The 107594-nt window shown below is 37.8% G+C and overlaps 2 protein-coding genes across 20 annotated transcripts; one reads left to right on the top strand and one right to left on the bottom strand.

Moving 5' to 3' along the window:
- Positions 1 to 3553: 3553 nt before the first annotated feature.
- MRPL19 (mitochondrial ribosomal protein L19) lies at positions 3554 to 10241 on the top strand. 2 transcript variants are annotated; one of them, XM_008525573.2, is made up of 6 exons: positions 3554 to 3712; positions 3905 to 4022; positions 6569 to 6687; positions 6901 to 7035; positions 9526 to 9707; positions 9837 to 10241. In XM_008525573.2, exons 1-6 carry the CDS (start codon positions 3610 to 3612, stop codon positions 10056 to 10058), a joined length of 879 nt encoding a protein of 292 aa, XP_008523795.1. In that variant the 5' UTR covers positions 3554 to 3609; the 3' UTR covers positions 10059 to 10241. The 2 variants fall into 2 exon arrangements, with proteins under 2 accessions (XP_008523795.1, XP_008523794.1); XM_008525572.2 differs by having other exon boundaries at positions 3578 to 3712; positions 3896 to 4022.
- A 16507-nt stretch (positions 10242 to 26748) lies between these two features.
- Positions 26749 to 73091, bottom strand: GCFC2 (GC-rich sequence DNA-binding factor 2). Of its 18 annotated transcripts, none has more exons than XR_011526433.1 (17): positions 72708 to 73085; positions 69375 to 69500; positions 64538 to 64762; positions 63515 to 63612; positions 59448 to 59563; positions 53337 to 53523; positions 51710 to 51833; positions 50343 to 50464; positions 49754 to 49866; positions 48767 to 48966; positions 46917 to 47054; positions 42604 to 42725; positions 36078 to 36154; positions 34387 to 34453; positions 32462 to 32608; positions 29620 to 29744; positions 26749 to 28773 (listed from the first exon to the last, which is right to left on the bottom strand). XR_011526433.1 is itself a non-coding variant. In XM_070573738.1 (17 exons), the coding sequence occupies exons 1-17, from the start codon at positions 72979 to 72981 to the stop codon at positions 28656 to 28658; spliced, it is 2349 nt and encodes a 782-aa protein (XP_070429839.1). In that variant the 5' UTR covers positions 72982 to 73091; the 3' UTR covers positions 26749 to 28655. The 18 variants fall into 18 exon arrangements, 6 of the variants coding, with proteins under 6 accessions (XP_070429839.1, XP_070429838.1, XP_070429841.1 ...); XR_011526430.1 differs by having other exon boundaries at positions 46898 to 47067; positions 50383 to 50464; XR_011526432.1 differs by having other exon boundaries at positions 50383 to 50464.
- Between the last annotated feature and the right edge of the window lie 34503 nt (positions 73092 to 107594).

The following is a 107594-nucleotide window of genomic DNA, read 5'->3' as shown; positions in this document are numbered from 1 at the left end:
TAAAGTTCTATTCCTGTAATCAGCTCTCAAAATGGTTGAGTCAACCCTGTGCTCCTTGATTTTGTTCTATGAAGTTGTTTGGTGGAATAATTAAAACTCCAGCTTGTTCTTCACTCTAAGATAAGGTCAGAGTGGCCTGATGGATGTTGGATAAGCAGGAATATGGGCGAAAATGAGATAAGATTCTTCAGGCTCATGCTTTCAGTTTTGTAAAACTCTACAAAACCATTACTTCATCTTTAGAGGGTGAGGCAGAATGATGGCGTGGAAATTTCACTAAGTTCTCTCCTCCTCCTGTGAAGGTCTGTCTTTTATTTCTGTGCCACTACCTATAGGACCAGTCCCATCAAGAGTGAGGGACTGTCTCTCCTCCCTTACTCTCTTAAAACTGTGAAGTCTGCTTTTAGGGTAGGCAGAAAAAGCCTAGAATTTTGCTAATCTGAAACTTTGGTTGTATAATTCTTTAAGATAGGATAAATCTTTGTTCTCATTAAGAAAGCTAGAGTTAAAACACAAGACTCTGTCTCTCCTCACAGTGCCTTGACTCCTGCCCTCGAAATGTGGCCTCCTTTCTCAGGCTGACATAACAGCTCATATAACTTCAGGATGGCAAAGTAGAGTACATGGGACAGGCTTCAGAGGTTGGTTGCCTTTTTGAGAATTTGATTTTTAATCCCAGGGTTAATGAAAAACTTTGGAAGGCTTTAAACTGGAGAAAGACATGGACTAGGTATGCATTTCTGAACCATCTTTTTTGGTTACTATGTGGAGAAAGACTGGAGGGAACTGGAGGGAAGAAGCCCCATGAGAAGGCAGTTGCCGTGGCTCATCCCGAGGGGAAAGGATGGTGACCTGCATTAGGGACATGGACGGAAAGATGAGAAAGTTCTTGCGATATTTATGGTGCTAAGTGACAAGTGTAGTTTTAGGAACTTTGCCTAGGGAGAGAGAGGGAGGAATCAAGGATGGCACTGAGATTTTTGGCTTTAAGCAACAGATTGGATGCTAAAGCCATTCCTTGAGATAGCCAGTACTGGGCAGGAGGTTTGGAGGTGAACGTGATGATTCAGTATGGACATGTTGAGTTTGGGGTGCTTTGAGACATAATTCAACTGGAATGACCAATAAGTAATTAAATAATCACATCACTCTGACTGTGAAATCATTCCAGTGGCTCACCATTGCCAAGGGTACTGTTAACTTATGAAAAGAGAAACCACTTTAACAGGCAAACCGTTTACTTGGGATCAAAAAAATGGCAATTTGAGGTAGAAATCCAAATAGTGTTCTGATTACAGGAGAGGGGCTCAGGGCTTTTATGGAAAAAAAGGAGGAAGATAAGGTGGGTTGTATTGAAGAAAAGTTCATTTGTGCTAGATGAGGTAATGGTAGGTTTACACTTCATAGATTGCATAGATTGGCTTGAGATTCAGTCATCAGGCAAAAGGCTAGACTTGCACTTCATGATTGGTTAGCAATTTGGTCTTCAGCAAAGTCCAGTTTCATCAATCCTTACAAACAGGATAATCTTGTCCTTATTGACTTCTTGGAATATTAGTGATTCGGTCCAGTTTAGAAGATAAAGAAAACAAGAGATGCAAGGCAATCCCTCTGAAATGGCTGCTCCAGCTCTATTTTAATATGGCTCCACTCATGTCATCTTTCACAGTACAAATTCCAGATTTCTTAACAAGATTTACTATTTATCTTTTTTGGTTTTATCTCTGCCACCTATCCCCACCTACAGTTGCTCAGCCCAAACTTAATTTTAGTTCCTCAAAAGGAGAATACTCTTTTTATTTTATTTTTTAAAGATTGGCACCTGAGCTAACAACTGTTGCCAATCTCTTTTTTTCTCCCTGAATCCCCCCAGTACATAGTTGTATATTTTAGTTGTGGGTCCTTCTAGTTGTGGTATGTGGGATGCTGCCTCAATGTGGCCCAATAAGCGGTGCCATGTCCGTGCCCAGGATCCGAACTGGTGAAACCCTGGGCCGCCAAAGCGGAGCATGTGAACTTAACCACTCAGCCACAGGGCCGGCCCCAGCTCTTTTTATTTTTGGTTGAGGAAGATTCGCTCTGAGCTAAGATCTGTTGCCAATCTTTCTCTATTTTGTATATGAGCCACCACCACAGCATGGCCACTAACAGACAAGTGGTGTAGGTCTACTCCCAGGAACCAAACCTGGGCTGCTGAAGAGGAGCACACCAAACTTAACCACTAGGCCTCTGGGGATGGCCCCAGGATAATACTCTTGATATCAAACCTCTTAATCACAAGTTCATGTGCCCAATGCACAGCAAGCCAAACACTGAGACATCTGTGCTTGGAGATGGAGAAAGGCCCCACTCAAGTTGGCCAAGATGAGAAGGTGAGAGGATGTTTCCCTCAAACCTACCTTCACCAGAGCAAAAAGCTGCAGGGTTTTGTAGAGCTAAGGGGCTTGGCAGGAGATGCTTCAGAGAAACAAAGGGGTCACTCCTGATAAGGCCCTGAGCAATCTGCAATGGCTGCTGTGGGCCCAGCCATCTGATGATCCCAACCTCCCCAAAGGCATTATCTTTCTTCTGCAAAACATACAAATCCTCAAGACCTGAATCATCCCTCAAGTTAAACTGGAAAACAGCAAATTGACAAAGTTCATAACAAGGTCAAAAGGCAATCATGTTCTCACTGAATATCTACAGGTACCTGACTTCAATTTCACTCTCTTTAGTCTCAGGGACTGTGTGCCACCTGTTCTGTCAGGAACTATTTTCTTTTCCTTCTTTTGCATTCAACAAAGAGTGAGGGCCAGGCAGATTCTAGGTGCTGGGATAAAATGGTGAGCAAAAGACGACCTTGTCCATGCCCCGGTGGAGTTTACAGTATACTGGCCAAGTTAGACACCGATCCAATAATTACACAGGTAATTAAAAATGGAATTAAATTAAAATTGCAAATGATATCAGAGCTCCAAATGGAAGTTACTAGTAAGGATGAGAGCCTATAGTGGGGTTTCGACTTGGTGAAGTCCTGCCTGAAAACATGAGTGGAGTGTAAGGCTAATTTTAAGGCATAGGTAGGTGAGCCATCTCTTTACAAGACAAAGGAAAGAAAATGTAAAAAATTTAAAATGGTATCAGTGCAGGTGGGGTCTGGTTATTGGGTGATCCCATGACTTTTAGATAAGAATCAGAGATAAGGCCATCCCCCCTTCCTCCTGGTGCAGAGGGGGAGGCATGGAGATTTCCTTCACAAACGCAAATGTCTCTCCAAGGGCAAGCAAACTCTGCTCCTCGGAGCCTGCTTCTCATCGGCCGTTTTAAAATTAACCAGCCTAAAATCCTCATCACTGCCTGAGAAAATGAAGACAGAGTTGATCCAAACAGGGAGGAAAGCATTCTAGGCTGAGAGAACGCATGCGTGGAAGGGCATAACTTGGCACATTACGGGAACAAGAGAAATATGCATTTTCCCTAAGATATACAGGCTAGAGGACGGGAAAGGGGGGTGAGGGGGTGGAACTTGGCTAGTTTGTCCTGTAGCAGCCGCCATTCGACTGCAGGTGGCCACGACCTTGTCGCACTGGCTTCTGGGAGTTGTAGTCTCTACCTAAGCGAGCCGGCATGGCGGCGTCCATTGCAGGGTGCTGCGGAGCCGCAGCGGGCCTGGCGCGGAGCTTCCGAGCCGCCACGGCGCTGCTCCCTGCGCCGGCCTCTTTCGCCTGCCGTAAGTAGAGCGGGGCTTGCGAGCCTGGGCGCAGAATGGGCTCAGGGCCGGGCTGGGAGGAGGCGAGCCTGGAAGTGCGGGGCGACCTCAGCGGAGGCCTCTCGTGGGACGGGAGTTGGGGGAGACGGCCGGGCTCCGCGGGAGCGCAGGGCAGGCCCGAGCAGCCTTGATCTCTGTCGTCAGTGCCTGCAGGGGCCCGCTCGGGGTCGGCCAGGCAGCAGAGCACGGGACCTGCGGAGCCTGGCGCATTCCAGCCGCCGCCGAAACCAGTTATCGTGGACACGCGCCGGCCGCCGCACCAGAGGAGCAGGTGAGCCCGGACCTGGGCGCGATTGCGGCTTTTGGGGTCTGCGCGTTCGCTCTGGGGGTCCCAGCACTAAGGCGGGGGCTGGAGCTGCCCCTGTGTGAGCTTGTGTGCAGGACTCGTGAGCCGCGGACCTGAAAGCGCGCTCCACTCTGGCTTGCCTGCCTCGTTCCTCCCGACCCGGGGTTGCCCTTTGTCTGCCGTCTTATAAAATCGGAACTTCAAGTAGGGCTTCCCCAGATTTGAAGTTTTTTTTCTCCGAGGTTTGCTCTGTATCAACAGTGTTCTCTGAAGTACATCGGATTTTACCTATTTACCTTCAGGAGCCGATCTTTCCTCTCCTGGGTGGAAAGGCATTGGCCAGAACGCCCCGTGTTTTAGTTTCTTGGCAAGTGCGGTACAGTGGTAAAAATTTCCGCAAATTTGTGTCTGAAATTTGCTCTTCAAAACTGTGCTTACAACCCTGATTCACTTAAATAAATGGTGGTAACTTTGGAGGGACATGTAAATTTAGTGGCGTAGGGATTTGCGGAAAGTATTTCGGTAGAATTGTAGAACAACCTTATTAAAAAACCAGTTTTAGGAGGAAAAACTTGGTGTGATTTTATGCCTTCTGTAAGAACTCTAGGTTGGTGGTTGGATTATCTGTGTGTGCCTGTGTGTGTTTAACATTTCAAATATTCTGTAATTCTAAGTTGAAATAAGCTTGAATTTGTGGAACAGAGATTCAGAAAAGATTTTTGTGTACAACTTTTAAGGTGGAAAAGGAGTATCTTAGTGGCAACAGTTAATACAATTCAGTTCAATAGGAATGTGATTGTATAACTACTTTGGAAAACAATTTGACAAAATTTAGTAAGTTTGAGGTTGTGTATACTTTTCCACCCAGAAGGTATACAACTTAAAGAAAATGATGTGTGCAAGGTGACATATACAAGAATGAATACAAACAGTATTGTTTATAACAAAAATTTAGAAGCAGCCTAGATACCCGTCAGTAGCTAAATAGGTAAATACATTCATATAACAGACTATTATACAGCAGTGAAAAATGAATGAACTTGAGCTAACATGGATGATCTTCACAAATATGATGTGTGAAAAGAAAACCTGCAAAAGAATAGATACAGAATTATAACATTTTTGTGTTGCCCAGACATACATGCATACGTACAGTATAAAAAAGTGTGCAGGGAAAATTTTTCACTTTCACAGAGCAATCAAAGATAGATTTCCTGATAGCAGTACAAGCTGACATTACGTGTCTCCTTACATGGCAGAATAAGATTACATCATCACCTCTATGATATTTCTACCAAGAATGTTTAATCTTGGTCTAGGCATGTGGAAACAGTAAACAAATCCAGAATCCAGGGATGGTCTATAAGACAGTAGGCTTTGACTCTTCAAAAAATAGAAAGATGGGGAATAGCACTAGTTTAAGAGACAGACAAGCAGGTACAGTGTGTGAAGCGTAATTGTAGCTTGGCTTGGGCGAGAAACAGCTATAAAAGACCTTTTCCAGGACAGTTAGGTACATTTAACTATGAACTATATATTAGATTATATTATTGAATTAATGCTGAAATTCCTAGGTGTCATAAAGGTATTATGATAAACGTAGGAGAAAGTACTTATTCGTAGCAGATGCCTTCTATAGTGTTAAGGGGTGAAATGCCTTGCTGTTTGACATTTTCAAATGGTTCAGGAAAAACCTAGATATAAAGCTAATATGGCAAAATGTTGGCAATTGGTGAGACTAAGTGAAATATGTATAGGTGTTCATTGATTTAACATTTTAACTTTTTGGTAGGTTTGAAAAATTTTAAAGTAGGAAATGAAAAGGAAGAAATTCATAGGAATAATAATCACCAAATTTAGTTAATTACCTGTAGTAATTGACTGTGGGGGTAGGGAGGGGCACACAGGCACTGCAACAATTTATTTCTTGACATGGATGGTAGGGACATGAATTTTCGTTATAATGTCATTTATACTTTTCTATACATTAAATGTAATGAGTTTAAAATCAGTTAAAGAAGAGAATAGTGAGATTATTTTTAAAGTCAGTTTGCAACCGATGATTTATATGTTTATATCTTTTCTAACATAATTTACTTAACATGTGCAACTCAGCGTGAGACCTGTGGTTATGGTCTCAGGCTTTGGAGTCTGACAGACATGCCCACGTTTAAATCTTGACTTGATACATTTATAGCTAATATAATAATAGGTCAGTTATTTACCCTCTCCAAGCTTCATTTTCTTCCTGTGTGGAAAGGAGATGATGATACCAAATCCACCTGGTGGTTGTAAGGATTAAGTCACGCTGGAGATGTTTAATAAAGCTTTTAACACAATGCTAGGTGAGTACTCAGGAGTTGTTAGCTGTTTTCGTGAACAGTGACAACAATTTTAGAAATAAGATCGATTTTTCTCATTTAGAGAAGGAAGATTAAAACACATCAACATTATAATTTTTCAGGTTTTTTTCCCCTAAAGCAGTAGTTTCTCTTTTAAGTTTGCTTTTAATTCTTTCTTTCCCTCTGCAGGTTCCTGAGTCCTGAATTCATTCCTCCAAGGGGAAGAACAAATCCTCTGAAATTTCAAATAGAAAGAAAAGATATGTTAGAAAGGAGAAAAATACTCCACATTCCAGAGTTCTATGTCGGTCAGTAAGAGCTGGATGCTTTTATTTTTAGGAATTGGAGGGTTACTTGTCTTGACATAGACAAGATTGTTTTTCACATATCTGGGTTTTGTCCAAAAGAGGTATTTATTTATAACGTTATTAAAATATTTAGAAAGTGATGAAGTTACCTGGCAGTGCTGTTTATTTTTTCCCGCATCGCATGGAGAAGTTCACTTCTCTTTTGCTTTGTAGGAAGCATACTGCGTGTTACCACGGCCGACCCGTATGCCAGCGGGAAAACCAGCCAGTTCCTGGGGATCTGCATCCAGAGATCAGGAACAGGGCTTGGAGCTACTTTTATCCTTAGGAATACTATCGAAGGACAAGGTAGGTTGCATTATTTTGATTTTCTGGGTGATGTTATCTCAGGATTCTATTTTGTTTTCTGGGTCCTGGGATGAGATATCTGGAGCTTGAAAGTGACAGGGGGCTCTGAGGGGTGACACGAAGCCTGTGGCCTAAGAATGGCATGAGAACTGAGGTTGCTGATTAAATACAGTTGGCGCTCTGCTTTCTCTTGGAAACTTCTTTTATTACAGGGACGACACTGTAAGAAGTAGCCTTTCCAAACTCTGGCAGCATCACAGGAGGAGACAAGTGGGGTTATAATAAAGCAGGGTGGGGACGTTCATTTTAGAGTAGATAACCCAGGAGAACATCGAGATAAATATCGTGACGTCCTTAGAAGTTACTTTTTCCTAAAATGAATGCTCCCATTTTGTTTCATATTATGACAGTCATCACAATTATTACTATTGTATAAGAATCAGGAATTTAAAAACAGGCAAACTTTTTTTTTGCTATGCCTAATAAGGCACAGGCACAAGTGGTAGAATTCTGGAAAGCTTATGAATCAAAATGGCAGGAACAGTAGAGTTTTCATACGTAAAAGTTGTATGCTTCATGATCGCCCATTGTGAGTTACGATGTTCAGAGAAATTGAACGCGTGTGAGCAGTTGCTGTCTCCTCGTCCTGTGATGACCTGTGGGCCGTGCAGGTCGGCACTCAGCTGCACTTGACTGATCACAGAGACTTGTGCCTCCAATCAGGTCATGTACTTGGAGGAGCCTTGTAATAGAAAGACATGAGCATAGGTGTGAGTCAGGTGGACCTGGGTTTGATTTTCTTCCTTAAAATTGATATAATAGTAGTTTTTACTTCTTAGGTTGTGGTCAGTTGGTTGTGATATTGTGTATGAGGTACTGGACACAAAATGCTCAAAAAATGTTAGCCTCCTCTTGCCCTTCTCTAAAGTCCATTTTGACTATTGTAACCTGCTTCGACCTTCCCCATCCATACTCCCTTCTTTGGTGGTTCTTTCTAGTCCACTGGCTTTAGGTACCATCCATATGATGATAACGTTCCAAATTTATATCCTGAACTTGACCCTTTCCAAGTTCTAGAATTGTATATACAACTACCTATTCAACATCTCCACTTGGATGTCTTAGAAGCATAAGAAAAGTTCAAAACAGAACTTTTTATTTCCCCTCACAATGTGTTCCTCTCAGTTTTTGTATTTCCAAAAACGATACCACTGGCCACCCATTTACTTAAACCAAAAATTTAGGAGTTATTTTTAATTACTCTCTTCACATATCCACTCAATCAACAAGTTTTCTTGGCTTAATGTGCCAGAAATTTATCCCAATTTTGTCTGTCCATCTCCGTTGTTCCCACTCTCATCCATGCCACCACCGTCTCCTGCCTGCCACTGTGTGGTGGCACAGTTTACTTTCTCTAGTTTATTTTCCTGGCCCACCAAGTTACTATGCTCCAGCCAAGTGGGCCTTTTTCTGGTTCTTCCAACATGGCAAGTTTGTTAAGACCCCAGGGCCTTTGCATTTGCTTTTCTTTCTGCTTGGAGCATTCTTGGCCCTTTATAGTATCAGTTTAAATATCATCTTTTCAGAGAGACTTTCCTGGATATAGTATTTAAAGTTGCCCCCTCCCGAGTCACAATGTCATCACTCTGTATTGTCTTCACTATATGAAATTACCTTGTTGGTTTGTTTATTTATTGTTTGTCATCCACTAGAATGTAGGCTTTATGACAGGAGAAGTATCATACCTATTTTGGTTTTGCGATAGGCACAGTTCCTAAATCAGTGCCTGGAACAGAACAGGTGTACAGTAAATATTGGATTAAATCCTGGTATTAAACGCTAGATGCTAACAGTGATCCTATATATCTGTATTTCTCTTGGGATTATTCCAGGAAACCTCAGAATACACTCTTGCCCTTAAGTGTTTGAGGATACAGATGATATGTATTAAACTATTCCTTGTAGCATTTTGGAAACACTCAGGACTTTACCTAGCTTGTTTTATATGCAGGACCCCAGCGCATTAGAAAACCTAGGCCATCCCTAAGAGGAGCTTCTAAACCAGAGTTAGAACTTTAAAAATTTACTCGTTCTTTTTGCATCATTGACCCTGTTGCTCTTAATGTAGAAGATGAGTTTTAATGTAAGTAATTGGGAAATAATCAAGAACGTGACAGCGTGAAGAATTTACTCACTTTCTCCAAGTTAATGCTATCAGAATTGAAGAGATATTTGACTCAATATATTTATAGAGACGTTTTTCTTCAGCCTTTATCATTCTTATTCAGATTTTCTCACTTGTTAATCTACATGAATTTTAGTTTATTCCTTTAAATAATTTTCATCTTAAAAATTACAAATTTATGTCACATTTCCTACGTGCAAAACCCTGTGCTAGTTACATTATGAAATACCTTTTACTGTCGTATGAGGCGTATTCAGGCATCTGGATTTAGATTGTAAGCATATGTTTTCTTCTTTTTTTAAAAGGTGTTGAGATTTGCTTTGAACTTTATAATCCTCGAATCCAGGCGATCCAAGTGGTCAAATTAGAGAAACGGCTGGATGATAGTTTGCTGTACTTACGAGATGCCCTTCCTGAATACAGCACTTTTGATATGAATATGAAGCCGGTAGCACACGAACCTAACGAAGAAGTTCATGTTAATCAGGTATAAGTTGTACGTTTGGAACTGAAAATTAAGTATAAAATAAGGAAGAATCATCTTAATGAAAACTTGTAGAGGGATTTTGCTTATGACTGTCAGCCTGATTTATTCCTTTTCTTGTATCTTCCTTAGCTGAAAGTGAAAATGAAGCCTAAGCCCTGGTCCAAACGCTGGGAACGCCCAAAATTTAATATTAAAGGAATCAGATTTGATCTTTGTTTAACTGAAGAGCAAATGAAAGCAGCTCAGAAGTGGAGTCAGCCGTGGCTTGAGTTTGATATGATGAGGGAATATGATACTTCAAAAATTGAAGCTGCAATATGGAATGAAATTGAAGCATCGAAAAAGTCCTGATTCTGAGGATGAATTTGGTCATTGCAGAGAATATACTGACTCTCAGAGGATTTTTTTGGAGGCCAGTTTAATTTCATATGTAAGGATGTAGTCATTAAATCAATTAAGCATTCATTATTTTATGAGTACTGTTTTTAAAAAAATAAAATTATCACACTAGTTTATTATTTAAAAAATGTATAATGCCCAGTGGTCTCATGTTCATTCTTTTAGTAGAGGCAAAGCTACAGTAGTAGGGTCAAACTGTTACCGGAATGCTCTTCATTGAGCCTGGAATCTGAACAAGGAAGTGGGTAGGGTGATTTTTTAAATTTGTGAAATAAATCATTAATAGGGAAAAGTGTATGATTTCAAGAGTAATAAAATGAAGATTCATGTACCCACCATCAGGTTAAGAAGTAAAACATTTAGTAGTATCTAAGAAGGTTAAGAAATAGAACATTTACTGGGATCTCAGAAGACTCCTGTGTCTGCACTTGCCCCTCCCCACCCCCAGATGTGGACACTGTCCTGACTTTGTGTTCATCATTCCCTTGCATTTCTTTTAGTTTATTACGTACATATACATTCTTAAACAATATATTTTGTTTTGAAAAACCTGTTGGCAGGTATAAAAGGACAACATTGTCATTATTACATGAATGCTGCAGGGAAAACGTCAAAGTCTTCGGGTCATAGTCTGGCTTCAGTTTCCCTGAGAGTTTACAAAAATCACCTTTGAGGAAGTTCATGACTAAGGTCATGAGTGAGTCCTGCTAAATAGAAGGCTCACTGCAGGGCATCTGGCAGGGCTTCAGTGTGGACTGGGTAATTGACATCTGGCAAAAATGTTAGTGGAGTGTAGACTGCTATATTTGCTGATTGACAGCTCATGATGAATCAAACTTCAGCTCATAGGAGTAGGTTAAAACAGTACCCATAGGATGATGTGAGTGTCCCTGGTCATCCGTGTAGCTGAGAATAGAATGGAAAGCTGACATGTATTCACACGAGGTAAAAACCACCCTATGGATGATTTGGGCCAGGCTCACCTGGGCGTGCTGTTCCTCAGCTTAAAAAGAGTACAGTTCTAGCATGGGTCTTGATGAGGGCCCCCCTCAACCTGTCTGTCTCCTCTATCACGCTGCTCAGACCTACCCTCTGGTGCCTAGCTATTTGGGAATTTGCATTCAGTCCTCTCCTGTGTTGATCTTTCTGGATTCTCGTTTTTCATTTTATTGGCTGCTAACTCATTTTGGTGGAGCACATCCTTTGGTAGCCTCTAGAGGAAGTCTGTATGGAGGTAAATTTTTGAGACTTTGCTTGTCTTTTATATTTGATTGAACTTGTATAGGATTCTAGGTGGGAGATAGTTTTCCTTCAGAATTTTGTTGATACTGCTCCATTGTCTTATTTCCGGTTGTGTTGAGAAATCCAAAACCATTTTGATATCTGCTCCTTGTGTGTGACTTGAAAGCTTGTAGACTACCTTGGTACTCAGGGTAATGAGATTGTATAGGATGCGCCTCCTGTGGGTCTGTTTTTATCCATTATGTTGGGCATTTGATGAACCCTTTTAATATGGTAACTCATATCTTTCAGTTTTGGGAAATTTAGTGTTCATTGATTTCCTCGCCTCTGCTTTTCTTTCTGGAACTGTTATTTTGATGTTGGATCTCCAGGCCTGGATCTCTGTTTCCTACCCTCCACTCCCCCATCTCTTTGGTTTTTAATTCTTTAATTCAATATTTGAACTCTTTTTTGCTGTCATAATTTTAAATCTCAGAGGCCTCTTTTTGATTCCTGAAAGTTCCTTTTCTTTTAAGTACGCTTCGTATTTTTTGTTCTTGTCTTTGGATTTATTCTGTTACCATCGAGGATGTTTGTGATACTGTTTGTGTTTTTTCTTTTGAAATTGTTTTTCTGCAGCATCTGTTTCTTCCAAATTTCTTTTTTCTGTGTGTATTTATTTCTTGTTCTGTGTTTTAGGCTTTTCTGGGACATCAAGCAATTCTTGCCTGTCTACTTCTGGTTGAATAGTGGACTAAAATGCTAGTTAGAAGCCTTGGACTTGTGGGAAGGGGCTGTCTTTAGGGTTATCCGGGTGGACGTCTTTTGGGAGTCCCCTCCTCCATGTGAATGTCTTAGTTTGGTCAGATTCTCCAGAGTAGAGGTTTCCAATCTTCCTGGAGGGTAAGGGTCTGTCTGCCAATGTTCTGGGAGCCATATAGGGGAAGAAGGATGGGATTTCTGGCGTTCTACTTGTATATGGCCATCTCGTCACCCCCCCCCCACCCCCAAACACATGCTTTTAGATTAGTACCCAGTGTGTGCAGTCCAGAAAACCATGTTTTGACTTCTCTGGAGCATAAACCTCTGGACTTTTGCTGGTGTGGAGGAGGGCCTGACGAGTCCTGGTGGGGGATGGGGGAAGGGATATTAAGGATATAACCTCCAAATAGTTTTTATCAGGGTCTCCTTATTTTAGCCACTGTCCTTCACCCCCAGTTGTGAGGTGCTGGATCTGCTGACTGGACGGTTCTGAGGGATGAATTGGGTTGCTTCTCACCTTTCTCCACTGCTGGCTTGATTTGCCTGTCTTTTTCTTTTCCTCCCCAAAGCTCCAGTGCATGGTTGTAAGTTTGTAAGTGCCTCAGTTGTAAGTCAGTCTAGTTCTATGTGAGCTGCGGCCCTAGCATGGCAACTGACGGGTGGTGTGGTTCTGCTGCCAGGAAATGAACCCAGGCCGCTGAAGTGGTGAGCGCCGAACTTTAACCACTAGGCCGTCAGGGCTGGCTCTCATTTGCTTTTCTTGAGTCTGCTACCCATCCATGTGCTTCTTCAGCTTTTAAAACTTTGTTCTGGTTGTTTCTTGTCCTGTTCTCTCCTGTGGTTTTATGTCTCATCTATATGCTTTTCAACATTTCGTGCTACTTTTTCCTTCCATGTGTTTGTCTTTTTCCCTGTGGCATATTTTAATGGTCAATTGAATAATTCATCTGACAACCTATTTAGCCACTTTTCTGGTAATAGATTTCTTCTCCTAAAGAAATATTCAGATATTAACTCTTGGGGTTCTCAACATTCAGTGCTTCCTTGATCTTTTTCACTAATGATACACAGCCATGTAACTACTTTCAAAATGTAATGGATATACCATCATTCACTTATTTAGGTTACTTGCTGAGGTAGTCTCTCAAAATAAAATTTTAACGAGCCTGTATCCTATGTTTTTCTTGTCTTTTACTTCTCAGAATATAACCATTAAAGCCTGTTTATTTTTTTCAGCTTGATAAACACACTTCAACCTTCTTGGTAGAAAGGCAGATCAATGATACCTTTCAAGTTCTAAGGCTGTGCAAATATATGATCAGCTCATAAGTACATGTGCTCATAACAACACAGTGATCATGTTTTTCTACTGTTAAGATTATCTTTAAAATTCTTGTGAATTTCCCCCCAGAAACAAAGCAAATCTTAATACATTAAATGTGTGTAGTATAACAATTTTTATTGTGGGAAGATATAGATAACATAAAATTTGCCATTTTAACCAATTTTTTTTAAAGATTTTATTTTTCCTTTTTCTCCCCAAAGTCCCCCCGGCTTTGTATATTTTTAGTTGTGGGTCCTTCTAGTTGTGGCATGTGGGATGCTGCCTCAGTGTGGCTGGATGAGCGGTGCCGTGTCTGCACCCAGGATCTGAACTTGTGAAATGCTGGGCCACCAAAGCAGAGCGCGTGAACCCAACCACTCGGCCACGGGGCCGGCCCCATCATTTTTAAATGTACAATTTCAGTGGCGTTAATTACATTCACAATGTTGTGCAGCCATTAACACTTTCTCCAAAACTTTTTCATCACCCCAAACGAAAACTCTGTAACCACTAAGTAATAATTGTTCCTCTCTTCCTCTCAGTTCCTGGTAAGCTCTGATCTACTCTTTCTGTATGAATTTGCCTATTTTAGATATTTCTTATAAGTGGAATCATACAATATTTGTACTTTTGTGTCTGGCTTATTTCATCTACTATATTTTCAAGATTCATCCATGTAGCATGTATTTCCTTTTTATGGCTAAATATTTTACTGTATACGTATACCACATTTTATTTATCCATTCATCTGGTGATGAACACTTGGGTTATTTCCATCTTTTGCTTATTGTGAATGATGCTGCAATGAACATTGACATATAAGTATCGATTGAGTAGCTGTTTTTATATACTTTTAAAATATACTCCAGGTATATACCCTGGAGTGGAACTGCTGGATCATATCATATTTTAAAATTTTTCTTGTAATTTCCTTGATCCATTGGTTATTAAAGAGTGTGTTTGTTAATTCCCACATATTTGTGAATTCCACTTTTAGTTTGTTACTGATTTCTAGCTTCATTTTGTGGTCAGGGAAGATAGTATGATTTCAACCTTTGAAATTTATTGAAAATTGTTTTGTGGCCTAACATATGGTCTATCCTGGAGAATGTTCCATGTACGTTTGAGAGAAATGTGTACTGTGTTGTTGGGTAGAGTGTTTTATATATGTCTGTTAGGTCTCACTGGTTTACAGTGTTGTACAGGTCTCCTGTTTTCCTTGTTGATCTTCTGTCTAAATGTTTTATCCATTTTTGACAGTGGAGTATTGAAGTTTCCAACTATCCTTGTAAAACTATCTAGTTCTCCCTTTAATTCTGTCAGTGTTTGCTTCATATATTTTGGGGCTCTGTTATTTGGTGCATAAATTATATTTATTATATCTTCTTGATGAATTGACTTATTAATCTATAATATCCTTCTTTGTTTCTTGTAACAATTTTTGGCTTAACAGTCTGTTTTGTCTGATATTAGTGTAGCCATCCCTGCTTTCTTTTGGTTACTATTTACACGAATATTTTTTTTCCATCCTTTCACTTTCAACATATTTGTGCCTTTGGAGTTAGTCTCTTGTTGGTGGCATATAGCTGGATCATGTGTTTTTGTTTGTTTTTTATCCATCTTGCCAATCTCTGTCTTTTGTTTGGAGAGTTTAATCCATTTACTTTTAAAGTAATTGGTATAGGGAAGGACTTCTGCCATTTTGTTATTTGTTTTCTTTATGTCTTATACCATTTTTTCTCTCATTTTCTCCGTTACTGCATTCTTCTGTGTTAAGTTGATTTTTTGTAGTGAAACATTCTCATTCCCTTCTTGTTTCCTTTTCTGTGTATTTGTTAAATGTTTTCTTTGTGGTTACTGTGAAGATTAAATTTAACATCTTAAATTTATAACAGTTTAGTTTGAATTGATACCAATTTGACTTCAATAGCATTACAAAAACTTTACTCCTATGAGGGTCTGTTCTCCCTTTATGTTATTGATGTCACAAATTACATCTTTTGTATATTGTGTGCCTAGTAACACAGATTTATAATTATTTTGTATACATATGTATTTTAAATCATGTAGGAGATACAAAGTGGTTACAAAACAGTATTACAATAATACGAGCTTTTTTATTTCTCCATGTGTTTACCTTTACTGGAGATCGTTATTTTTTCATACAGATTCAAGTTACCTATGTCTAGTGTCATTTCTGCCTGAAGTACTCCCTTTAGCGTTTCTTATAGGACAGGACTAATTGCAATGAACTCCCTCAGCTTTTATTTATCTGGCAATGTCTTTATTTCTCCCTCATTTTTGAAGGACAGTTTTGCAATATAGAATTCTTGGTTGACAATATTTTTCTTTTAGCATGTTAAATATGTCATCTCACAGCCTTCTGGTCTCCATGGTTTCTGATGAGAATTGGCTGTTAATTTTATTGAGGATCCTTTGATCATGAGGAATTGCTTCTCTCTTGCTGCTTTCAGGATTCTGTCTGCCTTTGTCTTTCAACACTTTGATTATAATACATCTTGGTGTGGGCTTCCTTGAATTTATGCTGCTTGAAGTTCATTGAGATTCTTAGATTTGCAGATTCATGCATTTCATCAAATTTTGAATATATTTGGCTGTTACTTCTTCAAATATTCATTCTGCTCCTTTATCTCTCTCTCCTTCTGGGATTCATAATGCATATGTTGGTCTGTTTGGTGGTGTCCCATCACTTTCTGAGGCTGCGTTCACTTTTCTTTATTCTTTTTTCCTTCTGCTCCTCATACTTGATTATTGTAATTGTCCTGTTTTCAAGTTTGCTGATTCTTTTTTCTGTCTGCTCAAATTGGCTGTTGAATTTCTCTAGTGGATTTTTAATTTCAAGTATTGTACCCTTCAGCCTCAGAATTTGTTTGGTTCCTTTTTTACGATTTCTATGTGTTGATTGATATTCTTGTTTTGTTCATCTGTTCCTTTTCTAATTTCCTTTAGTTCTTTGTCGCGTTTTTCTTTAGCTCTTTGAGTATATTTGAGACAGTTGTTTCAACGCCTTTGTCTGTTAATTCTGATGTCTGTGCTTCTTCAGAGATGGTTTCTATTTATTTTGTTCCTTTGAATGGCCATACATTCCTGTGTCTTTGAATGTCTTGTGCTTTTTTTTTGGTTAAAAACTGGATATTTAAATATTATAATGTGATTTTGGAAGTCAGATTTCTCCTTCTTCCTCAAGGTTTGCTTTATTTTGATTATTGGACCATAGTAGTCCATTTGTTTACTGACATGTCCAAACTGTTTTTACAAAGAATGTATTCCTAGGTGTGTGGTCACTGAAGTCTGTTCCTTAACTTGTGTTTTCACAGATTTCCTTGAAAGCTGGAAGGTAAAACCAACACACCCCTCCCAGTCTTTACAGATTGTTTCTTTCTTAGGGTACTCCCTCAATACTTATCCGGGCTTGCACTAAACCTAGCAATTAGCCTGAGTTGAAAACTTAGGGGCTTCTCAGGTCTTTTCTGAGCATGCTTCTTACTCTGGACATACATGTGGCTTTCTAAATTTCTCTATACATGCTGTCAAATATCCTAATTTCCCAAGGTAACTACCCCCACCCAGCTTTTTCTCCCAGGTCTTAGGTGGTCCTACTGTGAATCTCAACCATAATCTTTTGACGCAGGCATTTGTGTGTTAGTTTGCCTTACGCTGTTTTCAAGCAATGCCTGCTGCTTTTCTGGCCTGAGTTTTAGGTCAGACAAAAGAGATGAGTGTTTTGCTTCAGTCCTTTGGGTAGCCCACAGATAGTCTAGAATAGACATAAACAATGATTTGTGAATAAGGTCTTCTCTGCTTCCTCTAGAAACAGGGTCCAAGATCCAACACTGAGAATGTGGCTGCCATTTTAAAGACTGCTGCTGCATCAAGGAGGAGTTGGGAAAGGGCAAGGAAACATGCAACAAAGCTTTCCTCCCATTTTTTCCCCCTCCACCCAGTTTTACTGAGATATAATTAACATACAGCACTGTGTATGTTTAAGGTGTACAGCACAATGATTTGAGTTTCATATATTGTGAAATGGTTACTACAATAAGTTTAGTTAATATCAATCATCTCATATATATACAAAAAAGAAAAAAGTGGTTTTTTCTTCTTGGTGATGAGAACTCTTAGAATCTACTCTCTTAACACCTTTAAAGTGGACCATACAGCCATGTTAACTATAGTCATCCCGTACGTTATATCCCCAGTACTTATTTGTCTTGTAACCGGAAGGTTGTATCTTTGCCCACCTTCACTGAATTTCCCCAGCCCCCACCCACTGCCTCTGATAACCACAAATATGATCTCTTTTTCTACGAGTTTTCGTTTGTTCATTTGTTTTGGTTCCACATACAAGTGACATCATATAGTATTTGTCTTTTTCTGACTTATTTCACTTAGCATAATGCCCTCAAAATCCATCCATGTTGCAGGATTTCCTTCTTTTTTTATGTCTGAATAATATGTATATTATTTACATATATACATATATATATTTATATATATCACAACTTCTTTATCCATTCATTTTCAATGGACAGTTAGGTAGTTTCTGTGTCTTAGCTATTGTAAATAATGCTGCTATGAACATGGGGGTGCTGATAATTCTTTGACATAGTGTTTTCATCTCTAACCAGAAGAATTTTCATTCTACCTACCAAGAAGTAGAATTGCTGAATCACATGGTATTCTATTTTTAATTTTTTGTGGAACTTCCATACTGTTTTCCATAGTGGCTGTACCAATTTACAATCCCACCAATGGTGCACAAGGGTTCTCTTTCCTCCATGTCCTTGCCAGCATTTATCTCGTCATTTGGATGATAGCTATTCTGACAGCTGTGAGGTGATATCTCATTGTGGTTTTGATTTGCATTTCCCTAATGCTTAGTGACGTTGAGCACTTTTTCAGGTACCCGTTGGCCATTAGTCTATTTTCTTTGAAAAAATATCTATTTGGGTCCTTTGCTCATTTTTTAATTGGATTACTTGTTGTGTTGCTATTGAGTATATGAGTTCTCTCTATATTTTGGATACTAACCCCTTATCAAATATAGCATTTGCAAATATTTTTTCTCATTCTGCAAGTAAGTTGTCTTTTCATTTTGTTGATTGTTTTTGTTTTGCTGTGCAGAAGCTTATTAGTTTGATGTGGTCCCACTTGTTTATTTTGTATTTTGTTGCTTGTGCTTTAGGTGTTATATCCAAAATACCACTGCCAAAACTGATGTCAAGGAGTGGTTTTTCTATGTTTTCTTCTAGGAGTTTTACCATTTCCAATCTTACATTTAAGTCGTTAATCCATTTTGAGTTAATTTTTGTGAGTGGTGAAAGATAGGGGTTTAGTTTTATTCTTTTACATGTGACTATTAATTTTTCCCAGAGACTGTCTTTTCTCCATTAAGTATTCTTGGTTGCCCTGTCAAATGGTAGTTGACCATATGTGTGTGGGTTTATTTTTGAGTTCTCAATTCTGTTCCATTGGTCTATGTCTGTTTTTATGTCAGTATCATACTGTATTGACTACTATAGTTTTATACATTGCTTAAAATCAGGAAGTGTGATGCCTCCTGCTTTGTTCTCCTTTCTCAGTATTTCTTCAGCAATTTGGCATATTTGGGTTCCATATAAATTTTAGGATCGTTTTTTCTCCTGTAAAAAATGCCACTGGAATCTTGATAGAGATTGCATTGAATCTACAGATGGCTTTGGGCATTTTTAACTATTAATTCTTCGAATCCATGAATACACAATATCTTTATCTTTATGGTTGTCTTCGACTTCTTTCACCAGCGCCTCGTTTTCAGTGAACAGATCTTTCACCTCCTTGGTTAAATTTATTCTTAAGTATTTGTATTGTTTTTGATGCTATTGTAGATGGGATTGTTTTCTTTCTTTATTTTTCAGATAATTCATTGTTAATATGTAGGAACTCGACTGATTTTTGTACATAAATTTTGTATCCTCCAATTTTGCTGAATTTGTTGATTAGATCTAGGAGTTTTTTGGTGGAGTCTTGAGGGTTTTCTATATATAAAATCATGTCATCTGCCAATACAGCTAATTTGATGACTTCTTTTCCATTTCTGATGCCTTTTATTTCTTTTTCTTGCCTAATTGCTCTGGCTAGGATTTCCAATACTACGTTGAATAGAAGCGGTGAGAGTAGGCACCCTTATCTTGTTCCTGATCTTAGAGGAAAAGCTTTCAACCTTTTACCATTGAATATGATGTTAGCTGTGGGGTTGTCATTATGACCTTTATTATGTTGAGATATGTTTCTTCTATATGTAATTTGTTTTTATCATGAACAGATGTTAATTTTGTCAAATGCTTTTTTGCATCTATTGAGATGATCGTATGATCTTTTTCTTTAATTCTGTTAATGTGGTATATCACATTTATTGATTTGTGTGTCTGTTGAACCATCCTTGAATCCCAGAAATAAATCCCACTTGATTATGGTGAATGATCTTTTTATTGTGCTGCAGAATTCGGTTTGCTAGTGTTTTATTGAATATTTTTGCATCTCTATTCATCAGGGATACTGGCCTGTAATTTTCTTTTCTTGTAGTGTCCTTTTCTGACTTTGATATCACGGTAATGCTGGCCACATAAAATAAGTTTGGGAGTGTTTTCTCCTCTTTGATTTTTTGGAAGAGTTTGGGAAGTATTGGCATTACTTTTTCTTTAAATGTTTGGTAAAATTTACTAGTGAAGATATCTGGTCCTGGGATTTTATTCTTCGGGAGATTTTTGATTGCTGATTTAATCTCCTTACTAGTAATTGGTCTGTTCAGATTTTCTATTTCTTCCTGATTCAGTCTTGGTAGGTTGTATGTTTCTAAGAATTTTCCCATTTGATCTAGGTTGTCCAGTTTATTGGCATATATTTGTTCATAGTTTTTTATGATCCTTTGTATTTATATGGTATTTAGTTTTTTGTATTTTGTTTTTGGTGAGGATGATTAGCTCTGTGCTAACATCTGTGCCAGTCTTCCTCTTTTTGCTTGAGGAAGATTGTCCCTGAGCTAACATCTGTGCCAGTCTTCCTCTGTTTTGCATGTGGGATGCTGCCACAGCATGGCTTGATGAGCAGTGTGTAGGTCTGTACCCAGGATCCAAACCTGGGAACCCCAGGCCGCTGAACTGGAGCATGTGAACTTAACCACTATGCCACTGGGCTGGCCCCGGTATATGGTATCAGTTTTAATGTCTCCTCTTCATTTGTAATTGTGTTGATTTGGGTCCACTGAATTTCCTGGCCAGATGGGGCCACCAGTTTTGCTCTGCAGGTAGGGCAAGCTGTGGGCTGTACTCCCTGTTCAAGAGCCAAAGTAGGCATGCTGCTGGATAGGGTAGGTAGCTTCCCACGTGCTCTGGATAGGTTCTCTGGTTGGAAGGGCTGAAGCGTGTATTCAACTATGGGTGAGGCTAAGAATTAATTAGTTTCCCTGCTGGGTGGCTTGACAAAACCAGATCCAAGGTCAACAAGGCCCTTTGCAGTTTTGACTCAAGCTGAGCTGTGCCCCAAGTTCCCTGGCCAAACAGGGCGCCTGGCTTTCCCTGAGGACAATCAGCTGTGCTTGCCAGAGTCTCTGCTGGCATGTTGCTGGGCTATGCAGTTTTCCAGTTGTTCTGGCCGGGCCTTCTGGTCAGATGGGGCCGGGAACTATACTCAGAAGTGGGCAGGCCTATGAATTAGCTCTCCTGCCCAGGTGGATTAGGTGATCCAGTGCCAAGCAGCCTCCCATGTGTTCCTAGTTAGGCTTTCTGCTTAGGAGGGACCAGAAGCTACTTACACTCAGCAGTGAGTGGGTTTATGAATTAGCTCCTCTGCCTGGGCAGAGCAGGGTGACCAACTCCAAGCCTGGAAAAGCTCTTTGTGGTCTTGACTCAAGCAGACCCACACCCAAAGTGCTCTGGCTGAATGGTGTCACTGGCTTTGCTCTACAGACAGTTGGCATTGCCTGCTGTACTCTCTGCCTGGGCTACGCAGCTTCCAGGTGTTCTGACTAGGCTCTCCGTGTGAGGTAAGACCGGAGTTGGACTTCCAAAAATCAGCCAACAATGCTGGGGGAGCTAGATGTCCACCCTGGGGTCTCTTCCCACGGGAGGAATGATAGGCACAGGCAGGAGACCTCTTGGCGTGGTGCTGGCCTGGCTGCGGGGACGGGCAACGTGGCCAGCGTGTAGCCGGTCCCCTTACCCTTCTAATGCAGTCCATCCTGGTGTCTGTGGTGCTGGGGGGTGCTTTAGCCTCACCCCTGTGTTCTAGGATTTTCTCAGTGGTATCTTGTCCACTAATACTTATTAGTTGTTCTCGCGATGGGGAGCGAAGTCTGTAAAGACCTATGTCACCATTTTGGTGACTTCTTTCCATTTTAAAGTTGCCTTTTTCTTGATTCAGTTTTTGCTTCATTGTTATAAACTTTTGACTTTTCTAGAGTTCTAAAAAAGTTGGTTGTGACTGTTCCTGCTTGGTTTTCAATTTTTCTGTGGAAGAACAAGATCGTGGATCTGCCTACTCCATCATTCTACTCGTGTGTGTGTTGTGTTTAGATCTCCCTTTAGCACTGTGGTTGGACAATTATTAGCTTAAAATAAAGAACTCCGAGTCTTTTGTATAACTCAGAATTCAAAAAGTTATTTTTCCTATTAGAAATAGAAAAATGATATATATATATATATAAATATTCAGTTTCTGGGATAGGCCAGTCTGTGCCCAATAGAAGGGCTCCTATATTCCAGACACTTGCAAGGCATCTCATGTCCCTTAATGTTCACAAAATCCTTGTGAGACAGGTGCTTTTACTGTTTTACAAATGAGATCACTCCGGGGAGGTAGGCAGCTTATCTAAAGTGGCACAGGAGATAGGTGGGGAGGCTAATGTTAAAACTCAGAAGTGTCTGAGTCAGAGCTCTTTTAAAATCAGTTTAAAAAAAGTCCCCAGACTGTATCAGAATATGATAGGAAGGTGGGGGATGGTGTTAGGGTTTTAAAAAGCTCCTGATGTGATTCTGATGTACAGCTAGTTGTGAGAACAATTGCACTTAACATCCTGCCTCCCATAGGAACAGCAGAACAGAGATGAAATTCAAGGCAGGTCATTTTGCTCTAAATTAGGCAGCTAACCAAAATGCCCAGCTACTGTTTTCAGTGAAGGCAGTAGAATGTGACCACCTTGTCTTAGTTTGCTGGAGACTTCCCCAATTTCAGCACTGAACATCCTGCATCTTGGGAAACCCCTTAGTCCTGGCAAACTAGGATGGCTAGTCACCCTAACAGCCAGATATTTATACAATTTAGTTATCTGTAATAGCCTTTTATGATTTAAAAGTCCTGGATGTGTTCCTGAAAATTAGAGCACAATAGTGAAGTGTTTATCCTATGTCTTCCTTTATGACTAGCCTTAAGAAGTCCAAATGCATCTAGGAACATTCTGCATTTTTCAATGAACGAGCTATCAGTGGTTCTAACTTTCTCACTTCACAGAGCCCTTAGTTTTGCAGAAATTTTTAAAGGACACCGCCTAGGCCAAAAGAAACACTTAGTGCCATGTATTAACCATTTAGGTCCAAACATTTTAAAATAATACAGATAAATTAAAAAAATTTTTTTTGCATGCATCCTTAAATCATAATCACAAATTAGGATGTGTGTATCTGTTGGCCTCTAAGTAATTTACTAAACCTTGGAATCAGACTGGACACTACCACTCTTCCTGTTCCACATGGCATCTCACGGGTACTTGCTTTATATCACAGCAACCTCTGAAAACCCAGCTTCACAAATACCTGTCTTCTAGAGTAACGTAACACGATCGAATGCTGAAGCTGGAAAACCTTGAGCTGTAAGTTCCAGTGGTTTCTGATGGGTGTCAAGTACTGCTGTCCCCCTTGACAATGTAAAATGTACTACAATGCCTCTGTGAGTTCACAGGGGTGACCTAGGGCATCTCGGCACAGTTTGGGAACTGTGGATCTATAGGCATTTAATTCTGTCATGCAACTATTTACATGAAAATATTCAAATGAATAGTCAACCTGAATGCTCTTTTGACATTTAATAAAAAGCCTATGAAATCTGTATTAACAAACATTAATTCACATTTCTCTGGACTAACTCTATGAGCCTTGAATGTTTAAGAGAATACTGTCAACATAATTTAGTGTTAATGATTGTCTTACAGAATCTTGCTGGGACACTTCTGGTTAGCAGCTTATACTGAATCCCTAACATGAAATAATCCAGTGCAGTCATTCTAAGGCTCTGTTCATGATGGAAATTTGCTAGCTTTAGGTTTGTTTGGGCAGAAAAGGGGTTAAGAACCACTGGTCTAATGGACTGGGTATTTAAAAACAAAAATATCTCTGGCTATCCCTATCAGTTGTCCTCAGTTAACATCCACTGATGACCTCTGAAACAGTATCATGAAGGGTCATTTAGTGTGGTCTTCAGTGGTGCTCAGACTATTGGTAACACTGTCAGAGATAGTTCACTATTCTAGACACTTGTCTGACCTATAAGGTATTTTAAAAATTTGATGCATAATGTACAAAATACACAGATCTTAAGTTTTCTGTTCGAGTTTTTAATACCTGAATACACCCATGTACCCACCATGCAAATCAAGCTATAGAGCGTTTCCATCAGTACTGAAAGCTTCTTTGTGTCTCCTTTCATTCTCCCATCATTTTAGATGTTGTCTGTTCTTATATTTAATATACATCGAATCATAAAGTATGTATTATTTTCTAACTAATAATGTTTTTGAGATTTACTTATTGCATTCATTAGTTCATTTCTAATTCAGTTTATCCATTCTGTTTCAGTTTTGGGCTATTATTAATAAAGCTCCTATCAACATTCCTGTACAAGCTTTTTTGTAAACATAGTATTTTCTTGGGGAAATGCCTAGGAGTGGAATTACTGAGTTGTATGGTATGTGAATGTTTAATAAGAAACTGCTGAATGGTTTCCCAAAGTGGTGGTTCCATTTTACACTTGGTCAGTATTTATGAGTGTTCCAGTGGCTTCACATTCTAGCCAGCATTTGTTGATGTTAGTCTTTTTTGGTCATCCTAGTGGATGTGAAATGGTATTTGGCTTTAATTTGTTCTTCCCAAAGGACCTAAGATGAATACTGTTGCATAAATTTTAAATTTTGTTGTCTTTTTTCTCTCCTGGTTACTGCTTTCTTTGTCCTACTCAAGAAATGTTTACCTACTCCAAGGTCAAAGATATTCTGTTTTTTTCTACAAGCTTTTGTTTCTGAGTTTTAACATTTAGATCTATGACCTATCTCTATTTTTTTTGGTGTATTTGTATAGAAAATAAGGATCAAGACTCATTTTCTTTCACACAGATAAGCAGTTGTTCCACCAATATTGTTATAAAAACTTTCCTTTTCCCACTGAATTAACCTGGCACCTCAGTCAAAAATTGTATATGTGTAGGTCTGTTTCTGGACTCTTGATTCTGTTCCATTGATATATTAATCTATTCTTATCCTAATACCACAGTCTTGATTACTGTAGCTTTATAGTTAGTCTTGAAATCACATAGATTGAGTTTTCCAATTTGTTCTTCCTTTTCAAGATTGATTTGGCTATTTTAAGGCCTTTGCACTTTCACATTAATTTTAATATATTTTAATCAGTCTATTTTTTTTAAAAGCCTGAGGGAATTGTGATAGGGATTGCGTAAATATAAATCCCAATTTAGGGAGAACAGACACCTTAACCCAAAATTGAGTTTTCTAATTCATGAACATGCTATGTCTCTCCTTTTATGTAGGTTTTCATTCTCAGCAAAGTTTTGTAGTGTTCAGTGCAGAAGTCTTGCAGTCTTCCTAGGTATTTGATGTTTTTTGTTGCTACTGACATGTTTTTAAAATTTAGGTTTCCAATTAATCAGATTGCTAGCATGCCCCCGGGGTTTTGATTTTTGTAAGATCTTGCTAAATTCATTTATTAGTTCTGGTTGACTTCTTTTTTTGTTTTGTAGAGTACGAAAGGTTTTCTATGTAAACAATCAGGTCATTTGTGAACAATGACGTCTTAATCTTGCATTTCAATCTTTATGCCTTTTTCTTGACTTTATGGCTAGGACCTACAGAACAGTGTTGAACAGAAATGGTGAGAGCAGACATCCTTGCTTTACTATTTCACCATTAAGTATAAGTGTAGGTGTTTTTTTGCAGATGATCACTATCAGATTGAGAAATTTATATTCCTACTTTTTGTCTTGTGAGAGGGGGTGTTGAATTTTGTCCAATGCCTTTTCTGTAGTCATTGAGAGGACCACAGAGTTTGCCTCTTTTATTCTGTTTGTGAGGTGAATTATACTGATTAACTTTCTAATGTTAAACCAACCTTGCCTTCCCAGAATAAACCCTATTTGGTCATGATGTATTATTATTATCCTTTTTATACATTGCTGGGTTCAATTTGCTAATATTTTGAGGACTTTTATTTCTATGTTTATGAGGCATATTGGTCAGTTATTTTCTTTTCCTGTGGTATTTTTTCAAGTTTTGTATCACTTACGGTATTTATTAGGAGTCATCTATATAAATATTATTTTGTCACAGGTCTAAGAAATGCAAAAATCAATTGTTTAGAGGTGTTTTTTCATGGCCATTTGGGTTCCTAACAGCCATCATTAAAAATGTTTAAAGAAGTCATCTGATTCTGTAATAATTTCACATTGTTTATGTGAACAAAAAGCTGAAAAAATCCAGGGAAAGAATTGAGGTGTGAGATGAGTTGTTAAAGTTTTTTTCTTGCTAGTTGCGTTCCTCTCCTTCATTCCAACCATTTCACAGTGACAGGACAAAAAAAGAATTGTGCACTGATGATTAGGGTTAAGCTTCACAAATGTTTTTTGAATACGCTCAATTACAGTACAGTGATGTGTTGCATAAATAAGGTCTTGGTCAGTGACAAACCGCATATATGACAGTGGTCTCCTAAGATTAGTACCATTTAGGCTTGGTGTGTAGTAGCCTACACCATCTAGGTTTGTGTATGGACAGTCTATGATGTTCACACAACTACAAAATTGCATAGTGATGCATTTCTCAGAATGTATCCCCCTCATTAAGCAACACATGACTGTATGTTGGATAAAAATCTTGACATTCACTTGAGCAAGCATAATGAAATTTAGTTGAAAACCAGTGGAGTTTAAAATCAACTTGTCGTTTTGGAAGTAGTTCTAATATTTTCCATTCTACTAAAAGCAAGAGCAATCTCTCTGCCCAAGTTAAAAATGGAAGACATCCAACACACCTTTAATTAAAAATGCAAAATTCAGAAGGAAATCTCCAAATGTGTACTTTAATGGTAAAAAAATATAATTTCATATGCAATAAAGTATTGGCCATTTATTTAAAAAACAAAGCTGTGTGTGTGTATATATACAATTTTGTAAATAGAGAAAAGGTCTGAAAGGATAACATTAAAATGAAAACAGTTACCTCTGGGAACAATAATTGGGTAGGAATGCTAAATGCTTTTTAGCAAAGGCTTGAGTTTTCTAGATAAGATCCTATTCCTGTATAATTTGTGTACCTAAAAAAAACTCTTTATACCAGTGAATCATCAGTCTTCAATGAAGCAGAAATAACAAAGCAATTTGTTAAAATATATGAAGCTTCAAAACTAGAGGGGATAATGTCAGAGGCCACTTGCTCAAATCCTACAATATAACCGGCTTTTTCCTGATTATCTTTTGGGCAACAATTTGCAAAATATATATTTGGGGTTGCCCTCAAGTTATTTAACAGATTTAAGAAAAATTACTAGTAAACACTCACTTTGAAAATTTTTCTCAATTTCTTTCTGATTCAATTACCTTGCCTTAGACTTTCTTTCTTTCTTTTTTTGCTGTGTAAGATGTGCCAATTTTCCTCTATTTTTCAGTATGTGGGCTGCCAGCACAGCATGGCCACTAACAGAGTGGTGTAGGTCCCTGGCTGGGAACTGAAGCCAGGCCACCAAAGTGGAACACACTGAACTTAACCACTAGGCCACTGGGGAGACTTTCTTAATCATACAATCATTTTATCAGAAAATGAATCACATGTTCGAGTATTTAAAATATCTGTTTCCTGTCTAAGCTTACCACCAATGACAAAAATCAACAAAAAAGAGTACTACCTAAGAAGTAATGACTCAGTACACCAAAACATCATACCCAAAGTTAAAAGAAAAATGGCAAATGAGGGAAACTGTAACATAGGACAGGCAAACAACAATATCTTTAAAATATAAAGCTCTTACAAATTTATAAGAAAAAGATGAATGGATATTTCAAAAAGAATTACAAATGGCCAAAAAACAAGTATTCATTTCCCTTTATTATTTTTTTTTTGAGGAAGATTAGCCCTGAGCTAACATCTGCCACCAATCCTCCTCTTTTTGCTGAGGAAGACTGGCCCTGAGCTAACATCCATGCCCATCTTCCTCTACTTTGTATGTGGGATGCCCACCACAGCATGGCGTGCCAAGCAGTCCCATGTCCACACCCGGGATCTGAACCAGCGAACCCCGGGCCGCCGAAGCGGAACGTGCACACTTAACCGCTGTGCCACAGGGCCAGCCCCAAGTATTCATTTTCTAATAGCCAAAAAAAGTAAGATTTTTTTACCTATTAAATTTGCAATGAGTTTAAAAAAAAAAATACCTACTGCTGATGGGGATTCATGGGTACAATACACTGGTAGAGATTTCTGAAGGACAATCTCACAATCATTAGTTACCAAAAGCCTTAAAATGCCTCAATCAGTTCATACTTAACAAATAAATCATCCCAATTAAGATTTCCATTTTAACTTATTTGTAAATAGAGATAGTTAAAATGAAGAGAACTAAGAGATGGTTTCATGGATCAGGACAGAAGACTCACCCAAGCCAGAACAGCTACAGGCAAGGGTTCTCCGACTCCTCTGAAGTCAGAAAAGAAGTCCAAAGAATCAAAGGGAACACGTGAAACTCTTAGCACTCCCGTGAGCTTCATTCCTGCAAACACTGCAGTCAGCGGGGCAGCCTTTCATGAGAGCAGAAAGGGAAGGAAATGGAGGGCCGGAGTCCTGCCTTCTCTTGGCAAATCCTCCTCTCCATCACTGGGAATTAAGAAGAGGCACCAGCTTTTTGTTTTCCAAGCAAAGGCGCCTAGTGTGACTATATTAAAATTTCATTTTAGTACTTTCCTGTAAAGTTCACTCAAACTTCTTTAATGACTGATTTCAGATGGTCGAGGTGATACTCTTCTATGAAGGATTCTGCTTGATTCAGAGCTTTTATTTTCACCAGAATAAGAATTATTTCTTTGATTTCATCCCTGAAAAAGAAAACAAAAAGCATCTTCCTCCTTAAAAATGTAATGTATGAGAATACAGTGAATCATCAGATGTTAATCTGAAAAAAAACAACTTTATCTTAAGTCAATATCATTTTAAAATAGCATAAAATATTCAGACACTACCTTTTCCACATAAATTATAACGTTTAAATACAGACTATTTATTAGTGGATATATTCTAGCAAATTTTAATGTGAATGACTATAAAAAGCAGAAAAGCACAGAGCAAATCTACCATCAGAAATTTCAGTTGCGGTGTGCTGCTACCAGCTTTGTGGGCTATTACGGTGGGAGCCTCACTGGGAGTATTTACCCCAAATGCTACAAATCTGGGCTTTTAAAATTTTTTTTAAAGAGAAGTGGTTTACCAGTACACCACTGGTACTTAAGCCCCTACGTATCTAGTGCTGTGAATGAGACATTCAAACAGAGATCCAGCTACTGCTGGGTAAACACCAGGTCACAGACTCTACCTAACAAGTGCCGAGACCTCAAAATGGCCAGGAAAATTACAAACACATCAAAAACATGCTTACTAAGAGACTTCTGATTTACAGTTTTAATTCTAAATTCCCCTGTAATACAGTTTTCTGGAAGTGCTTATTTTAGAAGAGATTTACATTTAAAAATATGGACTAATATGCATGAGGTGTGAGTATAAAATAGTGAATGATTCCAAAGGTCGCACATGGAAATATCTACTAACTCTACAGTAATACAGGGTTTCAACAGATTTTTAAAAGAACAAGTATTTCTAAAAATTGCTGAGCATATAATAGAATCCTTGAACTATGCTTATGGAGATACAAATAAAACATGCATTACCTGAATTCACTTCTAGACAATTTATGTGCAGATTGCAATAAACACTGGATGAAGTTTTCTAGCTGGGGAATAGATGTTCTCATAGCAGAATTTTCGAACCACTTTTCTGGTAAACATGCTGCTACCTGTTTGTTAAACAGAACACATGGTTGGTTTTTAATAATGACAGCTATCATGTAAGGAGTTTTGCGAACATAATCTCATTTAATCCTCACAGTGATCATGCAGGTTGCATATTAGTCTCCCATTTTATAGTTTACAGTTAAATAAAATTTGGGAATTGTCCCTTTCTTTGTCAAGGTTTATATACTTTTTAAAAAGTCAAGGGTTATATACTTTAAAAAAAATCATATTTTAATGGCAAAAACCTAAAATAGACTACTCTCTATGAATACTCTCCAGTGGTACTTGTAAGACTTTCTATACTCTGTATTCCTGAGCCAGTAAATCTATAAATGACGTGATTTACAACTAAACACCAGAAATGCTTAGATACAAAACACTTTTAGTCAACACAACTATAAAATATGTACATTTAGCATTATTTCACACTAAGAAACTGGGTGACCTATTGTATGATCGACATAAACAAACTGAAGTTAAGGAATCAAGTAGGTGATTCAATGATATACAGAATAAAAAAAATTAATTATGGTTTTGATCTTCTTCTAACTTAAATACACTGCTTTAAATATCCACGGCAGCAAAAACAGTCAATGTATGTGCATTCAACTTTTCTTTTGGAAAAAGAAAGCATTATGCTAAAGGTAATATATGATTTGGGGGAAAGTTTTGTAAAAACAGGAAAATGTTAACATAATAACAAAAGCAAAGAGAAACTTCCTTACAGTATAAAAAGGAGAGAAGAGGATGAAGGAAACATTTGCGATCATACTATTCAAAGAAATTGTTGGACTAACAGGTTATGATACAGTTCGTAAGATCAAGATCAGTACTTAGAGAAAGCAGAAAAGTTGGGGGAAAAATGGACCTCACATATGTTCTAAAAATGTTAGATGAAAGTTCTGGAATGCACTAAGCCTGATCAGTCAGCATTGAAAACATAGTTGAAGAAAAAGATTTATCCTATTCCTTAATCACCCTTTTCTATCACCCAGAAAAAATGCAGACACATTGACTGCCTACAGCAGAAAGTCCTACAAGTTTTGCTATGAAAATTGTACCTCTTTTTTTAAAGTCTTAAAGCCAGCCCTTAACTGGCTTGGAATTTAACATCATTTGTACTTGCTTTCTTCTTGTTTTGTGTCACAAGTCTCAATAAAATTCTCACAGAACCATCTAGCTCCTCCATAAATGATCCCAGGACTTAAAGCAGCCTTATCTTGGCTGGTTTTCCAGTCATCAGCTGTGGAGAGAACGTCAGGTGTCCTCCACTTCTGCACAGTAAACCCTTACGGTCAAAGGGGACTAAACTGACCCTGAAACACGTAACAGGGATCATGACTGAAGACTTTGGTAGATAATGGAGTTTAAAACTACATAATACAAAAACCATAGTCAGAAAAATCATGGTTGGCTAGAACTGCTAACATTTTATATACTGTTTTTTTTTAAAATTTATATTATAAAGTAAATATTTTCTCATATTCTTAAAAATTGTTCAACAAATAACTTTTATCTTTTGGATAAGTGGTCATGTTTTGGGACATTTATGTTGTTTCCAACTATCTTCTATTATAAATAACACTACAATAATATCCTTCATACTTATAATCTGTATGTGCATCTCTGATTTTTAACTTAGGGTAAATTCCTACAAGTAAAATTAAGTGAAAGGGTCTGAACGTTTAAGGTTTTGTATCCGTCATGCCAGAAGAGTGCCCAGCGTTGTGTGCCTCCTTCCACTAGAGCAGAGACTGTTTCGCAGGAGCCCCACCCCACACGTTCTAGGTGAGTGGTGACGCTGGAAGGGTGTGGGACTGTTTCTCTGTAATTATGACAATAATGGGAATTATAACGAAAATAACAACAGCAAAAAAATTTGCCAACACAACAGGCAAAATAATGTCCTTACTGTATCATTTGGATTTCTCTGATGATTAGCACTGTTAATCTTTTCCACATGTTTGGAGGTTATTTTTCCATATTCTTTTCTAGTGAATTACCTGTTGCATGTCTTTTGGCCATTTTTAATCAGAATATTTGAATTATTTATTGATTTGTAAAGAGCTTTTTTAAATGTGGATATTAGTCTTTGTTATAACTTTATTTCTCAGGTTTTCAACTCCCTTTCAATATTTTTAGAAACTCCCTTTCTCCCTTTTTATTATAGAAAATTTCAAACATACACAACATGAGAAAGAATAACTAGAGTGAGCCCAATGGACCCATCTTCCAGTTTGAATAACGATCAAATGATCACGATACCTTTTGTTTAATTTCTTTCATCCACTGAAGTTTTATATTTTTGTCAAATCTGTTACTTTTTCATCATTTCTTCTCCAGCTTTTAAGTTCAGAAAAGACTCCCTTACCATCAGATTCAGTCATCTATCTTAATATTTTATAGTTTTTCACTTCTTTACTTCACCTGAAATTTATACTGGTATTTAATGAGAAGTGAGGATCTAAACATTCTTTTTGTTAAGAGTTAACTAGCTGGCCCAGGATCATTATTAATTTTCCCTTTCCTTACTGGTGATATTTCAAATCAGCATACTAATTTTTTTAAATATTGAGGGGTTGCTTCTGGGTTTCTAGTCTATTAAACTGATTTGTTTGTTATTACGTATCACAATTTTAATTATTTTGCTACAAAATAGATTTTAATAACGGAATTTAAAAAAATGATGGCAATTAGAATCAGTCCCTACACAACTTACTTGGTTGCACTTTTTAACAACATCTGGCCCAGGTGTGGCATTAAGAAGAGCTATAATAAGGTAACGATTTAGCAGCTTCCCTAGTCCCAGCTCTTGCAAGGTGTCATCTGGGAGGAGTCCATTCCAAAGAAGAATATTACGGAAGAGCTAAAATAAAATAAAATATCAAGTGACTATGTACCTTCTCGCCAAAGGACAACAGTAATAGTCTCTAACAAACAAAAAATGTTGGTCAAACTCTTTTAAACTCTCACTACAATCACCACTGTTGGAAGTGTCAATTTTAGAATCAATAGAAAACATTTCTGAATAAATACTTGATTCTTTCCAACCTTCATATATTTGCTCATCCTATTTTCACATTTTTAGGATGGCCACCCCAAATCCATCTCAAATAACCTCACTAGAGTCTTTCCAGATCAGTAATCTTCCCCCTCAATCTATACCCTCCTAGAGCCTGGGGCCACTAAGTACAAGACCCCAGGATTCATAAAGCACTGCCATCAAAGCCAGTACCACTGTTACCAGTGTGTGACCTTGAGAAACAAATCAAACCTGAGAACCTCATTTCTCTAATATAGAAGATTAATAATAACCTGTGAGTTTGAAGATAACTTGGGTAAAAATATTCACTAGAAATTCTAATAAAATTAACACTGGTTGCCTTTCCCTCCTGTAAATCCAGATCTTCTGTGAATTTTATGGTGCTTCCACTTTCTTTCCAGTCCTATCTTACTCTCAGTGCTAAACTACATGCAGTTGTACTAAGATGCAATGCTCTTTCACACTCTCTCATTGTGGATGTTGTTCCCTCTTCCTGGAAAGCCTTTTCCCTGATTCAACCACATGACAAATATTGATTCGTCCTATTGCAACTATTCTTGCTGAGGTCACCTATGATGTTCTAATTGTCATATCTAATAAACGCTGTCAATCTTTCTCCTAATTCCTTTTGATGGCATTTAACACTTTGTCTTCATTCTTGAAAAGCCTTTGCTTACTTTCCTTGACGTCACTCTCTTGTGACCATTCTAATTTTCACAATTCATTCTAAGGCTTCTGTGAAGACTCCACTTTCTCTGCCCTCTTCTTCTGTTCTCAGCCTTCTCTCATGCTTCACCTAATCTCAGAGGTGGTCATTTGTGACCACGCTCCAAACACTGCCTACATGTGCTCACTCCCAAATCTCCAGCTCAGATCTGTGCCCGGCAATTCAGACTCATGTATCCAACTGCCTCCTAGACCTCTATTCCTATATTTGTCCCAGAGGTACCTTCAATTCAGCATCTCCAAAACAGATGCTATCTTCCTCCCAAACCTTTTCTTGTTCCTGTATTCCCTCCAATGCCCTCAGAGAATGTCATCATAAGCTAGCAGGCTACCAAAGTCAGAAAGTTGGTGAGCACCCTACATTCTTCACATGTAAATGAATTAATCAACAAGTCCTTTCAATAGTTCACACTAAACATCTTTTGAACTCATCGTCTCCTTACCATCCTATTGCCACTGATCTAGCAATGACTTCATCTTTCATCTCTTAGAGGAGGGCTTAGCCGACTATGGCTTGTGGGTTAAGTCCAGCTTGCTGCCTATTTTTGTAGAGCTGGTGAACTAAGAACGGTTTGTATATTTTTAAATGATTGAAAAAAAATATTTTGTGACATGCAAAAATATGACATTCAAATTCAGTGTTCATTAGTAAAATTTGATTGAAACATAGCCATGCTTATCTGCTGACATATTGTCTATGACTGTTTCTGCACCACAGTGGCAGAGCTGAATAATTCAACAGAGACTATACGGCCTACAAAGCCTAAAATATTTACTATCTGGTCCTTTACAGAAGTTTGCTGATCTCCACTCTGTAAGTTAACTGGATTTGAACGAAAACAATTTTATTGTTATTTTTGTATTTTTCTGCTTACCTTTATACCTGACCAGAACCGTCTTTCTTGGAACTTTGAATGTGGCGATGTTTTGTTTTCTACAGCGCTAATTTGAAACAAAAGAAAGAGAAAGGAGAAAATGCAAATGACAATGTTTCAGAACCAGAGTTTAAAAAACTTTTTTTTTTTTTAAAGATTGGCACCTGAGCTAACAACTGTTGCTAATCTTCTTTTTTTTTCCTGCTTTTTTTCTCCCCAAAGCCCCCCAGTACATAGTTGTATATTAGTTGTGGGTCCTTCTAGTTGTGGCATGTGGGATGCCACCTCAACATGGTCTAATGAGTGGTGCCATGTCTGCGCCCAGGATCCGAACCCTAGGCCGCTGAAATGGAGCACACGGACTTAACCACTTGGCCACAGGGCCAGCCCCAAAAAACTTTTTTTTTTTTTTCAAACCAACTGAACTAAGCCTTAATGGAGTATAAATAGAGGTGCTCTGATGACATCTCTCAAAATTATAAATGCATGCACACTTTGACCCAGCAACCCCATTTCTGAGAATGCCTTCTGGAGACATGCTTGAACATGTAGAGAATGATGTCTATAAAATTATTCACAACGCTGTTGGGACACTTACATGTCCATCAGTTACAGTACATCTATATGATAGCATACTATGCAGCTTAAAGAACGAGGAAACTACTATGTGGTGACAGGAGAAGATCTCAAAGATGTACTGAGTCAAAAAAGTAAGGTACGAGACAATGGTTACAACAGTTTACAGTATACTTCCTATATACTTTGAAAGAAGGAGAAAGTAAGATTACAGCATATATAAATATTTAATTCTAATTGTGTGAAGAAATTCTGGAAAGGTAAAAAAAAATTACTAACAGTAATTATTATTACACAGACAATATTGTATGTGAATAGAAGAAGGGCAAAAAGTGGGTGGATGGAGGTCAGGAGTGGGAGGGAATAAGACTTTTCATTTTAAATATAAATTCTTAAAAATATACACTCATACTTTTGAACCCTGTGAACATATTACTTATATAAAACATTACAAAAGAAACATTAACAGGGCAGAAATTTTACATGTAGACATCTCTTTGTGATTCAAATTAAGCAGCAAGCTTAGAAGTTCTTTCTGTCTCTTCACAAAGCTCCCCCATCCTGTGAGTACTCACTGGATAGCTTCAGCTCATGATCCATTACTATAACTGATGCCTTCTTAGCAAATGTAGGAACATGCATCAAATACTACTTGTTTCATAATTTAAAATAAATACAGAATTCACAGATGCAGTTTCTGGCCCCTCAGGGATGTTCCGGGCCTCATGCTGTGCTTTCTCTGTACCCTGCATTGTTCTGAGCACTGTCTTCATCTTTACAAAGTCCTGTGATGTAGGCCTTAATTTAATGCCCCATTTTACATACAAGGACATTGACGCACAGAAAGGCCCAAGGCCAAATATGTAGTAATGGTGAATCTGGGCTCTAGAATCTGTGCTTTCAATCACTCTATGCCACTCGTCATGTCCTTAGGAATAGCATCAAACATGGCATGCAGAAGGTGACTGAGAAATATTTGTTGAAATCTCAATTTGCATCCTAATAGGTATATGCATATTTTGAAAACACTTAATATAGTTTCTTTTGCATTACATTCTTAAATCCGCATTACATGATTAGCTATTTCATACAATCTAGAAATTAACAGTTCTCACCTCTTTGGATATAGAGGAATAAAAACGTCATCTTCTATTGCGTTCTTCATTCTTGAAGCAATGGATTTAAGTAAATCCTATTATTTAAAAATTTAGAGGCATCAGTGATAGTCACAGGTAGAAATATATTTACCAAAAGAGGTAATTTTAACAGTATAGTGCAAATTTGTACACAGAGAATCAGGAGTTAAAATAGTTATCAATTAGGTACAAGAGAACTTTATTCATCCATGTTGTTGCATATGGCTGCAGTTGGTGCATTTTCATAGCTGTACAGAATTCTGTTGCATGAATGTTACTGATGAGATGTTTAGATGGTTTCCAGTTTGGGGGCTGTTACAAATAATGTTGCTATGCAAGTTCTTGGACATGTCTTTTAGTTAGCTTGGGCATAGATTTCTAATGGGTAAACACATAGGAATGGAATTGCTGGAATATAGTTCCTGTCTGTATGTTCAACTTTGTACAGAATTCCAAGTTGTTTTCTGAAGTAGTGGTAACCCATTTATATTCCCACCAGCAGTGCATGAGATATCCTGTTTCCCCACAGCCTTACTAAAATGTATTTTTTTTTTTTTTTTTAAAGATTTTATTTTTTCCTTTTTCTCCCCAAAGCCCCCCGGTGCATAGTTGTGTATTCTTCGTTGTGGGTTCTTCTAGTTGTGGCATGTGGGACACTGCCTCAGCGTGGTCTGACGAGCAGTGCCATGTCCGCGCCCAGGATTCGAACCAACGAAACACTGGGCCGCCTGCAGCGGAGCGCGCGAACTTAACCACTCGGCCACGGGGCCAGCCCCAAATGTATTTTTTTTTTAAAGATTTTATTTTTTCCTTTTTCTCCCCAAAGCCCCCCGGTACATAGTTGTATATTTTCAGTTGTGGGTCCTTCTAGTTGTGGCATGTGGGATGCCACCTCAACATGGCTTGACGAGCCGTGCCATGTCTGTGCCCAGGATCCGAATGGGCGAAACCCTGGGCTGCTGAAGCAGAGCACACTAACTTAACCGCTCAGCCACGGGGCCGGCCCCATATTTTTTGTTTTTTAATGTTTGCAATTCTAGTGGGTATGTTATCATATTTTATTATGTTTTTATTTTTATTTTCCTGTTAAGTAATGTGATACACATCCTCATATTCTTATCTGCCATTTGGACATGTCCTTTTGCAAAGCATCTAATTAAGCTGCTTGTCCATGTACGTTTTTTTTTCTTTTTAAATTAGGTCCTATCTCTTATCGATTTCTAGAAGGCTTTTATCAACTCTAGCTACGGGTTCTCTGTTGGTTTGTCAATGCCCTTTGAAGCAGTAAATTTACTTTGGCAAATGCATTTTATTGCTTGTATATCAAAAATTGGAAACAATCAAAATATTCAATCAGAGGGACTTTTAAGGACATCATCTTATATCCACCCATTGCGTGAAATATTACTTAGCTTGAAGGTTATGAAGACTGTACCAATTTAAAGATTTAATGAGATAATATTAAGTGGAAGAAGTAAGATACAAATGTACATGTCCATTAGGATTATAACTTTGAAATAATAAGCTGGTTAAAAATATTGTACAATTGTACCAGTCCTTGTACTAGGATGAAAAGGGGAGTTAAATTTTTTTTCATGTATTACCAAAATTTCTATAAGATATTGTTCTCATTCTTAAAAAGAAATCTATTACACACTAGAATGAAAGTTATTTTTTAAGTCAGTGACAATGTGTGTAGCACAAATTAAGCTGCCATGTATCCTGTACTGACCAAATTACTCATAAAGTGGAATTCAACCAAATATATTTTTTCATAGAAAGTATATCTAACTGAAGTCGTTTCTCCTTCCACTTAAATATCTGTAACATACTCTTCAAGTGGCCACATATCAATATATAATTAACATTAAAAACAATCAAAAACTCGATTTTTACTCCACTTCTTAAAGATTTTGAATTCTTTAAAAATAAAGATCATTTTTCTAGGCAGTATGTCCACAAAGTAGTGTCTGAGCTTATGTAAATTACTGAGTTAGAGTTTGTGCTAGAAAAGATAGTTAATGCTTTGATTTTTTTCTCCTTTCATTTAAATGATTTTGAATGCCAGCTTTGACAAATACTTCCATGTTGTTTAAATTTTTTTTTTTTTTTTGCTGAGGAAGATTTGCCCTGAGCTAACATCTGTTGCCAGCATTCCTCTATTTTATGTATGGGTTGCCAGCACAGCATAGCCACCAATGAGTGCTGTAGGTCCACGCCCAGGAAATGAACCTGGGCTGCCAAAGCAGAGCATGTCGAACTTAACCTCTAGGCCACAGGCCCGGCCCCTAAATTTTTGTTTCTTAAAAATAGTTCCTAAAAAGTGCTATAAAGGATGTTGCTGAGTCAAATGACAGGGTGAAATATGGATGGTAGATTAAGTATTGTTAAATTTACTGAAACTGACAACTGTACTATGGTTATTTAACATACTATCCTTATTCTTAGCAAATATGCAACTTTACTCTCAAAATGTTCAGGAGAAAAAATCATGTGTATATATATAAAAATCATGTGTATATAAATAATAAAGCAAATGGGGCAAAATATTAATGATAGGTGAATTTGTGTAAAAGGCCTATGAGTATGCTATTTTTAATCATGAGACTTTTCTGTAAGTTTGACATTATTTCCAAATAAACTGTTTAAAACAAGAAAACCTAAATTCACACGTTTTTAAACTGAGCTCATTAACTTTTCCAGGTATTAAAATACATCTGGTGGAAAAAAAGTTCTCCCAACAATCAAGTTTTATCACATACACATGCCTCTGTATAAATATTTTAAAACAGTTTTGCAAAGGCACTGCTCTAGTTGGCAGTTTTTATGCTGCGCTGTCCATCCATAGAGACAATCCCGGGTGGCTCGGGGATGCTGAGGCCCTCAGGAAAGAATGAGGGCAGGTGCTCAGTGCAGCGAGAGCAGCATGCTTTTGTGTGTATTTGTCTATAAAGGCCATGTAACATTTCATTTAAATAAGGTTCTTTTGATTAAAAAAAAGGTCTGGAAACCACCAATCTATGTAAACACTCAAATGATCCCATTTTCCTACTTCCACTACATGGTCAACCAACCTACGCCTGAAAACATTTAGTGACAGGGAATCTCTACCTCCTGAGGCCGCCCATCACTGTGGGCAGCTTTTGACTATTAGATTTCAGCTAACAGCGAGGAACAAACTTCTCTCTCCTACACCTTCCACTCCTTGGTCCTAGGTTACTTCTTAGCATCATACAGAACAGATCTAATCTCCCTTCCGTATGACAATTCTTCAGATTTTAAGATTGATCTCTCTCTTTTCTACATCTTCTCTTTCCCATACCATCTTCAACACTCTCCATTTAATATACTTACACACAGAATTAAATGCAACATACCCAGGGAAGTCTTATCTGTGGGTAGAGCACATATAACATTTTTACTCAGAATAGCACACACCTAGTAGGATGAACTCCAATTAGTCTGTGCTCAAGTAACACTGGTGACTTACACTGGATTTACTGTCGATTTTTATCCCTCTTTGTTTTACCTATGCTACTTCAGAGCTGTGTCTCTCCCATCTTTTATTTATGCAGTTGAATTTCTGAATGCAAGGGTAGGACATATGTATATTCCTTTTACATTTTGTATTTTGAGAGTCAGTCCATTTTCTCAGTACCTCAAAATCCTTTTGGATTCTAATTCTACTATCCATAGGTCTATGACAGAATTCCTAGCTTTTTGCTATTGACAAATTTTATTAGCATGTATTTTACATCTTTATCCAGCAGGGCATAGCTGAGAAGATATCTAACACTAAAAGACTCCCCGTGGGTAGCTACATCCCTGTTGGTCAGTATTCTTCAGGTACACTCCACCAGCTTCTTGATATCTAACTGTACCACTGCTAAGCTTATCATTTGATCCATAGGAACAATCATAACATACTTAAACACATTATCTACTGTTCCTGTATGCTATCTTACTTATCAGTGAAAGTAACTGAGATAATATGGGACAATTTGCTTTGATAAACAATCATTTGTATTGGAACCCTACCAATGCAGATTACAGTAATCTCTCCTTTCTTTTTTTAAATGTTCATAATCCACCTCTGTAATAATCTGTTTTAGAACCAGAATCAAAACTATTCTTAGCAAGCGTTAGCTTACAGAATCATTAGCTTCTCACTTGGAAACCAGGACCCATGCTGTCTGACTCCTTCTTCTGGAACCTTTCTCATTCTCTTCAATTGCTTACGCATCACTGAAATAAGCACACTGATGTCACTGGGAAACTGTCTCAGTAACCTGGAACATTACGTAGTTGGTGATTCCCAACTACGAGTGATTCTGCCCATCCGAGGAGCCTTCTACAACGTCTGGAGATAGTTTTGGTTGTCAAGACTGTGGAGTGCTGCTGCCATCTAGTGGGCAGAGGCCAGGGAAGCTGCTAAGCATCCTACAATGCGCAGGCCAGCACCCACAACACAGAATTATCTGTTCCAAACGCAAGGAGTGCCAAAGTTGATAACTTGCGGTGTAGTCCCGGCTTCTACTAATAAAGCAAAGAACCCATTTTCAACATTTACAGTGGGAGGGCTTCCACAATAAAAATTACCAGCCTAACAACTTCATGAGAGAATCTCTAATACTGCTGAAAGACTTCAGTGCTTACAGAGTACCAGGCCTGTCACTCAGCACTCAATGATCTTTTACAAATGTCTCGGCCCTCTGGGCCCCAGTTGATTCATCTGTAAAATGCAATTAAGTCAACACATTTTACAAGGCTGTGAGGATCAAAGGAGATAATGTCAAAGTGTTTAATAAATGGTAAAGCACTACTTACATTTAGGTTATTACATAATCCTATATAGAGAGCAAATACAGGATTATATATGTGAAGCATCCCTGTAGCTCTTAGCTACTAATCTTGGTTCTATGCTCTGTAACAACACAGAATAAATCTACTCCTTCAAGTATAAACACTATCTCCACGCACATCTTCTTTCACATCTAGAGTGAAATATCTCTAATTCCTGCCGTGGTTTTCCTAACTTATCTGTGTCACTATCCTGTTAAAAGCAGGTGAACAATGCCTTTTCTCCATCAGTTCCTACATGTTCAAATCCTATACTTTCCTTAAGGTCCCAAGTCAAATGCCACCTCGGACATATTCTTTCACTGCAGAAAGTAACTTCTCCCTCCTGTCTCTCTCGAAATTTCCCTGCACTTGATCCAGGCTGCTCATGAGGAGGCACCGTGGTCAATGCGATCAACTCGGGCTTTAAAGTGAGATTAACCAAGGATTAATCCTAGTTAACTCAAGATATTACTGTGAACAAGTTTTTGAGAGTCGGCTTCTTCATCTGTAAAATGAAGCTATCACCCATTTTTTATAGGGCTGCTGGGACTAAGTGGGATGACACAGGGACAAGATCTACAGAGTGACTAACACACAGTAGGAATTAAATAAGTAAGTGTTCCTTGTCTTGCCCACTTCTCCTATTTTACATAATAATTTCATTTACAAATTAAAGGCAGAATTAAAGGCTGAAGGCAGAATCATGCCGGTAACCCTCTTCTCCCTCTTACTTCTCGCAGCTTCCCTCCCTCATGACAGCGATTCCGAGTGCTAACATTCTGAACATTGGTGTTCAGAGCATGAGAACGACGGGCCTCCTTGCTTCACAAGCACCTCAGTGATTCTACTCTGGGTGCTCGCTAGTCTGTCAACCTCTTTTAATTTCCTTAAACCTCCACACACCATTGGTTTACTTATTTAGCTGTATAAGTAGAGAACATTCTCATCAGCAACAGATGATAAAAAACAGAGTACCACAATAGAAGTGCGACTCAGCCTACTTTCAGAGTCTCCTAAGAATCCTCTTTACATCTTATGTTGAGTAAAACTCAATTCTACATCCCGCTAAGGTGAGAATCTATCCTACTGAAGTTTGAATCCTTAAACAGATTACTGCTCTTAACTTTGGCAGACTATAAATAACAAGTTAATATAAAGAATATTAGTCTAACTTTAAAATCACTGTTAACGCGAGGCCACAATACCACTAGATTTTTGCCAAAAGAACAAAGGTAATGCAGTTTTTTTCTTTTAGAAGGGATGAATTTGCACTAATGCATTTACGCCCGTTCATCTCTTCAGGGCCGATTCTCAAACCGGAAAGACGGCTGGGCCTTGAGAACACAAATCAGACCACTGAACAGAGACATGAGCTACTATGAATGAACGTAATAATCGGAGTCTTATTATATTTTGTGTATCCTTTAATTAATAATGATTACCATTCCTGTTAGAATATTCAGAATTACTAAGGTGTATTCTCTCATCTTATTATTACAAGGAGGAAAAATGGTCAGCTGTTGTTTCTGTAAATCAGAATATATTTTCCCCAAATAGTTTTCTGATAATTACTTCTTATGAATCTTTTGTAAACAAAGATTTATAATAAACTTAGACTGATTTATAAATAAATCAAGAAATTCATAATTCTAGAAATTATTACCTGTTTGCCTTTACTAACTTCATTTTCACAAGTGGAATGTTCTTCAAGTATCATTCTGCAGTGCGTTATTAAACTTGTTGTCTGTGAAGTCGACAAGGGATCCCAAATGAATTCGACGAAGGCTGAAACAAAAATTTCAGTGCGACACAATTTATTTACTAGATTGCTTTGCTTGTCATGTATAAACAACTGAGGTCTTCAGCACAGACCACTTCTCTCCTTAGGTGGTTCAAAGTCCATGCCAATCATTACCATTACGTATTTGCAAACATCCTCAATTTCCTTGTCGTTTTTGGGCTTGTTGAACCTGTCTGGTTAAGCCACAACCCTAGTTAAATCCGCCTTGTCACCAAGTCTGTGCCTGAAACCATGCAGCTAAAACGTGGCTGGAAAAAAATACACTTTAAATTCCTCGCCACGTAGCTCCAGGGAGCTTTCACTGCTGCCCAGCAATCATGGTCTGTTTCCCTGGCCCCTCCCTCTCTCTCTCCCCCACATGATTGCTTCCTGGTTTCCCCTTCCTCCTCGCTCCCTCAGTTACTGGACTTTACTCTTCTAGATGACTACTTCTCACCTGTTCTTTTCTCCTCCCTTGCGCTCACTGTCAGTTGATTCCTTCCTAATTTGATGAGGAAATAGAATAATCAGAGAAGCAGCTCCACAAGCTTCTACACACCGACCTGCCTCCACACCCACATATTCTAACCTGTCTCCCTCTCCTATGGACAAAGCACCCACGCTCCGCGCTAGGGCCAACTCTTCAATTGTGCAAAAGATCCCAGCCCCTCTGGCTTACTTGACGATCCTCTCGTGGAACTCCGCCCTCTCACTTCAGTATCATCACCTCTACTGGATCTTTCCCATCAGCCTACAGATAATTATTTCTCTTGTATTAAAAATAATCCCTCTCTTGACCCTACCTTCTCTCCCAGTAGTGCCCTATTTCTTTCCTTCATTTTACAATAATATTCTTCAAAAAACTGTCTTATCTCCAATTTCTCCTCCCATTTACTTTTGAGTTCACTTCAATTAGGTCTTATCTCCAACCATTTTACCTAAACTACTCTTATCAAGTCACAGATGACCTTCACGTTGCACAATCTAATGCCTGATTCTAGTCCCCATCTGATTTATCAGCAACGACTACAACAGCTGATCATTCCCCCTAGAAATGCTTTCTTTCCTTGGCCTCTAGAACACCACTCCTGGTTCTGACCTACCTCTGGGGTCTCCTCTGCTGGCTGCTTGTCATGTCTTTGACTTCTAAATGCTCGAGTACCCCGGGACTCAGATCACTTGCCTTCTCTTTCCTCTCTCTATACTTACACCCTTAGTATTTAAAGTCAGTTTTGTGGCTTTAAATGCCATCTATAGGATGATAAATTCCAAATTTATATCTCCTACCTGGACCTCTCTTTTTAGACTCATATAGTTAGCAGCCTGGCTGACATCTCCACTTTGATAACAGGCATCTCAAACCCAACGTGTGTCAAACAGAGCTCCTGATACACGTGCCCACCCTAAACTTGCCCCCTCAGTCTTTTCAACTTCAGGAAATGGCAACTCTGTCCTTCCAGTTGCTCAGGCCAAAAACCACAGAGTCGTTCTTGATTCCTCTTTCTCCACAACCAATCCATTAGCAAATTCTGTTAGTGCTACCTGTGAAATACACACAGAATCCAGCCACTGCTCAGCACCTCCACTTCTAACACCCTAGCTCAAGCCACCATCATCTGCTGCTTGGATTATTGCAAAGCTTCCTAACTGGTCTGCCTACAGTTCATTCTCAACACGGACTTACAGAGTGATTTTGTTAAAATGTTAAGCAGATCATGTCACCTTTCTGCTCAAAACTCTCCAATTGTTTCTTTCTCTTTCACTTAAAGTGAAAGATCAAGTCCTTACAGATGATTACAAGGCCCCATATGATGCAGCCCCTGTCATCTTGCTAACCTTTTTTTACTTTCCCTCTTGCTCATTCCACTATAGCTACATTGACCTATGTGCTGTTTTTCGAGCAAATCAGGCTGGCTTCTGCCTCAGGTCCTTTGCACTTGCTGTTTCTGCTGCCTTGCATGCTGTTCCCCCAGATATTCATATGGCCCACTTCTTTACTTCCTTTGGAATCTGCTCAATTGTGACCTTCTCAGGAAGGCCTTTCCTTGCCAATCTATTTTAAATTACACTCTTCTTTGATAATTTGTTACCCTTTTCTTTACTTTATTTTTTTCCTTTACCCTCATAACTAATATGCTCTAGATTTCATTTATCTTGTTTATCATCTATCTTCTTCACAGAATGTAAGCTCCATGAGGGCAGAGATTATAAAGATTATAAACTCATTCACTGCTCTATACACTGAAGCAACAACAGTGCCTGACACAGAGTAGACCCTTGTAGAATATAAGTTAAATAATGGAAAAAATTGAGTAGGTTTAAAAAAAAAACCTCAAGCCAAAAACAAAACAGCGATTTCTCAAGCATTTAGAAGGTTAGGCTTCTAATAACCTCAGAAATATTCAGTCAACCAATAGTGAAAGCCTACTATGTGCCTGGTATTAAATAGACACAGCAATAAATAAGGTGAGGTGCCTGCCTTTGAACAACTGTGTCTAATGGCAAATACAAACGCTTATATAAGCAATTACAATTCAGTGTGTAGGTGCCACCATGAGTGAGCTCAGTGTTACACGAGCCTAGAGAGGTATGCCTAAACCAGTTTCTAGAAGTGATGTCTACACCGAGTCCTGAAAGATGAAGAGGAGTTAGTTAGCCAGATGGAGGAGGTGGGGCTGGGAGGTTTGTCAAACGGATGGAGCGCAGAAGCTGTAAATGCCTCGGAGGGTACAGCTGAAGGGCAGGAGAGAAAGGAGGAGGGGAAGGAGTAGAGCTCGGCCAGAGAAGGGGCTGGAGCATTACTAAACACAGCCCTGATTCTGGAAGGCCGAGAAAGCCATGTGAAAGTTTAGACTTCATCCTGAAGGCAGTTAAGAATAATTAAAATTGTTTTACATAAGGTATGACACCTTCAGAGCCACATTTAGACAGCTAACTATGGCTATAGTATAGAAAACGTATTAGAAAAAGGAAAAAAAATAACAGAGCTGTCAACTGCTTATATGAGGAGGTAAAAAAGAGGGAAGAATAAGTGATTTGAAGGTTCTCGTTTGAATACATGGTAGATGGAGGTGCCATTTTCTCGACAAGGAAGGTAAGAGGAACAGGTCTGCAGCAAAGACGACAAGTACAGTTCTGCATGTGGAGTTTGAGTTGCCTGTTAGACATCCAAGTGGATGTCCTCAGAAGGCACTCTGATAGAGAGATCTGGGGCTCTAAGAAGAGACCTGGACTTCTTCCAGTTGGTCTGGATTTAAAATTATGTAGAGTAGCACTGTCCAAAAGAATGTTCTGTGATGATGGAAAAAACATCTTACATCTGCACTATCTAGTATGATAGCCATGAGCTACCTATGGCTACTAAGCATTTAAAATGTGGCTTGTGTGACTCAGGAACTGAATTTTAATTTTACTCAGACGAAATTTATATTTTAGTAGCCACATATAGTTAGTGGTTACCACACAGAACAACACACATATAGATGGCATGGATATAGATACAAGAGAAGTATTTTGAGTTTTCAGAAGCTTAAATGAGGCACGCATCTTCTATGATATCATTAACAGAGCCAGTTAAAAGCAGTAACTTTCTAATACGCCCCATGATTGCACTGCAAGTTACACTGAGAAAATCTTTCAAGTTTAGCCAAGTTGGCCGAGAAGCAATACAAAGCTGGTTGCTTCACCTTTACAGAGTTCTGCAGAGTTTGCTGTCAGAACCCATTCTCAGTGACATGCTGAAACGGATCCCCATCTAGTACAATTCTGGGTAAAACAAGGGTCTTCAGACTGAAGCACAAGCCTCAATGCAAAGTGCTCTGCCTGCCAGTGGCAGACAGGAGGGAAATGTAGAAATGTTTCATGAAGAAAGAATAAATAAAAAGAAACATAAGGGGAGAAGTTAAGGGAAGGAAAGAAAGACATGTCATAGAGATGGAAGTGTCCCATTAATAAATGACTCAGGTGTAATAAAAGCGACTCTAAAGGCCAAAGAGCGTCAGCAGTTTGGCTGCCAAGCATTTGCATGGATGAGCATTTTTTTAAAGAGCTTAAATTATGATAACTATTGATTTCTATTGCATGTTACATTTACTGTGTTCAAAACTTCTGAAAAGAAAATGTGACTGTAACAGAAATTAATGATCTTACACCGTGACAAAGAACAACTGAATTTTACCCAGACTACAGAGCAGCACCTGTGAGTCGAGGAATCACTGTTTTGTTGATGACAGCAGACAGTATTTTTTTATCAGAACTCTCTTCCTTCTTTGAATCTTCCATACTGCTATCCACAAATTCTTCTATAGACGTGAACCACGGCATCTGTTTTAAACCTATGGAATCAAACTTATAAATAAAATTATCAAAGTTATAAATAAATCCTTAAACATTAGTTTGCTTTAAAATAGTTAACTTGTTCAGTAATCACCAGAGCTTTTCTAAGGATCAAAGGAGAATAATTCCATAATTTAACCCCATGCATACAGCGCTGGACTATCAAGGCTAGGCAGGAAGATATGACTAAGACATGATGTCTAAGCAACGTGACAAGAAACTGCACTTCACGCATTCATTCGTATGACAAATACTCTAAAATGCCTACTGTGTATTCAGAGGCAATCACATGGCAAGTACTGTTAGGAGCAAAATATGCATTTTCTCTAAGAATAGCACTTAAAATAGACATGGAATTTGTTTATAAAAATTCATTTGCCTCATGCAAAATTCGCTTCTGGCTCTCTCAATTCTCACGGGCAGAAATGTGTTATTTTGCATGTGGTCTAGTTTACCAGGCAAAGAGCCGATGGGCAATTATTATTAGTTGACTGAATGAATGAACAGATCTCTGCTGGTGTAACAGAGCACTCAATGCTGCTTGAGAGGTTAATAACTAGGCTGCTGTCCAACAAGTACCTACCACTTTCTTAGGGATAAGCTTGGTTCCGGTACCGTGAAGACTGGCCTGAACCTAACACAGAGCCAACAGGCATGCCTGACTAGGGCAGAGAAAGATAAAGGAACATGGTTCCATCCTTCCCTTTGTTAAATCTTTACCTTCAGCTCTCCTCTCTTCCTAGAACTTCATTGCTCATTTCTATTAGCTTACTAGAAATATCCACATGGATGTCCCACTCTCATTTCATTATCTACAAAGTGAAACTTCCCTCAAAACCTTTTCTCTCTCTGAAAATCTCCACTTCTATTAATGGAACTACCATTGTTCTAAGAACCCAGAATCCAAATCTTGCGGTCATCTCTGGATGTGATGTGTTAGAGTTATTCTCACCATTTTACTGATTCTTACTTCCTAACACCTCTTGTAATCAACACTTTCTTTCTCTTCCCTTTGGCACTATCATCCTGCAAGAGGAATTCATCACCTAGGACTCAGGCTACAGCAACAGCCTTCCAATATATATCTTCACCTCTTATCTCCCTTCCCTCCAAGTTAGCCTACTGCTGGGGCTTCCTAAAGCAGTACTTCCACCATGCCACGCCTCCCATTATTTACCAAACCAAGTTCCTATCTCTTAATTTAGTATCTGAACATCTGTGCAGTCTCTAGCTCTTGAACTAGTATTTCTCTCTAAGCACCTTTACGAAATACCTTTCCCTTTCTTTCTCCTCCTGTTTAAATCCTATAAACTTTTCAAATCCTCAAATTCTTCCTCCTCAATGCAGCTTTCCTAACCAACGCTTCCCAATATGTCATCTCCAACTTCAGAACTCTTGGTACCTATGTTGAATTTCTCCAAACAGACTGTAAAATTCTTAAGGTCTAATACTACCTTTAATTTTTTGAGTGATCTTAAACTTACCATAGAAGAAGCTAAAAAACATGTGTTTCCTTTACTGATGTTTAATGCTACTCAGCCTTAAAAATAAAGTGAGAACCAAGAAAAGAAAAATGTAGATGATTACTCCAAAGCACTATCTATCAACTCCAAGTCTCAAGGTGAGGTATTTTATAGCTAACCTGATAACAAGGGAATTTAACCAACTAATGTAATCAAGATTACTTTTTGCACATCTTAAGCTTAAATACCTTAAGAGGATTCCAATCAATCAACTGAACTCGTATTAGGGGATTTAAAAGCTTCGGTATGCATAAACTAATGAAGGCTTCATAGTAAGAATCAGGAAACTTTTCTCGCCATTGTTGAAATTTCAATAAAACATTCTGGATATTACAAAAATCATCATGCACATCTTCAAAAATCTTCTTATGATCCTGTAAAATGTCACCTGTGAACAAAACAAGTCTCTGTATATTATGCCGTTTAAGTTTGTGACCTTTACGTTTGCTTCCTATAAACACAATCATGTATGACTATGTAATCAATTGAAGTGAACTTTCCTCTAACATTAACATATAAATTATCTTTTATTAAAAACTCACTTTAGTAATAATAGTAACATTGACACTAATAAAATCTACCACCTGCTATATCCCAAAACATTGTAAATACACTGTCTCACTAGATCATCATAACCATCTCCCCTAAGAGGTAGGTGTTATTAGCTTACCTATTTACAGACAAAAACAAGCAAACAAACATCATCGTCATCAGATTAAGGGAGGTCAGGGAACCCGCCCAAGATCACGCAGCATAAAGGCCCTCTTTGAACCCATCTATTTGACTGTAAAGCTCATACTCTTTCAACTGTACATATTTACCTTCTCATAATGCTAAAAACGGCTTCACTAAATTCAATTGTTTTAAATTAAAAATGAGAATACAGAAAGTAAGTAGTAGAGAAATCAAACCAAAAATGTTCATGGTTCCTTTATAACAGGAGATGAGAAAGCTGAGGGAAAAAACTATAAAGATGCAGGAATACTCACACTCCTTCTCCATTTTATCCCATTTTTTCAGAAGTAGGAAAAGTCTTAAAGGGAAAAGAAATATGTTCCTTTTTTCCTGACTATAACTATTTTATATAGCTTATGTATTTAAGGACAGTCCTAGCACAGCATTTCGCACCACTTCAATACTTCAAACTAAGACACGTTAGAGACTCGGTAATTTACCGTGGCGTTTTTGGAAGTCAGTCATGTCTGCTGAAGACAGTTCATCATCACTAGATGCCCCTTCCTGATGGTCACAATTCCCAGAAAGCGCCCTTGCTTGCCTTCTTTGTGCCCTACACTTTGCAATAAACCAAAAATAAATTAAAAACAGATAGCTCCTGCTGAACATGCTTTAAAACAAAAAGAAGTCATCATTTACTTAAAATGCCCAGATATACACCATCATAATAGAACACAATTTTATCTTAAGATTTTTGACATTTTAGCTTCACTAGTCTAAATTGGGGGTTCTCCCTCTTTTTTCTTCTAAGATATTACCATTTAGGACATTCCCACAGGGTACCCAGATTTTGAAGACGTGGATAACAATATAATCAGGACTGGCTTCTAGTTACGAGCAATTTCCAGCCTGATGAATGTCATTTTACCCATTCCTTTTGAATGATCCAAATACACTAGTGTGTCCTTAAGCCCTGGGGTCAAGGACTGCTTAACGAAATTTTGGCTTTTCATCATTCTCACAAATTAATAAGTTAGGGTACAGTGAATTGTACCGTACAATTAACAACATTTAAATAGTGAAAAATACTCATTCAATGACGCTTTGAGTCTTCACGTTATACAGCTACCTTCGAGATTCAATCTCTGCTAAAATCCATTGAGTTTTTTCATCTGCAGGCAAGCTTCCATTTGTTGATGCCTCAGCTTTGCCTGTTAATGAAGAAAATTGATTTCATACTGCAAATTCTCAAAAGAAATAAAGTCATACACTTTGAAAACAAGTTTTATCTTGGGTGCGCAGACACATATGTAAATAAAAACATACATATACGATATGCTTAAATTACATATTTTATCATGCAATGAAATTGCAATGTTAAGTCCCTATCACAGTATTTATTTATTTTTAATTTTTTTTGAGGAAGATTATCCCCGAGCTAACATCTGCTGCCAATCTTCCTCTTTTTGCTGAGGAAGACTGGCCCTGAGCTAACATCCGTGCCCATCTTCCTCTATTTTTATGTGGGACGCCTACCACAACATGGCTTGCCAAGCGGTGCCATGTCCCCACCTGGGATCCAAACCGGTGAAGCCCAGGCCATCGAAGTGGAATGTGTGCACTTAACTGCTGTGCCACCAGGCCGGCCCTCCAATCACAGTATTAACAGGCACTGAGTTTGCTATCCTAAGAAATTGTACCTTGGCTGATAGTTTTTTCTTTTGTTGAGAATTTTGAGAACAAAATTCTACTATAAAATTTCTTTCCCTCACGTTCCTTTTCAGTTTTCACCAATTTTTTCTGTCCCTGTAGCCAAATGCTGAAATATTTGCATTGCCAATGTTATTTATATTACTTCCTATTTTAGTATGTACAGTAATTTATGACCAACTAAATGTCATGTGTTTGAAAGTCACTTTGCTCTTGGTTTTATTGGCTACTTGGTTATGATCTCATCTGCTTCACTATCACCTGACTGCACTTTAATCAAAGGAAGACATCTCTGAAAATATGGAACCAGTGTGAGAACCAAAAGCTGGCATCCAAATCTTCCATAACGAGATCGTACAGATGATTCTATACTGAAACACACCAGAATTTCTTTAACCCCCATAACCAGTCTGTGGAAGGGTCACAGAAGCTTTATAAAGTTAGATCCCTGATACAACCTACAGATTTCAACCCATCTCAAAATAATCATTAAATGGCCATACAAATATTTTGTCTCAAATACTAAATGATTATAAGTTACAATTCTTATTTTTCAGTCTTAGATTTAAGATATTTTAAAGTCCAAGGTCTAAATGTTTTGGGGTTTTTGGAATGGAGTGGGTGAAAGGTTAGTGAGAAAATACACAAAAAGCGCGTTTTTGTACAGGATTAAAAATGTTTCTATTCTCCAGCTGATAATTTAGCTTAATAAATAATAAATCATATTGAACATGAAAAACACTAACGTGATAGCTCTTGTAAATATGTTGATTCATGTTTTAATTCATCTTGCCTGCGTTTCATAAAGGTCATGGCTTGTTTTAAAAGGAGTGCATGCATGGATGATTCTATTTCTTGGATGCTGATAATCTGAAATACATATATAAGTAACATTTGGGGGGTCATCAATAATGAATTATAAAAAGTAGTACTTATATATAAGCATAGGTATATGCTCAATTCTCATATAAAGAAACATTTTCAACCCTATCACATCTCAATTAAAAAAACATTGTGAGAAACAGACCTAGCTGCCAATACTTTTAATGTTAATAAAACCAGAAAATCAATTTACTGTACCAGAACAGCTACAAATATCATAAACAATGAAACCAAATGGGCTGGAGTCAGGAACATCGATAAGAATGAATAGAGAGGAAGAAAGATTCTTTTTTGAGATAGAAGAGCAGGAGGAAATGACGGGTGCAGCTATTTTTCACAGGCTGAGGGGGCAGACTGTAGGAGGGCACTTGAGGAAACCGGTAAAATTTGAAAAAGTGGAGAATGGAAGAGCCCTAACCAGACACGAAGAAAGTTACGAAGCAGGAATGAGTGAGGAGTTGAAATTGGCATTCTCACATTTCCTGGGCAACAATCTCCCCCCAACTCCAATGATGTTTCATAGCTATTGCTGTGGATACATCCATGTGTAGGCTGACAAGACTTAATTCTTCGAGGATAATGAAGAAAGAAAATTACACTGTAATAAATACTTTAGAAAGTAACTATTAAGTTACAAGTGATATTAAAAGGCAGTCTAAACAATACGGGAGAAAGCATTCAATTGTTTGGTAACATTTCAATGTAAATGAAAAGTAAGTGGAAAGTAGAGTATATTTTTAAAATAGTTTACTTTAAAATATCAAGACCCTAATGTAAAGACTTACTCTGTGTAAAATAAAAACACACTATAAAGGGAAAGAATGATTCATAAATCTGATTAACACGAAAACTTCAAAACATCTGGATGTCAAAAAAGCATTATAAACAAAATCAAAAGAGAAAACAAACTGGAAAATTTATCTACATCAAGTAGAATAAAGCATTAAAAATTTTCAGCAGTAAAGAACTGTTCAATACATAATAAAAAAAAAAAAGAAAAAAATCTCCACTATGAACCAAAAAGATAACAAGGAAAAGGAGACAAATAATTCACAAGAAAAACTATGTATGGTTAATAAAACAAAGAGACTGACATCAAAATAAACATATAAAAACAAAAACCATTTTCTTAATGTAGTAAACTAAAAATAAAATGGATACAATCTTTCCGGAGGATAATTTAGCAATGTTTCATAAGCCTTAAAAATAGTTAACCCTTTGACTTAATAATTCACTTTCTAGGAATTTTTCCTAAACAGATGGAATTTTAACACAAAAATTTATAAACAAAATTTTATAATGTTATTTATAATGGCAAAATAATTGCAAAAAAACCTAACTGTCCAACATTAAGAGAATGCTTAATATCACAGTATGTAAAAAATGTGTAGGAAAAACACTACAGTATTTAGTTGTGAGACTTATTTTTTTAACTGCACAAGAGGATTTCTCTATAAAAAGGAAATGATATAAATATTTACAGCCATGTACCTTTTCATTAAGACAGTCAATTAGATTTTCCACATAAGTTTTCATACTTTTATAGAATTTAAAATTTAGAGCCTGATTTGATGAATTCTCTAGGTTCTGGATGGCACTCTTTGAGCTCTTGACATCTTGTATATATTTTTCATATTCCCTCAGGTGTGAGCGGTGAGTATCCTGGAGTAATGTTAATCTAAATAAATAAAATAAAAGTTAAAAAAAAACTGCTTTATTTTTCAAACTTTCATTTCTACTATAGTAAGTAGCCGTCTAATGACAAATTTTCAAAGCTACCTTACAGAGACCACCAAGGAAACTGACAATCATATGAACCCGGGTTTATGAGACTCGCTGAGCAGAGGAGAGCACCACAGTGGAAGAGGTCTCAAACGGAAAGGTAGGAAGGGACACTCGGAGAGTTTCAGGTGCTTGAGCTAATCACAGTGTAGGTTTAGAGGCAGTTAGTAGGTGTGCATTGAGCACAATTTGTAAACTAAACAACCAAGGGTCTTATATTTGAAACACAGGAGTCCATGTGGAGTTTACTGTTAGAGCAGTTTGTGGTCTTGGAATACAGGGATCTGAAGGAGCTGGTATTAAAACCATTTGAGCATGCTATGATTTGGTGTAATTGATCTGTTTTGTGACTCACAATGGTTTGTTTTATTTGTCATTAGAATCTGATAGTCCTTGAGGCACATTTCCTCTGTTGCTGCTGTAGCCCCTATATCCAGCTCCACTGATGTTGAGACAGCCCACTTTCTTTCAGCTCTTGTGAGTATCATATGTATCAACTGATGTAACATGAAAAAAACTGTCAAATATAATTCAATGTCTGCTTATCTTTTAAAATTCAGTTATCCCTCATATACACATAGCCAACAGAAGAGTAACAAACATTTTCTATAAAAATATCTGAAATGTGTTTTCCAATAGTATTTGACACTGTGAGCACACCAGAATTAGAGAATTAGCTACAAATGCAATAATAAGTTCGGATGGACTTGAATCAAACATTTATTTTTATTCAACTCCTCCTGCTAATTTGCTCCATAATGGAAGCTCTTTAGCAAGCCCGGGCTTAGGCCAAATGACCAATGGCCAAGTTTCCCTGGAACATTTGTCTTCCAAATTCTTTCCTTGCTTTATGTAAAGAACAGAGACAGTTAAGAAATAAACCAAGATACTACTGTACAGCAAACAATATTAATAAAATGCTTTAAGTAGAATATAATCAGTTATAGCAGTAAACTCCTAAGTACAGATTATGAGAAAAAAGCAAGGTACAGAACAGGGTACACAGTGTGCTTCATTTTTGTATAAAAAATGGAGCAATACATAAGATGTGTGTGCTTGTATAGAGATATATATAGATTACTTCTGGGAAGAAACATAGGAAACTGTAGCAATGGTATCCTCTGGGGAAAGTGACTTCCCTTTGTCTCTTTATATCCCTTTGTACTTTTTGTTTTTCACATCATGAGAATATAGTTTCTTTTTAAAATAAAGAGAACCCAGTTAATAAAAATAAAATACACTAAAGTTAAAAATAACATCTATCTAGATAAAGCAAAACGCTAATTTTTTTTTAAACATTGGCACATGAGCTAACATCTGTTGCCAATCTTTTTATTTATTTATTTCTTCTTCTTCTCCCCAGAGCCCCCCAGTACGTAGTTGCATATTCTAGTTGCAGGTCCTGGTTGTGCTATGTGGGACGCCGTCTCAGCATGGCCTGATTAGTGGTGCCTGCGGCAAGGATATGAACTGTGAAACCCTGGGACGCCAAAGCGGAGCTGTGAACTTAACCACTTGGCCAGGAGGGCAGCCCATAAAATGCTAATTTTTATCAGTGGTTTGCCACCTTTTTTCTACTCTATTACCCATGTAAGACAACTCTCTCAAACACAATGTCCAAAAACAAAGTTCTGAGTTATATGCAATAGCTACAATTCTAGCTCTTTTCTTCCAACTAACGAAGGAATTTCAGAAGGATCGTAAATGATAGCGAAGGTTTTACAAAAATAATCTTGAATCGAGACAGTCTTATTTAACATCACTCCTGAAAACAACGATATAGTACAGAGATTGACAAACTTTTTCTGTAAAGATAGTGAATAAGGCTTTGCAGGCTAGATAGTTCCTGTTGCAACTGCTCAACTCTGTGTTGTAGCATGAAAGCAGCCTTAGACAACACACAAGCATGGCTGTGTTCCAATAAAACCTTATTTATAAAACAGGCAGTGGGCTGGTAATCTGTCAACCCACCAGGAGACAGAAATAACCTAACATCTAAAAACTGATACATCTAAAGATTTTCATATATCTATTTCACTATAAAATACTACACAATGTCTTTTCTGTGTTAAACCATTTAAATTTAACAACTATGACCAACATATTTTAGCTGCAGTGTGATTAAGGAACGAAGCTACTTTAAAGCTGATTGATACAAAAGATCCAAAGGAAGAAAATTTTGAACCTATTCTCAGGTATTAGAAAAAAATTCTCAGGTATTTAAAAAAAAAAAAGCAACGAAAGCGTTCTTTAAAAATACTTGCTTTAGCAGGAGGAGCAAGCTCTCTCCTTTTCTCAAATGTTGTAAGAACTAATTAGACTTTTACTGTCACACTTCTTCTTTCATACATCTAAAGATGCACACCAGATCCTGAGTAGTAAAACAGGAAATATAAATACTTAAAGCAAAAGAATGTGTCATGGGGTTTGCCTTATTTGTAGCAAAAAATACCACTTATATGGAGATTAACACTATCTATTTAAGAGATGAGTATTAATAGCAATGGAATAGCAGTAGAATAAAGGTCATCTGTGCTTCAGAAAGACAATCTGTATTAAGAGTCATAAAAATATGCGTAACTTTTGCCAAAGTCAACTTTCCCTGGAAATTTATTTTAAGAAATAATCTAATAGATTAAATGACCCACAGGAACAAAATGTTCATTATCTGTAAGAGAGAAAATTTAGGAATCAAAATGTCCAACAAAAAAATACTTGAGTAAATTATGATACATCAACTATATGGATCACCTACTGGGTGCTGCATGACTTCTCAAACTTTGGAATCAGATTGGATGCTGCCATTCTCATCTCCTGTTCCACAGTGCTTTTCAATTATCACTTGCTTTTTATCATATCATCTACCAAAAACCCAGCTTCACTAATAAGACTTCATCAAAAGGAATGTAGCACAATCTGACATTGCAACTGTGAATTAATTAGAACTAGTAGTCCAACAAATGTAGAGTACTGCTGTTTCTCCCTAAAAAAGTAAAAATATCTCAAAGCACCCCTCTGAGTTCAGTTCCTCAGTTTGGGAACCACGAGGTGTATATAATTTTGAATTCTGATTTCTTTGCTTGACATGTTATATATGCGGTTTTTTTTTTTATCCATTCAGCCACTGTATGTCTTTTTTTAAAATTATTTTTTATTTTTTTTTTAAAGATTGAGCTAACAACTGTTGCCAAACTTCTTTTTTTTTCTGCTTTTTCTCCCCAAACCCCCCGGGTATGCAGTTGTATATATTTTTTTTAGGTGTGGGTCCTTCTAGTTGTGGCATGTGGGATGCCGCCTCAACGTGGCCAGATTAGTGGTGCCATGTCTGCGCCCACGATCTGAACCGGTGAAACCCTGGGCCGCTGAAGCGGAGCGCACAAACATAACCACTCGGCCACGGGGCCAGCCCCCACTGTATGTCTTTTGATTGTAGAGTTTCATAAATATAAAATGCTTTTATATTTAAAGTAATTACTGATATGGAAGGACTTACTATTGCCATTTTGTAAATTGTTTTCTGTCTTATAGCTATTTTGTCCCTCTTTTCCTTTCTTGCCTTAGTGTTTCATTGATTTTTTGTAGTGGCATGCTCTGAGTGTCTTCCCGTTTTCTTTTGGGCATCTTCTATAGGCATTTTCTTTGTGTTTACCATGGAGTAAACTTCAATCATATATAAAAACTCTATTCCTTTACCCCCCCCACTTCTTGCAACTCATGTCCCAAGTCAAATTTTTAAAATTTTGTATCTATTAACATAGTTTTATAGTTATTTTTTGTGCTTTTATCTTTTAGATTCTATACCTGAATTAAAAGTGACTTTCACACTTAGAGTATTACAGGATTCTGTATTTGTCTATGTATTTACCTTTATCAGAGAGCTTTATATTTTCATATGCTTTGTGCTACTGTCTACTGTCCTTTCATTTCAACTTGAAAGACATCTTTCAGCAAATTTTGTAAAGCAGGTCTAACAGTGAACTCCCTGAGCTTATGCTCATCTGCGGTCTTTATCTACTTCCCATTTGAAGGACAGTTTCACTGGATACAGTATTCTTGGTTGGCAGTTTCTTTCTTTCAGCACTTTGAACAAATCATCCTGCTCCTTTCTGGCCTGTAATGTCCCTGTTGAGAAATTTGCTGATGATCTTATGGGGCTCCCTTGTACGAGATGAAGTGCTTTTGTCTTGCTGCTTTCACACCTCTCTTTGCCCTTTGAAAGTCTGATTATAATATGCCCTATTGTCAGCCTCTTTGGGTTCATCCCTGTTGGAGTCTTTTGAGCTTCTTGAATTTGGATGTCCATTTCTTCCTCAGCTTGGTGAGTTTTTGGCCACTACATTTTCAAATAAGTTCTCTGTCCCATTCTGTCTCTCTTTTTCTTGGACTCCCATTGTGTATATGTTGTTGTTCTTGACAGTGTCCCATAAATCTCATAGGCTTTCCTCACTTCATACTTTTTTCTTTTTGTTCCTCTGACTTGATTTCAAATGACCAGTCTTTGAGGTCACTGCTTCTTTCTTCTGCTTGATCAAGTATGCTGTTGATCTCCTCTAGTGAATTTTTCAGTGCAGTTATTGTATTCTTCAGCTCTAGAATCTCTGGTTCTTTTTCATAGTTTCTATCTCTTCATTGATCTTCTTCCTTTATGTATTATTTCCCTGATTTCATCATCTGTGTTCTTCTGTAGCACACTGAGCTTCTTTAAGAGAATTATTCTAAATTCTTTGATAGGTAATGCATAGGTCTCTATTTCTTTAGGGTTGGTTCTGGAGATTTACTTTGTTTCTTTGACTGACCATGTTTCCTGTTTCTTCATGTGTCTTGTTATTTTTTTTGTTGTGTTTTGTGCACCTGAAAATGCACTTAAGGTAAATAGCTTCATACAGGGGAAGAACTTCACCAATCAGCCCAGCTAGAAATTCTCCGGGGTGGGGAACAGAGAGAAGGGTGTCTTCTCAAATTTTTTTACAGAGATGTATCTTCTCTGGGCTTCTCCATGAAATTTCCCAATTTCCTTCCCAAGAAAGGTTTGTGGGTTTCTTTCTCAGGAGTTTGTAGTCTCTTGCTCCCTCTGGTGTCTGTGTGCAGTACTGCAGGCTTTCCAGCTCTGCAACAAGCTGTTGACCTCTCTGCCACGCCCAGGCGTCCAAGATATGACAGTTCCCCATCAGTGCTGAGATAGACAAGACAGAAACCAGTCCCTCAGGCAGTTCCCGCAAAAGCCAGAATGTTAGATGTTCTTCTTTTTCCCTCCCAGTGGAGCAGCCATGAGTTGGGCTTTTTCTTTCCATCACAAGCACTGCTGGTTGTGGAAGGGGCTGATGGAGTTGAAATAAAATGGCTTTTCTTACCCATTACAGTGTGGCTATTTTTGGCTTTGAGCTTGTCTGGGACCGTGAATTCCCAACAGGTTTCTGGAGTTCTCACTAAGGCTTTTGAGACCATATTTTTTGTTACATTGGTATCTCTGGGGGAACCAGATCTGGGGCTTCCTATTCTGGCATCTAGCTGCCACTACTCCCAACATATTATTTTTAAAACTTAAAGGCTATTTAACAATGCAGATAAATGCTTACGAAAATATTAAGTCACAAAAGCAATTACTGATTTTAACCATGTAAAACATATCTATTATAAAGACTAAAAAGACATACAAAAATGGAAATCAGTTGTGTTAGTGTGGTAACAAAGATGAGGCTATTTTTCCCTTAAAAACTGCTTAATATTAATATTTATATTTAATAATTAAAAAGAATATAGTGCCAATTTTTTTCACTATTAAAAGTCTAGGACAAATGCAAATTTTAAAATATTACTTACCTAGTATTTAATTGCTTCTTTATAATTTCTAAATTCACTGGTGGAAATGAAATCGAAGTATCAAATTTCTTCACTGGTTTAGAGTCACTGCTGTGGGAAAGATCTAGGTCTCGTCCCTAAAAATAATATGAAAATCTGTGTTGTTTTAAGCATTCACTTATCTTACAAACATTAACAGCACGAAAGCAGACTGGATACTCTCAAGGTCTTACCAGCTGAAAATTCCATGCCTTTGACATTTTTCATAGTTACAATAAAATGTCTCTAAAATTTCCACAGTTTTAAAATTTACAACTTTAAATTCACAAGCAAGAGGCAAATTACAAAATCTTATTTTTCACAAAAGCTTGGTTTTCAGTGTTTTTCAAGCTAGTTTTATTTATAATCTAATGTACTCTCAGAAAACTAAATACCTGTTTTCCATGATAGAAGTACACACCTAACTCCAATCCAATCAAAGAAAAGTAAATGGAAGTCTGCTGGCAGGTTTCTAGGTAGAGCTCCTGGTTCTGTTTAAGCTACTGTTACCGGGGTTTTCTCCTACTTTCAGAGGAATGCATTCCTAACTAATACATCCTGTAACACAGTATAGTTCACATAACATCCTCTGGCTAATCGCAGCTCATCACACCACGCTTAGAATGTTGAAAAGGTTCTCAAGAACCTGTGTTAGACAAGGACATGTGGAGAAGTGGACCAGACAATTAGCCAACTCATCGGCTTAACCGTCATTTTTATATTTTCCAAGAGGCATCATATTTCTCCTATCAATTCTTACCAAGACTCCCATCCAGCTCCAATCATACCTGCAAATCTCCAAACTAAGAAAACTACTTCAGAGCTTAAGTCTTTACTCTTGATATCTTTTGTCTCAAATCCCTTACATCAAAAAACATCTACCAAAGGCCCACTCAAATATGACCATTTCTGCAGAGGCTTTCCCAAACCTCCCCATTTACTTCCCCTCCTATAAAACAGACCACTTACTTGCTGCTTTGTTCTACCTCAGGACCCTGTACAGAGTTTTGTCACAGAACTTGTAAGATTTCACTCCAATTTTGTGTAACCGTCTCTCCCCTGCAAAGATTATACATTCTAGTGCCTATCACTGTTAAATAGCTGTAGAGGCTGAACGGTGGACTCAAAGAGATACGTCCATGTCCTAATCTCTCAAACTTGTAAATGCAATTACACATCCTCATAAAAGACAGGGGGTTTGGGGATGCAGGAAAATGAGGTGATGTGAAGACGGGGCAGAGAGCAATGTAGCTCAAGCTGAGGAATGTCAACAGCCACCAGCAGCTGCAGTAGCCAAGGAATACATTATCCTCTAGAGCTGTTGGAAGAAGTATAGCCCCACCAACACCTTATTTTCACTTGTGGCCTCTAGAAGTGTGAGAAAATAAATTTCTGTTGTTTGAAGCCACCAAGTTAGTGGTAGTTTGTACAGCAGTCACAGAAAACTAATACAGTAGCATGTGGTACATCTTCAGTAAAGGAATCAGTAAATGCACCCACGTTAGTAATAAAAAATGCAAATCACAAAGGACTGAGATTCCATTTTCGCCAACTAAACTTGCACCTAAAGCTGGCAAGACTGTGGTGAAACATTACCATAATTTTGGTGGAAATACAGATTGATCTAAATTTTCTTTAGAAAGCAACAGAGAAAAATGTAGTAACTGCCGTAAAACGTTTATCTCCTTTATTAGTAATACCACTCTTGGCCATTATTCTAAGAGAATAGTTAAAAAACACACATCTGAACTAAAGAAAGCAAAGGAGGGAAGGAAAAAAAAAGATATGCAAATATTTACCAATTCTTACTAGTAGAAAAAATTCAGATTGCAAATAACCTCAATGTCACCAAAAGGAAGAACGGCTAAGAGAATTATGATTCATTGACTCCAATAAATATTACAGTCTTTAAAATTAGTTACCATTATAACTATGTAGAAATGGGAAAATATCTACAACATGCCAAGCAAAGAAATCAGAACTCAAAATTATATGGATATTGTGGTTCCCAAACTGTGTGCCAAGGCATCCCAATGAACTCAGAGGGGTGCTGTGAGATATTTTTAATTTTTTAGGGAAACACAGTAATACTCTACACATTTGTTGGCCTACTAGTTCTAATTAGTTCATAGTTGCAACGTTAGATTATGCTACATTCCTTTTGATGAAGTCTTATTAGTGAAGCCGGGTTTTTGCAGATGATATGATAAAAAGCAAGTAATGACTGAAAAGCACTGTGGAACAGGAGATGAGGATGGCAGCATCCAATCTGATTCCCAAGTCATCCAGCACCCAAGAGGTGCACATCACATTAGCAGATAACTGTGGTTATTTAAAAATGAAATGAAAAGATTTTTTTCTTCAATTTATTGTTTTTTTTTCCATAAATGGCTACCAAATTATTAGGACATAAATCTTACTAAATTCTTTGGACCTAACTACTTAACAAATGGAATTGTTTGGTACTTCCTTTGGCCAAGGGGCACCATGATAAAATTACTGAGATGCTAAAGACTCCATGAAGAAGAAAGTTTGGGAAGTTCTGATGTACACTATGACTGCAATTACACAAAGACTTCAAATAAAAAGGAATTATGCAAACTTGAGCAATTAGACTAAGGACTGTGGCATGGTTTTTTCTCGAAGTATCTTTTTTTTTAATGCTATTGCTACAGTGATTTTACTAAAAAAGGAGGAAAAAAAATCTAAGCCTGTTACAGTCAAAAATAGTCCCCCAAATCATTTCTCTGGTCAGAAATTTCTAAATTACAAACCCTTACTTCTACTTAGCTTTTTAGTTTTAAAACATGAAGATCTTACAATATTTTCTTACTTAAAAGTGTAAATAATCTTTCAGAACATTCTTATTATAAAGATTAAAAAAGAATGCCTTATATTTGTATACTATAATTTACAAGCACTTTGATTTAGATCATTACAATCTTTTTTTCTGGTGAGGAAGACTGTTCCTGAGCTAACATCTGTGCCAATCTTCCTCTTTTTTCTATGTGGGACACCACCACAGCCTGGCTTGATGAGTGGTGTGTAGGTCTGTGCCTGGGATCTGAACCCATAAACTGAGCTGCCAAACTGGAGCGCACAAACTTAACCACTATGCCACCAGGCCGGCCCCAGATTATTACAATTTTGAGCCTTACAGCCACCTACTCAGCTAGGTAACATTATCATTCTCATTTTATTGATGAGAAAACTGAGATTTAGAGCAACTAAATGGTTTTCTCGAAGCTGTGCAAATATTTATGGAACACTCATGACATTAGGCACTGTGGGATACAACACTGAACAAAATAGTTAATAATTCTTAACCTCACTGAGCATATATTTTCACGGTGAAGCCAGAACCCAAATCTAGGACTCTGACCCCAAGTACAATATTTTTTTTTGTTTTTTAGTTTTTTTTAAAACCTATTTATTTGTTTAAACTTCACATTTAGGCACCTACCATATAATATATACTGTTACTGTAGTATTAAAGATTTAAAAAGATAATGGTCTCCTCAAGTGGCTTATAATATGTAGAAGGTGTTTATAATCTAATGGGAAAAGAATATAATATACATGGCATAGTGAGTTGAATGGTGGTCTCCCAAAAGATGTCTCTATGTCCTAACCCATGGAACCTGTGAATATGACCTTACTTGGTAAGAGGGTCTTTGTAGTTGTAATTAAGCAAAGTGTCTCAAGATGAGATCATCCTGGATTACCCAAGTGGGCTCTACATCCAGTGACAAATGTCCTTATGAGAGACACATAGAGGAGAGGCAAGGAGAACAAGGCCGTGTGAAGGAGGGAGACAGGAGTTCTGCAGTCACAAAGCAAGGAACACCTGGAGTGACCAGAACTTGGAAAAGGCAGGAAAGGATCTAGGGACTTCAAAGGGAGCACAGCCCTGCCAACACCTTGATTTCAGACTTCTAGCCTCCAAAACTGTTGGAGAAAAAATGTCTGTTGTTTTAAGGCATCAAGTTTCTGGCAATTTGTTATAGCAGCCACAGGAAACTAATATACATGGTATAAAGAATGATTACCTCTGTGATTTTAACTGCTTTCCTCATTTGCTGCTGTTCCCAAATATCTTGACTTTCATCTTCCTGACCTTCTTCACTTGTTTCTTCATCTCTGGTTGCTAATAAAAAAAGTCCATGTATAAATATTCAGTATTTTTTCATTCTAATAGCAGGAACTAACATTTTTAGGGGGTTTATAATGTGCTGGCTTGGCAGCCCTTTACATGTGTCAACTTATTCTTCACAATAATTCTGGGAAGCAGGTACTATTATCACTCTCACCCTATAAACAAGGAAACTCAGCTATGAGGAGGGTAAAGAACTGGTCTGAGGAATGTGTTGAAGCTGGGCCTTGAATCTAGCAATCTGACTCCAGAACCTGCACTCATCACCAAGCTGTCACATTCAAAGCAGCACAGCCTCACACAGGGAAAAAACTTGGAAAACATGAACCACGTGGTTTTCCTTATCAGAGATTCTCAATTCTACCCGAAATCTAAATATTTAAAAATAATTTCTGGGTTATAAGGAACCAAGGTCTCATTCTGCGAAAACAATAGTTGAAGTGAGAAAAACTTTGGTAAAACATATTTTTGTTTATAAACCAGAAATGTGAAAACAGTCCTTTGAGATTTAAGGATTATTGGTGGAGGAAATTTTTTTATTAGAGCAGGTAAGGTTTTAATACGTGACATGTACAAGTCCTATAGATTCTTCCACGTTAAAAAACAAAAACTTTATAAAGGTGACAACGAAAGCTTTCACTATCAAAAACAAGACGCTGTACCACTTTTTTTTAACCTGTCAAAAAAGATGAAGTGGTGGCCCAGTAACAGTAAACACTACACATACCCTTCGATAACATTTTGATACAGATATGTCTTTTAGAGGCCATATCATTGACCAAATTGGTATTAAATAAAAACCAACTTCAACATGCTTTAGAATATGAGACACTATAATATGTTTTTATGGAGATTTTAACATAGTATCACATTCTAACGAAAAATGCCTTAATACATTGTAAATGAATGAGATACGTACTTGTTTCTTCAGCCATTCTTTGTCTAAGCGTTTGAGGCTTTGGGGTAAAGGGTATTCTGTTTTCACAGTCATCAGGCTCACTCTCGGGATCTTCGTCACTGTTCTTCTTCACACGAGAGGTGGTTGAGGTATGTTTTACATCCAAAGAAATATAGTCATCTTGGGCCCTGGCCAATTCACGCTTCCTTCGGGCTGCCTGAATAAAAGCTGCATCAGGGATATCTACTGAAAGAAACAAAGAGGAGGACACTGAAGACCAAACATGCAGAGAAAGAAATACTCCATTTGAATAAAGGAAAAAGGCAATGTTTTTCTAATTTTTTCACTATTTTGATATGAATGTAACTAAATGGCTGAAAATCTATATCAATAATGGAAGAAAATTCTTTTGATATTAAATACAAACTAGAAAAATGAACCAAATCTAGGAGTATTAGAAAATACACGGAAACCACTCCAATTTATCCTTTAATTCTCTTATCAGGTGTTGTGGCTGACTTTTTGCTCAGGGCTAGCTAATCCTCATTTCCAGAAGCTCTGAGACTGTCAGGGGAGGGATGTGGAGAGGGCTGAGCATGGAGTCGCTCAGTCAGTGAGAACCATACAGGTTAGAAGGATGGGTGATAGACCAGTCTAACTGACAAAGTAAGAGGGACATTACACCGTGACCCGCCCCTCCCCTTTGGGCATCCAGGAATATAGGAGGTAAGACACAGACTAACACCACCAGCACACAGCGAAGCCAGCCTCCAGGGTCCTGTGGTGATTTCCATGTGAATAAATATGAGAAGTTAAAAAGTGCAAAGGAAATAATCAGGTTCATTTACCAGGTGAAAAACACTTAAATGACATCTTTTCATAGAACCTTGTTTTACTTTTTATTTTACACAGTACAAACCTCATTAATATGGACTCTTTCAATTCAAAAACAAGTTATTCATGCATGATCTAAGCTGAAATTTATCTTTACACTCTGGAAACAAATGATTTCTTACGCAAAATACAAAGGTAAACAAAACGGCAAGGGAAATTCTCACCATTTTCAAGCACTTCGAAATATCAATTGGCCACTGAGACTCAAGTAAAATTTTCTAAACTCTCCCACAAACTGATCCAAATTCTTTGAGAAATGAATAGAAAAGATATCATATGCCTGGACATGAGGAAATGTTCCAACTTTTGAAACAGAAAAAAAGGTTTCAGAAAGTACAGACCAATATTCTTGACACCAGTCCTAAGGAAAACCGGAAGTGCTTGAATTCATTATGAAGCAGTAAATGGTGATTACCAGAAACCAAGATATACTCATTAAGAGTAAGGAACATCAAAGCAAGTGATTTGCTTTTTACAGACTAGTATTTATTTATAGATCAGTATCAGGAAAATGATGCAATCAAGTGTCTCTTCACTCTCCCAAAGCATTTAACAGTTGCACGTTTTGGTTGTGGACAATGTTAAAATATGTGGGGAAAATCACATAGTGCACTGGATTCTTAACTGGTTGAGTAACTACTCCAAAAAAAAATGTCGATTATGCAGCAACGCAGGGATCTGCCAGAGGGCTCTGTGTTTTGTCTTGTCTGGTTTAATGCTTTCACTGTGATGTGAACAAGGACAAGAAGACGGGTCCTTAAAGCTAGGAGGTATAGCTAAAATAACCTAAGCAGAATTCAGATTCGAAACCATCACAACAGGTTTACATTAGCATTTCTCGACCCTGGATACACATTAGCATCACCTGGGAAGCTTGATCATGCACTGGTACTCAGGCTCCCATCTCAGAGATTCAGATACAGTTGACATGAGGTGGAGCTGAGCAACAGTATGTTTTTATAGCTCTCCAGGGGATTTTAATGTACAACTAGGGATAAGATGATACACTGGGGTTCAAATACTTAGGCGTATGAATACAGAAACAAAAATACTTGAATTGGAAGTGATTCACCTGCAAATGACTTTTTTTGTTAATGCCATCGAGCCGAGTCGATTCCAACTCCTAGCGAACCTGGGTACAGCAGAGCAGAACCCTGCCTGGTCTTTGCACCACCCTCTCACCTTCTGGTGCTGTATCAGACAATGCTATTCATAGGGTTTTCAGGCCAATTTTTTCAGAAGTGGGTGGTCAGGTACTTCTTCCTAGTCTGTCTTAGTCTGGAAGCTCCAGTGAAATCTGTCCATGGGTGACCCTGCTGGTATTAAATACTGTTGGCATAGCTTTCAGCATCACAGCAACACACAGCTGCCACAGTAAGACAACCCGCAGAACGAGAGGTGTGGTTCCCTGACTGGGGAACGAACCCAGGCCGTGGAAGTGAGAGCACTGAATCTTAACCACTAGACCACCAGGGCTGGCATGCAAATGTCTTGGGGATGTTACAGTCAATGGACTCACTAGTGAGATACCAGTGTTATATAAAACTAATCCTCTCTCAAGTTACAATGAAGAAGTAAAGGTTCAAGGAAGAGAAGAGTACCCTATCCTGTCTGTCTATATCTAACATCTAGCTCAAGGGTTCCCAGATAACAGATGCTGGGCTGACATGGGATTAATTAACAAAGTTAGCATACTGCTCTATAATAATAAAAACATCATGTCTTTACAGATTTATAGCTCATAAATAATTTTCACATACATCACGCTATCTAAGGAGTAGAGAGGTAAATGGTAACATGCTGTACCTGCAACAGTGAACATCTCAAGGAAGCTATTACTTTACTGGATCATTCTAATAGTTCTACCATCTGAACAAAAAATAAATGCACTCCTTCCTCCACATACCAGTCCTTAAACTTAGCACATTCCTTCTTCATCTCTTCTGCTCCAGAAAAAAGAAAAAAAAAAAAAAAAAGGATTCCTCACAGGACAAGTTTTCAACTTTCAATCAGTGTTTCTCAAAGGAGCTCTGAGGAGGGGGACTCCTTCATGTGCTGAGCTGTCCTGCACTCTGCGAGACATTTATCATCTCTTGCCTCCGAGGCACTACATGCCAGCAACACCTCAGGCACTATGGTAAAAACTATCCCACACATTTCCAAAAACTGCCTTCTTTCCTTAGGTCTGTGGAGCTGCCAACTCTCTACAGCTACCGCCTTCTACCATCTAATCCACCATCTCCTATAGCAGCACTGTTCAACACAGTAACCACCAGCCACATGTGACCATGTCAACTTAACCAAACTAAAAATCCAGTTCCTTAGCTGCACCAGCCACATTTCAAGAGCTGTACAGCTACATGTGGCTACTGGTTAGAGTACTGGACAGTGAAGATATAAAACTTTTACATCCTTACAGAAAGATCTATTGGATAGTGCTGCATCCAGAGTCTAGACGAGGCTTCACTTGTCTACTAGGCTTCAATTCCTTTTTTTTTTCTTTCTGTTTTTTCTTCCCAAATCCTCCCAGTACATAGTTGTATATTTTAGCTGTGGGTCCTTCTAGCTGTGACACGTGGGATGCCGCCTTAGCTCGGCCTGATGAGCGGTGTCACATCTGTGCTCAGGATCTGAACCAGCAAAACCCTGGGCCGCCGCAGCGGAGCACATGGCGCATGAACTTAGCCACTTGGCCATGGGGCCAGCCCCTACTAGGCTCCAATTCTTAATATTGGCTCTATCACCAAGTACTTCTGTACCTGTAAACTTACTGTATAAGAAAAAATTATAAGAGCTACTGGTTCTTGTTATTTAATAAGTTAATAGGGATGGCCCCGTGGCCGAGTGGTTAAGTTCGCACGCTCCGCTGCAGGCGGCCCAGTGTTTCGTTGGTTCGAATCCTGGGCATGGACATGGCACTGCTCATCAAACCACGCTGAGGCAGCATCCCACATGCCACAACTAGAAGGACCCACAACGAAGAACAGACAACTATACCGGGGGACTTTGGGGAGAAAAAGGAAAAAATAAAATCTTTAAAAAAAAAAAAGTTAATAAAGCACTTATTACTATATTACAGGTATTTTAAAATATATTTTAACAATTATATTTCAAGTTAAATTGTTTCCTTTATGAAGCTATGTATTTTACTTTATTTTCTCAGGAGTCTGAGGCTTCACAAGACTGAAAAGAGTGCGCAGCACAGAACAAGTTACGAAGCTTGAGCTACTGTAAAAGGCCAGATAAATATTTTCAGCTTTGCAGGCCATAAAGCCTCTGTCACAACTTCTCAACTCTGCCACTGCAGTGCAAAAGCAGCCACAGACTATACATAATTGAATGAACGTGGCTCTGTTTTAATAAAACTTTATTTACAAAAGCAGGTGGTGAATCAGATTTGGCTCAGAGGTGGTAATTTGCCGACTTCTGAACTGGACTGATCTAAGACATAAAGATAGTCATGTCATCTATTTGCGTAAAATTTTCAGTAGTTCCCTCAAGCCCTGAATTATCTGACTTGGTCTCCTTTTCTTTCTTTTTGTTCCTCTTTCTTAAACTCCAACCAAATGTTTCAGTCCAACAACTATTTTGAGTTCTGTGCACATGCCAGTTATCTTCCCTAGAGTTTTATATATGCTGCATCCTGTACCTGAAACATACTGACAAATTCTTACCATCCTTCAGATTGGCATGAATCATCCCGTATAGCACAGTGGTAAAGAACACAGGCTCTGAAGCAGACTGCTTGGGTCTGAATCCTAGCTCTGCCTCTCACATGCTGTCTGACCTTGGGCATGTTATGTAATGGAAATGAGCATTCAATTTTGGTACTTTAACAATCATTAGTAATGACTTACTGGCCCTGTACTTCACTAGAGTTTGTTATCAATAATAAAAATCATTGGCATAGAAAATATTGATTTCAGAAATAAAGTTCTAAACCAAAATTACAGAATTTACCAACCTACTGACGAAAATTCTTCTTCCACAGAGCTAGAGCTGTCAGAAGAGGAACTCGCATCATCCTTACTTTCTGAGGAATGATGAGCTCCATCTTCTTCATCTGTTGAAAGATCAACCCTTCTGGATTCTAGGAAAACATTTTTTAAATATAAGAAGAGAGAGTCAAGATATTGGAATCAATAATAGAAATTCTGAACAACACATGGTATATGCATAATATGGTGTCTTAATTGTGCTCCACGGCTTAAAGTAGATATACAGCTCTTTCTGCAACTTCCATTCTTTCTGAAACCAGTGGATGGTCTAATAAATGTATTTACCCTATTTGTACTATCTACTAAAATATTCTCTTAAAGGATGCAATGAGAAGAGGGAGGGGAACAGCAGAGGAAAAAATGACATAAAGTTATGGCATATTTAAAACAAAAAATAGTAGTAGTGAATAAGTAGAAAAAATATTTAATATATACTCAACTATGTGCTGGGTACACTGAAATCTGTTTTACAAGGTTTATTTCACCTAATATTCACAATTCTACAAGGTAAATGCTATTATTGACAAGGACACTTATGATCGGAGAGGCTAAATAACATGACCAGCACCACAAAGTCAGTCAGTGGAGAAGCAGGGCTTTCAACCTAATTTCATCCAACTCTGGAGTTTAGACTCTCTATAGTATGTCACATTTCAATGGCTGGTGGCAAGAAGTACTATAATGAGCACTGTGGTCTCAGATAAAATCATGGATCTATTTCCACTGAGTGATTTGGGCAAGGACACTTAGTCTGTCAATCAACCTATTAAACCAAGGTAACAATAACAGATAACACCAATAGGCGTGTTGTGAGAACTGACTGAGCCAAATGTAAAGGAACTCATGGTATTATTGACAAGAAAGGACTTCTTAGTTCACATTTTGTAATTTTTATGAATAACCTTAAAACTTAAGATAACATAAATAGTACTCTTTATCTTAAAAACTTCTCTTAATTAGAAGACCTACCTACAGTTTAAAAAAATCTGGAGTAAGATCAAAATGTAAGCTACAGCTTACATCTTTCTTAGCTTCTTCGATTTATGACAACTCCTCCCTCTTCCCACAGTGGATTAACACCAGAGCAGTGATTCTCAGAGCATGGGCCATCAACCTCTGGAGATCCCCGAGACCCTCTCACAGGGTCGGTGAAGTCAAAACTACTTTCATCACAATAGTAACATGTTACTTCCCTTTTCACTCTGTTGATATTTACACAATGAAGCAAAAGCAGTGGCAGGTAAAACTGCTGGCCTCTTAGGACGAATCAACAGAGACACTAACCTGTAGTAGGAGCTACTGTATTCTTTGCCATCATGCATTGACAGGGGAAAAAAGCCAGTTTCACTATGGTTCTCATTTAACGAAGCAGTAAAAAATTACTAATTTTATTAAGTCTTGACCCTTAAGTACACATCTTTTTAATATTCTGTGCAACAAAATGGAAGCATGCATAAAGAACTTCTGGGTCATACTGAGCTACAATGGTCGCAAGGAAGAGCACTTGTGTGCTGAGCTGGGAGTAGAATTAGCCACTGTCTTCAACAAGGAACACCATTTTACTTGAAAGAACGACTGACAAACTATAGTTATTCAGACAGGTATCTGACCAATATTTTCTGAAAAATGAGCAAAACTGTGGCTGTCACTTCAAGAATTAAAGATTTCAAGCGAAAACTGGAATTTTGGAAAACTTAAATCCTCCACTCTGAACTTGATAGCTTTCCAATACTTCAAGACTGATCGTATCAGTAGTAACACTAACAGATTGTTTTTTGATATTGCATAATAAAATGTACCAACATTTGCAAGATCTACAAACTCAGTGAACCAATACTTTCCAAATAGTCAATGCATGATGTTACCAACCATGCATGGGTAAAAGATCCACTCAAGTGCAAAACAGACCAAAGGATTTTAATGTAATGGAGTACAAAAAATTGAATGACATAGTTTCAGCTTCTGCTGCAAATTAACCTTTAAGAAACTATTACTTGTTGAGCTTTGTTTTAATATTAAATCAGAACATCCTCCATCTAAAAAGGCTATCAAGCACTCCTCTCTATCACATATCTGTGGTTTTCTTCACATACTTCAAACAAAACATATCACAACAGATTTAATGGAGAAGTAGCTTCAAGAATTCAGCTGTCTTCCATTAAGCCCGACATTAAAGAGATTTGCAAATTGAAAACAATGCCACTCAATATTTTTGGAAAAGAGTTATTTCTCACAAAAATGTTACTTATCCTTACAGGTAATGGGTTAATTAAAAAAAAAGAATAAAAATTTATCTAAATTTCTAATACGGTAAATACTAATAGACACAATCCACAGAAACTAATGCTCTTTGGGATCCTTAATTGTAAGAGTATAAAACAGGTTCCTAAGACCAAAGTTTGAGAACCACTCTTTTAAAAGGCAAAGAGAAAAGGCAACTCCTGGCCTCAATTCTCCCTGTTAAAATTTAACCAGATGACTTACACGGAGCAGACAAATATAAAAGTCATCAAAACGTTAGACAAATAGGTCATAACAACGACGAAGAAATCACCAAAATCACTTGCACTAAAAATAGTGGGGAGAAAATTTTTTACTTCAAGACCAACCAAAAACTGTATTCTTACTAAGCTCCAACTCAAACTAGAACACATTTTATGCAAACATCTTTATGCTGCTTGAACCTTCTATTTAGGAAATCTGCAAACGTACTTCAAAATTACTACATTGTATTTAACGCCACTATTGGTACAGTCTATAGAGTCATCCATTTATTATGTTACTTAGCGACAGTTATTTTTATTTCAATTTTTGCAAATAACTGATGAAAAAGAAAATGTCCCAAAGCCTGTCACCTAGGTTCTTCTAACGTACTATTCTGGTTAAGTGTTTTAAAGAAAAATAATTGGGGGCTTTAACAAAAGGTACATATAACTTTCGCCGACCTAAGCGTATTAGGCATTTTTTAATTTTTTTGTTACAATTTAGGTTCTCCATAAACATCAAGTACTCCGCTAAAGCTATAATTGGTGAGGGTTCATCTGATGGTGCAAACAGTCAACCATACAAGATTCTTTCTACTCCCCAAGGAGCCCAATATGGAGATGCGGGCAGCGGGCGAGTGCGGGCAGCAGGCGAGTGCTCGCAGGCAAGCGGGCAGGCGGGCTATCTTGCTATCTTTGCGATTCAGCATCGCTCCAGGTCAGCAGCAGGTTATCGAAGCCTCTGGAGAACCCTGCGCGCCTCCTCCTCCCGCCCCCCGTGTCACCTCTGGCACCCAGCCGGCTGCCCCGCGTCACCTGGGCCGCCCGAACCGCCGTCCGCGCGAGGAGCCGCTCCTGCTGGTCGCCGGGAACTCGCCCAGACCCGGCCCCGGCCCCGAGAGCTTCGGAGCCGAAGGGGCCGCTCCGCCACCTCCGCGCGGCCTCCTCCAGAGGGCGGCCCTTCCTCTGCAGGGCCCGGGACCGTCTGCTGCCCGGGCGCCTCGGCTTCAGCAGACGGCTCCTCGGCGCCGTCGCTGTCACTAGAGTCGGCTCGGCGCTGCCGGAAAGTCCTTTTCGGCCTGTGAGCCATGGCCGAGGCCAGAGCTCCACGGGCGCATTCGCTTCCTGCGCACGCCGAGCCGGGACCTCGGCGTCCACTCCAGCGCGCGCTCCCGCCTCTTGCCTTGCCGCCGCGTGCGCGCGCCCGTTCGCGCGCCGTCGACTCTTGCTTCCCTCTGCGCATGCGTGGTTTGTCTCCTTGGCTCCGGTTGGCCGAGTCCAGTTCCCAGGGATGTGGGTCTGTGGTTGGAAAGCGTTGGTTTTGGGAGACCAAGGTGTGCAGACAGTCGCCAGAGAGTCCCGGAGACTTCTGGAGCCGCGTGCCACGGAGAGCAGCACTCGTAGGCTCTCGTTGTGCAGACCTATCTAGGAATCAGGCGCTGTGCCCACGTCCTGGGCTGGAACTGGGTGCGTTGTCTTCGACTCTCTGGAGAGAGTAAAGTTCTATCTCCGACCAAGAATTAAACAAAACAAGGTGGGACGGGGCGTGGAGATTGCCTCTGAAAGCTAAACAGTAAAATCTACGCATAAATGATAGGCACACAAATAAGCAAAAGAAGAAAAAGAGATTGCTCCCAGGTGGCAGTTTATTGAAGATAATCTAAGTCTGATGTTGGTGTTCCAGAAGACTGTCCTTTCCTTTCAAAAGTCACCAACTCGCAACCAAAATGTGAAGACACTAGCAAGACTTCAATGTTTTCAGCTGGGTTCAGAACCATCAGCTGATGTGAGCTAGTTGCTTACTTCCTCATTCTAAACTACATTGCCTCTCCAGCCAGGGCCTCTCTCTTACTCATCTTAATATCTCAGTACCTAGTATAGTGTCTAATGCGTACTATACACTGAATTAATGTGAATTCAATGAACTAAACGTGTAGATGAGGTGATTCTAAAACACCTGTGTTCGATCACAAAAACAAAACCTGAAAACATATCGTTCCATTTAACTTGTTGGATGCAACCACATTATCAGACCGGTGATATAATAATGAGAGTTAGAAAAACTGTGCTACTTAAAATGTAAACCAAATATTTGTTCTTAGGGAGAGAAGGAGACAAGTGATTTTCTCTGCATATTGCCTAGATGGGAGGGGACAAAGTAGAGAGGATTTGTTTAATAAAGGAGGAGGGATCCTGAGTTTCCTCCTCTGACCCCATGGAAAGCAAAGTAAAGGCTCTAGGGTAGAGAAGGAATACAGGATGCCTAGTAAAATTTGAATTTTAGATAAACAAGGAATGGTTTTGTAGTATAAGTATGTCCCATACAATATTTAGGACATACTTGCATAGGACATATTGGAACCCTAGTCTAGGGTAAAGAGGGATGTGAATAATTTCAAAGGGTAGAGTAAGGTTTTGCAACCTGGAGGTGGTAGTGGTTCTGGAAATGGTGGCCAATGAGAAGTTTCCAGTCACAGAGGGTAAGGAGACAAGGGACTTTTAAGATGTGGTGCTGGGTCCCCCCAAGCCTTTAGTAAAACTTTACTGCACACAGTCTTGCCTTAACATTGCTGTTGGAAATGAAGGACATGGCAGCTGAGGTCAGGGTGGTGGCAGCACCTTTGTGATGAGGAAGGGCTGGTGGCTTTTCAGTTTCTGAGCTGAGAGTGTCAAAGGAGACATAGTGGATGACGGGAGAAGCAGGCTGCTGAGCACCCTGGTTTAGGAGTGGCTGTGAGGTAACCCCTTTCCCAAAGGTACCCAAGAAGGTGCAACTTTAAAGGGAAAGATGTCCCACAGGGTTACACCTGGAGACAGAAGAGCAAGAATTATATTTTCCTAAACAGTCTTTCCAGGTGCCCATAATCATCACTGCCCTACATTATTTGTTCTTTCTCATGAATACTAGTATTGTTTCCCCCAGGAGGGCAAAGATAATGAGGATCTCTTATTTGCCTCACACCATACTTACAATACTAGCTTATTAAATTAATTGATTATTAGGAGACTTGGTGTTATCTTTTATATAATTTAAAATTGCAGAAGTTGATAATTAAAATTAGCATATGAAAAATGTCCGACTTCTGGAAATCAATGTCATCTTTACTCAAACAGATTCTTTTTTTCCCCTGAAGTGAAGTATTTTCTTCAGCCGGCTGTTTCCATTGATTGGTGGGTTCTGTGCTCCCTCTAGTGAGAAATGTGCTATTTACAGGATGATTGTGCCAAATAGTCTTTGGAAATTGCCTCCTTTCTTATTATAGAGCTATGTTTTTCGTTCTCTCTTGTTATAAGTAATGGATATATTTTTATTTTTAAGTCAACTTATGTTATACTTTCTCAGAGGACAAAGTTTTGGGAAGTCATGTTTATAAGCAAAGCATCACTCTCTCCTTTAGGAATTAAAAAATATATATTGTGGATGTTTGAGCAGGGGAAAAAAATCCCTTTCTACCCTTCTTGTGTTCTTAGGGCTGGACTAATAATAAAATTGACACAAGACCAGATTAACAGATAAAACCCAGTTTAATACGTACAGAGATCATAGAGAAATGATGCTCGGAGGGTAAACAAAGTAGGCAGTATATATATATATATGTATATATATATATCTTTTACACAAAGTAACAGTAAATTTGTGAGGAATGACAGGACAAAGAGCTTATGTTTGAGGTATGTAATTAGCGAGGAATTTAAGCAGCGTTTACACTTGAGGTGGTAAATTAGCAAGGTTGTCTACGCAGGCTTCTGGGGCCCAGAGTGCCCTAGCTCTGGTGATAATTATCCAGGAGAACAGCTTTCATGTGGGAAATTTATTTCCTGCTTTCATGGGGAACAGGGTCAGAATGCCCTTTTTGCTTCTCAAGTAACTTTAATTCAAAAGAATCAATATGCTGTTGTGGGTTATTTTGGGGTGAACTGCCCTGGGCCCCAACATAGAAATGCATCCATAAAAGTATGGACCTAATTATGCTTTCATTTTTTTTAGTATGTATTTTTTGAGCACTTACTATGATAGGAGTTTTGTCCTGGAACCAGAGGGTCACAACACAGATGGGGTCCTGATCCCAATGGTCAGATGCTAGTAGCCAAATTAGTCCTACAGATTGGCTTGTTAGAAATTCCACTTTTATTTTTTTTCTGGATTGTGGTAAGAACACTTAACATGAGATCTGCCCTGTTAATAAATTTTTAAATGTACAGTGCAGTATTGCTAATTATACATTGTACAGGAAATTTCTAGAACTTTTTCATTTTGTTTAACTGAAACTTTATACCTGTTGAACATCAACTCCCCATTCCTTCTCCTGCCGGCCCCTGGCAACCACCTTTCTGCTTTCTGCTTCTATGAGTTTGGCTATTTTAGATACCTCGTATAAGTGGAATCATGCAGTAACTGTGCTTCTGTAACTCAACATATTGTCCTCAAAATTCATCCATGTTGTCACATATGGCAGGATTTCCTTCTCTTTTTAATACTGAATAGCCTTTCATTGTATGTATATATCGCATTTTCTTTATCCACTCATTGAACGATGGACATTTAGGTAGTTTCCACATATTGGCTATTGTGAGTAGTGCTGCAATGAACATGGGAGTGCAAATATTTCTTTGGGATCCTGATTTCAATTCTTTTGGCTAAATACCCAGAAATAGGATTGCTGGATCATATAGTAGTTTTATTTTTATTTTTTTGAGGAACTTCCATATTGTTTTCCACAGCAACTGCACCATTTTACATTCCCATCAACAGTGTGCAAGGGTTCCAACTTCTCCACATCCTTGCCAACACTTGTTTTTTATTGTTTTTAAAAATTGTTTTTTTCATACTGGCCATCCTAACAGGTATGAATTGATCTCTCATTGTAGTTTTGATCTGCATTTGCCTGACGATTGGTAATGTTGAGCATCTTTCATACACCTGTTAGCTTCTTTGGAGAAAGTCTATTCCAATCTTTAGCCCATTTTAAAATTGGGATATTTGGGGTGTTTTTGTTGTTGTTCTTGTTGTGCTATTGAGTTGTAGTTGTACCTTCTATACTTTGAATATTAGCCCCTTATCAGATATATAGTTTGTGAAGATTTTTCTCCCTATCCATAGGTTGATTTTTCACTTTGTCGAGTGGTCCCTTTGCTTTGCAGAGGCTTTTAGTTCGATGTAGTCCCACTTGTCTATTTTTGATTTTGTTGCCTGTTCTTTTGGTGTTATATCCAAGACATCATTGCCAAGATTTTCATGAAGGTTTTCATTGCCAATTATTGTCATGAAGATTTTCCCCAACATTGTCTTTTAGGAGTTTGACAGTTTAAGGCCTTACATTTAAATGTTTAATACATTTTGAGTTGATTTTTGGGTATGTGTAGGATAAAGCTCCAATTTCATTCTTTTGCATGTAAATATCCAGTTTTCCTACCACCATCTGTTGAAGAGGCTGTCCTTTTCCCATTGTGTATTCTTGGCATCTTTGTTGAAGATCAGTTGACCGTGTATGTGTGGGTTTATTTCTGGTCTCTGTATTCTCTATCTTGGTTCTATATGTCTATCTTTATGGTAGTGCTATCCTGTTTTTAATTACTGTAGCTTTGTAATATGTTTTAAAATCAGGAAATGTGATGCCTCCAGCTTTGTTCTTTCCTAAGATTGTTTTGGCTATTCAGGGTGCTTTGCGGTTCCATATGAATTTTAGGATTGTATTTCCTATTCCTGTAAAAAGTGCCATTGCGACTTTAATAGATTGCATTGAATCCACAGACCATTTTAAGTAGTATGAACATCCTAACAACATTAAGTCTTCCAATTGATGAAAACAGAATGTCTTTCCATTTATTTGTCTTCTTTAATTTCATCAATGTTTTGTGGTTTTCAGTGTATGTTTTTCACTTCCTTGGTTAAGTTTCTTCCTCAATACTTTTTTCTTTTTGATGCTATTGTAAATAGGATTATTCTCTTAATTTCTTTTTTGGATTGTTCATTGTTAGTGTATAGAAATGCAATTGATTTTTGTGTATTGATTTTGTATTCTGCAATTTTGTTGAATTCTTTATTGGTTCTAACAGTTTGTGTGTGTGTGTGTGTGTGTGTGTGTGTGTGTAGACTCTAGGATTTCCTACATATACATCCCTAGGATGTATATGATTATATCATATGCAGATAATGACAATTTACTTCTTTGTTTCCAATTTAGATGTCTTTTATTTCTTTATCTTGCCTGATTGCTCTAGCTAGAACTTTCAGTATGATGTTGAATAAGAGTGGTGAGAGTGGGCATCCTTGTCTTGTTCTTGATCTTAGAGGAAAAGCTTTCAACTTTTCATCATTGACTATAATGTTAGCTGTGAGTTTGCCATGTATGGCCTTCATTATGTTGAGGTATGATCCTTCTATACCCAATTTATTAAGGATTTTTATTATGAATGGATGTTGTATTTTGTCAAATGCTTTTTCGGCGTCTATTGAAAGAATTATATGATTTTTATCTTTCGTTCTATTAAATGGTGTATCACATTTATTGATTTGTGTATATTGAGTCATCCTTGCATCCCCAGGATAAATCCCACTTGATCATGGTGTATGATCTTTGTAATGTGTTGTTGAAATTGGTTTGCTAATATTTTATTGAGAACTTTTCATCTATATTGATCAGGGATCTTGGTCTATAGTTATTTTTTTAACCTTGTAGTGTCCTTGTCTGGCTTTGATATCAGGGTAATGTTGGCCTCTTAAAATGAGTTTGGGTGTGTTCCCTGCTCTTCAATTGTTTTGGAAGAGTTTAATTCTTCTTTAAATGTTTGGTAGAATTCGCCAGTGAAACCAACTGAATCTGGGCTTTTCTGTGTTGGATGGTTTTTGATTACTAAGTCAATCTCCTTATATGTTATTGATCTGTTCAGACTTTCTATTTCTTCATGATTCAATCATGGTAAATTGTATGTTTCTAGGAATTTATCCATTTCTTCTGGGTTACTCAGTTTGTTGGCATGTAATTGTTCATAGCAGTCTTTATGATGCTATGTATTTTTGTGGTAGGTTGTAATGTCTCCTCTTTCACTTCTGATTTTATTTGAATTATCTCTTTTTTTCTTAGTTTAGCTAAAGGTTTGTTAATTTTGTTTATCTTTTCAAAAACCAGCTCTTAGTTTTTTAATCTTTTCTATTTTTTCTTGTTTCTATTTCATTTATTTCTACTCTGATCTTTGTTATTTCCTTCCTTCTACTAACTTTGGGCTTCGTTTGTTCTTCTTTTTCTGGCAATTTAGTAAAAGGAAAAGAAATTACAAAAGGACAGTGTCAAGGGTAATCATGATTGATTTTCTTGATTTTGAATCCTTTGTCCCTTAGTTCTAGGAAAAATTCTAAAGCTCTGCTTCTATTCCAAAAAATCAGCTTTCTAACAAGTCCAAGCTTCTTTTCAGTGCTTCCCCTGGATTTTTCATTGAGGTTTTTTCTCCCTATTATGAAATGTAAAATACGTACAAAAATGCACATAACAAAAATGTACTTGCAAAACAAAAATTTATTGCAAAACAAATCCTTCTGTAAGTACCACCAGAGTCAAGAAATAGAATGTTATTCCACCCCAGCAATCTCTTCTCTGCCCCCGTTTCAGTCATTCCACTCTCCTTGCTCCCCAAAGTAACCATTATTCTGACTTTTGTGGTAATTACCTTCTTGCTTTTCAAAAAAATGGGTTTACCATGTTAGCATGCATATTTAAATACTATGGTGCAGTTTTGCTTGTGTTTTTGATCTTTATGTAAATGGAATCATATGATGTTTATTGTTTTGTGCCTGGAGTTTTTTCGCTTAGTATGTGTAAGTATTATAATTCCACATTGCTCTGTGTAACTTCAGTCCATTTTTATCGCTGTGTAGTATTCCATTGTATGAATATACCACAGTTTATTTATCTATTCTAATGTAGTAGATATTTGGTTGTTTTTAGTTTTTTGTCATATTACAAATAATGTACAAATAATGTTATTGTGAGCATTCTTGTGTCTGTCTCTTGGAAAAATGTACACACAATTCTGTTGGATATAAACTTAGGAGTAAAATTTTTGGGTCATAGAGTGTGCACATCTTTAACTTCAGTGAGAAATGCCAACTTTCTAAAGTAGCAGTCACATAAATTTATACTTCCCTCAGCTGTGTGTACATGTTTCCATTGCTTCTTATCCTTGTCAATATTTGGTATTATCAGTTGTCTTAGTTTTAGCCATGTAAGTGTGTGTCCTTTTGGCTTAAATTTGAATTTCTGTGATTACTTATGATGATGTCTTATTCATACACACACACACACGTACACTATCTAGAGTTTCTCTTTTGTGAATTGCCTGTTCAAGTCTCTTGCCCATTTTTCTATAGTCTGTTTTTTACTTAGTAGAGTGTAGCTACTCTTTGTGTATTGTGTATATGAGCCTTTTGACAGATAAATGTGTTCTTCCACTTTGTGATTTGCCTTTACATTCTATTCTTTTTTTTTTTTTTGGTGAAGAGAAATTCTTAAATTTTTAATATTAATGTAATATAATTTATCTAGCCTTTCCTTTTTCTTTTGTGTTTTTTTGTGTTCTGTTTGAGAAATCTTTCATTACCCCAAGGTCAAGAAGATATTCTCTGATAACATATTATAGACGTAGCTCTATAATGTACCTGGAATGGATGTTTTTGGTATGGAGTGAGATGGCAGTCAAATTTTATTTTTTCATATGGATATTCAATTGATCCAATTTAATTAAAAAATACGTTACAGAAAACTTCCAAACATATATACTAAGTACGCAGAATAGTTTAAAGAACTCTCATCTGTCAGCTTTGATAATTTTCAACTCATGGACAACTCGTTTCTTCTCTACTATCCACTTCTCTCCTCATACATTATTTTGAAATAAATCACATACATAGAGTTTCATCCATAAATATTTCAAGCATCTCTACAACATAACAACTATACTATTTAAAAAACCCCCATAAACACAATATAATTACTCCACTTAAAAAGTAGTTAACAATAGTCCTTAATATCATAAGATATCTAATTAGTGTTCAAATTTCCAATTTACTCATAAACATATTTTTTTACAGTTTGAATCATGATCTAAATGAGGCACAAAAAATTGTATATTTTTTCCACAGTCTGGTTGGTTTTTGCTGATTACGTTTACCTAGTGTCATTTTTAACATACTTCTCTGTCCTCTGTATTTCTTCTAAATAGAGGCTCTCTCAGATTCAGGTTAAACTTTTATGGCAAGGATATCTCAAAAATAGGGTTATTTTCTTTTATCAAGAGGCATATAATGTCTAGTTGTCTCTTTGTGTGTGTGTATGTGATATTAGTTGCCATTAAAACATAATATCTAGATCTAATAATTCATTAGGGCTTGAAAATGATTATACTCTAATTCTATCATTCATATTTTAATTTATTATCTGGAATACTTTTTTAAAAAGAAACTTTTCATCTAATATTGGGTATTGAGTAGTATCATTCCTATAGGAAAAGGGAGTAGAAATGCTTATTGTTTTCTCTTTATTTACAAATTTTCCAAGTACTAAGTTGCTTCATAACATCCTCCAGTAGTGACCAATTAGTACTTTTTGAAAATTTATATGTACTCATGGGTTAAACATATTGGATGTGTTTTGGACCATTCCAGTTATTACTCTGATAACCAAATTATCCCAACATTAGCAGAGTGGAGCAAATAATGCATACAAATTCAAGCTACTTAAGCAAAAAAAAAAAAAAGACAGAGAAATTATTATAAGAATATAGGGCATTTTGTGAGTAGGAATATAGACAGGTCTTAGATAGACCTGTGAGTGGAAACTGGACTCTCTTTCCATATCTATTCTCTGCATGTCTGCTGCATTCGTCTCTCTTGGTCAGCTCACTCTCTCAACTTCTTAGTTTTCATAGTGGGCAGAAGTCCTTCTGAGCTTCACTCTACTTCATTCTAGCTTTATCTTTTAGTCAGAATCTCCACTATCCTCATCCTACAACCTTCAGGTAAAATGAAGAGAACACAGTGAATTCTGAAACTGTAACTATCAAGCCTTGAAGAAACCTTTCATTTCCACGGCCTAAAATTATTCCATTAGCCATGATAGCAGTAAGATCAATTCCCTCTTGGAACCATAAGTCATCTCCCTGTGAGTTAAAATCAAATTGCCTCATGCATTTGAGCATTATTTCCAATCCTAGATTCTAGCCTATTACAAACTGATATGACTGTATCAGGAGATTCATATGATGCCTCCAGCTTTATCAGCAACAACTGAATTTCTAAAACACTTACTTAGGTGGACTCTACATGATCTGAAACCCGGATATTTAGTCCTTTAAAGGAGGCATTAGAGAAAAAACTGCCCTTGGGCATCAATGGAATAGACCTTACCTGGTAATGTTAACAGCCGACGTCCTATAAAACTCCAAGGCGTTGATCTCAAGTTAAAAGACACACAGCCCTTCCTTCTGACTGCTGGTTGTCCATTTCATTCAGAGACCTTAAATTTAGGATTCTTAGGAATTGTCCAGAAGCCTCTGACTACAGAAATCTTTCAGCCAAGATGATGGAACACATTGCCAGTTACAGAAAAAGCAGCTTCCACCCAAGAAAGATTAATTTTCTAATTCTTCATCATTCGTTTTATTTTCCTTTACTCTACCGGTTATCTTACCTACTATTGTATTTTGATATCCTCTATTCACTAACTAAAAGACTTCTCAGTATGATCTCCCTTATCTTCATTTTATTACTTTTGACTCTGTATGGTCTTTGGCCACTTAAGAAAAAACCAAAACTTTCTGATGTGTTTTTCTCAGATCATAGGTACGACTATGAATTTAACTGTCTGCTGACAAATTTAATAACTGTTCCTTCAAACACTCCTAAAGGTAGATTATCTTTTACAGGACTTTCCATAACTTAAATTTTCCTTACATCATTAGTCTCAATCTTTATTTAGTCTTGTAAAAATTAAACCTTGACCTCATGTTAGCAAAATGCTTTTGCTAAAATCATTTCAACTATATCAGCAAAACCTAGCCTTTTGGGAATGAGAACTAATATTAAGGCTGTTCTTCCTACAACAATCAGCTTATTCTCTTCAGAGACATATCAACCTGCTTTGCAGAAACCGTTGAACCCCACTCAAGGAATCTGCCCAACTCAAGGGACAAAAATTTGGCCTGCTCCTGTTGCACTATACTTATGCTTTTAACATAGTGTACCTCCTGGAGTACTACTTATGTGAAATATACCTGCCTGCCACACGCTAACTTAACCTGTGTATTCAGGATAAATTGTTAGAGATTTTTGGAAAATTAAAAGTACCAGGACACAACTGAAATTTCATGATATTATAAACTATTATGACCTCAATAAAAGAGGGGCCGGCTGGTGGCGCAGTGGTTAAGTGCGCACGTTCCCCTTCAGCGGCTCAGGGTTTGGGTTCGCCGGTTCGGATCCTGGGTGTGGATATGGCACTGCTTGACAAGCCATGCTGTGGCAGGCATCCCATATATAAAGTAGAGGAAGATGGGCATGGATGTTAGCTCAGGGCCAGTTTTCCTCAGCAAAAAGAGGAGGACTGGCAGCAGATGTTAGCTCAGGGCTAATCTTCCTCAAAAAAAAAAATTAAAAAAATGAAAACAGAATTCTGTAATGACCTATCATGAAAACAAATTAAGAAAACAATCCCATTTACAACTGCATCAAAAAGAATAAAAACTAAAATAAAATAAAAGTACCAGGAAATCATGTTTCCCTGAAAAAAAAATCCTCAGAAACCTACAAAAAAAGGCAAGCACAGGCTATTTGGAAAAATTCCCTGTAAGCAAAACTAACTCCCTGTTTGTGCATACTATATGGGCGATAACTCCCAGAGTAAACAAGCAAACAAACAAACAAACAAACAAAAAACACTATGAGAAAAGAATGTCAAAAAGTTGTCTTTGAATCTAGCAAAACTTACAAATTACGCAGCTTTGTCTCTGGAAGCCCAGCAAACCAGTTGAACTTTAAATTCATTAGCTAGAGTTATCAAGGATGGTCACATAGCCTTTGCATTATTCTGAACTTGTGAAGGAAATATTTGTACTATAACAGTCACTGCTTGTTGTGCTTACATACTAGACAGCATGTAGAACAGTCCATGAGTAAGCTAAAAGGAAGAGCTACCTGGCTTTCTAAAACAGACCCAGGCATTTTAATTGCCTGGGTTTTATATTCTAGGCCCCTGGCTTTGAGACCTGTGAATGAATAATCATTTGTTTCAGGTAATCGCTTTTTTCGCGGTTGGCCAACTGTATCTCATGCAGAGTCCTAAAGGGTACTGCATAGCCATTGTCATGTCAGATGACTCGACAACTCATCCCATGACAGAAGAAGGAGGGATTAACTCTGGTCCAACTGTGGGCTCTGTTCTCTGGACACACTTCTGATGATCTTGATCAGCAAAACTGCAGTAATGGTGAAAACCTAGATATCACCTCCTTTTGGCCAAGAAGGAGACTGAGAAGAAGAAGAGCAGTCCCTGACATCCAGAAATTGCCTGATACTGTCCTCAAGCCGTGATGTTGCTAGGTGCTGACCCAGCGCTCAGAGCTAGGCCCTGGTGCTTGGTTGAACATAAAAAATTGTACAGAATATCAACATCAGAAAGAATCATTCAGTAGCCATGATGGATCAAGATAAAACCAAGACTACTCTGTAATCATGTCTGTGAACGTTGCCCAAGTCACAAATGACCAACATCCCCTTATCCTGGCTGGTATGAGTGACGTACTGCTTCTTTACTCCAGCTTTAGCTTCACCCTGGTCTTCCCTCCTAGCTTAGGTTTATTAAGATATCCAGTCATAGAATTGCTTCTGCTTCCTGACAGCATCCAGTCCAGAGCAAAGCCCTGCTTCTGTAACTCCACCCTTCCCTCCAATTATCTCAGACAAGCCCAAATCCTATGTTTTCTTTCTACCACCCTCCTACTGAGGCATCACACAGTTCCCCATGGTAGGCATTCTCCATCATTGCAAGGAGAAACAAACCCAACTTGCTCAGCTGCAGGTGTGTTCCTAGTAGTCTTGGCTAGAAGGCATTGACTGATTGAATGATAGAGAATTGCCATTTTTGTAAGTCAAAAGTGTTTGCATATTGGCCACTTCATATAGTTCAAATTAATAGATCAAAAATGGTGGTTTTGAGAGTCTGTCTCGGAGAGTCAATGGCAATTACAAGAACAGAAGACTTTCCCATTACCAGATGGTAGATTAGTTGTGGGAAGTTAATAGGAAAATGTCACATTAACAGTAGACTAGTTTTTAAATTAATTTTCTCTGGAGAGAGAGATATGAGGTAACGACATATTGGATGGGCTTGAGAGGGTTTATATGCCAAGACAGAGATGAAAGCAGAAAAAGAGAGTTGAAAATACTGCAGAGAGAGAAAAATTACTGGAGTTCCAGACACATAGAAAGGGTTGGGACTTAGTCACTGAGGACGAATAAGCCCAGGAAATGATACTTTTAAACATAGTCACAGTACCCTTACATGTGCCAAAGACCATTCTAAAAGCCTTGCACATTGAACCTTGAAGAACATTGTGCTAAACGAAAGGTGCCAATCACAAAAGAATGTATAGTGTATGATTCCATTTCTATGAAATGTACAGAATAGGTAAATCTATAGAGACAGAAAGTTGATTAGTGGATTTCAGGGGCTTTAGGGAGAGGGGAGTGGGGGATGATCACTAGTGGGTATAGGGTTTCTTTTTAGGGTGATAAAAATGTTCTAAATTTAGATTGTAGGTTATAGGGGTATAAATCTGTGATATACTAAAAATCCTTGAATTATCACTTTAAATGTGAATTTTATGGTGTGTAGATTATATCTCAATAAGATTTTTTAAAAGCCTTATGAGTGTGTATTCCATTTATTAAATGATGATATTTAGTACTTACAAACACCGCATAGGGTCAGTATTATTATCTCTATTTTATACACGTGGAAATTGAGGTACAGTGAAGAAAGAAGGAAAGGATCAGGAAGACTTCTTTAATTGAAATAAGAGGAAGAGATATAAGATAATGTAGATATAGGTATTTTTGGTGACTGACCATTAAGAAATTGGGAGAATTCCTGCAATATGACTTCTATTTAATTTTTTCCCCTTGAAGTAGGAGATGAGGTTACACGCAGAGAGTCAGTATGGGTAAGGGTGGAGGAGAATAATTAACTTTGGGACAGTGGGTAAATTTTAGAACAGCTAAGCTGGTCAAGCACAGGCAGATAGATCTCTGCAAAGAACCGAGGAGACTGTGAGGCTGTATCCCACAGATTTCAACGATTCCAACAATCTGGGCTGTGACGTTTTCTCCAGCAATGCTTGGATGCCATGAGGTAGGAGAAAAAGGTCTTGATTTGACAGAGTCGTGGTTGGGGAATTTTAGACGGGGTAGGGCTGGATTGTTAAGGATGCAAGAACAGAGTGGTGTGATGGAACAGGGATTCCAGACCGGACGGAGGAAGTGAGGCCCAGAGATGGCTCCCTGACAGGGCAAATAAGACAGGCGAAAGAATGAAAGTCTACGGCTGATGAAGAGTAAGGATAGATGGAATAAGAGCGGGAGAGAGCTTAAAGAATAGGAGACTAGGGGTGGCCCGGTGGCGTAGCAGTTAAGTTCCCACGTTCCGCTTTGGCGGTGGGGTTTTGCCATTTCGGATCCCGGGTGCAGACCTACGCACCACTTATTAAGCCATGCTGTAGCAAGTGTCCCACATATAAAAAGTAAAGGAAGATGGGCACAGATGTTAGCTCAGGGCCAGTCTTCCTCAAAAAAAAAAAAAAAAAAAAAACACAACAAGAATAGGAGACTAAATACTAGAAGCAGTGGTGTTTTGGCAAACTTTTGACAGCCAGTCTCTAGGAGAAAAGCCCTGATTTATACGTTTGCTTCTTTCTGTGGTAGTGGTCTAGATACGAACTATCACACTTAGGCAGCCAGCAGGACACTATGCAGCTGCTGGAGACCAACGCAAGACTCCAGTTTCATGGAAGTTCGGACCCTCCTCTCGCTTCCTCTCAACTTCACCTCCTCCTCTTGCAGGTCCTGTGTGTTCAGGAGACTGAGCAAAGATCTGACTGAGTGCCCAGTGCACCCAAACACTGTTGCTCCTGCCCCTCCCAGAGAAAACTCACGAGTGAGTTTGTGAAACCACGCTGCTCTTTCCTTGTGAGTGGCTATGCCTTAGGGCTCTGGGGAAATTAGTGGGTGCCCAGGGGAAAATTGATAATTGGACACCCATTCCAACTACCGTTTTCTTTAAAAAAATTCATTTTTATTTAGTGGGGTCAGGAAAATTGGATTTTCTATTAACTAGATGTTATGTTTACTTCTTTCTTTATATTAAAAATAAGTTTCTAGTTTTGTTGAACCCTAGACAACTCCATGGGCTTAAATTTTATTTGGTAAAGTTAATCATTTGCTCTTTGCACATGATGTTTTGTCATGCAGTATTTGACTTCGGGATTTCAGACATCTTGGTCTGTGGAGGATTGTCAGCTGGCTGCTCTGGTTGGGGGAATGTAACTAGCCTTTTGCATATTTCTGAAAAATACTCATCAGCAACAGGAGTTTATTTCCTTAAAAATTTTTTTTCCACATGAGGGCAGTGTCTCCTTTGGCTTCGGCAGTTCTGTGAGGACACATTTCCTATTTTGTCCATTAATGTTGTAGCACCCGTTCTAGGTCTGTTTAACAGAACTGCACCTGGAGATGTCAGGCGATAGTTTTACGTGGGAGCCCAGCATGGTGCATTTCCTTGCCTCGTAGAAAAGGAGAAGTGGTAGCATCTCTCCTCCAGCTCTTGTCTGTTGCTTGAAAACGACCTAGACCTCCAACCTGAGCCGTGCAGTCTGTTTGGTGTCCTGGTCTGACATAGATGTTCAGCGATGCCATCCACAGACCCCAGCAGGGCTTGGGCGACTGCAATCTCTATGGGTAGCTTCAAGGCTCACTGGGTGAGGTGCTATGCGTGAGAGTTTCTGAGGTCTTGAGGATTTCTGAACAGATATATTTACTGCAAGTAATGGGGCACATCTGGTACCATGTCCACAACTTCCTGTTGCTGTCCTGGGACTCCTGCCCGACCCATTCTCCTAACTGCTACCAGGCCAGGGGGCAAGCATACACTCTAGTGGACAGACCAGTTCCTCCAAGGGTGCTGGGTCTGTGGGTGGACATTCATTCCACTGCAAGACTTAACACTCCCAAACTTTGTACTACATTAAACAAATCATTCACTTTGGTTTTTATTTCATCTTGAGTCAATTTTGAAAATTTATATTTCTCTAGGAAATTGTCCATTTTATTCAAGTTTGTAATTTGGGGATGATAAAGTTTTTTTATACTACTCTCATTCTATGTGTATTTTTTTGTTCCTAATACTTTTTACTTTTTTTAAAATCATTTTTTCTAGAGATTTGTGGATCTTATTCATTTTTTCAAAGAAATTGGCTTTGTTTTATCAATATTCTTTATTGTTTCTTTTTTTAAAACGCACTAATTTTGACTTTTCACTTTCTTTAGGTTTTATTTTCTTTCACTGCTTTTGAGATGTACAGTTAGCTCATTTAATTTCTAACTTTTTGGTTTTTTCATATATGCATTTAAAGGTGTAAATATAATCCTAAGCATTGGTTTAGCTGTACCCGCTAGTTTTAACACACAGAACTTTCATCATTATTCACTCTTTGTTTAGCGATTCCTATTGTTATTTGCTTTTAACCTATGAGGTATTCAAGAAACAATTTTTCCTAAGTTTTCAAACGTATGGAAATCTTTTTAAAAAAGTCCTTTTTACTATTGATATATAATTCAATTTTACCGTGGTCATAAAATGCAGTCTGTGTGATCTGGATTTTTAAATTTTATTTCATTTGTTGAGACTTTCTTTGTGACCCAGAGCCTGGCCAACTTTTGTAAATATCCCACGCGTACTTGAATTCTTGCCGGGTGCAGGGCTCTGTGAATATCTACCAGACTAATTTGTAAATTTTATTGCTCAGACAATCTGTATCCTTCTTTTTCCTTTTCTTAATATACAAACTTTTGACTGTGGTAATAAGGTTGCGTATGTTTTTAAAGACATTTGTTCTTGTACTCCTGTCAACTTTTGCTTTATCTATTGTAAAGCTATGCTGCTAGGTACACACAAGTTCAAAAGCATTGTCCTTTTGTAATTATGTAATGTCTTTGTTTATCCCTCTTAAATAATGGAACTGTATTCTATCTGGTATGAGTACTGTCACACCAGCTTTCTTCTGGTTAGTGTTTGCTAGTGTGTGTGACAGCTTCCCTGCCTTTTATTCCTTATTTTCTTTTAAGTTTTTATTTTAACACAATTATAGAGTCAAATATTCCATGAGGTTTGTCTTAAAAAACTAGTAACACCCTATTTCCCTTCCCTTAGATGAAACAACTTCAAATTCTTTTCAATGAGTCTTTAGTATTTATCTCCTTCACTGTGGTATGCTAATAACGCTACCTCTCCATTTCTTGGTAGAATTATCTATTAGCGTCTCACTGTGGAGTAATAACAGCAAACATATAGATATATAGAACACTTGCCTTGTGCCGGGCATTTCTCCACGTGCTTTCCATATATTACTTGTATAATCCTCAAACAGCCCCATGGGGACCTGGGGAACTGCTTCTTAAACACTTCCAGCCAATATTTCTATTTACAGTATAATTTTCATTATTTCTCTCCATTCCAGAGATCCCTGGTGCCACAAAATTCCGAGCCTGCAGTGTAAATCAGTTTGCTTTCTTGCTATTTTTGACTACAAGCTAAGTCCGTTACCAAGAATCTACTTGTTTTACAGCTTCTAAAATTTTATGGCTAACATCTCTTTTACCGTTGTCTTTGTTTTTGTAGATGTAGGCCTTAAAAGCATTTACTGCCATTTTTAGTGGAATTTCAGAATCGATTATAAGTAAATTCATGTGTTTCATCATTTTTTATCTGTAAGTCATTTTTTTCTGAGAGTTTTCCAATCATTAATTTACAACCTCTCTGTATTATTTTTATTTAGGTATGCTTAGATATAAAGTTGGAATTAAAAAAAAATGCTTCTGTTGGTTAACAGAGATATTTAATCTGTTTATATGTATTGTGAATTATTTCTATCATTTTATTTTATGTTTTCTCTTTATTATTCTTTTCCCTTGCTCAATTTCCCCTGATATACTAGAATGCGAAGCTTTCAATATTGTTTCCCTGATTTTTTACCATGGAGATTTGGAAACTATAGATAATATTTTTTAGGCTTTTAGTAGCTATGCTAAAATATTTAACATGCAATTCTTCAATATCTCTATTCAACTCCTAAAAAAGGCAAAGGCCATTTCAATAGTCTCTTTATCATTCAACTCCCTCTTCTTTTTGTTGTCTAGAGGTTTAGTACCACATTTTAAACATAAAAAAATTAGTTTGTTTTTCAATTTTTGCAGTTGACAATTAATTACATTTATCAATACATTTTATCAATTTCTGAACTACCATTATTTTTTGTATTCCATGCAATCTCTGGTTTTACCCTTCTTCTAAGAAAGTATTCTTTAGTAGTTCCTTCAATGAGGGTTTGTGGGTAATAAACTTCCATAGTCCTTGTTTATTTGAAAATATCTTTAATTCCCTTCATTTTGAATTATAGTATAGATATATTTTTCTTCCTTCTTTCCTTTTATTTTCTCATTCTTTTAACAAATATTACAGTGGTGTGGTGGGGCCAACTTGTACTGGTTCATGGGAACCAATTGTCTCTATTGTTTCCCAGTTCCGTGTTCAGCAACACTTAGCTCGAAATTGGATGGTGGGAGTACAAACACCATGGAAATTGGCAAATACTGCAAATCAGGTTTTTGTTTTTGATAGCTAGACCTTAAAAGTTTACCAGCACAGTACTGTTTAGTTAACATCTACAGTGTGCCAGGCCTCTTTTAGGTGTGTGATACACCAGGAAACATAACAGATAACAATTCTTGCCTTGAGGAACTTACACTCTAGTAGATGGAGATGGTGATAATTAATTAAATAAATAAATAGATTATCAAATAGTATTTCTCATGGTCATAACTGCTGTGGTGAAAACATCAAGTGGAGGAAAGGATAAGGAAGGGAGCAGATTGCAAGTGAAGACACACTGGGAAGGTAATATCTGAGCAAAACTCTGGGGAGATGAGGGAGCAAGGTCTACAGATATCTGGTGGAAGAGTGGTCTCACTGGAGGAAACAGGTGCGAAGACTTGAGATGCAAGGGTGTCCAGTATCTGATGTGTTTGAGGAGCATCAAGGCGTCTATTGTCCTTGGAGTGAGATGAAGGCTAGGGAGGCAGTGGGGAAGAATACTTTGAGATAAAGTCAGAGAACAAAAGTCAGATTAGGTAAGGTAATGTTATTCAGTGTAAGGACTTTGGTTTTTATTCTGAATGATATGGGAAGCCGTTGGGGGGTTTTGGGTTACTTTTAAGTAACATGATCTAATATAGATTTAAAATAATCACTGTAGCAGCTGTATTGAAGATAGAGTCTAAGCCTTAGTGGCTTGTTTAATGAATAGAATGTGGTAGAAGTGATGTTCTAGGACTTTGAAGGCTAAGTGATAAGAAGCCTGAAGTTTCTGCCTGGGTCTCTTGAATATTTACTCTAGGTGTCAGCCACCATGTAAGAAGATCTACTAATTTGGGACTGCCATGCTGTGAGGAAGTGAGAACCCTTTATGGAGGTAGAGATGCCTAACTGGCCTCTAACTGTACCAGTCATCCTAGTCTAGGCATCAAACTTTCAAATAAATAAGCCTTATATGCCTCCTCCCTCAGACTTCCCAGCTGAGCCTGTCAACTCCCAGAAAAATGAGAGATAATAATCAACTGTAATTTTAAGCCACTAGGTTTTAGGGAAGTTTGTTATGCACCAATAGGTAACTGAAACAGAATTCAATGACATATAGATGACATTCATAGCTATAAGGCTAGATGAGCTCATGAGGGAGTGAGAAGAGATAAAGGAAGAGATCCAAGAATCGAACCCTAGGATGTTCCAACATTTAGATATTTAGATGTTGGAGAGATTGTGAAGAACAAGCAGACAAACAAACGAAAAAAGACTGATGGTTATTATCCCCCAGTGCTTTTAAGATTTTACACCATTGTCTTCTGAAATCTTTCTCTGGAAAAGAGGAATCTGCTGTCAATCTTAATATTTCTTCTAAATAATGTCTGTCTCTTTAGTAGCTTTTAAGTTTTTCTATTCTTTTCACTGATGTTCTATAATTACACTCTGTAGATTAGTATGGATTTATTTTTATTTATCTTACTCACGAGTTGGAGTCCATGTTTACTCTGAGTATATGTGCTTTCAATTCTGGAAAATCTCAGGCGTTAATTTGTCAAAAATTGCTCCTCTGCTTTTCTCTCTAGTTTGTGGGATTCTTATTAGACATATGTTGACATTTCTCTATTTTTCGTCTATGTCTTGTACTGCTCTATGCATATGTGTGTGTGTGTATATATGCATATGCACATATGTGTATGTGTGTGTATAATTTTTTTCTGTCTTCACTGTTGTGCTTTTGGTGAATCATCAGACTATTTTCTGATTAACTAATTCTCTCTTCAACTCTGTCCTTTCCAGAATTTATCTTATTCATTGAGTGTAAAACACTTTTTTTTTAAAGATTTTATTTTTTCCTTTTTCTCCCCAAAGCCCCCTGGTACATAGTTGTACATTCTTCGTTGTGGGTCCTTCTAGTTGTGGCATGTGGGACGCTGCCTCAGCATGGTTTGATGAGCAGTGCCATGTCCGCGCCCAGGATTTGAACCAATGAAACACTGGGCCGCCTGCAGCAGAGCATGAGAACTTAACCACTTGGCCACGGGGCCAGCCCCAAGTGTAAAACACTTTTAATTATCATATTTTTATTTTTTAAGATTTCTGTCACTTTTCTATATCCACCTGTTCTTTTACAAATTTCTGTTTGATTTTATTTTATAATTTCATTTTATTTTTTATGGTTGTATTTCCTTCATACACGTCATTGAAAGACCTAACATGTTTACCTAAAAGTCATTCAAAACTGTTCTATAAAATTAATATCATTTGGGAGATTGATGTCAGCATCATGGCAGAGTGAACTCTCCCGGTGAACTCTCCCCTCCATGATACAATGAAAAAGACATTCATATTCTAACAGAGAACATCCACACAACACAAAAGACATCTGAGAGACCCACATAGCCATACACTGGTGGGTGGAGAGGCTGGAGCTCCACTTGGAGAAAGTGGAATGTGGTAAGAGAAAGTGTTACTCCCTCCTCAAAAGACTGTGATCCAGGGATTGCATGTGGCCTCCAAGAGGAAAGGAAGGGGGTAGGGGTGCACCTCGTGGGACCATCAAAGATCCCTGAGGTCCCTCACAGCCTAGGAAAAAGCCCCCTACCAAGGTGAAAGCTATCACAGGGGTGACTTCATCAAGCCAACACCCCAGGACAGCAGATAGTGAGGACAGAGCAAGAAACCTCCAAGAGAACCCAGAACAAAGCACCCCTCTCCTTGCTTAGTTCGTGACTCCAGAGCCTGGGATCCTGGTGGAACACAAAGGGCTCAGAATATGCAGCTCTTGACCCTCACCTAGTCGTGATAGGTGGTAACAGTGACCAAATAATACCACAGTGTGAAAGAACAGAGCCATGCCCTCTAGCAGTATCAAGAATTATATTAATCTTTAGACTAGAAGGAAAATGACAAGTGCCCAGAAATCAATCCTGATGACACAGAAATATGGAATCTAAATGTCAGAGAATTCAAAATAGCTATCATAAAAAAACTTGAGTTAAAAGAGAATATAGAGAAAGAGTTCAACAAGTTCAGGAGCTACTTCACAAAAGAGATTGAAACTATAAAGAAGAACCAGTCAGAAATAATGGAGATGAAAGACACAATGGATGGGATAAAACAAAGCATGAATTCCCTGCGTTTGAGCAGTTATCATTGAGGAGCAAATTGGTGTAATAGAGGATAGACATATTGAAATGCTCCAGATAGAGGAGGAGAGAGAAGTAAGCCTAAAAAGAAATGAAGAAAGTCTCCTGGAAATATCTGACTCAAACAGGAAATGCAAGATAAGAATTATAAGTATTCTGCAGGGAGAAGAAAAGGAGAATGGAGCAGAAAGCTTGTTCAAAGAAATAATAGCAGAGAACTTTCCAAACCTGGGGAAGGAGATGGAAATCCATGTGAAAGAAGCTATCAGATTTCCTAAATATATCAGTGTAAAAAGACCTACTGCAAGGCAAATAGTAGTGAAACTGGCAAAAATCAATGAAAAAGAAAAAAATAGTAAGGGCAGCAAGGCAGAAGAAAATAACTGACAAAGGAACCCCTATCAGGCTTTTAGTGGATTTCTTGGCGGAAACCTTACAGGCAAGGAGAGACTAGAATGATATATTTAGATCTTTGAAGGACAAAAAATTTCAGCCAAGGCTACTCTATTCAGTGAAAATATTCTTCAGATATGATGGAGAAATAAAAACTTTCCCCGATAAACAAAAGCTAAGGGAGATTGTAGCTATAAGAGGCCCCCTACAAGAAATCCTCAAGGAGGCCCTCATACCTGAAAAAAAAAGGGGGTTTCAAAGCCTGGAGTAAGGAGATAAATAAGTAGACAAAATCAGAAAATTGTAGCTATACATCAGAACAGGTTAGCAAATACTCAAGTATAACATGAAAGATAAAGGGAAGGAAAACACCAAAAACAAAGATAATCTTGTCATTTTAACCACAAACTCCCAACACAAGATGGAATAAGTCATGACAAAAAACAATATAGGAGGGGAAGAGGGAGGGAAGTGAATTGGTTTAGTCTAAGAAAATAAGAAGCTATCAGTAAATGGACTCTCTTATCTATGAGATTTTGCATACAAACCTCATGGTAACCACTAAACAAAAAAGCAGAACAGAGACAAAAATAATAAGTAAGGATAAAACTAAGAAACCCAAGATACAAAACTGCATAACTCAATTGGTAGACCAAAATACATGGGATGAGAGACAAAGGAAATGCAAGAGAACCAGAAAACAAGTGATAAAATGGCAGCATTAAGCCTTCATATATCAATAATCACCCTAAATGTAAATGGATTGAATTCTTCAATAAAAAGACACAGAGTGGTGAGATGGATTAGAGGACAGGACTCAATAATATGCTGCCTCCAGGAAACACATCTCAGCTCCAATGACAAACAGGCTCGGAGTGAAGGGATGGAAGACGATTCTCTAAGCTAACGGCAAATAAAAGAAAGCAGGTGTTGCAATACTTGTAGCTGACAAAGTAGACTTCAAGATAAGACAGGTAAAGAGGGGCAGTATATAATGATCAAAGGGACACTCCACTAAGAAGACAACACTTATAAATATCTGTGCACCCAACACAGGATCACCAAAATACATAAAGCAAGTATTAACAAACCTAAAAGGAGATGTTAATAATAACACAATAATAGTAGGGGACTTAAACACTCTACTCACATCAATGGATAGATCATCCAGACAGAAAGTCAACAAGGAAACAGTGGAATTAAATGAAAAGCTAGACCAGTGGGACTTAATAGATATATATATATATAGAACACTCCATTCAGAAACAGCAGAAAACACATTCTTCTTGAGTGCGCATGGAATGTTCTCAAGGACAGACCATATGTTGGGAATCAAGGCAAGCCTCAACAAATTTAAGAAGACTGAAATAATAACAAGCATCTTTTCTGATCACAATGCTATGAAGCTAGAAATTAATTACAAGAAAAAAGCTGAGAAAGGGACAAAGATGTGGAGGCTAAACAACACACTATTGAACAACCAAGAGATCATTGAAGAAATTAAAGGAGAAATAAAAAAATATCTGGAGACAAATGAAAATAAAAACATATCATACCAACTCATGTGGGATGCAGCAAAAGTGGTATAAGAGAGAAATTCATTGCAATACAGGCTCACCTTAACAAACAAGAAAAATCCCAAATAAACAATTTCACACTAGACCCAACTGAATTGGAAAAAGAAGAACAAACAAAGCCCAAAGTCAGCAGAGGGAGAGAAATAATGAAAGTTAGAGCAGAAGTAAATGCAATTGAAACAAAAAAGGCCGTAGAAAGGATCAGTGAAACAAAGAGCTAGTTCTTTGAGAAGATAAACAAAATTGACAACCCCCTAGCCAGATTTACAAAGGAAAAAAAGAGAAAGCTCAGATAAATAAAATTAGAAATGGAAGAGGAGAAATTACAATGTATACCACAGAAATACAAAAGATTATAAGAGAATAGTATGGAAAGCTATATGCCAACAAAATGGACAACCTAGAAGAAATAGATAAATTCTTAGACTCTTATAACCTCCCAAAGCTAATCAAGAAGAAATAGAGAATCTGAATAGACCAATCCCAAGTAAAGAGACTGAACAGTAATCAAAAGCATCCCCCAAAATAAAAGCCTAGGATCCCAGATTCCCTGGAGAATTCTACCAAACTTTCAGAGAGGATTTAATACCTATCCTTCTCAAGCTATTCCAAAAAATTAGGGAAGATGGAACACTTCCTAACACATTCTATGAGGTCAACATTACTCTGATACCAAAGCCTGACAAGCACAACACAAAAAAAGGAAAACTACAGGCCAATATTGCTGATGAAATTAGATCCAAAAATCCTCAACAAAACTTTGGCAACCCCAATACAGCAATACATCAAAAAGATCATACACCATGATCAAATGGTATTTATACCAGGGACCCAGAGATGATTCAACATCTGCAAATCAATCCATGTGATACACCACATTAACAAAATGAGGAATAAAAACCACCTGATCATCTCAATAGATGCACAGAAAGTATTTGACAACATCCAACAATCATTTGTGATAAAAACTCTTAACAAAATGGGGATAGAAGGAAATTACCTTGGCATAATAAAAGCCATAATAAAAGCCATATAGACAAACCCACAGTCAACATCATACTCAATGTGGAAAAAGTGAAAGCCATCCCTCTCAGAACAGGAACAAGACAAGGGTGCCCATTATCACCACTCTCATTCGACATAGTCCTGGAGGTTTTGGCCAGAGCAATTAGGCAAGAGAAAGGAATAAAAGGAATCCAAATAGGAAATGAAGATGTGAAATGCTCGCTGTTTGTAGATGACATGGTCTTATATATATAGAAAACCCTAAAGAATCCATTGGAAAACTAGTAGAAATAATCAACAACTACAGTAAAGTTGCAGGGTACAAAATCAACTTACAAAAATCAATTGCATTTCTGTACTCTAATAATGAACTTACAGAAAGAGAACTCAAGAAAACAATTCCATGTACAACCACAACAAAAAGAATAAAATTTCTAGGAATAAATTTAACCAAGGAGGTGAAGGACTTATACAATGAAAACTATAAGACTTGATTGAAATAGATGATGACATAAAGAAAGGGAAAGAGATTCCATGCACATGGATTTGAAGAATAAACATAGTTAAAATGTCCATACTACCCAAAGCAATCTGCAGATTCGATGCAATCCCAGCCAGAATCCCAATGACATTCTTCACTGAAATAGAACAAAGAATCCTAAAATTCATATGGGACAATCAAAGACCCCGGAATGGCTAAAGCAATCCTGAGGAAAAAGAACAAAGCTGGAGACATCACAATCCCTGACTTCAAAACGTACTACAAAGCCATAGTAATCAAAACGGCACAGTACTGGTACAAAAACAGGCACACACATCAATGGAACAGAACTGAAAGCCCAGAAATAAAACTGCACCTCTATGGACAGCTAATATTTGACAAAGGAGCTAAGAACATACAATGGAGAAAGGAAAGTCTCTTCAATAAATGGCATTGGGAAATCTGGACAGCCACGTGTAAAAAATAAAGTAGGCCACTATTTTACACTATACACAAAGATAAACTCAAAATGGATCATAGACTTGAAGATAAGTCCTGAAACCACAAAACTTCTGGAAGAAAACACAGGTAGTACACTCTTTGATATCGAACTTAAAAGGATCTTTTTGAATGCCATGTCTTCTCAGACAAGGGAAACAAAAGAAAAAATATACAAACTGGACTTCATCAGACTAAAGAGCTTCTGCAAGGCAAAAGAAACTAGGATCAAAACAAAAAGACAACTCACCAACTGGGAGAAAATATTTGCAAATCATATATCTGACAAGGGGTTAATGTCCATAATATATAAGGAACTCACACGGCTAAATAACAAAAAAACAAACAGCCCAATGAAAAAATGGGCAGAGGATATGAACAGACATTTTTCCAAAGAAGGTATACAGATGGCCATAAGCACATAAAAAGATGTTCCAATATCACTGATCATCAGGGAAATGCAAATCAAAACTACACTAAAATACCACCCTATACCTGTTAAAATGGCTATAATAACTAAGACTAAAAATAGCAAATGTTGGCGAGGGTGTGGAGAAAAGGGAACCCTCATACACTGCTGGTGGGAATGCAAACTGATGCAGCCACTGTGGAAAACAGTATGGAGATTCCTCAAAAAACTAAAAATAGAACTACCATATGACCCAGCTATCCCACTACTGGGTATCTACTCAAACAACTTGAAATCAACAATCCAAAGTGACCTATATACCCCTATGTTTACCGTAGCACTATTCACAATAGCCGAGATGTGGAAAGAATCCAAGTGCCCATCGGCCAATGATTGGATAAAGAAGATGTGGTGTATGTATATATATATGTGTACACACACACACACACACACACACACACAATGGAATACTACTCAGCCATAAAAAAGACAAAATCATCCCATTTGCAACAACATGGATGGACCTGGAGGGTATTATGTTAAGCGAAATAAGCCAGACTGAGAAAGACAAACACCATATGACTTCACTCATATGTGGAAGGTAAACAAACACATGGACATGGTTACTAGGGGAAGGGGGTGGGCACAGGGGGTGAAGGGGAGCACTTAGATGGTGATGGGCAAGAAATAATGTACAACTGACATTTCCCAATGATGTAAACTATTATTAATGCAATAAAAAATTAATATCACTTGGAATGAATTCAAGATCACATTAAGTTTGTTAAATGTCTTTCTTACCATTAGCTGTCATCATGTTATTTGGAATTTTCTTTCATCTATGTCTTTTGGCCTCCCCTGGCTATAATCTGTAGTCCTATGCAGAGCTGGTCACAGCTTTCTTCAGCCTGCTTTCATGAATTGCAGATCCTTCAGCAAACCTTGTCTTAGGCAGTGGGTCTTGCTCTGATTCCCTGCCCAGCCAGCTGAATCATTTTTATTCCCTATTACTTCATAGTGACTGAACTTATAATCGTTCTTGTTTGCTTCTTGATCCAGAGCCCAGCTCCCATTTTGCATGTCTCTTCCACGTCTGCTCTATGAAGGTATTCATCTCTTGTTTTTGAATAGTTTTTACTCGTTTTTTTTTCATATTTTTTCTATCACTGCTATGTATCTGGAGCAGAAGCGATGTTTCAGAGTGTGCATTTACTGCTCTATCTTGCCCGAGCTCTTGCTTTATATCCTTTTGTTGGAGGTTTAATGGACTTTGTTGCCTGAATCCTGCTAATTGCCCCTATCCCCACTTGAGTTGTCGTAGATAGAGTCCCAAGCTGAGTCAAGGAGTATGAACTGTTCTAAAGCATAGGCTTGTTGAGTAAAATGGATTCGAGAACGTGGTGGGGCCTCTTCTCCTTCCAATCCTAGACCTTGGGATCTGCTAACACTAACTTCCTACTGCCCACCTCCAACACCCCCCACCCCCCTTACAGCTCGTGAAGCTTAACACAGCAGTCACTCCTCACTGGGGTGGTGGTGGTGGCGGGGAATCCCTGCCCTGGTGATTTTTCTCCCAGAGTTAAGTGAGCCAAGATGTCAAGGGATGGGATGCACTTCACAGATACCTGTATCAGAGGGTGTCAGCTCTCTCTAATTCTCCAACCATATCAGTCACTCTTCCTTCCATTGGAAGATCAATTTCAGGGTCTACACAGGGCCTGGAAGTGTTTGCACCTGGCCTGTCTCTGCCCTGTAAAGTCACAAGGAGCTGAGAATACAGTATTACCTTAATACTTGTGATTCAATAGTTCTATTTCTGAAAATCAATCCTAAGGAAATAATCAGAGATGTGGTCAAGATTTACACATAAATATGTTTGCTTTTTTACCTATAATAGTGAAAAATTGAAGGGGAAAAACCCCTAAGGTCCTATAGTTGGTCTATATGACAGAACATTATATAGGTTTTATTTTCAGATTAGTTGGTGACATGGTATACGGTCATAATATAATATTAAATTAAAAAAGCAGAATTAAATGTTATAGTGTATACTATAATTTTAATTTTTTAAAACAGAATAAGAAACAGAAAAAAATTCTTAGAAAAAAAGAAATGGAAGAAAATACATCAATGTATTAGTAGGTTTCCCTTCTGTATTTTCAAAGGTTCTTACATAACTATATATTACTTTTACAATTAGGAAAAAAAATACATTGTTAAATTAAAAGACATCTGTCCCCTAACAGGTAAATTTTGACATATAAAGGGACATAGTCAAAAATTGAGCATTAAGCTAATATCTAAACACTTGCTGTCATAGAGAAATTTCATTGTCTGTAACTGTATATACCTTCCTGTTCTGGATAGTCAATGTAGAGATAAGGAAAAGAATATAAGTTGTTCTTAGTTTTCTGAGGAAACTCCATACTGCTTTCCATAGTGGCTGCACCAGTTTGCACTCCCACCAGCAGTGTACAAGGGTTCGCATCTCTCCACATCCTCTCCAACATTTGTTGTTTCCTGTCTTGTTAATTATAGCCATTCTGACCAGAGTGAGGTGATACCTCATTATAGTTTTGATTTGTATTTCCCTGATAGCTAATGAGGTTGAGCATCTTTTCATATGCCTGTTGGACATCCATATATCTTCTTTGGAGAAATCTCTGTTCAGATCTTTTGCCCATTTTTTAATTGGATTGTTGGTTTTTTTGTTATTGAGCTGTATGAGTTCTTTGTATATTTTGGATATTAACCCCTTATCTGATATATGGTTTGCAAATATCTTCTCCCAATTGTTAGGTTGATCTACCATATGATCCAGCTATCCCACTGCTGGGTATTTATCCAAAAAGTTCTTTAATACAAAGGCATAAAGATACCTGCACTCCTATGTTCATTGCAGCATTATACACAATAGCCAAGACTTGGAAGCAACCTAGGTGCCCATCAAGGGATGAATGGATAAAGAAGATGTGGTATTTATACACTATGGAATACTATGCAGTCATAAGAAATGATGAAATTCGGCCATTTGTGACAACATGGATGGACCTTGAGGGTATTATGCTGAGTGAAATAAGTCAGAGGGAGAAAGTCAAATACCGTATGATCTCACTCATAAGTAGAAGATAAAAACAGCGACAATCAAACACATAGCAACGGAGAATGGATTGGTGGTTACCATGGCGGGGGGAGGGCAAAAGGGGTGATTAGGCTCACATGTGAGGTGATGGACTGTAATTAGTTTTTGGGTGGTGAACATGATGTAATCTACATAGAATTCGGAATATATTATGATGTACATCCAAAAGCTATATAATGTTATAATACAATGTTACTGCAAGTAAAAAAAAAAAGAAGAATATAAGTTGTTGCATACAATTTTTAAACTTTGCTTGCAGGCATTTAAAAAAATCTCTAAAAGAAAATAAGATCACATACCATCTTTTTATAGCAGGGTGACAACCGTCTCATTAGGTAAAGTGCATGTTGGCATAAAAATGAATGTAATTTATATTTGAATTTTTGGCTAATCAAATGACATATGTTTTATTGTCTTGCAGTTATATTAATGAGCAATATTTAATTAAAAGCTAATTGAATATTCCAGACGGCAATTATCTTGCAATAGGGATGCCAAATCCGACACGAGGAGGCAGGTGAGCAGAAAGTAGAACTTGTGTAATTATTCCTCTGGGAGATGGAAAAGAAGGGACCACACCAAGCATTGCCACGGAGAGAGATTTCTGAAGATCTGCCCTAAACCATGTTATTTCCTTTGTTGCACTTTGTTTACGTTTTCTTCATCAAGCAAACCATGTTCAAACTAAAGCAAAGGTAGCCAGTGTTTATTAGTTCACAAACGTAATTCGTAGACATCTTTTGAACCCGGGTCAGGGAGAGAAGAGAGCGCCTCACTCGCTTTCATTAATTCAGACACTGATTATGGAAACAATAGCCTGGGTGGGTGTCCTTTTAGCGCATGGGGTAGAAGACAAAAAACCGAAAACTAACACACACAAAAAAACCTCTTAAAATCAGAGGAAAATTGGGCAGAATCCACCAGTTGAATTTAAATGGGATCTTTGTATTTTTGGAGACATCTCAAAATTACGCATATGTAATGTGTATGTACATTATGTATACAGATGTATGGTTCCCTGATTTGTTCTTGTTGTTCAGTCTACAGGCCTCCTAGTGCCCCTGTGGACGGCAGAGCAGAACCCGGCCTGGTCTTTCTGCGCCATCCTCTCGCCTTCTGGTGCTGCATCAGACAGTGCTCCACTGCTATTCACAGTGTTTTCCACAGCCAATTTTTTTCAGAAGAGGGTGGTCAGGTCCTTCTTCCTAGTCTGTCTTAGTCTGGAAGCTCTGCTGAAACCTTTCCACCATGGGTGACCCTGCGGGGATCAGAAATACTACCAGTGGCATAGTTTTCAGCATCACAGAAACACGCAGCCACCACGGTATGACAACCGACAGATGGGCGATGTGGTTCCCTAACTGGGAATTGAATCCAGGCTGAGGCAGTATGAGCACCGAATCTTAACCACTAGAACACCAGGGCTGGCATTCCCTGATTTACTGAGGCATAATTTACATATGACAAATTCACTCATTTTTAAGTGTACGACTTAATGAGTTTTGGCAGTTGTATATATCTGTGAAACCACCAGCATAATCAAGATTTAGAACATTTCCAACACTCCGGAAAGTTCCCTTGTGCCCCTTTGTAGTCATTCCCCTCCACAGGCCCCCAGCCTGAAGCAATCATTAATCTGCTTTAAGTCGCTATACTTTTATTTCTAGAATTTTGTGTAAATAGAATCATACAGCATGTAATCTTTTGTGTTTGGCTCTTTTCTCTTTTCATAATGTTTTTGAGCTTCATCTGTAGTGTTGCATATTTTATACAAGTTACAGTAAAATCGTTACTAATGAGACTACTTAGTTTTCCTCTATTCATCTGCCCACCGAGAAGAATTCAGTCGGCCGTCTCAGGAGAGTTAATTATCTGTCACACTTGTGTTTTTGGTATTTTTGTGGCAGAGAATTGGAAGAATGGAAAGTGGGAGTCAGAATTACATATAGAGTCAGGAGGAAAAGAGAAGGACACAGGCAGAGAAGCTACGGCAGTCTACATCAGCAGTTCTCAAAGAGTGATCTCTGGGCCATCAGCATCACCTGGGAACTTGCTAGAAATGCAGATTCTTGGGTCCCGTCCCACACCTCCTGAATCAGAAACTCGGGTTGGAGCCCAGCCATCTGTGTTTTAACAGGCCCTCCTGGTGTTTTGATGCACATTAGATATGCTATATAATAAGGTACTGAGGAAAGAAAAGAGGAAGGAGACAGACAAATCAGGTGAGTTGGGCATGAAGAGGAGTTTGAGAGAGCGGTCCAGAAGCAGCTGTAGCATATGAAGGAAATGAAGATTTAATTTAGCATTTCTGCGAATTAGTTACTAAGATCTCTTTCTAGTTTCAAGACACACAAGTAAAAGTTTTTGTCATTCTAAAATTGTTGCTGTTGCTGGTGTGTGTGTGTGTGTGTGTGGGTTTAATAGCTCTTTTCTGAGCTTGAGTGCATATGACTGAAGTCATGCAGTCTATACACATATATCTGTTCATCCTCCATTCCATAATTGTCCAAATGGGGAAGTGGCGCTGTTGAGTAATGAAGTGTGTACAGCAATTAGAATTTGGGCTAGAACTTGTCTTTTAATCTTTGACCCAGTACTTTTTCACAGTATTTATGCAGTTTTTCTAGGCTCAAAAGACACTGTGAGGAAGAGAAGAAAAGCTTTGCAAGGCTCTGACATTAAGGAGAAAGGTGGTGAAAATTTTGAGTGAGGGGCTTGAGCATGTTGCGTATGAACTGTGGTTTCATGGCACTGGGCAGATGCTTAGAATGAAGGGTGAGCAAGACACATTGCATGGACATTCAATTGCTCACTAAGACAGTGGCTGGAGTGTTCAGTAGATAGGGAGGACAATATGAGCAACAGCAGGCTGATATTGCGTTGATTTTATTTTAATCCTCAATTAAAAAGCTGCCGTTGTACACTCTTGGGACCCCTGTCAAAGATCAGTTGACTGTGTATTTGTAGGTTTATTTCAAGATCATCTTGAATCCTAATGGGGGAAGGGATAGTCTCTTCAACAAATGGTGTTGGGAAAACTGGATATTTACATGGAAAAGAATAAAATCGGGCTTTTATACCATAGACCAAAATCAACTCAAAATATATTAAACACTTAAACCTAAGACCCCAAAGTGTAAAATTCCTAAAGGAAAACATAGAGGAAAAGCTTCATGATATTGGTTTCAGCAATGATTTCTTAGATATGACACCAAAAGCACAAGCAACAAAAGCAAAAATAGACACGTGGGACTACATTGAACTAAAAAGCTTCTTCAGAGCAAAGGAAACAATGAAGAGTGAAATGGCAGCCTATGGAATGGGAGAAAATATTTGCAAACTTTATATCTGATAAGGGCTTAAAATCCAAAATATATAAGGAGCTCCTGAAACTCAACAGCAAAACCCAAAAAACATGATGAAAAAAAGGGCAAAGGACTTAAATAGTCATTTCTCCAAAGAAGACATACGAATGGTCACCAGGTATATGAAAAGATACTCACAATCACTAATCGTCAGGGAAATGCAGATCAAAACCACCGTGACGGCTTATCTCACACCTGTCAGAATGGCTAGTAGCAAAAGACCAGACAGTAAGTGTTGGTGAGGATGTGGAGAAATTGGAACTTTTGCACATTGTTCTTGGGAATGTAAAATGGTGCAGCCATTATGGAAAACAGTATAGAGGTTTCTCAAAAAATTAAAAATAGAACTACCGTATGATCCAGTAGTCCCACTTCTGGATATTTATCCAAAAGAATTAAAATCAGGATCTCGAGGAGAAATGTGCGCTCCTATGTTTATTGCAGCATTATTCACAACAGCCAAGATGTGAAAACAACCTAAATGTCCATCAACCAATGAATGGAGAAAGAAAATGTAGATTATTCAGCTTTAAGAAAAAAGGAAATCCTGCCACCATATGTGGTAACATGGATGAACCTTGGAGATGTTATGCTAAGTGAAACAAGCCAGTCACAGAAGGACCAATACTGCATGATTCCATTTGTATGAGATATCTAAAATAGTCAAACTCATAGAAACAGAGAGTAGAATGGTGGTTGCAGGGGGTGGGGAGAGGGGGAAATGGGGAGTTGTTGATCAATGGGTATAGAGTTTCAGTTTCGTAAGATGAAAAAGTTCTAGAGCTCTCTTGTACAACATTGTGTTAACAATACAGTATTGTGTACTAAAAACTTGTTAAGAGGGTAGATCTCATGTTAAGTGTTCTTACCACAATAAAAAAATTAAAAACTCCAACCAACAAAGGAAGGAAAACAAAACCAGAAAAGAATGAAAGCTCAGCTAATATGTGTTATAGACCTTTCAAAGATCTCTGCAGAAGCCCGTGACAACCGTATGAGCCAGTTTATTCATGTTCTTGCAGACAAGGGAAAGAATTGCTAAGAACAAAATCTCAACGGTGTTTTGAAAAGAGAATTTACAGAAAGGTTATTATCAGCCTAGGATTGGAATTAGATTTAGCACTTGGGAGATTTGGGGCTGGAATTTAACGATTCAGGAGCCGGCAGGTTGCAGTCACTTTTAATTGTTACAGGGCCACAGAATGGGGTTTTCAAGTAGTTTGTTCACTAAAACCTTTAGGGTTTTAGTTTTTTTCTCCCAGAGCAGTTTGTGGCAAGGGGCGCTAGGTCCTGCTTTTTCAGTCTCGATAAATTTCTATTTTTAGTTTTCTAAGTTCAATTCTTATCTCTTATAAAAAACCATAACAACAGACTATTTTAAATTTTTGTATCTTTTAAAAAAATCTATTTGAATATTATATATAGAATAATAAGTATATATGAAATCCATTTCATACTGTGCTTTGACAAATTTTAATCTGGGATTATCAATGACCTTCCTTCCTCTCCATTCACCTCTTTTTGATATGAAAGTTACTGAATTCTAGAATTTCTCGAACAACTTCTTGGCCACTTTACTCATGGGGTTTCTGATTTCAGAGGTTTTGATTATATTGTCTCCCTTTGCATTGTTAAGTTGAAAACAAATATAAAAGAATTTTAATCTTTTTTGTCTCCTCTCATAAGGCAGTTGCCAATCCCTCTGTTATTCACTTGACCTGTGCCTGGACATTTAAGAGATTTATGAACAGTGAAATATTAATCAATATATTTCCCTGGCTGTTTACTGCAAACTCTACCAGTTATCTCTGTGACTTGAGAAGTGACTGCAAAGAAAAACATTGCCTCTATTTTATAGTACAGATGGCCCATACAAGGAAATTAGTAGCTAAAACAGTGTTCAGTGTCTAATCTGGGGATAAAGCCAAGAATTTGGTAGAAAAGTTTGCAAAACACATTAGATTGCAATCTGAAAGCCCACATGGCCAGCCGGGCAGAGAAATATTAATTGTGTATTGAAATGTGATTTCTGACATTTCTTTTAGTTTTAGAGCTGAGCAATGAAAACTTGATCCTCTTTGAGCTACAGAGGAGCTTATAGTAAATTCCAAAATATGAAAAGAGATGTGGTCTTTTTATTACCACTATATCATTATCTTGCATTAATAGCTGTAATTAGTCTGAGCCAGACTATCATCTTCTATTGAATTATATGGAACTAATTAGACATGAGATATGTTACCGGAACAAGATTGGGAGACTGAAAATTTACACAAACTAGGCCTTCTGAAATGATGAACATAAGTCATAATAATATTTCTGGAATAAACCAAAAACAAGATCCGAGACAATGAAATCAATCAGGTAGATAGAGATCCTACTATTCCTACATAAAGACTAGGGAAAAGATGCTACAGGCAGTGAGAGGGGAAGAGAGAGGGGTACAAAGACATGGGACCATAAGACCTGGAGATTGTGGCCTTCCAAGGAGCAATTGCCCATTGCCAACATCAGGACCCAGTGGGTGCCCCATTGTCCCTCTCGTTGCTATCTCGTTGGCATATGTATAAGGGTAGTCTTCACATTGTTATTTATAATAGTGAAAAACTGGGAACAGTTTTAAGGCCCTAAATTAATGAATTAAAAAAATACATTTGTTATCTACACACAGCAAATTGCTAAGCAGAAGTTTTAGAAAGTATTTATCCAAGAAAATATTTATCATGCTTTACGTAATTGAAAAATGAGCTTTAAAAATCTTACATAAAGTATTATTCCACTAATCCAC

The sequence above is a fragment of the Equus przewalskii genome, chromosome 14, assembly GCF_037783145.1.
Source record: "Equus przewalskii isolate Varuska chromosome 14, EquPr2, whole genome shotgun sequence".
NCBI lineage: Eukaryota > Metazoa > Chordata > Mammalia > Perissodactyla > Equidae > Equus > Equus przewalskii.
Note: the sequence above shows the minus strand (reverse complement) of the source record. Positions and strands in the feature narration are given on the sequence as shown.

Excerpts from the sequence above, each read along its gene's own strand:
- MRPL19 (XM_008525572.2), top strand. The coding sequence starts at position 3,610 with ATGGCGGCGTCCATTGCAGGGTGCTGCGGAGCCGCAGCGGGCCTGGCG. Across the intron at positions 3,713-3,895 it reads GCCGGCCTCTTTCGCCTGCC|TGCCTGCAGGGGCCCGCTCG; the intron begins GTAAGTAGAGCG and ends CTCTGTCGTCAG. Across the intron at positions 6,688-6,900 it reads CATTCCAGAGTTCTATGTCG|GAAGCATACTGCGTGTTACC; the intron begins GTCAGTAAGAGC and ends TTTGCTTTGTAG.
- GCFC2 (XM_070573737.1), bottom strand. The coding sequence starts at position 72,981 with ATGGCTCACAGGCCGAAAAGGACTTTCCGGCAGCGCCGAGCCGACTCT. Across the intron at positions 32,609-34,386 it reads GGTTCTGGTCAGGTATAAAG|CTCTTCCGTAATATTCTTCT; the intron begins GTAAGCAGAAAA and ends ATTTTATTTTAG. Across the intron at positions 29,745-32,461 it reads TTGTTAAAAAGTGCAACCAA|GTAGCAGCATGTTTACCAGA; the intron begins GTAAGTTGTGTA and ends TTTAACAAACAG.